At 42.1% G+C, this 124,199-nt stretch overlaps 4 protein-coding genes across 5 annotated transcripts in view; 1 reads left to right on the forward strand and 3 right to left on the reverse strand.

The window, feature by feature from the left end:
- The first annotated feature begins 2,361 nt into the window (after positions 1 to 2,361).
- On the forward strand, positions 2,362 to 9,833 carry LOC139673660 (cystatin-A-like). The gene is made up of 3 exons (XM_071559445.1): positions 2,362 to 2,529; positions 7,001 to 7,102; positions 9,623 to 9,833. Exons 1-3 carry the CDS (start codon positions 2,464 to 2,466, stop codon positions 9,749 to 9,751), a joined length of 297 nt encoding a protein of 98 aa, XP_071415546.1. The 5' UTR covers positions 2,362 to 2,463; the 3' UTR covers positions 9,752 to 9,833.
- A 210-nt stretch (positions 9,834 to 10,043) lies between these two features.
- LOC139673673 (cystatin-B-like) lies at positions 10,044 to 15,116 on the reverse strand. Its single transcript, XM_071559454.1, has 3 exons — positions 14,987 to 15,116; positions 11,239 to 11,340; positions 10,044 to 10,855 (listed from the first exon to the last, which is right to left on the reverse strand). The coding sequence occupies exons 1-3, from the start codon at positions 15,050 to 15,052 to the stop codon at positions 10,727 to 10,729; spliced, it is 297 nt and encodes a 98-aa protein (XP_071415555.1). The 5' UTR covers positions 15,053 to 15,116; the 3' UTR covers positions 10,044 to 10,726.
- Positions 15,117 to 17,255: 2,139 nt separating this feature from the next.
- Positions 17,256 to 92,789, reverse strand: CASR (calcium sensing receptor). Its single transcript, XM_071572054.1, has 7 exons — positions 92,591 to 92,789; positions 59,401 to 59,846; positions 50,834 to 51,140; positions 47,059 to 47,940; positions 26,684 to 26,914; positions 23,232 to 23,355; positions 17,256 to 20,404 (listed from the first exon to the last, which is right to left on the reverse strand). Exons 2-7 carry the CDS (start codon positions 59,583 to 59,585, stop codon positions 18,954 to 18,956), a joined length of 3,180 nt encoding a protein of 1,059 aa, XP_071428155.1. The 5' UTR covers positions 59,586 to 59,846; positions 92,591 to 92,789; the 3' UTR covers positions 17,256 to 18,953.
- A 25,254-nt stretch (positions 92,790 to 118,043) lies between these two features.
- Positions 118,044 to 124,199, reverse strand: part of CD86 (CD86 molecule) — a 15,640-nt gene continuing 9,484 nt past the window's right edge. For both annotated transcript variants that reach the window (XM_071559474.1, XM_071559465.1), the window contains exons 4-6: positions 122,561 to 122,872; positions 120,384 to 120,518; positions 118,044 to 119,580 (exon numbers count right to left, since the gene is read on the reverse strand). In XM_071559474.1, the coding sequence (XP_071415575.1) occupies positions 119,561 to 119,580; positions 120,384 to 120,518; positions 122,561 to 122,872 (467 nt within the window). In that variant the 3' untranslated portion in view covers positions 118,044 to 119,560. The remainder of the gene's footprint in view (positions 119,581 to 120,383; positions 120,519 to 122,560; positions 122,873 to 124,199) is intronic.

Here is a 124,199-nt window from a genome sequence, read left to right on the forward strand (position 1 = left end):
CAAAGCTGAGTAGAGAGGGGTGTAATTGACGGTTGCCTGGGATAAGGTTAATCCATTGCCACTGATCATCTCTGGTAACAGCTCTGTTAAATGTGAGCACTTCAAAGAGACTTCACAAAATATGTGTGCAGGATGAGTACTACATTCCAGTCTTGGAAATATGACTAGATTTTGGTACAGCCATTAGAACTGACATGGAAAGCAAACAGACTGATTTCCCTGTGCAAACTTCACCATCATCTTGCTGATCATTAGTATAGATTTTCCTTCCTTTCTGCAGAACTCTGTGCAATCTGGGAGAGAAAAAAAGAAATTCTTATGCTTTGAAGTAAAAAAACAGCTAGTCCAGAAATATGAAGTCCAATGAATGATTTCCACACAACATTAACATCATTAGTTTCACACCTAGCGTTTTCCTGAGATTACAAATTGTCACTCCTAGACTTTTTTGCCTGGTGTATTTTTTGCTAATTAGAATCAAGAGCTCTCCAGGGCTGTAGTGGTGTCCTGGGGATCTTACCATCTCTTCCCAAGAAGTTAGCAAGATCTGCATCCTGGTGAGTGGACAGGTTAATTAAATACTCTGTTTTAGCACTGGTGCTGTGTGGTTGTTGGACACGTCCTGTGATGTGTGGCCTCAGTAAGGTGAGCTGGCTCTTCCAGTTACTTATCTGTCCTGCTGTGTGGGTAAGAGGCATTGTAGCAACTGTGGTGGAATATGATCAGCATTGAATGAATCAGCAGGGTCTTGTGCCAAAGAAGAAGTTTGAGCTCATCAGCTTGAATTGTCATTAGTTCCACAAATGGGGTTGTGAGGAACTCCTTGTCTGGAGGGGTTGGTGAATTTTGCAGAAATACAGTTTTAGCAGCTGTTGTCCCTTTATTCCTGAGAACTGGGAGTATTTTACTCTTGTCTCAGAAAGATCTTGTCTCAGGACAACTGTTTCTCCTCAAATGCTTTTCCATCCACTCTTGCATTACTGCTCCTCAGGTTTGAGAAAGTTTGGAACTTTTTTATCAGTAACATGGTCTAACAGTGATCTATAAGCAGTTGGGTCCCTACAACCTGAGTTTCACTATCTCAGGGGCTTTTTATTAAGAATAGGTCTTGATGTCAGATGTGAAGTCCTTGTTTCCAGTCTGTTGCACCTCTAGCCATCTGTGAGGAGGACGGTCAGTAGCCTGGGTAGGACACTGATAAGTCTGTGCAACACAGACACCATTGCTGTGTCCATGTGAACACTCTTATTTTGAGCAAACTCCCTAGTACTGATTGCAGCAGAAATGCCATTGCCTGTGTGCAGCACATGGTCTCATTTCACCTACTCCCATGTACCTACCCCAAGAGACTGCCAATTGTCTGATCTATTGCTGCCTCTCTGGTCCAGGCTCTTGAGCAATACTCCTCATGTTTGCTGTAGAGAGGGATGGCAGGAATACTGAAGTGGAGTAATCTGTTCTGTGGTCTGGAAGTGTTAGTTCTCCCTTACCAGGTAGGGCTGTTACCAGCTGCTGCCCTTCCCTCAGTAGGGTTTGAGCTTTGTACATTCTGTATGGTCATGACTGTGACTGTGGCACATGTCTGTGTCTGTAACAGCAGAATGGATCCTTCTGACTGTATATTCTGCACGTTGCCTGTTTCAGCAGCATCCCTGGGCATTAGGACAGCAACTGTGTACACACTATACCTGTAGAGAGAGAAGCTGTACTTTTGACTTCCAGGAAATCAGCACTATGGTTTGAGTTGAAATATGAATGTTACTGTTATTACAATTGCCCGAGTGCAGCTCTGGGTGTGATGGGAAAGAAACAGAAATACCTTATTTGCAGTACGTCCCTGAATCTGGGATTTAATGTTTTTTACTTGTGGTGTTGGTGTTTACCTTGGCAGCTTTCTGGTCAGGCAGAGGGAAGTCAAGTCACTGAAGACACGATGCAATCTGCTCCTATTTCCCCACTTGGAAGGATATTGAGACAGTACAATTCCAAGTTGAATGGGACCTGCAGTAAGGAAACTACTGTATGCTTCCTTCAGATGTTGGGAAAGGTGTTGGGAAATACTGGGTGTGACTTTTTTCCATTTCCTAAGTGCACAGACCAGTCATCTGCACATGGGTGGAGAGGCAAGAGGTTTCAGTTGCAGGACAAACCAACTGCCTTTAAGATGTGGGTATCTGAAGGTTGATGTTTGCTTTTCTTATTGACAGGAAGATTATACACTCTTAAGATTCCTAAAGTGCTTTTTACATTTATTATTATCAGTGTATTACATTGTTCCCCCCCCCCCTTTTCCCATTTGTCTCCTTCACCAGTTCAGTAATGGTAGGCTCCATGTGTTGCAGGTCACATGATTCCATGACACATGTGTATGTATATGTATGAGATGCCTGGTGGTTCTGCTCAGACTGTGCTAGACTTCTCTCTTCAGAAACACCCTTCATTTCAGAGAAGGCACCTGCCACTATGATGCCTGGGGGCTTATCTGACACCAAAGCTGCTACTCCAGAAGTCCAGCATATGGTTAACCAGGTGAGTTGCACCCTGTCTTTACATGAAGTCTTTTGGGCAAATAGCTGAGTCCTGAAGGTTGTGTAGGGGCTGGCAGACGAGGTGATACTGAGCCAGAGTTTGTCAGCTTGTGCAGAAAGTGGGAATCCCCTTGATTATCAGTGTTTTCTCTGTATCTTCCGTGTCCATAGCGAGGCGTAGTACTGGCTACCTTCATGTTCCCGCTCACCCACCTCATCGTCTTCACCCTCAAGTCTCTGAAAGATGAGCTCTTCTCCCTTTGGCAACTGCATAAAGTGTAATTTAGGCCCTCCTTGGGGAAACAAAATAGGAAGTAGTGGGACTGAAAGATACTGCTGCACACTCCCTCTGCCTGGTGTGCAGGGCTCCCAGCTCCCTCCTTTGCTGTGTCACTGAGGACAGAGTTTGCATCAGCACCGTTCCATGACTCCTGTGATCTTGCTAGCTGAGACGAGGCAATGACCAAACCAGACTGATGTGAGCTGGACTGTGTATGTGGAGAGGCAGAACCTCCAGGAGAGATCTGTCAGAGCCCAGTGCTCTGACCGTGTTCTTTTAGGTAGTCCACAGGTGGGTGGGATAACGTTTAACATCCACTTTACTTATTTGAAGGTGTTTGATGTTACATGAGGCTTGTGATTTAGCAGAGAGATACAGATATTCTGGAAACTCAATACAGATCTAAGTTACTCTCAGTAAAATGTAGAGATTGCAATACTCAGTTCAGTGATGACACCACCAGTGTGGTGTCCGTTACTGGTCTGTATAATGTGCTCCCTATCATGACACTGGGAATCCTCAGTTGCCAAGAAGAGATCTATGGGTTGAAGACACTTCTAGCCAGCTGCTTTCTTCAAATTCTTGTGTTCCTTGTTTCTTTTTTATACTCTGTGTTGGGCAGAGCCACGTATTCTGTCCCCCCAGTGCTGGTTTGGCTAATTCAGAGGGGCATTCCCTTTCTTTTATTGAACTTGGGGAGTTACTCCACCAGAATGACCCCCTTGACTGGCAGAACTTTTTCTCTAAAATGCCCTGTGGTCTCCTTGGTGTTGAGATAAAGTCAGTTTATCTTGAAAAGCAGTGGTCAGTCACACCTTGAATTATTCATGGAGTTTTGTGGGCAGCACATCACCCTCCCCAGCTCCTCTGAGCCTTTTTCCACTTGGGGGCTTTATTGGTCAGACACAGCTGGGCTCACAGAGTCAGGCATATGTTGTGAAATGCCTCAAGGGCCTCCTTTGGAGCCAGTGCAGCATCCCACATACTGAGCTACGTTTTCAATGCTGGGCCGTGTCATTTATGGGTGATCAAAAGTATTGCAATGTGTATCAGAGGTGAAACCACAGCAGTTGGCTGTCAGTGAGTGAACAGGCACTTAAAAATGTGAATGCTGGTTTCAGGCTGTGCTAACGTTCACAAAGTACAGGGCAAATGTGGAATGTGAAATGGGGATGGTGCAGATTTTCTATTTGATTCCAGAAGAAGAATGATCTCAATTTTGGTGTTCTCCTCAGCTTCAGGAGAATGAAAACAGATTCTTCTTTGCTCTTCATTTTTTGCAAGGTGAAAATTTCTGCCTTGTGCTGAGAGCAGGAGAGAGAACTCTTTGTAGTCCCTCTTCATCACAGAGGCTTTGGTAGAGCTCTCTAAGGAAAATGGTCTTATGGAGACACACCTTATGTTGGGAATATCCTGCTATGATTCCAGTATTTGTCAACCTTCCATGATGAAATTCTGTGGGATTTTATGCTCTACCAAGTGGAGAAGCAGTTCTTTGGATGAAGTTGTGAAGATCACCTGTGGAGCTTGGGATGTCCAAGATCTGTCTGCTCATGGGATTACATAATTATTTACTTACACTCGTGCCTTGTCAGTAGTCATAATTAGTGATGCAGGAAATGTTATTTATTCAGTCTTCTTGTTTTACAGCTGTTGCCTAAAACTGAGGAATGTTTTAGGTATAGGGCATGTTAGATAAGAGCATAGGAATGTGGTATTTTTTCATCTTAAGGATTTAGGAGATGTTTACCTGCCTGATTTTACTGAAGGGTTGGTCTGTAAATAACAAATGGGAGGCATAGTGGCCAGAGGCTGGGAAAGAGAGCAGAACTTGAGAGAAGCACCTTTGTTTTGTTTTATTTTATTCTGAGAGAGGAATATAATGTATCAAAAGTTGCCACTTAGGAGAATTCTAGGAGCGCCCTGACCCAGCCAGCTCGAAGGGGATTGGGAATTAAGGTTTCTCTGGTTTGCTAAAGTCAGCAGCTCCTGAGTTGAAAGTACAGCTGTCAGTTCCTGGGACAGAAATCCTGTGGAAGCTGCTTGACAAAAGAGCAGAATAAGAGATTATGAGGAACCTGAATATGATGACAATTTCTGACACTTTACAAACTATCCGGATATTCCTTGGGTGCTTTTTGTGACCTGCCTGCTGGGAAGGAGTGTCTTGGGAGTGACAGCCAGCTGTAGGTGGATGTGCTGAGAATGCAAATTAATTCTGTGTGTTTCTGCAGAACAGGTGGGTGGTGAGAAGCACTGAATGCTGCTGGCCCCTCCCAGCTACTCTGCCCAAATTGTGCAGTGCATCAGGTCATTAGCATGGGTGTCATGTGCAGAGAGGCATCCTCCCTAGAAAAGATTGTTATGCTTGTGGAGTGGTGGTCAGAGGCTGTCTTTGGCATAGTGATCATGAAATTACAGAGTTTTTAGTTCTTGGAGTAGTAAGGAAGGGGGTCAGCAAAACTGTTGCCTTGGACTTCTGGAAGGCAGACTTTGGCCTGTTTGGGAGACTGGCTGAGAGAATTCCTTGGGTGCAGTCCTGAAGGGCAAAGCGGTCCAGGAAGGCTGGATATTCTTCAAGAAGGAAATCCTAAAGGTGCAGAAGCAGCATATGCCAAAATATGGGCTGTTGGGGAAGAAGACTGGACTGGCTAAATGGAGAGTGTTGGCTGGAACAAAGGGGAAAAAACAGAGTTTATGAACTTTGGAAAAAGGGACAGACAACTCAGGAGGACTACAAAGGTGTTGTGAGGTTGTGTAGGGAGAAAGCTGGAAAGGCAAAAGCCCAACTAAGCACTTAATCTGGCTGCAGCCATAAGAGATCACAAAGGATGTTTTTACAAATACATCAGCAACAAAAGGAGGAGTAAGGAGAATCTCCATAATTTGCTGGATGTGGGGAGAAACGTTGCCACAAAGGATGAAGAAAAGGCTGGGGTACTTACTGCCTTCTTTTCCTCAGTCATTAATAGTCAGACCAGTTGTTCTCAGGCTACCCAGCTCCCTGAGCTGAAGACAGAAGGAGCAGGATGAAGCTCCCCCAGTCTAGGAAGAAACAGTTACTGACCTACTTCTCCTCTTAAAGTCTATGTGTAAGTCTATGGGGCAGGATGGAATCCACAGGAGGATGCTGAAGAAGCTGGTGGAAGAGCTTGCCAAGCCACTCTCCATCATTTACCAGCAGTCTTGGCTCACTGGGGAGGTCCCAGACAACCAGAGGTTGGTCAGTGTGTCACCCATCCACAAGAAGGGCCAGAACGAGGATCCAGGAAGGAGGATCCGGGGAACTACAGGCCTTTCAGGCTGACCTTGGTACCAGGGTAGGTCAGGGAAGAACAGCTCATCCTGAGTGCCATCACACAGAATGTACTGGACAACCACGCCCAGCCAGCAAGGGTTTAGGAAAGGCAGGTAGTGCTTGACATACCTGATCTCCTTCTATGTCAGGTTGACCTGCCTAGTGGATGAGGGCAAGGCTGTGGATGTTGTCTGCCTGGAGTCTGACACCATTTGCTACAGCATTCTCCTGGAGAAGCTGGCAGCCCATGGCTTGGACAGCTTCCCTGTTCACTGGGTAAAAATCTTTCAGGATGGCTGGGCCCAGAGAGTGCAGGTGAATGGAGTTACATCCAGTTGGTGGGTGGTCACTAGTGGGGTTCCCCAAGACTCAGTTTTGGAGCCAGTCCTGTTTAATATATTGGTGATCTGGACAAGGGGATCGAGGGCACCCTCAGTCAGTTTGCAGACAACCCCAAGCTGGGTAGGAGTGTTCATCTGCTGGAGCTTAGGAAGGCTCTGTAGAGGGATCTGGACAATGCTGGGGCTAACTATGTGAGGTTTAACAAGGCCAAGTGCTGGGTCCTGCACTTGGATCACCACAACCCCATGCAGCACTACAGGCTATCTCCTTTGACACAGAATTAAAAGGACAGCAGGTAGCTGTTCCCCCTATACTGAGCAGGGGACAGTTCAGCTGGAGAGCTTTGGGTCAGGGAAAACTATACAAAGCCAAATTCTAAGAGGATTGTAAAGAATGATGGAGGCAATGCTAGAAAGGAGGGCTGGAGGTCTTCATGTAAATTGGTTTAGAGTAGGGGTTCTCAGTTTATTTCATTAGGGGTGAATGTGTGGAATATGGGAAAGAAAAGCTTAAATATGAACCTGTCAGTCATTTTCCCCTTTCTTTCTACAGGTGAAGCCACAATTTGAAAGCAGGGAAAACAGGAAGTGTCCCATGTTTACAGCCATAGTATATAAGACGCAAGTGGTTGCTGGGATAAACTACTTCATTAAGGTTTGTATATATGATAGGAGGGAGTGCTTTGCAATTAAACAATATAGGTGACTTGCAGGGTGGCTCAGAGCTAGAAAGAGAAGCAAATGTAGTAGAACAACATCTATGAGACAGTGATGTGAGTAACAGAGTTGAGGGCTATCTCCAGACGCTTATAGAAGAAGACATTTATAAAATTCCTCTCTGTGGAGGAATAGAAAGAGGAATGAAGAGGAATAGAAAAACCTTGAAAACATTGAAAAACCTTGAGTTTCTTCAGATGTGACTGGTGCGTTTCTTAGGATCATCCCACCCAGAGGCTTACCAACTGAAGGGATTTAAACAGGTTGTAACTCTGCTCTCCTGTTTCCCTTTAAAACAAAGTAGCTTTCTTATTGTGTCTGTGCCCTCCCAATGTGCAGTTGAAGTCAGTCTGAGGATCAGATGGAGAGTTAGAGTCCTTTTTGTAAAGCAGTGCAAGCACCTCGTGGCCTGCTGACTAGTTTTGCAAGCAAGCAGGTCCGTTGATGTTTTGGTTCTGCATGACATGCTGCAGAGGTACAGCCTGCCTGCTGGTTCTTTCTGTGTTTCCAACACCCCTCTCTGCTGTGGAGGAAGAAAAATGGGTAATGCTTAGTTTGAGCTTTCTGATGGCATCACTCAGTCTCTAGTAGAAACCCTTGCCCATGGCTGTGAGCTGGTGTTTCTGTGAAGTATGTATGTATGGCCAAACTTCGCTAACGAAGATTTTGGGAAGGGCTGTCCCCACGTGGGTGTGCCCTTCCAGCCTGCGCAGTGGATTTTTTAGGTGAGGCACAGCGTGTGCAGAACTGGCCCCACCATTTCAGTCCTGAGGTTCATCTGCCACAGCCGAGCGAGCTTGGACAGTGACACTGAAGTTTCCTCAGGACTAGAACCTACAGCACCCGGCATTTCCCAGGAGGTCTCCCATCCAAGTACTAATCCGGGGCTGACCCTGCTTAGCTTCTGAGATCTGACGGGATCGGATGTCAGGGAGGCATTTAACTGCCCTTCTGTGAAGTAGCACAAAAGAAATTGCTGGGTGTATTTTACAACTGAAGGCTGTCGAGCACTGCCAAGGGACAGGCTGGTCTTCTGGAGCAGAGCTGACATGGCATGGGACTGCTGTCTCTCAAACCCCACAGGTGTGGGGACATGTGCCTGATAGGACAAACTCCTCTGACAAGGGTCAGAATTGTTTCATGAAAGAAATTGCCAGGGAGTGTTAGGAGGAGCGTAACTCTGCACAGAGACATGATGAGCATTTGCTCCATGCTTCTCATATGTAGTTGATGGCAGGAAGGACAGACACTGCAAACCTTTTTCTTTCCCAGGTGCTTCCTTAAAATAACTCTGATCAGTTATTTGTTCTCTGTGGGCACCAGGGGACTGTACTGACAGAGTACCTCTTCTGTGGATAGTCAGAGTCTTACCTACATGAATGATGTTTATTCTTCTCTTGTGAGATGAGCTTTCACTTGGTGGACAAAGCACTGAGTAATTAAGAGTACATATTTACAAGTACAGCCAGAAGTCATGCCCAGTTGCATTTCTTCCCTTGGTGCCATCTCATTGCTGACCTAGGCAATGTAAAGTACTTGTCTGCTGTCCCTGCTAAGTCTCATGACCAAACTGCTCAGAAATGAAAATTGACATGTTATTGAACTTGGAAAAAATCCATTTGTAACACTGAAAACTGATGATTTCTCTCTTCTTTCCAATTTTACCTGTGATGGGTACAAGTTACTCATTTTAGCATTTACTGGAACAAGCTCCGTCAAAAGATAAATTCTTTTGTATTTCTGAATTTTCCACATCACTAATGTTACCAACAGACATGCAGCTGAGATGTATTCCAGACCAAGACAAACTGCCACATTGCAGCCACCAGAAGGCATGTAAAAACAGAGCCCAAGGCATTAACTTTCCATTGATACTATGTACCTCACAGAGGGAGAGTTTAGTGCCTGTTATGCTTGGCTCCCTATGACTGAAATGATACAGCTTCCTATCAAGTCTTTATATGAGGACTTTCTGGAGAGGAAGCTGAATTTATTTGAAGAAGTATTTATTTCTGGCATTCACACACACTCCCACAGGCACCAAAATGTGTCAGGTTGCCTGTTCAGGCACTGATGTGTTTGGAGTAATTCTGCAGACAAGGGCTCCTGGCTTTCAAGTTGTCAGTTTCTCTAGACCATGTGCTAGTTTCGGATAGATCTTTCTGTATCCTCTAGGTACAGAAACCTTTCTCCTAGTTGTGCCTTCTGATGCTCAAGCTGGCCTGCTCACTTTCCCTTCACATGAACCTGAAGGTTTTTTAATAGTTTTCTCCAGGTGATGACAGTTTCTGCATTGGATACTATCGAGACTTGGTTAACAGGTGTTAAAGTAAAAATGAAGATACATCTAAAATTAAGCTCCTAGCAAAGATATTCTTTCAAGAATATAAAGAGTATCCCTTTATTTGAACATGCTTTGAACCCATGCTCCTCACTTTCCAACTCTTTTGGTTTCCAGGTTGAAGTCTCCAAAACTGACTATGTCCACTTAAAGGTGTTTAAGAGTCTTCCTCATGAGAACCAAGATCTCAGCCTTGTCAGTTTTCAGACTGGCAAAACCAAAGATGATCCCCTGACCTATTTCTGAGAGATGATGAGTGGTGCCTCACTTCTGCAGGTCATGTGGCGGTTCTGCCTGTGACAGTAAATTAAAAAAGTTTTGAAAGCCATTGTCCTTATTTTTGTTTTGCTGCTGATACACCTGCAGAAGCCTTTCTTGTTATCTGTCTCTCACCAGATTAAAATAAAGTATTTCTAATTAACACATAGAATAAGCATAAGGTTACCTGGAATTATAGAAAACACAGAAAAAAATCTCAGAGCAGGATAGTAACTAATACTGAAAAGCAGTAAGAGAACACTGAAACACCAGTCAAATGTAAAAGTAAAAAGAAATATTTATTGTTATTAATGCAGAAATGCTTGTCCAGCATAAATTCCCTTCCAGGACTTTTCCATAGGACCGAGAACAAAAGCAAGCTGGTTTGGATTTTAAACTCACACACCCTCTACGGGGCATTCCTTGCTACTGCTGCAAGAGGATGAACATGATTACCAAGGGAATGTTTGTTTCAAAGTTCTGTAATCCTCTATCTCTTCCTTACAAAATTGTTTCAGCTCTCTTCAGGTATTGGCAAAGACCTGTCTCTCTTCAGGTCTTTGCCAATAAAATACATAGCACAGTTTAAATCTACACACGTATTCACAGTTGAAAAGCAGCACAGAAAAGATTGAGGCTTTCCTCTTGCTCCTTGCTACAAATACATGAGTGCTACTGTCACTCCCCTCCTCATTTCCAGACCAAGGAAGTCCACAAACAGGACTAAAGTCTAAATTAAGTCGCAACTAAAGTTGAGTTTGCATTAGTGCAGGTAATAGGAGAGCCATATGACTCTCAAATTCAGAGATTGCAAAGGAAGGGAATGGCATAAAAGAAACTGATTTTTTCCCGCCATTATGTTAAAAAAAGACACTTTTCCTTCGTTGGCACACTAATCAACACTTTGTAGCCTACAGAAAATGCACATAAGAAACCATTAGGAAAATGCACAAGATAAGCTTGCTAGAAGAAAGCCAGTTCATCGTGCTTTGTCTTGCTGCCCTGGTAGCTGTGGAGGCTCAGGGGCTTGCTCTCGTGGGGAAGGCTCTTGAACACCCGCAGGTGCATGAACTCATCGTTACCAACATGAACCTGCAACACACGAAACCCAGTTAGATCCATGGAGTGAGAGCAGCCTTCAGCAGGAGGGAGGTGCAGACTGGTGTGTTTTTGAGGAGGGAGAAGCAGATAGGCAGTAAAAAAACCCATCGCCTAAGAAGGTGTGATCTTGTTTTAAACCAGACTGGGAGCCATAACTGTGGAAATACCACCTAATATTCCCATGAAAATGACAATAAGAATATTTCTCTATTTAACACAGGCAGGGAGAGGGGCTGGGAGATGGACTTTTTTTAAATGCACAATTTTTTTTGTATTAAGGCCAAATCATAAGCATTCTGTAGTCAAGCAAAAAAAACCCCCACCATTACAAAGATTATACACACTAATTAAAAAAAAATCCCAGTGCCATCTACCTTGATGAAGTAGTTTGTTCCAGCAACCACCTGAGTTTTAAACTCCACTGCAGTGAAGACGTCAAAGGTTTTCCCTTCTTTTTCTTCTAGTTGAGATTTCACCTTAAGGAAACAATAAGTTATTTAAGACTGATAAAAGATTCAAGTATTCAGGACTTAAGACCACTGAATTCCCAAGAGCTCCTGCTTTTCCAAGTTATTAAAAGATCAAAATGCATCATGCTAATTTTGTGTTAGGGCAGGACCAGAAGTCTAGGGAGGTGGCAAAGCCACCACAGACTGACACCAAATCTGCACAACACTTACCTGATAGTTCTTCCAACATGTCTGCTGGAGTCTGTAGTTTCCAAATGTAAATCAGTGCTCAAGAAGTCAGAATAACTTGTCAAATACACTAGAGGGAGGCATGAATTCCTGTGAGTTGCAGCTCTTCTCTCCCACACTTGGCTGTCTAGAACCTCGTGGTTATATGGTAAATTCTTGGACAGGAAAACAGATCTCAGCCTTTGCTTACCAGGGCAAGAGTAGGAATTCCTTGCTGCAAGTTAGTTCCACCCAGGTCATACCTCCTGCACAGCCTCATTGTGCAGCCTTCCCCCCACCTCTAGTGCAACAGTACCAGCAGCAAGCAGATTTTTCAGCTACATCATGCACCTCTCCTTCTTCCTAAATTCAAGGGGAATAAATACATTTGCTTTCCTGCATGAATCCTCCCTGCTTCCTTGGAGAAAAACAAGTGCCAGCTTGTCACTGCTCTGGTACTCCAGGTGAAGTAGGAACAGAAAGAATTCCTCCAACATGGCATGTTCTCCCACCTCTCCAGCACCCAGAAGGCACAGAACCAGACAGGTGCCATTCCAGTGATCATCCTGGCCCTGGGAACTGTGAACATACTTTTCATCTTCTCTCAGAGGCCGTATCTCTGTGCTCCTTCCAGAATATGAACGCTACGTTAAAAGCAAGATAATGATGTCTGGACACTTTTGTCCTTGTTTTTTGCCATATGAAATTCAAAGCTGCATTCTAAGATGCCATGAGGGGCACAGCCCCAGAAAGCACCGTGATTCAGTCCTACCTCCTCCCCTTGCCCTGAGTCAGATGATGAAGCAAGTGTTTCAGTGTTCATCACCAGAGCTACTTTTAAAAATTTAAGCAGCAGGAGGAACATATGTAATCCCACTGACTCTATTCTGTCCTGTGCTCCTTTAAAAATCCTAGCCAATGTGCAAGGTTAGTTTCTGAGGTCTCCAAATTGTCCCATCTCAGCACATTTTGTACTTACACACTGGACTCCATGGCTGCAGACAGCTCAGAGTCACATGCAGCTGCCAGCTTGTCAGGGTGTTACAGTGGTAGTGACTCACCACAGCATGTGACAAATGAGCATCCTGATTCAGTATGGAGAGGGAGATCCCAGACAGAAATACTCTCCAAAAGACCTGGTATCAGCTCATCTTGACAGTTCATGTGATCTCAGACTGGATCCACCAGTTCTGGTGGACACAAGCCAGCACTGTGTCCTGGTGGTAAAAAAGGTAACAGAATACTGGGCTGCAGCAGCAGCCTAGCCAGAAGGGAGGCAAGTGGTCGTGGCCCTTTCCTTGGCACATTTTAGAGAACATTTGGAATACTGTGTCCAGTTTTCAGTCCCCAATACAAGAAAGATGTCAATAAACTGTAGCGAGCTCAGCCGAGGGCTGCCATGAGCATTCCATGAGCTCAGATGGCTGGAGCACTCATGCTGTGAGGAGAGGAAGAAAATGAGCTTGCTCAGCTCAGGGAAGTAAAGACTTTGAGGAACACTTTCCAGTATCTATAAGAAGCCAGGCTCTTTACTGAGGAGTGATGGCAGAAGAATGAGACAAAATGGTGATAAATTGAAACTGGAGGTTCAGACTGGATATAAGGAAAAACTTTTCCTCTGAGGACGCTCCTGCAGTACAGAAGATGTGACCAGAGAAGCTGAGGAGTTTTCATCCTTGGAGGTTTTCAAGACCTGACTGGATAAAGCCCTGAGCAGCCTGGGACTGCTCACCCTGTGCTCAGACAGGGGGTGCAGTCCCTTCCCACCCAAACAATCCATGACTCAGTCACAAGGCTGAAAATTATCAGGCCCTGAAGGCTGTTCACTGCTCTGCATGACCAGTTTGGTTACTCCCAGCACAGTCACTAAAAAGCAGATGGTACTAAACCACCCTGACGAACCTCTGCCACAGTTACCAATGAGAAGCCAAAGGCTGAATAGGCCTGGGTGGAAATCCTTGCTGTGGAGAGGCAGTTCCTATGGGACTCTGAAGCCAAACACTGCTGAAGGAAGCTGTCCTGTTCTGTGTCACACTCTACTTGCTCTGGGTGAGCAGCAATACTTGCCAGGGTCACAACACTGAGCAACATTTGGTCATCCCAAGGATTCTTATGAAACAGTGCACTGAAGGCAAGAACTGAAAAAGCAGGAATAGGAAATATTTTTATGGCAAGCAAACTGTCAGGTTTTAATAAGTCTCCACAATTACTTGACTTGAAGCAGAACAAAATGATTTATGAAGTCTACCTTGATTAAACAAAACTAATGCTTTCCCCACAGTCTGTACAGATGAGGATACCTTTCAGTTTTGGATCTTCCCACTTGTATTTCTTTAAATAATTTAAACTGGCAGTCAAAACAAGCTGGACAAATTCTGAAGTATTGATGTGATTTAAATGAAAATCCTAGATTTTTGGTTAATTCTGTCCACCTCTGAATCCAAGTGGGTTTTATTTTCACATTCTTTATTTTTGAATTACCTGACCACTGCAGTGTGCCACAGAACACTCAGTCAGGATTTCAAATCTAGTTGTAAGACCAAATACAATGTTAATTTTGTATTTGCATTAACTTTACCATGACATGTAGGCTTTTTCAGGTCAAAGCAGTAATTGTGACTCAGCAATTCTCAAAAATGTACTTATTACTGGAAACTCAGGGTGGTGCTTAGGAGATGCGCATCTCTCTCTCTCTCTCTTTTTAAAACAAAGAATCATTAGATTGTACAAACAGATGTTAATTTCAATGACTGCTGTGCCTTTGGGTGCTCTGTAAGTGTTTAGGAACTGTTGTAGCCTAGGCAACAAAACCAAAAAGCAGAAGAAACGTGAGTTTCCACTACAGCAACAGGACCATGAAAGAACTGAGTTGTACATTGGCATTTTTAAGCGTAAAAGCATTAACACACGAGCAATAAATGAAGTTACTGTAAATAGCAGAGTATCAGGATTTGGAGCTGGCAGCGACTGGAGCTGAATTCTGTGCTGGGGAATAGCAGAAGCAGCTCAGATTTCTGGTTTATTTCCCCTCCCCACCCCCAAAACCCAAACCCGAACCCCTCCCAAATCCCTCAAAACAAACAAACCCCTCTAAAACACCAAAACTCAAATACGTGCTCAAGGTTTGAACTTTTAAAGAGCCACCTGAGCGTACTCGAGCTCAAGACAAGGACTTCGGGCGCTGCTCCCGGGTGGTCCCAGCGCCGTTCCCGCACTCCGGGGCTGGACCGGGGCCATCCCCGCGCTGCCTCCGCTTCCTCCAGAGCCCACCGAGCCCCGCCAGGCCCGGGGGCTCCGGGAGCCGCTGACTGCTCCGTGCACTCCCAATTCCTTGCGCCTTTTACCCCGCGGGCCCCGGCCGTGCTCCCGCACTCAGGACTGGCCGAACTCACCCCCGGCCTCCCTGCCCGCAGGTCCCTCCCGGGGCTCGCCCCGGCGCCCTCACCTCCTGCACGATCTGCTGCGTCTCGTCGGTTGCGGGCCGGGTCGCCGAGGGGCCCCCGCACAACATGGTGGTGGCTCCGCTCCGGCTCTCCCGCTCCGCTCCTCCCGCGGGCGGGGCCGCGGCTGCGGCGGGGCGGGCCGGGGAGGCGCCGGGCGCGGGGCTTGAACCCGCGGCCCCGGGACTCGAACCCGCGGCAGGCTTAGCGCATCCCGGTAGGGCGGGGAATTGCCGCCCGCCAGCTCTTTACAGAGCAAAACAGCTAAAAGCAGCAATTGCAATAAAAGCTGCCGGCAGAATTTATTCTGCTCCCCTGGCAGAAGGGATGCAGCTTGTCCTCGGCCGGCGCGGCCCCTGTGACAGTGACAGTCATGGCGCGCGTCTTCCCTTTCCTGGGTGTCACCTTTTCCAGCAGCGGCGTGTTCTCTTTAGCCGCATGAAAAGTTCCATCTCCAGGACTCCCTCGCTCACCGTGTTCGTGGTTCCCTCTCCCAGGCGGCTTTGCCGTTCTTCAGCCCGCAAACTGAAGGCAGTGGTGAATTATCCAGCTCTAAGAAATCCCCTGGAAACACTTCAGGCTGAATGTTTAGATCTTTAGCTAAATTTCTCTACAATTTAAACATCCAGAGTCCTTGGAAAAACAACAACAAACACCTACCTTCCTCCTCCCGCTTTGCAGCATCCTGTGCTGAATTTGGTCAATATAACCTTAAATAATAGCAGCAGGTTTTAGAAACTGAATAGAGATCCTGGGCTGACATGGATGGAGGACATGGTGAGAAGCATGAATTAGAATGGGCAAGAAAGGTTTCTTTCCCCTGCTACCATCTCTAAATAAATACTCTGCTGGGGCTTTGGGCAGTTAGAGCTCTGCCAGGTTTGTGAGGACACTGGGGATGCAGGATTGGGCTCTTCACTGGGATGGTTCCCTGTCCATCTGCCAAGTTTCCTGATGGAAATTCCCCCACAAAGCTGATCCACTCTTGTTGCTTCACTAATAAATGGCTCAGGAAATGCCACACTGGTGCATGCTTTCCAGTGGGATTTTTGAGCCAGGGTAGGTTCTCGGGCTTGAGCTTTCAAGAGAAGGATGTTCCCCAGCTTGTGTGACAGGCTTTTGGACAGGTGCCTGACCAAAGCTCTTCTTCTCCTGGACTTGGCAGGATGAGAACATATTCCCTTCTCCATGCATGGGAAAAAGATTTGGTTGCAAATTGCCTTCCTGAAAGGGGTCCTTTTTTACTGGACTTCCCTTGTGCCCAGCATGTGCATCACTGCCATCAGCTGCAGCAGGGGCTCTCAGGCAGCATGTGAAGCTGGAGGCTTAGAGCTCCAGGTAGGAGTGCAGTGAGGGTGGATGGGGCTTTCTCTGAAAATACAGTGTGGTTGGTCAGTGCTAAAAAATTATGGCAGCTGTTGGAAACTCACTGTGTGCCAGGGTATAAATTCCTTTTAAATAAATGTAAAGAATGAAAAACACCCAAAGAATGAAAAGCACCCAAAGGTCAACATTATCTACTGTGTGTATAGCTAGTGAATAGTGCTCTCCAAATAAGACAGTCAATGGTGACTTTCTCATATTGTGATTGTTTGTGCAGAATTTGGTTTGTATCTTGCGCCATTTTCATTTCAATCATTAAGCTCTTATATGTTTCAATGCTATCAGCTTCACTTCAGGGGCTACTGTGCTGAGTTTGGCCCACTAGCACTAAAACTACCTTGCTACTAGAATTTTTGGAAGTGTGGGCCGCAATCAAAGTGCGTTTTTTTAGCCCTTTCTGCCATCTAGTGCCCATCCCTGATCATGCATTTAGGCTCAGTACACCATGGGTCTCAATATCTAAACTTAGAGGCCACAGCCTGGGAAAGAACCTGGGTTCAGAAGCAGCTCTCAGCTCTCACTCGGGGTCTAGGGATAGAATGTGATTTCCAAAATTTTGGCTCGAGGATTTGTATTTTCAAACTCACTGCCCCCTCGCCCCTCAATGGGCTGTGCCACAGTTTTAATCAAATATTTTAATTTGCAAGCCTTACAGTTAAAGTTGGATTGGTTCTTATGTGGTTTAATTAAAATTTGAGCCCACTCCAAGGAGGATGTAACAGATCAACAAAAGGGTTAAAATAACTTGTCTGAATAATGTGCCTCTTGGGGTTCTGGACTTGCACTTTGCTCCCCTAAGTCAAAACTCCTCTTCCTTGTCAACAACAAGTGGAGTTGGCAAAACAAAGTTTTTATACAGTAATGTCACCTGTAAGTTTTATTTGCCTGCCCTGGCAAAAGAACAACCAAGCAAAAACAGTAACAAGAGAATTGTGGTGGTTTCTCCAGTGCATTCACACACAGTCCTTTTGTCTCTGCTCACAGTGAGCTGCAGGCCCATCTACCTTTCCATGGTGGTCTAGACTACCTTCATGTTTGATGAGGAGGGGTACTGACATCTTCCTGACACATGCTTGTTCTTGCACGTGGAATATGGGAAAAGGGAAATAAATTCTGCAGTGTAACCCTAGACCCTCCTGCCAGGCTGTCCAGGGGTGCTTTTTCTCTCATCAGCATCCAACAAATCTCTCTTCTAATGATTCTCTGATTTCAGCATGGACCGAGAAGAACCTCAAATGCCTTGCAAATCCAGGAGCCTTTATGTTTGCTTTAGGAGGAGTGGGACAAGAGTAATGAAGTTCTGCTATGCTCTTTGCTGAAGTCCTTTCTGTTTTTCTCTAGGTACAGTCCACCCTTCTTGTGCTAGGTGCCCTCTCTTCAAGATGAGAAATAACCTAGTAAGTGGCCTATCAGAGCCAAAACATATCTGATTTATCCACTTCCTCTGTGTCTGTCCCAGAGCCCAGGCCTGTATGTTTTCCTCATCCAGTCGTCTACCAGCAAACACTTCAGATATTCACCTGCTGTGGCCATCATATCACCTCATCTGGGGGCTACTTCTCCATCCCTCACTCATCCATTTTTCCTTGTTTCATTTGCTCTGCATCAGGCCCTCCAGTACCGCCAGGACTAGCACGATGCTCTGTGTAGGTGTGAGGCAGATTAATATGGCAAAGCACAACACTGACTAAGGTGTGAAAGGGTTAGCCATGTATGCCACGTGGGATAGTACAGCAGCAACTCTTTGTTAAGCATACAACTACTAGCGACATAATCAATCATGGATACATCTCATTGTGCTCTCACAACGTTCTCCAGAGGGGGATTTACAAGCTGTTCTCCCCCTCCACCAAAGCAGGCAGGCTGGAGGTAAAGCTACCCCAGCTGGAGGAAACCAGTAGGAACCTAGTAGTTTGGTCTAGTGCAATGGAGTCTATGGAGAGTATTGTCCACTATTTCCTGTTGGGCAGAAAGGAGAGACTGGGACATTACTAAATATAAATAGCAGGGCGCTCTGTCACATTAAATACTTTACATGTTCACACCCTTGGCTGTACACAGCACGCAGGATGTTGGGGACTTTTTTATTTCCCCCCCAACTGTGCTTTTCTGAAGTGAAACCGTGTACCTTGCTTTTGTAGAGCTGAGAGTCCTGATGCACATGGTTACAGATCACATATACTGGATAAAGAGGGAATATTATACATAGTGGGAAAGAGGGATATTATACATAAGTGTAAAAGCAGGGTACAGTGGAATTGCCTAGTGCCTCCCATAGTCAGCTGAGTTGCAGTCTGGCAAGAAAAGCTTATGGAGACAAGGCAGCATGCAGATTTCTGCTTAAGCCCCACCAGAGGCGATCTTCCCTTCTGAGATGTCCTGGTTTCAATAAATCAAATGCAAATTCAGTCCAAGGCTCCCCAGAAACAGTCCTTCCTCTGGAGGCACATGTGTTACCCTTCAGGTGCTAACAGTAAGGTGTGGTGGGGCTGTGTCACAGGGGTGTGTCTGTGTTGTCTTTCCCATTCAGAAGCAAGAGGTGAGCAAGTTCCTCTTGGGGGCTGGTGTGCTTTTCACAATCTTCTTTCGTTAGGAATGTATCGTGTTCTCTGTGACAGAGCCTCCTCCAGTGCCTATAAAATTTCGTGAGTTAGCTGATGACAGGGAAGGCTCTGCCTCAGGGCTTGGGACCTCTTCTTTGTTGTCTTCTGCCACTGATTCCTGTGAGCTGGTCTCTGGGCTGGAAGCTGCCTGGAAGGTGGGCTCAACACTGAGGGGCTCGTTGATCTGCAGGGGAAGCAGGGCCCGGTGCCGCATCAGGCTGTCGTCGCTGTTCTGAGCCTCCAGTGAGTTCCTGCGCCTGGCATTCCTGTTGGCCATGGCATTCTTCTGCGGCTCCTCGAAGCTCAGCGACAGGGTGACTGTGCCACTCCCAAAGCTGACTTTTTGCTTGCACCCACGTTGCTGCTGGCGCTGCCGCTCTGCGGAGGCTGGTAGAGGAAAAGGATCCTCATGGTTGCTCTTGCTGCTGATGGAGGAGGAAGGGGTGGAGCCGGTGGAGCCCCCCAGGCTGTTGGAGCGCTTGCGGGACACGTTGCTCCGTCTCAGCGTGGCCCTGGCAGCCACTTTGAAAGCATGGGCAGCTGTGCTGCAGCGCACCTCCTCGATTGTGTTGCGGGAGGGCTTGAAGAGGATGATGTAGACTTTGTTGAAGAAGATGCAGGCCAGGAGCCCAAAGCTGGCAGCCAGTATCGCAATCACCTCCACAGCAGAGACGAACTTGCCGTACGTGCTGGCGTAAGCAGGGATGAAGGAAATCCATACGATGAAGAATATCAGCATGCTGAAGGTGATGAACTTGGCCTCGTTAAAATTCTCAGGCAGCTTTCGAGACTTGAAGGCAAAGAAGAAACAGATGGCTGCCAGTAGGCAGGTGTAGCCAATGAGGAAGCCAAGGGCCATCAGGGAGCCTTCATGGCAGGTGATGAAGATGATCTCATCCTCCAATTCATGGTTTCGGTAACTGGATGGTGGGGCTGTATAGAGCCAAATCACACAGATGACAATCTGCACAAATGTGCACAAGAAGACCAGGAGAAACTGGAGGTTGAGCCCCCACCACTTTCGGTGGAGGCTCGTGGGAATCTTTGCCTCAAAGACAAGCAGAACACGGTTGGTTTTTACCAGGATGCAGGAGATGCAGAGGACAAAGCTGATGCCAAAAGCTGGCTGTCGCAAACGGCAAGTCCAGTTCTGCGGCTCACCAATGAAGAAAAGTGAGCTGGAGAAGCAGCAGAGCAAAGAAAAGAGGAGGAGGTAGGACAGCTCCCGGTTTGTGGCCTTGACAATGGGTGTGTTGCGAAATTTGGTGAAGACTCCCAACACAAAAGAAGTCAGGAAAATTCCCAGCACAGCAAAGAGAGTCAGAGCAATCCCAAAGGGCTCGGTCCAGGCCAGAAACTCTATCTGCTTGGGGATGCAGGATGTGTGGTTCTCATTGGACCAGTAATCCTCAGGGCACTTGTCACAGGCACTGGCATCTGGAAAAGAAGTGAAAAGAAGAGGAAAGGTTTGTCAGAATTAGAGACTGAAATGTGGGGTTGATATATATGGCTATGCAGCTATGCACTAGCCTTCATCTTAATTACATAGGGTGTTCCACTCAGGTGTCTGCAGATCCCCAGAATCATATGTTGATGTTTCAGAGTGTTTTACACTGGAACAACTAACCTCACATGGACTATATAGCAAAACATAAAGCATGCTTAGTTCCAGCATAAAAAAAGTCCTACTCCTGCACTCATGTTTTGTAATCCATTTCTTGGCAAAACTTTGCAAACTTCAGCTAATGTCAGGTGTTACACAGGCTTTGTTTCTCCCTCTGCCTCATTCCTTCATTTTTATCATCTACTTCTGTCTGTCTTCCTACCTTTCACACTTTTCTCATCATTTGAACATCCTGCCTTTCTCTATTACAGAGAAAATTAAAAACGTGCCTGCCTCCTTAAATGCTTTGACAGCCTATTTCATATTCCATCGAGGCAAGTCTCAGTGTTTAAATTGCTCCCCCCTGAAGGCAGGCAATGCCCTTGATTCCCAGCACACTCTCAATTCATGTTGGAATATCAGGGGACGATGTGTCTTAAGGACATCACTCTCCCCACACCAAGAAAATGTCTCACTGATACTTGCAAAGGGAAAATTGGTCCTCTCTCCTTCCTCTGCATGAAAGCAGTTGTGCCTACTGAGATGGCATGGTTATGCCAGTGGATGACATAATCAAAAGGCAAGGCTGCTGCTTCTGCTCTTCTTCTTTGACCAAAATTCATCTTGCGCTCCAGCAGGGAGGGTCATCACTCCTTTGGTGGCAGTGGAAAGGGGTTGAGAGCAGACAGAGGGATGTCTTACCTTATCTCTGCCTTTGGGATCCCAGCACAATAGCAAGGGGCTGCAGTGAGTTCTGGGAATAAACATTCAGAAACTCCTTTAGCAGAAACCTCCCTCTGAGCTTTGCACCTGAGCAGACACAGACTGACCACAGCTTCCAGATTGAAGCTAATGAAAGTCAAGAATGCCCAGCTAATGAGGGCAGAAGTTTTCAAGCTCTCTTGTTCTTGAGGCATGGTTGGAGGGAGCATCCATGACCTGACATGATACTGCTTTCCTAAGAACAGTTTGCCTCACCTAAGCTGTTCATGTGAAAACCTGGCACTAGATGAAAAAGCTCAGTCAAAAAAAAAAAAAGCTCATCCTTGCATAATTTCATTTACATCCATTCAGCCAATAATTTCTACCTTTTTTGTGCCTTTTACCTGGAATCCTACTGCAAACTGCAGGAAGGCAGAGTGAAATTCACATAGGAGGAATTCAGCTGTCTCTGTCTTTGTAACAGGGGCAGCTATTCAGCAATGCATCCCAAAGATATGCTTTCACTGCTGTCTTGTGGTGGCTTAGAGACCATGCACTATTGAAGGAAGTAAACTAGATCTTCCCTCCTCCCCTAAGCCTGCTGATTCCTGCCCTCTCCTTTGCATTAGCTCTAGAGGGCATACAGCTTCTTGTTCTAGCTGGAAACAGCCTGTCAATAGTCTGTTTTCAGGAAGACCAGAGACCTGATCCAACTCACTGTGGTTGCAGGAATTACAGCAGTGCTCGCGGAAAAGGGGTGGGAGCAAACAGCTGAGAGAGGGCAGATTGCTTTTCCTCGTAGCATCACTGTCTCAGCTGGATGAGCCAGGTTGTAAAACTGCTCTCTATGCCTACAGAACTGGCAAACACAGGAAATAAAGACCATTACTGTCAGCTGAAATTGCAGCAGGAAACTATGGAGTCAGAAGGCTGTTGCCCTCTCAGCCCTGTAAATTTCACCAGAACTAGCTCCCAAAATCATGTGAAAAACACCAAAAGATCCCTATTACGCATGACCAAAATTGCTTCTATTTAATCTGAAAGTGCTGCTTCCAAGCATCCTGTAGTAGTATGTTTATGTTAAAAAATTGTCATTCCTGTCTGATAGGACACAAATTAGATTCAACAAACACTTGTTCAGTTTTGCAAGCAGTTTATTGTTCATCATGGGCAAGGTCTGTGGTGTTTTCTGTGACCAGCGCACTGGAGAGAGTGTGAGGAAATCCTGAGTGCTCTGCAATGTGGAGGGAACTTCTGTTCTGAAAAAAATTACTTGCCTTCATTACCCTGGGGATGCCCAATACTGAGGCATCACTAATGGTGTTCAATATTCAAAATTTTTTAACCATTTCTAAAACTGGGGTAACCCTTTTCCCTCCACTGCAGAACCTGATTGGCTTGATCTGAACTCCCATTGAAACCAACAAAAGAGATGTCCATGAGTGTGATCAACAGAAGATGTGGTTGGTGACTCCATAAAGGGAAATACTTCTCTGCTTGTGAAGTCAGGGATGGGAATGGATTTTATTTTTTTGTAAAGCATGAAATAAAACCTGGCAACATGAGGAAAAGATGGAGGCAGACAGATATATAGGATTAGGGTTGGCAATGTCTCCTTTCCTCCAAGTTTTTGGAAGAACAACAGCTACTGCTCCAGTGCAATAGAGTTTGCTTGTGGCTGCCTGAGAGGTTTCCTGTATTCAAGTTCTTCAAGTTCTCTGCCTTAATTTTCCTAAAGTAGAGCAGAAGGGACAAGCAGGCCTAGCAGAAGACAGCACCTGATGACCACAGGACTCAACAACTCCTTGTCAGAAGTTCCTCCAGACTTTCTGTGGAGCCTCCCAGCAAGGCAGCTGCCAGCTCAGCAGTGCAGGGAAGTGATTTGAGCACAACTGCAGGTGATGCCCAGAGGGCTCACACAGTCCTCTGCAACCCTCAAAGCAGCTCTGTGGGTATTACCTGTTTCATCACTGTACTCCCCATCCGGGCAGTCCACGCACTCGAAGCAGCAGGTGGGCTCTCCCTCAATAATGCCCTTCCTTGTGCCAGGCAGGCAGTCCCTGCTGCAGTTAGAGAAAGGCACCTGCAAGAAAAGAGCCCAAGCAGGGTTAATGGTGGCAGTGCCCCACAGGCAGCCTTTTTACATCAAAACCTTGGGCTTCCTCCAAGGGTGTTATTGCTTGATTGGTGTGCTGGATAGAGAGCCTCAAATGCTCACCTCTTCCCCCCACAGGACAGACACGTTTTGCACAATAGTCCTTCCCCAACCCACTGCAGTGGGACTTTTCTGAAATAACACATCAAAAGATGATAGGGAAGATGAACAGATCTTAGTAATCTCTACTGTGTTTTTGGCATTGCAAACTGCTATGAGACCATGACAGACATACCAGAAAACAGTCATTAGATGGTTAAAAGAAAAGACAATTGATCTCTACAGGCAGGAATTTGAGTCAACATTGGAGATGATGAACTCTGACTACTGATCCCCAATTCCATATATTGCATATTGTCTGCTAATAATTTATGGGAATTAAAACAGGGTTTTGACATCCCCTTCCTCCTGTTCTCCTGGAGACCCTCCCCAACCAGACACACAAAAAAGGGTAAATTAGCTAAACAAGAGGAGTTTTCATATGAAAGAGGAAAAAAGGCCCTGTTTTAAGAATTGATCATCTAAAGATGCAAATCAGAACCTATATGCAGATCCAAAGACTTCTGCTGCTGCAAATGATGAGCTGTGTCACCTGCTGGCTGTACATTTATGCTATATGTGAACCCTCCTGGGCATGGTTGTGTCCTGGCAGCAAATGGTTGCATGGGCACGCTCACTGCATGCCTAAAGTATACTGACACAAGGAGTTCAGGATAATAAGTGGAATTCTTGGCCTTTTTCTCACAGGAGCATGACCTAAGGTTGAGTTCACCTTTTCCCAACTGACACAGGACATGGCTTTCTCAGTTCAGGGGAGTTAAACCCACAATTTCCACTGCTAGCGAAGTACCATGATCCATTCATGCTTAAGGGCTGTTCTGTGTGGGAGCCTCCATTCGCCTTTTTGGAAGTTTGGTGCCAGTTTACCTGAGTGCTACCAACCTACTCATCTCCAGGAACTTCCTGTGTGGATGTGCTTAGCCAGTGAGTGCTGGGTATAGTTTGGAGATTTCTTGTGTGTAGGCACTGGCCTCAGCCACAGGGCAAGCAAGCACTCAGTAAAGGCAACTTCTGTGTGTGGGATGACCATTTTGTGGCTCAGGAATTCACCTGCAGCTGAGAGCAGTCAACTGTTGCCTATCACTGTGAAGTGTAGCTGCAGCAGTTTGGGAATGCTGTTTCTAAGCTGTTCATCAGGACTGCATCATTAATTGGACAGAGAAATCCAGGGAAAATCCCTGCAGCTCCCCATGTAAAGCACTCTGCTGTTAATTCCTATTGCTTATTAACACAGTGTACCTATTCCTTGGGACAGTATTTCAGCAGGCAGTGCATTTATCAAGAGGACTTCATCAGTCTAGACTGTCTGTCCCTAGACTGCCACTGGTGATTTTGAACAGGGATGAATCAAAGGCCTGACTGAAGTCACGCTCTGCTTCCCATTATCTACTAAGTTGATTGAGCTTCTGAGGAGGAAAATTAAATTGGTTTGGCATGATTTTATCTTGACAAATAAATGTTGGCTTGTTCTTATCAATTTATTATCCTCTAAGTGTTTATAAACTGTTTAATTTTTTTTATCAAGTCTTTTGGGTTACTGAAGCTCAGCTCAATTGTGTGTAATTCCCTTGGCTCTCCTATATATGCTTTAAAAACAGGTATTACGATTGCTCTCCTCGAATCCTTTGAAACATCACCCATCCTCCACATTTCTCAAAGATGAATTGCTAGCACTTTTGTGATTGCTTTGGCTGCATTCTTAAGTATTCTGCGGGGAATTTCATCAAGTTCTGCCAAAATGAATCTATCTTACCAACACTTTACCTCATTCTTTTGCAAGTCTGCCCAATGCTGAAGCTCCTGTGTTAAAATTAGCTACATTTAATCTTTTTTTTGAGGATGACAAGAGGCACAGAAGCTTCAGTAAGTGAAGCACTGGCTACTCTCTGAGCAGAGCCTTTAACCTGGAAGAAATTAAAACTCTATAAACTGCGAAAAGGCTGCAGCAAACAGAAATCACAAACCTCTCTGATTCACAAAACTTACCTGCCCTGGCATTACACTCAGCACCATCCTGTCACATTTTTAACAGTTTAGGACAGAGAATTAAGATAAATATTGTAGTCTTGGAGAAATTTAGACCAAGAGAATACAATTACTCAGTTTAAGTAAAAAGCAATACAATCTTAACTGTTGGAAAAAGTGTAAGGTGCATTTACAACCATCAGGAGGAGGGGTTAGAATATGAGGGCTTTTAACATTCCACTTATAGTTTGTGTTCAGAGACTCCATCTGGGCTTAGAAAAGCCTGATCTCAGTATTTCTGTGTAGTATGCTCTGCTCAACCCATGCCTCCTTCAGAGTGCTCTGGATTTGAGCCAGAAGTGGAGCTGGGGTACCGGGAGTAAAGGTGAGGCTTAACTGGTGGTGTAAGTGTATTAGGCAAGTGTAGCTAAAATGTAGAAGCATTTACCTGATCTGCCAGCCAGTATGAATCATCAACTGGAAGTGAATTGCCTTGTTCATTAATCGGGTGCTGATTTAACATACCTAAACATTGCAGCGGGGCCTGGCAGTGATGTTTCTGAGCTAATGCTCCGCTCCCTGTGTCCCTTCCCAGACTGTGAGCCTGCCCAGTATCCTCTCTAGGAGTCAGGGTCTCTGCCTAGGCTGGTATGGGCTGCAGCCAGCTGTGACAGCAGCTCACCTGGCTCTTGTCTGGAGATCTCTGCACCATGTTTCCATTGTGTGGGTAAGACATAGCCTGGCTGCTAATGATAATAATTATGCTGAAAAGATCTAACATATGCAAGAAAGTGGAGAAGGATTTAGGCCTGACTAAAGTCAATCACTGCATCTTGAGATACTGGGAGTGAAAGAGTTAGCTGTTTTCAGCAATGAAACTACTGAGCTCAGGAAAACTTGACTTAGTCAACAACCAGGCTTGGGTAATTAACTTCTGTTGAAACAGTGCTGCAAAATTCCACTCTATCTACTTGCGCCAGGAAAAAAGACATTATTTAAATCATTAATAACCAGGCTCAAAAAATATACAGGAGGGGAGGAACAGCTGCCCATTATTTCCAGAACTGTATTAGCAAGGATGTAAAAGACTATGGCAGAGACCATGTATACAATAAGGTGAACGGATCTTTTAATGAGACATGGAGCTATAACATAAGGAGTTTGCAGGGTTAATTCAAATTTTAGCTGGTGGAAATGTGGGAAACATTGCCAGGAGGATTTAAGCACTTACCTCCTTAGAGAATCCACCCCACAGGATCTTGTTTTCATTGATAAAGAGCCTCTCCCCTTTCTTGGCATAAACGTTATAGTGTCCAACCTCTTCAAAGACGACTGAGCCATCTTCTGGAGACAGATGCCAATTGATTATGGAGTAATTTCCTACCAGGTCCCCAAACTCATCAAAATCCACTTGCTCCCCCATGTTATTGGTGAAATTTAAGTGTCGCAGATGCTTGAGAACCTAGAGAAAAACAGACACTATGAATGTGAATGCCTGTGTGTTATAACCCTGCCACAGCACACACATCTGCTACGGGGACAGAGCTGGGAAGAATCATTTTACTACAGTGGTTAATCTCTTAAAAATCATTTCATCACAGCAGTAGGAGGCTTTCTTTCATAGACATCACAAGCAAAGAGCCTGTACAAACCTTGCAGACAACACAAGGTATCATGACCCTCACGGAGGTCATCAGCCCCTCTATAACACTTACTGATGCTACCCCAACATCTATTAGCATTCTTCTTCAGTCTTTTTGAGCCACCTCTGCAAACCCATTGTTTTTTGTGAGGGGGAAAGAAGTGGCAGCAGCCTCTGATGTGTTCCAGTCATCCATGCATCCCTGTCACCCTACTCTTGCCAACACTCTGCATAAATGCTCCCACTTGGCATCTCTTATCTTTGAATGATCAATCACTCAGAAACAGGAATGCCTTAAAAAAAAACTCAAACTTGACTTTTGATTGTAAAACCCCAAGCCAAATGCACTTCAGTAAAAAACCAACAAATCAAGCTCGTTCTCCACATGGCAGGCCTGGAGAATTCATACCACTTTTTTTTTTGCTCCTGTCTGGCGGTTGCACAGTTTCAAGTAATCAAATTCTGCCTGTCCCCAGGAGTACACACCTGTAATTTGCACCTCCTGCCTGAAACTGTCATATAGAATCACAGAATCATTAAGGTTGGAAAATACCATTAAGATCATCAAGCCCAACTGTTAACACGGCACTACTGTGTTCACCACTAAACCATATCCCCAAGTGCCTCATCCACACATTATTGGAATACTTCCAAGGATGGTGATTTCACCACTTCCCTGGGCACCTTATTCCAATGCCTGACCACCCTTTCAGTGAAGAAATGTTTCCTAATATTCAGTCTAAACCTCCCCTGGCACAGCTTGAGGCCATTTGCTTTCATCCTGTTACTTGGGAGAAAAGACCAACTCCTTCCTCACCACAACATCCTTTCATTCACTTGTAGAGAGTGATAAGGTCTCCCCTGTGCCTTCTCTTCTCCAGGCTAAATAACCCCAGCTCCCTCAGCTCTGCCTCATAAGACATGTGTTCCAGACTGTTCCCCAGCTCCACTGCCCTTCTCTGGACATGCTCCAGCACCTCAATGTCTTTTTTGTAGTGAGGGGTCCAAAAGTGAACACAGTACTTGAGGTGTGGCGTCATCAGTGCCAAGTACAGGAGGACAACCCCTGCCTTGGTTCTGCTGGCTACACTATTTCTGATACAGACCAGGATGCCATTGGCCTACTTGGCCACCCTGGCACACTGCTGGCTCATGTTCAGCACACTATCAACCAATATGCTGTGGACAAGAACAGTTAACCCCAGGGACAACTGCTGTTGCAAAATTCAGGACCTAGATAACCTGACAGGTATACCTAAGAAACTGCAGCATGAAAGAAAGCCTGTGCTAGCAATTGTGATACAATTCATCCACGTCATATTTTTCTTCAAAAGTTAGTTGCTGCTTTATGCATGTATCAGATTTCTCCCCATGCTCCCCCTCATTTTATGGAAGTTCTCAGTTTTTTTCTCTGTAGAGCTAATATATGGAAGGATGAGTTGACTCTGAGGGCACCTGGCTCTCAGCTGTTCCTAAACCATTGTGGTGCAGTTGTTGCTACAGTTCTACTGACTGTGACAACTTGTAAGCCCATTGCCCTCTCTCTCACCTGTGAGTGTCCAAACTTACAATCCTAGAAGGCAAAATGTAAGAAAAAACAAAATTAAATCAATTTGTCTGGGCATGCAGAGCCCTCTTCACCCCACAGATGGAGAACAGATAATACTGCTTTGATGAATCCTTTTCACCTGGAAACACAGGGACAGGGGAAGTGAATCATGTCATTAATTCCTGCCAGTTTCACGAAATTGCCTCATTTTTCTCTGTTTCCTCTTGGGATCCTCCTATCTGAAGCTAAAATCCCCAGAGCTACTCTCCTTTCATTGCCTATATCAATGCCAGCCTGAGAGAGTCTGGAAATACCATGGTAGTACTACACAGGATGAGGCTGGCAATACCTTTTCAGCTTGTGTGATGTTGATGAAAGGATATCAAAATATTGCCACAGTATTTATTCTTTGAATAATGGGTGAGTCAGCAAAGGCAGGATTTTTTTCTGTGTTTCTTATCCTCACTGGCCCTCCTCTGCAGACCAGCTCACCTATAAGGTGTGCAGATGGAAAGATCTCACTGAAGAAACCAGACCTTTCCCTTTGATGGACACAGCAAAAGAAGGTGCTCTGCACTGGCACCTTGCCATGGAGAGCCAGGTGCCTTCTGTGGGGAAGGAAACAGGAGACTGCTCCCCTGTCATTGCCCTCATTCTTGAGGGCTTCCCAGGAAGATGGTACTTGCCCAGCTCCATCAGGGAACAGTGACAACAGAGCAGAGGCAGCTCTGAGGTCAGAGTGGGTGACAGGGTCTGCAGACCCACAGTGCTGTCTTGCACTGCATCATCTTACTCTGGCCTCATCTGCACTGGGGCTGCAAGCTTGGATGTGGTATCACCTTGTCTGTCAGCACTGTAGGTGTCAAGCAGGGAAGCTGCATTCCTCTGCAGGCTCTGGCACCTTCCAGTGGGGTCATTACATTGAGCCAAGTGCCATGTTTCTCCTCACTCCAACTCAGTATTGCACTCTCACACAGAACTGTAGCACCCTGCTGAATGACACCAGGATATTCTGACTGGATATCACTGCTAGGTTGACTGCTACCTGTACAGACAGGAGGGATGTGCAGACCTTTCCCTTCTTTTGTTACAGTTGCTCCACACATGAGAAGCAAAAACCATACTGAAGATTGTTTAGTTCAAGTCCTGCCTCTCCTGGCCAGTGGCAGTGGCAGGAGGCTCACTGGTTTTAGAATCAGCAAGATGAATGGTGGAGAAGCTTCTGGATTCCCTGAATGCAATTTTTTGTTTGTTTAATTTCATAACATTCATCTCAATTAGTCTGTTCCTTTGTCTTACCTCATCAAGAAGTCATCAGGCTTCCTAGAAAGCAATACATAACCCTGGCTATTGGTGGGATTTTGTAGGATTAGTTTAGCGGGATGTTTCCCTTGGTCACCCACCCCCCCCCCACACACACCCACATCCACACCCATACCCACACCCTGAGGATTCAAGTTATAAACCATCTTCTGTATGACCTGATATGTCTATCTGACAGTTAACATTAATTTAAAAGCACTGATCTGCAATTAATGTTGTCTTTCCTCAGGCACAGTAAGTACAGTAGCTTCAGCTCTGCAGCTGTAGCTGGGGAGCAGGAGAACCCAGGAGTATCAGCTCACATAGGAAAGTCACATGTCCTGATTAAAATCCCAAATGCAGGGGCAACAGGAACAACAAAAATAACAAAGCCTGCAAATGCCAAAGTTTGTCTTCAAGTCTAAATTTCTGAAGGACAGCTTATGAAATGGTAACAGAACAACTACTACAACATGTTCCTGTGTCAGACTGTAAGAAAATGTCAGGATGATATCTGTATATTGCACAGATTTTGCTCTCTACAGCTGAGAATATTGTTTAAACATACAAGGAATACATAAATGCCAAACTTTGAAAGAGGAAGCTGTAGACTGTATAATTAAGCACTATTTTACAGTCACTAGCCAATCAAGATTTTGCAGTTAAAAATGTGTCACTGTGTTTTGTAACTAAAGATAGAAACATAAATAACCAGGACTCAATTCATAAAGACTTAAAAGTCCCTGCTTCAGCCAGGGCAGGTGCATGTGTCAGGGCTAAGTGTATCACATCCTGGAACCAAGTATGAAATAAGTGTTGACCTCCTGGCTTGGATATGCAGCTGGTGGAAGCCAGGGGGGAGTGCAGACTGCTGCCTCCAGATGTCTGTTTCTGTAATTTTTCATTCTTTTTTCCCCTCTGTCACAGGTTTCATGTTGAATTGCAATGCCTTTTAATTAAAACACCTATAATCTGAAAGAAGTTGCAAGCAGCTCTCTGGCTCACTTTCCCCTTATGCCTGGTTAGGACATTCCTAGCCTTGTTGCATCCCGTGCTTTATTCAGGCTACATATTCTGGGTCATGTAATTTCCACTCTTATAGGAGGATCATAAAACCATTAACATAAATACAGTTGTATTTGGTCAGGCTGGCAGCCCATCTCCCCAACACCTGTTTCTGAGTGTGGCCAACAGCAATGCCTACACATAAGCAGAAGAGGACCTGAGACTTTTCCTGAACACTGTCACACATTTTGTAGTTCAGTGACTTCCTTGCCAGAGGTCTTAGTACCTGATAACATTTGGGTGGATTTTTCTTCCATGGCGCTACACGTTTGTGTTCTGCATCTGTGCAAACTTTTCACATCCACAGCCTCCCACAGCAGGGAGATCTAAATTTTATGAGAAAAGCACCTCTTCACCCCTATTGGAACAAAGCAGCTACTAATCTCTTTTGATGACATTTATGCTTGTGTTGGCAAAGACAAAGAACAGTCAATTTGCTGGTCGTTTTTCCATACCTCTCACAATTCTACAAACATTTGTCAGATCTCCCTTCAGACACCTCTTTCTCAGGCTGATGAGCCCTATCTGACTTTGCCACATCTTGTAGACAAGCTGTTTTATTGACCTTTTCCTAAACTTTCCCAGTCTCTTTCATCAGTTTTGAGACTTGCACATGATATTGAAGTGAGATGCACCTAAGGGATAATGAAGTGATCCCAGGACACTCTGTTTGCCTCTCTGTCCCTTTTTCCAGTGTGACTATTCTAAACAGTGCACTTGCTTTTTTTGACTCCTATTCAGACAGACCTGAGAAGTCCACCCAAGGATCTCTTCAATTCATTTGTGATAAGTCAGATCTCACTGTTTGTTTTTATCCTCTGCTGACCATCTTTCAATGAACTGTTCATCCACGTAAGGGCTGAATTTGGTTACAGGCCATCAGAAGAAGCCTTTAAGAAGCCTGACCACACTCTATGAATCTAAGTTCCATTATCCCAATGCCTTCAAAGCATTTCAGGAGGTTTATGAGGCAGGACTTCTCTTTAAAAAAGTCATAGTGACTCCTCTTCAGTATATTCTATTTTTCCTTCCTGTTTTTTTATCACAATTTCTAATAATGGTCTCAATTAGGCTCTGCTAGTTCCTTGGATGTCCTCCAGAACCCATTTAGAAAATTGATGTCACATCTGTCAGCTTTATAGGCCTCAAGGCCTAAGACAGTTTCAAATGAGGGGTTGGACACTGCAGCCAGTTCTTCAGCTACTTCATCTGCAAGCTCTGGCAGAGCCCTTGAGTGAACATCACTCACTTGCCCAGAAGTATCAAGGTTCATTTTGCTCTTGTGTCCATAGTTTCTTCTACAGTCTCTTCAATCAGACAGATCCTCTACAGGTCCCCCATAAATAAATAAACCTTCTTAGGTTTGTCCATGAGCAGCACACTTGTCTTCTGTCATGGCCTTACCTTGTCATTTACAGTGATAATCTATGGCTCAACAGACAGTCCTACTGCTAAAGTGTTTAAAAAAGGATTTATGAGCTTTTCCCCATTTACAGCCTGTTGCTCTTCAATTTTATTTTTTATTTTTTGGCCTCTCTTATTTATTTTTACATTTAACCTGCCAGAGTTTACAAACCTTCAAATTTTACACTGGACTTTAACTCAGCTATTTGAAGGATGCTTTCTTGTTTTTAACAAACACTACCTAATACCTTTGTTTGGCCTTGCCAGCCAGCTTCCTTTCTTCACCTTTCCTCGATCTATGGTGGACACTTTGTGTCACTAGCATTAAGGCCAGTAGAAGGCAAAAACTCCCATTTAAATTCCGAAATCTGTCAAGCAGCAGCTAATTGTGCGTATGCATGCATGTCCAAAGCTGAACTTCTGTCCTCTGGAGCACAAGCCAGCTGCCAGCAGCATGGACTTGTGCATTTTGACAGCAGCTGAACTAAACAAAAGTGGCATGTCCTGAATCCTCCAGTAACAAGGCAGAAGACAGACACAGCAGTTAGGAGGCTGATGAAACCAAAGCTTAGGGGGTTCAGAGCTAGAAAGAAGAATGTGAAGATCATGTATGGTGAAGAAAACACTGGAAGTAGAAAAAGATCCTGGAGATGAAGGAGATGCGTGGAGACGAATGTCAGGGGATGCCCAGTGATCTTGGCCAAAAATGCACAAGAATGTAACTGAGAGGAGCTGCACAGCATGAACTGACAACTTTCACCCTGACAGACCTCCACCGTGTCCTTGCCAGGAAGGGAAGGTGAGAGCTAGTGATGTAATGCTCTGGGGAAAGCAAATGTGTGAGAGACCAAGGAGTTAAAAGTTCTATCTTTTTAATTCTTAAATAAATGCAAATAAACATCAGTATCCAGATCTGCTATGAGCTGTCATTTACTGTGTCTCAACTGTGACAGGTCCTTAACTAGTCTCAATATGCTGTCAAGGGTTTAATGTCTTTGGTTTCCTTCTGCGGTTTCATTCTGATTTGTTTCCTTACTAGGTGTCAAATGGTCTTACCAGGGATGGGATAAACAACTCCTCCTCCAACACACAGCTGCAAGGAATCCTGTCTTGAGAGTTAACATCTGTTTTCCCGCCCTGAATTTTAATTTCTCTCCACCTGGCTCTATCCAGACCTGTAAAATAGTTCTGGACTGATGGGTACCAAATGTTTTTCTCTTTGCTTTGGTAGACTGTCCATGCTGACAGCAGCTAACAATTCCACTTCAGGGCTCAATGTGAGGATGAAAAGCTGACAACTTTACTGAAGATGGCAGGTCCTCCCTTTTGTTTTGAATTGCTGAGGGCCCACTCTCCTCTCTTGTTTCAGATTCCTAATTAAGCACACGGAGGTGATGCTTAATAATGCTCTAATAGGCATAAGGACTCAGAGCCCAGCAATCGCATCAGCCCAGTGGTCATGACACTTTGTCTTTGCCAGTGGTCAAGTATTGTGAGGAAATATGCCCAGGGGAGTTCTGAAAGAGCCACTCGTAACATACTTTAAGAGAAGTGTTCCCTGAAGCATTAGTTTTTGGTTGTTTTTATTTTCTTCCTTTTACTTCCAAGTACTTACATGGAAATCTTCATGTACAGGCTAGCAAAACTCTAGTTTTTACTTTCTGTATCAAATTTGTAGTACCTGCTGCATTCTCTGCTTTGGAATATGTTGTTCTGCCTTGTAGGGCTAACTCAGGCTCTCCAAAGGTGGTGCTGTCAGGACAGCATTAACTAGTTCTGACACAGAGGACCTGAGTGGGCAGGAAGGTTGTTGGCCCTAGCCCTTGTGTCAGTAATACCTGTTTCCAGAAGCCTGAAGCTGCAGGAATTGCACCCTTCTGCCCAAAGTACTGTTCTTGCCAGCAGAAGCTGAACTTTCCTTCCCCTCTATAATCTCTATTCCTTCCCTGCTGCCCTTTGTACATCAGCAGGGACAACATGTAATGCTTGTGTTGTTTTTAAAATCAAGAAGCCAGGATATGCCAACACCATTAATCTCACCTTTATCCAAAGGCTGTTCAGAAGGTAATAGAGTTTTTCAGTGACTGAAGGATGTGATTCATTATCTCATATTACCTGTGAATCATAGAATATCCTGAGTTGGAAGGGACCCACAAGGATTACTGAAGCCCAACTCCTGGCCCTGCACAGAACCATCCCCAAGAATTACACCATTTGCCTGAGAGAGTTATCCAAACACTTCTTGAACTCTGTCAGGCTTGGTGCTGTTACCACTGCCCTGGGGAGCCTGTTCCAGTGCCCAACCACCCTCTGGGTAAAGAACCTTTTTTCTAATATCTAATTTAAACCTCCCCTGACACAGCTTCATGCCATTCCCTCAGGTCCTATCACTGGTCACCAGAGTCCACCTAAGTCACCTGGTTTCTATTTGTTTTCCGATCTGAAGAAGTGACTGTTTACCTCTATATGGGTAACTCAGGTGAAGAAGTTGAAAGGGACACAGGAACAGAGCTGTGATTTGCACTGTAAACACCCCACAAAAATTTTTGATGTCTTTCTATTACACACATCCAGCTTCATGCAGAAGGAGTGCCTGGTCTGTAGCTGGGATACTGAACGCTTTGTGCCAAAATAATGAAGACTAGTCAGGACCTACTGTGCAAGGTCTGGGCTGTGCTCTGGGATTGAAACTGTCAGGTTGGCACCAGTGCAGACGAACAAAGGGAGATAAACTCTGGAAGAAGGGCTGGAGTCAAGGAGTTGAAGAGAGAGAACACTGGTAGTCAGCCAGAGATGCACTGACAATACTGCAAAGGAAATCTGGGAAGATATGGGGGACATCCCAGCTCTGATGAAATGTTGTATCTGCCAGTGACTTGAAAAACAGGGTGAAAGCAAAAGTTCAGTTCAAGACTCAAAAATAGCTTACAAAGGCTGAGAATAATTTAAGAAAATTAGAACTTGTTATGCTTTGATAAGTACTGAATACTTCCTCATGAATATAGACAGGTCATTGGATAACACAATTGAAGGCTAAATGTGTATGACAAAACCAATGTGCCATATGTTAGAAGTAATTTAAGCTATTCATAATCTTTATTGAAGAAAATTAACTAACTGCTCAAGACAAAGACCTGTTCATTATTGTAGGCAGTTCAGAAAGAACACTGTGCATTGTGCAGCTGAAAGTGCAAACAAAATATTAGGACATGAAAGTAAGAAAGATAATGATAATAAATTAATAGTACAGTCTCCCCTGGAAAATGCAGCTAGTTTGAGTCACTTGACCAGAAAAGAAAAATAAAACTAAAGGAAGATTAGAGAGATCCAGAGGTGGTGATGATGGCTCTTTGACCATCATTTCTATTTCTGACTTCAAGAGAAATAAAAGTGTGCAATCGTTTAATTGTTTATGACACATTTAGTGATTTGTGGGAAAGAGGTGATATTCTCATAGAAGTAGAGACCTCTGCCTCTGCAAAGGCAACTGACTTTATTCAGATCTCCAAAGAAGTACAGGACATCAAGCTGACATGACAAATGTGCTGATTGTCATATTGTACCTGATAATTAGTTTGGTTCTGCTTCTGCCAAGGATATGAGATCCCTAAGCAGAGGAAAGCTGGATCTCCACCTTTTCCACTGGCCATTGCCCTCTCCTTGCAGAGAGACAACAATGGTGTTGATGTGTGGACCCATGCATACATTTTGTCCTTTCTTTGTGAGAAATGGAAACTTTCAGAAACTGGGAGAGGGAGGAACTCAGGTGGACTGTGTTGGAAGCACTTTACTTGCTCCTCAGAGGAGGGTGCCTGGTGCCTCCCTTGTCTCATGCTACACTGTGATTGGGAGACTGATGAAGCCTAGTTTCCTATGGCAAGGACCAACTTTACTGCTTGCAACTGGGATTAACTTGATGGGATAGCTTATGTGATCTTCTCGCCAGCAGACAAGGAATGCTGCTGTCCTGACTCAAAACTGATGCAACTTTGCTGTTTTCTTGACAGTGAAAGGTGACATAAGTAAATTAATAGCTGCTACAGCAGTAGAAGCAAGCAACTTAATGTCTAAGGCCAGCATTTCAAAATGGGACTTGATATAAGAAGGGACTAATTTGATTTAGGGTCAGATTTACTACAGTACTGTATTTACAAAGATGTCCAGAAAGAAATCAAAAGCACAAACTTAGTAGACTTTACAACAGCGGCTGCACAAGTCAGGTCTGTAGATGTCTCAATTCCATTACAAATCTGAGTCTAAAATACTTCTTAAAGACCTGCCTGATGAGTTACAGAGGTACCCAAAGGAATCAAGAAATGATCTTATATTTTGGCATTGCATGGCTGCTTTTCTGGACTGATTTAACCATCAATTAGGAGGTCAGAGGACACAGCAAGAATGGGACCAGGATATTTTGTTTCCTGAAGGTCCTCAACAAGTTATGTTTGCCCTGTGTACAGCTGCAGTTCCAAATGCAATTACCTATGGAACACAAGTCCTGAGCTTGTACTGCGTAATGCTAAGCCGACAGTGAACAGCACATCACTTATGTGTGCAATGATAAAGAATACTCATTTCACAAAGTGTGACTAAAGATTTACACAGGAAAACATTGTGTGAAATAGAGTCAAATGAAATTCAGTGCAAATATGTACTTCAAAGTCAAACTTTAAAATGTGACCTTCAAGTGACAGTTACATTTTTAATTATAATTCCTTTTTTAATGGGGAAAAGGGAAGACAAATAATTTTGAGTTTGTCAAAATGCTTGTTTGGACAGTGTTTTTTCAATTCACTGCAATTAGTGAGTCTGACTAACTCCAGGGAGAAGAGAGATGACAAAAGAGTATTTACCTCTAACATTTTTCTTTTTTCTGTTTTAAGATCCAGCTGTATGATGGCATCCCAATACATCTGTATAGCCCAAAGCATGATATTGTACTATTAGTTCCCTAGAGTCCAAAAGAATCCTTCCTACAAGCAACTTCAGGAGTTAAGGCTTCTGGAGTAGCCTTGGTCCCAGTTCACAGCAATCCCAAACAGACTGAATCTGATCTAGTAGCTTTCTTCTGGAGAGAAATGACTGGAGTGACAGCATCTTTTCCCTCCCTACAAATACTGCGAGCATTAGTGCAGTCCTAGAAATTGGTACAAAAATCATGGTAGCAAAATGAAAAATCATGTTTGTGGAAAAACCCTAGATGCAGGGTATAATGCTCTATAAAATCAATCAGGACTAGTCTCTGCCCCAGTGATGTACTACACTGATGACAGAAGTCTCTATATACAACAGACTGGAAAAAAATCCATGGAAAAGCCAGAGGAAAGCACTGACTGACTGTACTGTATGTATCATAAACCTATTATTAGTTCAGAATTTTGTTTGTGTTCATTAAAATAAAAGCTCATTAATTAAGGACTAATGATTCGTTACTGTCTTCATCATACAAATGAAGCTCCAACAGCAGTAGTTATTACGATGTGCTTTAAAAGCACTAATCCAACACAGACCATCCAGCCAAGGCTGTGAAAAACAAGTGTTATACTAACAGAAAGTACAACATAAAAGAACCTGTAGAACAAAGAAGAAAAAAATCACCAGGCAACATATTAAGAAGTTCCTCGAACATATTAAAATTGAAAGGTGTCAGCTATGCCAGATCCTCATGACACAAGGCTGTAAGAGACAGCTAAAGAGGATGGAAAGCTGAAGAGAGAGCTAAGGAGAAGCAGGAAAGATAAATTAATTACCCTTGCTATCAGAAAAAAACCCATGGACATTCTTATCCCAAGGGCACTTGTTCTGGAGCCATAATGTGACATTAACTGAGGTAGAAGGTCCTTAAAAAGTGATTAGAGAGCAGCCTGAGCAATTTAAATTGGATCTAAAAGGCTGACAGAACCAGACAGAGAGTTCGTCACAGCACTCCATAAGCAATAAAGAGAGCACTAATACAGCAGGTTTATGATATACATATAAAAATGCCACTGGCTTTGAAAGACAAAGTCAATATGCTATCTACTATTATTCAATACAGCAATTCCAGTCCACTTTTCTGCTACACATGCACATATAATGCACTCCCAACAGTGTGCCCCAAGTTCCCTTTCACAAAAGTTTGTGAAAGGCATGAATCACAGCCAACTCCTCTTACAGAGGCTTGGATTTCTGCTCTGGGCTCCAACAGCTGCCAAGCAAAGGCAGTACTGTGAAAGGCAGAGGGATGTCCTCTATTTCCAAAGGCTAGTTAGTCTGACATCAATCACAGGAAAAACAGTGGGAAAACAAGAGTTTAGGGTTGAGAATCAATTAAGACAAAACTATAGGACAGAAACATAATTGCTGCCAGCCAACAGGCTTTGAGGAATACAATCTTAACTCCAAGTTTGGCTGGCAAATAAACTCCTTCAAAGGTGAAATATCTGAGCTTTACATTTAATGTAAAGCATCTGTTCATGAATCAAGAATTGCCCAACAGATATGAACAGAGACAGGTCATTAGTTCATGGGGAATTCCTCCAGCCTCAGTAAACAGCCCACTGTTTCCCAATATGTTCATCAATACTCTGGCAGCAGATACAAAACACGGCTGGGAAAACGTGCAGAAAATTCATGGATGAAGGGAATGGTAAATAATATTCAAGACAAAGAATTTTCCCCAGACATCTTCAAACATCTGTGTTTAATACTCTGAAATTCCAACTTATGCATCAAGTCATAAGAAATTCAAGCCACAGGCACCGAAAGGGTACCACATGCTGCAGAGTATTACTGGAAACTTAATGTGACCTTTCCATTGCATGCTGTGGCAAGGAAAGTTTATGTACTTTGTGCTCCTACAAATGAAGAAGTAATAAGAGTATGCAAATGTGGGATTTTTTTCACTGTCTGGCTGTGCTAGTTTGTTGAAGGAATACTAAATATATGGCAAAAAGAAGGATGAGCAAATGGACAAGACTCAGAAATAAAGCAGAAAACATATTTTAGAACTAAAAGCCCACTCTGTTTAAATTATCAAAGTAAGAATGAGGAATAATTTGATCAATGTGCATAAATACTGTATGGAGAAAAATGATACATACTTCATCTGGGCTTATAAATCTAATGGAGCAAGGCCAAGTAAGGACCAATGAAACTAAAGGTCAGTTAAATCCCAAGTGGAAATCAGACATGATCTCTGACAAGAGATGTGACCTGCTGTGGATCATACTAATTAAAAAAAAGGTCTACAAGTCAGCATGTCTTTGAGGAAAATAAATCTTGCAAAACACAAGTTTGGCTGTTAAATACAGCCCTTCAAAAGTTAAATACTTAGGTTTTACATCCACCAATGTGAAGCATCCCTTAGCTGGATCAAAATTACTTACTTTCCTGAATGTGGCACAAACTTACATAGTTTATTATACAAAGGATTTTAAGCTGCATGATCATTTGGAAAGGGACATTTTTGGGTTTCTGTTAAGATTTTGTGAAAGGAGATGGTTTCTGGACAAAGACAATGGTACAGGTACAACGAGAGCTAATTTTCTGTATTGTTAGACAGTATTTTGTACTGTACTCTACATGCTGCTGTCTTTAAATGCAGCCACAACACAAAAAAAATATCACAGCCACTTAGTCTAGACTTAATGTCATAATTGCTTTGGTTTTCACTAGTAGCAAATATACTATGAAGTCCATTGGGTACAATGACCCAGGGTGCTGTGCACAAATGGTGGAGGATCTATTGGCAAAAGTCCTGATCGAGTAAATAATGCTTTAATACTCTTGGGATGTCATCATACTGCACAATAACTATTATGGTGAAGTACCTAACAGGGCTTTTTTAATTAAGTCTAAATTTAATAATACATAAAGACTTGTCCAATTTTTAAAGCTATGAATAATAGAGCCAAAGGTTACCCCCCAAGCTCAGTGTTTTCAAGTAGTGTAATTCATGTATATTGTCTTGTGTAATCAAAGTGTGATTGAAATGCCTTTTCTGGAAGGTGTTTAATGTTGCCTCTACCCAGCCGTGCAGAGAACAAAGCTATGTGTCCCCTTGCACCCATTTGCTGTTGCTCTCTTCTAACAGCCCTTTATGGATCAGCCTCTTCAAAGTCTGAAAGCTGCATCCTGCACAGAGCACTGCTGATATTGCTTTGAAGAGCTGTGCCTTTTTCTAAGCCAGGAGGAAGTCATAGCTTTGGACTGCAAATTCTATCCTATTTGCAACTATAGGATGAATTACTTCAATGCGTGGGTAAGCTGCCTCTCTTTGTCAGAACAAGAACAACTGACTCTGCACACTAGGTGTCATTTCCTTTAACAAAACCATGGTAATTCATGAAACCTGAGTTCAGTGGTTATTTATAATCTATACGCGAATTACTATCCATGAAAAAGAACAACAAAACAAAAAAGTCCCAAAGTTTCCTACAGTCACACTGAATTGACTGAACTCATGAAACTTGTTTTGGACATTCAGATTGGGCATCTGTTGCAAATGCAGTCAGAGGTCCCATCAGTGGTCAACTAACATCCCAGTAGATTCACTTTTACTGTGTTTGGGCACAAGTTCCACTTGGCTACTAGCTTAAATCTGGGGTGTTTTTTTCCATTTCCTTTATCATTATAAGTCTTGGACAACAAACAAATCTCAAGTTAAGACTTTGATTTCTAAAATCCTTCATGTAATTCCTCCATGTAAGTCCTTTCTGAGCACAGCATTGCTTCTAGTCCAGTAGAAAGATCACTCTTAAAATTCTGCAAGTCAAAGGGATCACCATAAAATGTAGTTTGTTCTCCTTCCTTCAAACTTCACCCACTGTATGGAGTAACACCAGCCCTACACAGTGCATGAAAGTTCACTTTGGAGATAAAACTCTGTGACTGGTTAGTAAAACAACTGTGAAGATGGCTGGCTACCCAGAAAGAAAAGAAATAATAAACTATGCTATGGTTATCATGCCTTTGAAGTTAGGTTCAACCCTACCTCAGAATAAATGGAAATCAGCCAAGTCAGAGAAAGGGTTATAAAATGGAACTGATTTTTTATAATCTGGTTTGTTTCCTTATCTCACTTTATAAGTGTTTTTAGGAAGCTCTCAAAGTGCTCTTTGTCACCAGCTCCATTTGTGAGTAGCATCAGGAAAGGTCAGTCCTAGAAGAAACCTTACATCCTTACAGAGACATGCTGTGTATTTGTGAAAGATACTGGTGTCTGATATCTTGATAATTCAAGTGATAATTACTATCTGAAGTCACTACAGATAGACATCTTGTGGAGTCCTCCCTTAAATCCCATGTCCACTATAGGCTGGAAAATTGATTTATCTTCCCCAAGTGACAAAGGTACTTCATGAAAGAGCTTCATAAATACAAGAAAACAATGCTCTTCAAATACACTTTTGTTGCAATGCAGCATATAAATGACTGTATAAGAACAACTTCTATGAAAAATTCAACATTTTGAATATGGGCGGGAATACTGTGGGTTTTGTCAGCAGGTGTGTGCTACCGCAATTCAAAAAATATAAGCCATTCTTTACCAAGTAATTAACCAGAACTCCTTTCTTCACAACCGAGAGGCTGTGCTGAAGGCAGTTCATTTACCCTTCTTCTGGCAACCTTGTCAGTGAGAGGATTTCACAGCACATTTTCTACTGGTGACATTCTGACTTACCCCCTTTAGTAAGGTCCAGTTGAGTCTTTCTCCTTTTAGTTGCAGAGGCATCTAAATAATACCCCATTTATTGTCTGCTTAGTTGAAGATCTCACAAATTATGTTCTCTGCTGATGGCAAGCTGTTATCTCCGAACTGATGAATAAGCAATCATCTGTTATTGCCCTTGTGGGGAAATAGCTGTGTTTACTCTATTGACCCACATGTTTCTGTGTGTGGCTCAAGTTGTCTGCCTCTCAGCTTGGTATCCTGCAACAGAGGCACACTGCTTGCTTTCTCTTCATAACAAATACGTCTCCAGTGCATTTGTAATGAAGACTAGGTGAAGCTTTGCAGTTGCCTGATATTCAGTAGCTTCCTCTGTCTTCCTTGCAATTCTTCCCAAATGGCTAATTTTCACACCAGCCACACTCAATAGCTGTTCTGATCTTGTTTAATTCTATATACTGCAAAGCAGCTGCTTTTGAATTGTTCAGACAGACCTCTATAGTTTAACAGACACAAAATTTTATTAGATAAGCCATTAGGCTCAAAGGTCTGGGGAGACAAATGTCATCTAAGGCATCATTTACCTCTTTAAAGCCTTGCAGAATCAATTTCCAGCCAGGGAGACGTACCTAAATGTAAAGCTAGACAGGCACCAATCCATTTTTACCTCTTCATAATGCCTATCACCAGCATTGAAGAAGGAACTGTTGGCTTGGAGGTGCACAGGTGTAATAAAGGTGTTGCTAGGTGAAGCCAATTCATATTTGGTTTTGTTTTGTGGAACAGCATATGGCAGCTTTTCACTAAGTCTGAGGTCAGTCAGATTTCTAGGCACAGAATAATTTACAGGAGCACACCTTTAACCTGCAAATTATCAGCACAACACATTTTTCAGCCAGTGCAGTATGCTTTGCCTTGGTGCATAGAAGGGCTCTCATTTTTCACTCATGCCAAAGTTCACAGTCTACAATAACCACAACCTGCAAATTGCCTACGAGTCAACCCAAGAATGCACTGCTCCATGACTCTGTGCCTGTGCACCTTAGCCTTCTCAAGTCCCTGGGAGCCTTTCTTCCCCATTTAGCTGCAATGCTTTTACTGCAAGACAGAAAGAGAGGCCCATCAGCTGCTTCTTGGCAATCATCAAGAATCCAACTCAATGAGCAGCAACTGAGTGAACCATGTCTGAAGAAAAGACAGGTCTTTCCTCTTCTCACACAGAAATACTATAAAGTAGTAGATATTTGCTTTGTGGACAGATTAGGATCCCCTCCTAGTCTTCTCCCTATTTTTTTCAGGACCACACAGTGTTTGAGGTGAGACAGAGACACAGACAGGCTTCTGTAAATGCTCAGAGGGGAAGTGAAAAAAGAACACATAGACTGTTAGAAGTGACCATGGAAACAGCCACATGGGCAGAGATCAAGAAAATGAAGGAACTTCAGGGACTTAGGAAATCTTATCAGGGAATATATTAAGACAAAAGGACTTCAAAAAGCAGATTGTTTGAGCTGTTATAGAGAAACAAGCCAAAGATGCAGGGAATTTTGACAAAGAGGCAGAATTGATACAGCAGTTCAAAGACCATGTCCTACCTCTTACCATATCTTCCCACAGCTATTCCATAGCTTATGGGAGAGGCCGTGTTTGGGGGAGGTAAGTCCACAAACCACAGAAACACAGAATTAGCTCAACACAATACAGTCTCCTAAAAAGTCACTACTCATCAGCAGAAGAGAATGGGCAGCCAGAGGTATTGGAGATCTTTCAGAGGATTCTTTTGTGCTATTTGCAGTCATACACTTTAATTTGTAGCACTTTTGGTAAAATTTTGCCTTGTCCAAAAGTGACAGAATTTAGACATTTTGTTCTGGATTGCCACACACTTTTTTTTTTTACCTGAACAAAACACTGCAAAAAGAAGTAATTGACCTGATCTTGTTCAATATTGCACAGGACACAACAATGGCACATGCAGAGAATACAATCTGCTCTTTGAGGGCATCTTGCAAAGGTGTGTGCTTGGATTATTTTCTGCCCAGCAGGGTAGATTCCTAAAACAAGAGAGCTCAGATTGCTCAGAGTAAGGGCAGTACAGACATCCTATTAAAGTGCCAGCTTTTCCATTTTCAGATAAAGGTCTCTGAAACCCCTGAGTAGCTCTGCACATGAAGTAAGTGGCACAGCTTCTTCCAGACATAGCCTGGAAGCTGTCCTGCCTGCTCATCATCTCAGTCTGTGCCTGCCTCTCTGCACATGCTGGGGACACCTGAGAGCTTGGGCTGGCCAGTCCCACTCCAGTGGGATGCCCACAGCCAGCTCAGAGGTACTGGGAAAACAAAAGGAAGCAAGATTGGGTTTATAGACAGGGTTTGTCACAGATCACTGATTCAGACAAAGAAAGTTACCAAGCAGCCTCTTACACAAGTAGCTACAAATAAGTAGAGACCAAAATTGGTAGTATTTAATATTTCAGATCAGGAGGCACAGGAAAATCCTGTGCTCTCCGTGCTGAAACATACTTAGAGCCTTCTTGAACTGTAGATGGTAAATTCTGAAAAGGAGAACAGAACTGCACTCAATTTAACCAACTCACAGTAATTCTGTGCTAGGTTTCCTGCTATCCAGTTCAAATGAACTGATCACTGATGCAAAAATGCTGGTTTTATATACAGACCTACACAAGCACGCTCTACATATTATATGGAACACATCCTTCAAAAGGTTTGTATTATAAGTACATAAAATAAGTAATTAGCAGATAACAGTAAAAACTCATGTGTTAATAGATTAATGTCATTGAAATGCAACAAAATTAAATGGTACACAATTAAATTGCAGAATGCATCATTTATCCTCCCCAGTCACTGACCCTCCTGGCAAGGGCTGCTCTGGACAGGAGCTCAGGCTAATGGAGCCAAGAAGTTCACCAGGTTCACCTTATCTGTGCCACACAGCATCTGGCCAGTAATTGCAGGCACACAACAGCTGCTGTCTCCAGTCACGGGTGTGGAGCCTTCCTACACTGTCCTTGCTCTCTCAGGTCTCTTTCCATCAAGAAAAGCTTGACCTGAGTGTGAGAAAGGGTGTAGGTGGTTAACATGACAGAAGTACCTCTGCAAATGAGATTGACTTTACTAGAAAGATTTTCTTCTGCCTAGTTGTCAGAGAACATCTCTCTGGAGGATGCACGTTTGTGTGGTGAACTCATTAACCTCAGGGCTGAGGAAAGCTTCCTGAGGGTAATGAGCCACAATGCCTGGTATGAAGTAGGTGTGCACACAGATTTGGCATTTACCTGCTATTCAAGTGTTTGATTTTGAAATGAAGTGAAAAAACACAAAAATATCAAATATGCTTGACAGCAAACACCATTTAATGGTAGCGATTTGAAGTATAGCCTGTTGCTTTGCAGCACTCCCTGCCCAGTTGTGTTATTCCCCACACACTGTTTGATGCCAGTTCCCTCCTTTTAGGCAGGCATATATACCGAAAAGTCTGTATCAACAGGATGCTTTACATTTTGGTGCATATATCCTTCAGCACCAGACAGGCAGCACAGAAATGGGACGTCATTCTTCCCAATTCTGGAATCTTCAACAAACACATGATTTTATTTAGCAACAGCATGATTATTTTGCTTTACTTTCCAAGCTGCCAAGGTATAAAGGAATGAATAAAACATACATTTATTCTGGATCATTTTTACTGACACTGTGAAAGCTAGAATTGTGACTTGCCCACTTCTGACAGTATTTTCCTGAAAAGTAGAATAGTTTTGGAAGACAGACACCTCAGAGAGAGCCAGCAATCACAGGATTCCTCTAAAAACCACTGTCAAACCCTGCACTCATCAACTCAGAGTAAAGTGGTTTTGGTAAACCTGATCAGGTACCTAGAGCAACACAAGTTTCCCATAAATGCCAAGACAAAGCCTTTTACTTTGAACTGACTGATGTTTTTGAGTTGAGTGAGATGAGACAGGAACAAATTGCAGTTCCCACATGTGAATGCTGACACAACATTTGCAGTTTGTGGCAAGGAGAGCCTTTGTTTTGCTTAGACTATCCCAAAGAGAGGAAATGACCCATGCAAATGGAGGTATGATCCTCCTTTTATTCACCTGTGTTGTTCTGATTTCAGGCACGTTTTTTGTGATGACCAGAGACAGGACAAAGAGAAATTATATATATTTGTCATATCATCATTTGATAGCCCATGTTAATTGTGTTCTTTAAGAAGGCAGTAGATATTAAAACCACATACTGAATACCACACTGGATAACATGAGCAAACATATGGTAAGGTATAGAGTATTCATAAAGGATCAGAAGACAAAATGCCAGAATGCCATCCATGTGCCACAGGGCAGAATGCATTGAATGAATAGTAAATGGGACTAAATCATTAGTATAATTTTATCAGTTCACAAATATCACTACCAAATCAAAGGAGCTATCTATTTTCTGCCCAATAACCACACACTATTTTCCTTCGTTACTCAACCTGCTTTAGTTTGTTTCTATATAAGCTTAAAACTGTGGGGAAAAAATACAGCCTGTATGGAAAATTGCTGTGGGATTGCAAAAGATGTAAAGCTTGCCAAAGAAAATGAACTCTAAAAACTGTTTTCCTTGTTTATGTGCTCCCTCTAGGCCCTCTTGTTTATGTAAGGGTCAATATATGATCAAGTTACATTGCGTCAGCCAGGCTGTGGTAATTGTCTGTGTGTGCACTTTTGGCCCGCAGTGATTCCAAGGAAACTTTACTTGCTATAAGCTTCTTTCACTGCAGGCAAACCTAACACAACTTACCTTACATTTCCTGTGGGGTGGGAGCATGCACCTACTCACACACAGCAATACACTACAACCCAGGAGCCTTAAGCTGTGTCTGAGACCCAGGATCATGAAAGGCACCCTAAATGGCATCTGGGACAGCTCGTCTTTTTTCTGCAGGTAGATTGCACAGGCACACAAATGAAGGACTTACCTGCCATGCCTCAACCTTCTTAATGTCCGCACAGGACCCATTAGTGAAGAGCCCTTTCCCAGGGGTACAGGTATATATATCCTGCAAGGCATGGGCAATAGAATAGACTGCCAAATACACATTATAGGATATCCGCAAGTGTGTGTAGTCCATGTATGGTGTCTCCACACTAGTGATGTTCTCCTCCCCTGTGCACGGAGGTCGGAAGGCAGACGTTCCATTTCCAGCTCCCTGCCCCTCTTCATGGCCCTTATGGAAGGAAGCTGAAGCTGGAGAATTTTTGGACCCATCAGGGAGGTAGCAGTTAAATGTCTCCTCCCAAAATTCCTTAGCAAAGCCGTTGTTGGTGGATTTCTTGGGATGCACCTTCTGCAGGAACTCACGAAAGCCTGGGATCTGTCCTGCCTTCAGTGCAAACCCGATGGTGCTGCCAATGACACGGAAGAACTCCGGCATGGCTATTAGGGAAGAGCTGGCCCACGCCTCGCTCGCCAGCCAGATCTTGCCAGTGATGTTTCGCCTGACAATCTCTTTGATGAGAGGCTCCAGGTCTGGGCCACTGGAGAAAACAACAATCACCCTTGCTGTGGAGTTCTGGATGACTTCTACTACCTGCTGGATCTCCTCTTCATCTGAGTACTGGGAGATGAGCTCACTAAAATCAATGCAGATATCTCTCTCCTCTGCCTCTTCACGGAACTTTTCAATCCCTGGCCGGCCATAGTCATCATCAGCTGCAATTGTCCCCACCCAATTCCAGCGAAAGTACTCGATGATATCTGCCATCGCTGTGGCCTGATGCTCATCATTGGGGATTGTGCGGAGGAAGGACTTGAACTGGTTCTTGTTGCTCAGGAGGCGACTGGATGAGGCATAGCTGACCTGTGAGAGCACAGCAGACAAACAAAACACACAATAAAGTGAAGTGCCTAGAAATAAATTGTCTACATTTACCTAAAGTCACTGCCAACCTGTTTAACCTTGGGTGGGGCAAAGAGAGAGCTGAGCACCTCACTGCAGCCACATATTCTTAGCCTGTGATTGCACGTGGTCCACCCTGAGTGTTTGTATGTTCTTGTAGCTGTGCCTGTCTTACAGAGGCACACATACAGGAGCAGCTGCTTGCACCTGAGAGTCTGGAGCAAGTTTGTATCCACCTGCAAAGTCAAGGATTGGAGGGAGAGAGAAACTGACACTGGCTCAGAAGAATGGCAGAAGTGAAGAGGCGAACTACAGGTGGCCTACCTTGCTGCACTTCTTGCCAAATCCAGAAATAAAAAGAAAGTATCTTTTAGATAAATGAGAGCAATGCACATAATTAAGACAAACTGCAGACTTTCTCTTCTTGAACCAGAAATGAGACAACAGGATGGTATTGTCATCCTGAATGTACTGTGTGTCTCTCCTTGGCTCTGATATTCATCCCCACCCTTAAACAGGCTCCATCAGGTACCACATGCATTTTATATACAATCCCTGCCAGGTGATGTAAGAAAAATGCAATGCATGTCACTTCCCTTGATCCTACACAGTGTTGTGGCAATGCTAGTTTAGAATTATTTCCTGATTGCTGGCCAGACTCAGCAAAGAAGCCAGTAGGCATTCCGTGCTTTATAAGCCACCATGTTTTATGGTTAAAATTGGATTTTATTTCCTTTCCTAAAGCTATCAAGAACTATTCTATTTTCCTAATCAGAACAAGTGCCATATGCTCTTAAGGTACAATTTGATTTTTCTACAAGTAGGAAAAAATCCACAAACCCCAGATAATTATAGTTTAAAGATCTGGAAAACTTCTGAAACTCACTTATCTTTGCATTTTGAGATTAGTATCTGAATTCTTTAGGACAGACTCTCATTTGAAAAAGTCTTCTATAAACAGTTCATTTTGTACAAAGTGGTAATTTACAGAAAATCTTATCTCCTCCTTCACCTTTGGTATTTAATGCTTCTCCAAGAAGAAAGAAAAGTAGGTCTCCTAGTATGGTTTCAAGGGCCACAAGAGCAAATCCTTTCACAGAGCTCAGCTCTGCTCTGGACAGGCTCTTTCCCAGTGCTGCTCTCATGTCCCACAAGCTATTGCCAGGAGGTACATGCAAGGTATCCCAATCCCTTATGTGCTGCAAGAGTACCCTGAGGTGAGATACTGAGAAACAACAGAAGTCATAACATTTTCAGTGTCTATGTCAACAGAATGAGTAATGAATCTTACATTAACTGTAAAATACATCTCCAAGTTGTACTGAAATGCAGGGCCTAATAAACATGGATTTGCTAATGGCCTTGCTCTAAATGGCTGTGATCATTCTGCCCACCAATCTGCAGTTTAAAAGCCTAAGCCTACTTTCAGTTGTCTATCTTAACCACCTGGCTGAGATTTTGTTCCATCACTGAACCTTCTGACATCTATCCACTTCTGCAGCCTCTGGCTAAGGCTGCTGCGTCATAGCACAAATGCCATTCCCTGTTCAAAGCGAAAGTCTGAGAATTGCAAACATCTCTCATGTTCAGTCAAACCCACCAAATTGTCTTGGCTGCCCTTGTTCACCTGGTAATGTGATGTGTAAATAAACAATATCCCTTAGAATGCCATAGCATGGTGTTTATTACGTGCCAACTTCAATGCTACTCTGGGCAATACCTACACAGCACATACTGGTCTCGGCTTAAACCAATCCTGCTCTACTCAGAGACCAAATGCTCAGTTTTTCAGACTTCTGCAAGGGAGTCAGACTGGTAAAATTAAATAGACAAGATATATTACTGAGTACCAGGCAATCAAGAATCTTTCCTTCTTCATTTGTGGTGGAGATGCAAATTGGAGCCCTGGCTGAAGTAAAGATGTATCTCTCAGGATAGACTGAGAGTGCATTGTCACGCAATATTGTTATAATGACTCTTGTGAGCTCTGGCACCAGTATTCATTTAAGAATAGGAATTAGAAATGTTAGGTTATTCAAGGCAACACAAAAATGGTTAAGGTGAAGTACTTTTTCCAAAGTTGTCTTCAGTGTAGAAATCTAAAATCAAGAGCAACAATATTAGGCCATAATATACCGGCCTTGTACTTTGCTTAAGATCTTGGCAGAGCAACAAGCTTGTTAAACAAAAGGATGGGAACATGGATGCTGCCACTGGCCCCAGTAGAGTCAGAATGCAGCTAGAAAGATGCTGCTGGCACAAATATATCTCCACTGCACACCTCAAGACAAGGGGGTTCACAAACCCTGTTTTGGAGGCCCTAGGGCAAAAGAAAGGCAGGTCAGCTCAGCATAAACCTCCACAGCACCTTATCAGCACAAGCAACAACTTTACAGGTCACCTACTTGAATGATCAGAGATGCTGAGAGACCTAAAGAGTAGTTGGCAATGACTGAGTTTTGCCTTAAGTGGGCTCTGTGGGAGCTGGACATGACTAGAGTCACCATTGTGAAGTAACAACACAACTTCTCTGTCAGGGCTGGCAAGTGTCAATGACTGACCTAAACACCCTATATTCATAAACTAAGCCACTCTAGAGGACCCTAGTCCTCCTAGACTAAGTTGCTATTGGCCAAATTATTGGCTGCTCAGTAACCTTTGTGTTTGGGGACTGCAAATTGCTAGCAAGACATATTTGTAACATTAAGACATGCCCCTCACCCCCCTATTTTGTATTGTTTCTCTGTTTGAGTTTCCATTGGAAATGACAAAGATTAAACAATCCCTGTTTAATCTCTGCAGAGTGGAGAAGCAGACCACTTGTGTAACCCAAATAAGCGAGGTGGAAGCATACCTGAGGTATGTAAAAGAGTCCCAGCAGATTGGCCACAGCAGTAGAGATGCCAGAGCCGGTTGCCCCCACGACTGCAATGGTGGAAGGGATATGTTCTGAGCAGTTGCAGAATTCATCCAGGTTCAAGGAGTCTATCTTGTTCTGGGCCACAAAACTCAGTGTGGCCTCCAGGGCTTTAGAGACTGTGTTACAAGTGTCAAATATCCTGTATCCCAAGGTCATGTTGGGAAGGAGAGTGGGGCTACTGTTTATTTCTTCTATGGCAAAGATCATAGCCTGGAGCCAGCGGAAGCCTCGAAAATTATACCTGGGGGAGAAAAAATAAAAATAAAATAGAGTGAGAAGGAGGGAAACAGCAGAGAGGAGTCTAGGACTGAGGCAGAGTGAAAAATTACAGGTAGAGAAGGCAAAAGCAACTTACACTATTTTTTGTATCCTACTGAATCTGAAAAGTTCCTTTTGTCTTCAGTGGTTACAAAAGAGGCAGACTTATGCTATGAGGTTTAGTTCTAGTTTACCATTTTTCATTTTGGGAGTTCACTTCAGATGTGGTGAGGATGAGATGGATGAACTTTTCTAAGTCCCCTAAAATCTGGGAAAGTCTAGAGTATTGACTCTGGCCTCTCCTTTCTGCTCAGGACCCTAAACCTGGATGCCTGAGCAAGTGCTCTGACACAAAGCAACACGTACAAGTTTTCCTTCTGGCTCCTCTGACATGTTTCTGAATGCAGATGGCAGTGTCTGCTAAGCCTGTGCGGAGTGCAATGCTGCCAGGGACTTGGGCTCAAGGATACTCTCTCTGTCAGTTCCTCATGGCTTTAGGCAGGCAGAGCAGGCTGAGCCACAGCTCTGGCATCCTGCTGGATGCACAGGTGCCTGGGAGCTCTGCTCAGGGAAACGTGGCCTCACATCACACACTTCACTTTGTGAAGAGAGCACAGTCAGCCTGTTTATATCAGAGAACAGAGATATGCTGTGTCAATCCTAGTATAAATTACTAGCTTGTTAATTAGATAATTCAGTGCCCTCATTGAAGGAGTAACTTTTCTCATTATTATGGTACTCCCATATATTTGCTTTAGACATGAACCCAGAAGATGCCCTCAGAGCTGGTATGTGAAATTGAAACTGTTTTTTGAATCGTCCTCTCTTCTCTAAAATGGAGAAGCAGAGTTTTCTATCTTGTACTTGTACATGGAGCTAACTCAGAGGAAGGAATTGGTGCAAATGTGCTGCAGGACCCAGCAGCCCTCATTTAGGGCATTGAATGGGCTGGCAGTGAAAGAAACTGATGTGGAACAACTGCTTATCCAAAAAAAGAAACTTCTTTTTGGAAAGCAGCAGGAAGAAAGTATCATTGATACATGTTAGTCTCAAATTCTACTGTGTTTTCTCCAGTATAGTTGTGTACCTGTGAGGCTGCTGTGTTTTAAGGTAATTCAGCTGGAATGACAGAATCTTTCGTGGACTGAAACCTGCCCTTCCTTGGAATGCACTATGGGTCAGGATAGCAGTTAGTTTGCAGTTTTGTGTTGAGTTGCAGCTTAAAACAGGAAAATGTCAACGCTGTTATCCTGGAGATGCGATTGCAAAAGAGACAAGCCCCACAACTGAAAAAGAATGGGGAAATAGCCTGCCCAAGAACAGATTCTATATGAAGGAGTAAATTTTAGATTTCACGTAAGTTCCACTTTGAAATGCTTTGAGAATTGTTTCCATTACCAACGTGGATATTTCCAAAGATAAGCTTCATGAAATCAAAAACTATCAATGTCTGAGATGTATGACCTGAACATTTTTAATTACTGGATTAAATTAATTGCTTTCAAAATTGATGTTAGCTATGGCTGACTTTTTTCAAAGCTGAATGAACAAAGCCATATTACTTCCATTCCAGGAGTTTTATCTGAGTCTTCTGGGATCAGAATTTCTAAAGATATCACAGCTAAGGTTAAGTCTTAAAAACTTCATTTCATCAACTTGACTTCGCCTGCTCCAGATATCTTTCGACAACTTCCAAATAAGGTTCAGCTCTGAGGTTATACCTCGAAGACCACACAGTATAGTTTCAGTACAGAACTCTTAGGTCAAAAAGTTTCAGGTCCATAAAAATGCTTAGTTATAACTTATGACCAAAGGGACAACTAGCTTTATTAACATTACTCTCTAGAAACACAGGAGTGTGGGTAACTGTTAGAAGTAATTTGGTCACTTAGAATATTTTCCTTTAGCTCCACACCATTAAGAAGCAAGATGCAATGAGAGAACTCTGAAATAAAAGGGCAAGTCCCAGAGTGATCAAGTCAGTGTGTGTTGTGTAGGGAAAGACGTGTTGGGCACAACTCGTTGTCTCACATGGTCAGTAATGCACACCGGGATAAATGGAAGCAAGGAGGGGGTTTGTGACACTTCTTTTTAAAAAGTTACATATGTTTATAGATATTTTTAATTAAAATATGAGTAGGATTTGAAGCAAGGAGCCATATTCAGGAATCTCATCTAAAAGAGAAAAATCTGAATATATTTGCTATATTTAAAGGGAAAACTGCTCAGAAGCTGGGAAATTCAAAGGTACCTACTGTGAACAGCTTCACATATTTGAGTATATGTAAAAGTAAATTTAAGCCTGCTTACATTAAATTATAAAGGTAGAGTATGACACAAAGTTATTTTGCCTGCTTGAAAGGAATTTGGCTTTACTTTTTTGAAAAATGCTACAAGGTAGTATCTTCAGGTGATATCTTCAGAAGCAGTGAAGTGAACTGGCCTGTCTTACCCTTGACTTCAAAAAAAAATCTGGCATTTAATTCAGTAAATGCAGACTAAGGCCCATGAGACACAGTTGCTTTTATTTCCTTCATGGCATATGCTCCTGATTAGTGTATATTTACATCATAAGGCCTCTACTTCAGGCACTTGTGTTTGGATTGATTTCATTTTGGAGGAGAAAGGAGAGTAGGGGCAGTTTTCTGGGAGCTAGACTCCAACATATCTTTGAGATGCTTTCAGTGATTTATCTCAAACTAACGTTCACACAGGAAACCTGCAATTCTCTTCAGTTGCACCTTTGCTGATAGCAGCATCAGCAGATCAGGAGAAAAGGATCAGATGGGATGGAGACAGCACACCTCACTCTGTCCTCAAACACCTTACAGATCTTCAGGCAAGCTCTCATGTTGTTAACAGTGTTGTACCAGTACTGTAATACAGATATGGTCAGGTGAAAGTAGCACTGCCAAACTGATCTAAATGATGCACGATTCTTTCAATCTCTATGAATTTTGTGGGTATATTCTTTCCTATTGTACTGTAAGATCCCAGAAAGGGGCTGCAGATAGGATCCTCTTGGCTTGGTGTGCACATGAGTGATTGGTATGAGCAGCCTTTGAACGTGGCAGTAGGTCACACAGATGTAGCTGACCTCCCGTGCTATGCTGCTGCTGTGATTAAAATGACTAGTCACTGGAATGCTTTGTCAACCATGCAGACATTTGACTGGTAATTCCCATAAAGAAACTGCACAGAGTTACTAACAGAAGCAAACTTTCGTTAGATTTCTAGAACATTGAAATAGCCAGTGGTATTTTCCTGATGGAAAACAAGCAGCCTTCAAAACTCATTTTCTGCCATATTACTTTACAGACATGTTCACATGGTCTTGTATTTTAAGCCTTCTGAGATGTGGTGTTATGAAACGTGGCCATTGAGCTCTAAATGAGAGTTTAATGTAAATAATTCAGAGCCCACAGGTGTAAATAGGAATTTTTATTTACACTAATTCCTTAAAGGTTTCCCTTCTGATGCCTATTCTCCCATCTGTCACCGTACTCAACCCACTGACCTTTCTATTCCCAGAGAGGAGCACAACAGAGAAATCAGAACCAACAAGTCCACAAATCCTCACTGTAATTGTCACATCTGCAGAGGACAGATGTGCAGCAGATGAGTTTTCTAGATACTAAATGTGTCTGTCAAATGGTGCTCAGGATGGAATAAACGTCTCAGTGTTTCAAAGCAAAGGTATGTAAATTAAGGGACACAAGCTCACTGCATGGTTTAAGCTCCCCATAGCTCCATCCCCTATTTGTTTGTTTGGTTTGGTTTTAGCAGCTCTTACTGTCTGGACCCAGCAGGGAAATTGGTTGTGATCTTTGTTGGTCTCCATAAAAAAATAATTTATAACCTCACGTGTATTCATGACCTTCATTTATCACATTTGCAAGGCACTAAACAATAAACTAAACAAAAAGAAGGAGAAAGTAATGTGAAAGCTCTGAACGCAGCTTTCACTTACCCCCCATATCTGACAGGTATTTACATTTAAAAATGGTGGCAAAGCCTGCATATGCCTTTTGTCTCACACCAGCACCTCTCTTTCTTTAATAGTTGCATGCACATACTAATTTCTCTGTCCTCTCTAGGTTTCCAGTACATTAATTACATGTTATTGCTGCTACTACCACTGTTATTTCTAAGCTATGCAAAGGGGAGACCTTCATTCATGTGTTGGATTCCTGCAGTCAGCAGGTATAATGAGTTGCTTACCACTCTTACAGTCTAGGACTACAGGTAAGTGGAATTGTGCAGACAAAAAAAATTAAAAATTAAAAAATTACAATTCAAAAGGTGAGTGGGAGAGAAAGAGGAAAAGGATACAATTTTGTCTTAGGGCAGAAATCCTAAATAATTTGTTATGCATTCAGGTGGGATTAGAAAATACACCTGCAAGGGCTAGAATTAAAACTGTTCTTTTAGATGGATACACAGACTCAGTGGGCTAAAGAGTCCTGGAGCCATGCTCTGTGAAGTCCTGCACTATGACACAGGGAGAATTTCTCACCACAGTTTCACAGCCGAAAAACTGTGACACAGTGTGGGACCTTGGCTAGACTGCTGATCCGAATACAGGAAATATCATTAAAAATTATGACCTAAGAACACCATAATGACAATACTGTATCTGAGCTCAGTAAAAATATACCCTTACTGCAAGCAGTAAGGGTAGGAAGAGGAATACATGGGTATGGCCCATCTGTGCAATAATGCTATGAATGACTAATGATGCTGCCACAATCACTACTGCTAAGCTACCTGAAATCAAGAAAGGGCAGAGAAATCTGCTTATGAATAGGCCTCTGTGGGTGCTGACAGGGAATGGAATGGGGGTCAGGGCTTGCTTGTGCTGTGCTCAGCCTCTGCCTCCACTGCACACATCAGATATGCATCAGCAAATGCTACAAGGAAAGTTGCTGCAACAGCACCTGAGGCACACAAGGACAGAAGGTGTATTTATATCAAATGCGGGATCCTTGATTGCTGAAACAATAAACGGGAAGCAAAATTGCTCTTGCTTTGTGTACTCCTATCTGATATTTAGTGTGGTAAAATCACAAGTGTGTTTTCACTTTGGACTCTACAACTCAGTGCCTGAAGCACAAAGATCCCTTTTCAGTAGCAACACTACAAAAGGCAGATTGTTACTGTTTCCTTTTCCTTTCACTGCTGAGTTACAGTCTTCCAAATAATCATGTGCAAGGTATGCACAGGATGTTCAGGCCAGTATGTATGCTAAGCTGGAGAGAAAGGTGCTGCGTCACAAGAGCATGAAGAACGTGAAAACTGAAAATATGGAGAGAAAACTATCCAATCCATTTTGAGAAGCCTTGTTTGGGAGCATAGGCATGGCACTGAACACAGCTAAGTGTGTGGGAACATGTGCAAACTGATCAGGTTAAACAGTTCTCGAAAGAAAGGAAAGGAAAAGGAAAAGAAAGGAAAACCATATTATCTTAAGTTGTTTGATACTGAACTCTAAAATAGACCACCCACAGGGTTTCAGTGGGACCCTTTGGTCTTGTCTTGGTTTCAAAGCAAGGAGCTTCTTGTATGGTCTGATGACTTGTTGCTGCTGCAGCCCAGTTTGGGAGAGTATGAGGAGAGAGGATCCTCATACCCCCAGGGTGACCTGGGTCTAATTTTCTTATGTGATATGAGACACTTTTACCTGTGTAGTAAACAGTGTAAATCCTCTACACAGCCATCTGAACAGGGGTCAGGTATAAAACCGATTAGCCTCAGCTTTGAAAACATACAGCTGTGCTGGAGAAGGCTCAGAGAAGAGTGACAAGGGCAGTTAAAGGCATAGGATAGATTTAGCACCTTTGGTTTGACCAGTCACATTTATGGTCTTCTGGTAGATTTCCCACTCTACAGATGTTTTTGAAACTACAAGACTAGGCAGATTTACTTTGTGAAGAAACTAGAACATACACTTTTTTTTCTCCCCACAGCAATAGGAGTTTGATAATTCCAGACTAGTCAATTGGCCAGAACTGAGGAAACTCACATATGATGTGTAAGACTCGAGATAAAGTCTTGAAGAATGTATTGGACTCTCAGAGTCAGCATGTGGAACCCTGCCACAGCCTAACACCTGATCACAGAGTCCAAACCTAAAAGGAACCACCAGAGATCTGGTGTTGAGAGATCTCTGTACAACTCCAGCAAGAGGAATTTTCTGACTTCAGTACCGCTTAAAACAGAAAATCCTTTCAGGAAAAATATCTGCTCTCAATTTGACATGTACCAATAACAAAGAATACACATAAATGTTCCTATGTATTAATTATCTCCATAATTAAAATTTGATGATCAGTCTTAAAAATTCTTCTCAGTCCAACCTCTTTTGAATTAAACAGTTCCTGCAAATGGGTGTTTTCTTGTAAAGACATATGCAACGAGGAACTTTCAGTCATCTCTGGTCCAATTATCCCTTTGTTCCTTTAGTAGTTTCTACTACCCTGCAGCTAGATTTCTGTCCTTCATTCTTTCTCCATTTGCACTATGCTGTCAGCTCACAATTTGTCCAGTTCCTTGAAGGACAGCAGCAAATGCCACCAATGCCTGTCTCTGCAGTCACCTTTTTGTCTTTTGCACCTGCAGCTTCTTGGTGCAGGGGTAAGAGGAACGCAGAGTGTATCCAGGCAGATTTCAGCTGGAGGATGCCTTTTAGCAGATCAAATGCCACGCAGAAAATCTCCCATTGTGTCCTTAAAGCAGCTAGTCTGGCTTTTCAGGGTTTGTCTGTTTTTGGCAGTGATACCTCATTAACATGCCTTTTGGCAACCACACACTTGTAGTACTTGTGGTGGAACATTTTCCAGTGATCCCTTCCAATAATGTGACTGTGTCAAGACAGTCACTGAGGCTGACAAAGCGTTGAAAGAATTGAAAGCTACATTCAGTTTGCAAATATCTGCATTGTCCTGCCTGCCACCTCAGTAGGTGAAAAAGACAACAGAGCTGAAAACATCCACTGCTTTCCAGCATTCCACTTTTAAAATGCTGCATTTGTGAGAGAAAAAACCTGCTGAAATACTGGCAGAATTTCTTGCTCCATGAAGTAGAAATTCCACATACATTTAGTTCATGACTTTCCTGTGCACGCACAGAAGAAGCCAAAATAATCTCTGCTTAATTACACTTCTATGTGTTCCCTGTGAGAGCATTTGGGGATGATCTCATAACCTAGATGGACTTATCTTGCTCAGTGCCTCAGTGGGAAACCACATCTGAAACCTGTAAGCATAGCAGGAGTGCTGTCAGCCATTCTTCATTCCACCTGCAGCAAAACTGTACTAGATCTCCCAGTGTTGGATGAGAGGTCCAAATAATTCCAGATACACAAATTTTCACATATTATTACAGAAGAAGCCCCATAAAACTGAAGTGTTTTCCTGTGCATGGTCATGAGGGAATTCCACATTAATTTCTTGTATTTTGTTTAAATGAATTCCAGTTTCTGTCACACTTTCCACTTGTTCTTTGTATTATATGCAGGGTTGTAAGGCTAAAATTTCCTCATGTTTCATCATAAAAATGGCTACATTTCAATAATGACAGAAACTTTTCATGTGCATTTCTTCCTCCAGGATTAACTTCCAAACACTTGAAACAAAACCTGTATGTGCTGTTTACACCAAAGAAAAGGACTCTGGGTGAGGAGAGCCTGAGTTCAAGTTTAGAACTTTGTAAAGGTTCTAAAGAGATATTTATGTGTTCAGTAGAATTTTTCAAAAGCAGTGATCTACCTCACTTTCACTTACTTGCTTGTTTAGGCAACTGAACAGCTTGTGAAGTCTTAGAAGATGACAGGCAGAACTGGAAAAAAAATCCCAGCCAAATTTGATTTCTAAGCTATTTTGTGATGCATTACTTTAATCAAATGAACTAAGTGGCACCATGGGTTATTTTCTGTCCTTCTGGTAGGAAAGCTAATTTTCAGATACTATTCAAATGTCCACTGGGAATGGCCAGATAGATCAGTATACTCATGTTTTGGCAGTTTCAAGTAATGCAATGACAGCCCTCTTTTACTCCCAAAATAATAACATAATTATGTTACTGTATAATATACACACTTTTTTTTTCCCTATTATTTACATCAGTTGTCTCTAAAAGCATCAGATTACAGATCATATTTACACAATGTATAGAGCGTCACTTCAAGTCAAGAAAGGTGAAGATTTCCCCAACAAAACTTTTTATTTTCCTTTTTACTAGCTTACCTTATACACTCCACTGATTCTGGTCTTGATTTTAGATCCTGGTCTTTAGCAGCCACTCCAAAATGAATGGGGAACAATCCTCCAAGAATAATGTCTCCCTTCTTCTGTGCCCGTTGGTTTGGCCCATAGGCAGCAGTGTTCCAGGTAAATAGCAAAAGAATCAAGCAACAGCTATATAAAGTCATTGTTCCTCTTTTCACCAGGGAGTTATAAGATGCAAAATTGGGAAAGATGATGTAAGAAAGCAGATGTCGTAATGTCTAAGCTTTTTCTTTCCTTAACACAGCACAGAGGGGATTTGGCGTCCATGTTTGCAGGGAGTTAAGCAACAAGGTGGGAGCCTCAGAGCTGGTGTTTCTTCCTCTGTTTTCTCCATTGCCAAACAACTATCCAGCAGTCCTTCTTTCTTCATAACCAAAGCATTATGGAGAGCCCATCTCTGAGAACTGCAAAAGAAAGACTTGAAAAGTGATTCCAGCTACACAGCAGGGCTCCACATTGCCATAATGGTTCTGCTTTGTCAAAGCAACCCTTCAGTGTGTTCCCGAAGCTGCCCCCACTCAACAATCCACATAAAGTGGGACACTCTACAATTTTGACCAAGTAAGTCACGCACCCTGGTGACACCAGCCACACCCCCTCAAACAATGTCAGCTTCCTGACTTTCTGTCATGTATGTAACGTGGGCTAAATCTTCCTATAGTTCTGTGTGACTGGTCACAGGAGATGCTGTAACACCTGTGATGAGGCATCCATGAACAGAACACACTGTGAGACCTGGATGGGCAAGTGGAGAATAAGGAAGCAGCAAATCCAGTAAGAATCAAACCTTTCTCTGAAATAAACAACTATGATAATCTCTGGGTGTTGGTCCATCCCCTCCTTTCCACTGATGGTTCTTAACTCACTAATTGGAACTTACCCTTGCTAAAAATGCAACAAGGTCACAAGAAAGAGTTCTTTCACATTGAAAGGGAGAATGACTTCCAGGGAAGTAATTGAAACCAAGATATTTCTCCATAATGAATCATGAAGGCTTGAAAAGTTGGGTAATCATGTCACTGAAAACTTAGCAATAGAAACCCTTGCTTGCTGGGGATGAGAAATACTGCAGCTTCTCTGTGCTCAAGCACATCTGTAGGCCTTCCAAACAAAGAACTAACTTAATTATGGCATATGAAAATGGCTATGGGGGAGGAGATAGGACAAAAATTTATGAACAGCCCTTCAGCCTATTTGGAATAAGTCTAAAAGCCAATAGTAAAAGTCTCAAGTTAGTCAAATTCAATGTAGAAGCTAGACATACATTGTTAATCCTGAGGAGAGTTAATTGCTGATGGAAATCATCAAGCACTTCTCAAGTGCTGAGAATACTTTTATGAGAATGAGTTACTATGCACTAAATTGCACCTAGACAGATTTGATCTTCACCTAGGTCAAAAAAAGTGCTACTGCAGGGAAAAACTGTGATCATGGGGCTTCCTCCAGAAGCCAGTCTTAATGATCATGCATGCTGTATGACCACCAAGCCCTTGGAACTATTTAATACATTTTTGTTACAATGAAGGTCCGGATGCAGAAGTCAATGAGAGAAGAGAGAGAAAGCTCATGTTGTTCTCAAGCCTCTGTGGTCAACACACTTAGACAGCTGGGCAGACACTGCAATTCTCAGTGATGGGTCCACTCTAAACTATTCTTTGGCCCTGGCCTGAACAAGTGCATTTTTATTGGCAAGGGATATCAAACCTTGGATAGATATCAAAACATGTGTAGGTACTGGTATGTGGCTCTTTGATATCTGGATGACAGAACTTTAATCAGAATCAGGATTAGTAGGCGACAGAGCAGTGCAACCAGAGAGTGTACCCAAACATTTGGGTTCTCATTTTTCCTGGCAGATGGATGGTGGTTTTGGCTTCTTCAATGCCCAGTAAAATAAAGAACAAAACGCTTTTCCATGTTTCAGCTAGGGAAAAGTCATCTCCTTCCCATCACTTATGTTTTCAGCAAAGATATTAACAGCAGTAAAGAACTGATAGAGTGTACTGCAATGAGGACCTGCACAGGCAGGGTCAGCACTTCAGAGGTGAGATGTTTGAAATAGGGAGAATAATTTTGAAGAGACACTGCAAAGAGATGGGATGTTCTGACTAATGCTATTTAGCTTGGCTCATCCCCTCCCCTGACTCCCTTCCAGATGGCAGAAAGACCTCTGGGACTGCACGCTCCTTCAGGAGCAGAGATGGAGACAGCCAGCCATGGGGGTCTCCTGAGCAAGGAACTGCGTGTAGGACTTAACTAAGGTGGGATGGGGTCAGTGACTTTCCCATCTGCTGTGGGAAGACAGTAAGCCCAAGAACACAGCCTGCTGATTTACTACTCAATTTTCTGCTTTTCTTCTACCTTCAGGGCTATGTGCTTCTGGAAAAGGAAAATGTTTTCATCATGAGTAGATAGACAATCTAATTTAGTTTGCTGAGATGCTATGGGGGGGTTTGGGCTGATGCTACTGAATCTTTAGGAACCACTCTTCCCCACCTGAAAGTACACAGCTGAAATATTAAATGTAGGAAAAATAAATTCACATTCTTATTTCTCTTTTCTCGCAGTTCACAAAGTCAAAATATCTAAACTGGTAAAATACAGTTAATTTTAAAGCATTTAGTAGTCCAAGATGTCATTCAAGAACATGACAATGGAATACATAATGAAAACAAAGCTATTCATTCATGGTATAGGGTGCTTCGTATAGGTATAGGATACTTGGTATTCCCCTGAATAATTTGGAACTAATTGTTCTCAGGGACAGGACACAGAACTGAAATAACATCACAGAGGTGCTGTCTAAGAACAAGACAGGCTGTGTACATATAAAGCACATCCCTGAGGCAGCAAACTGAGGGACAAATATCCAAAGATGCCCTGGCACACAATGATATCTAGAAAAAGCAAAACTAATATTCTCACCTCCTTATAAACATCAGTGTCAAAATTTATAACTCTCCTTACCTAAATACCAGCTATAGCTGGAAAACTAAACACATTTAATTGGGAGACACAGATCTCCCAGCTGCTTTCAGGTGCTTTCCATGACTGAAGATGAATATATTTGAAGGTACTGATTATAGTACCATATGAATAGTTGCAGCTTGCTACCAGTACCTCAGATAATATCCTCTAGTGTCAACTTTTGTTGGGGCGAATGTTCCTCCAGTTCTCTCTCCCCTAACTAGATTAAGATTATGAGCCTCTTCCTTATTAAAGGAAAGCATTATACAACCAATGATTGAATTACTTGCTAATGCATGCCTCCAGACATAAAACTTAGCAAACTATAGGTGGAAATCATACTACTAATAGAACAAATTACTGTGGTGCTGCAGTTGTCAGCTAATAAATTAAAAAAAGATTAAATTAACAAACTACAGAATTAAGATAGAAGCTTAGAATCCATTGCTATTTTTATCCTTTGCAGATGTTTTTAGACGTAAAACATTATTTAGTGTTAGCATGTAAATTCTCTGACTATAGGCTCTTCAATGTACAACACCTTTTCCCTACATATATTCAGCAAATGCAATTCCGTAAGATTACTTATGCAAGAAAATTATAGAAAATAAGTAGTCATTTTTCTATTTCTTGACACAGCCCTCTTTTTACCCCTCCCCCTTCCCTTTTAAAAATAATCTTCAATATTTTTTTCACTGTGTTTTGTTAACTATAAGAGATTCTGATTCTGAACTCTCTTGGAAGTGGAGGTAGCACCTATCTCACCTAAACTTCACTGGAGGAACTTAAAGTGGTTCCAGGAACAGGGTGAGACATCAGATGACTTATTGTCATGGCAGACACAGCTGAGGTGGGGAGAGATGGTACCCAGGGTTCAGTTGTGGGTATTTGAAAGGGTTACAGCAATTGGTACCTTTTTGCTGGTTGAATGAATGTTTTAATTGTCAGACTAAATCATGAAGAAAAGCCAAAAATGTTCAATAAATCTTTTTTCTTTGGGTGAAAAGAAGCTGACTGGCACACTTGTGTCATATATTGCTTATGAAGTACTTATTAATGAAACAGGAACTAACCACAAACTCCCAAGAGCAGCCGCTCAAGTACATATAGTAGCTGAGTTGGAAAGGATCTCAAGGGATCACACAGCTGCCCCTAAGCCCAAGAAGGGCTTAGCAAGAGTAGTGCAGTTCCTGGCATATTTTCTCTAAAACCTTTAGAGGAAGAAGACCTTCCAGACACACCAGTAGGGCAGCCTACTCCAATGCTTCCCTGCTCGTACCAAAGCAAATGTTTTCTCATGTCTAATTTGAATGTTTTTTTGTTGTAGCTTAAGCCAGTCTTCTTCTCCCATCTATCACGTGCAGGTTAGTGTCTCCTTGCTCAAAATCACCTTATTTGGGATTTGAATTCATCTCCCCTTTCCTTCTCTTTTCTTTTTGGATCAAGCAAATGAAATTAATCTTTTATTTTCTTCTTTTTCTTTTCATAAAAATGCTTTCCTGAGCTCAGATTATTCTTGTTTCATTCCTCTGGCCTCTCTTCAGCATGTCTCCACATTTACTGCAGATCAGTGCCCAGAAATGGTGTCCTTGTTTGGCCCTTACAAGCGCTGAGCAAAGTAGTAGAATTACTTTGTGTGTCTTGCAGGCTACGGCCCTGTTTATACATCTCAGCATGGCACTTGTCTTTTTTGGAACAGCATGATATTGTTAACTTATGGCAGATCATCAGCTGAACACAAAGTTCAGCATGTTTGTATCTGCAAGGCCATGAAACTTCATAAGAAATTCTCGTTTTCCAAAAGCTTCTCCCTCACATTCAGATCAAAGGTAGAATCTGCTAAACTTCACGTGATCATCCTGGATACCAACAAGGACCTGGAGTGCACAAGCTCTGCTGAGTCTCCTGGGCTTTCAGGACATTTTTACAGCAGAAAGCTGGGGAAGATTTGTGATCATGCCCATGGCAAAAGGGCTGTCCCAGACCCAAAAGGAGGAGGTTTGTTCTGCCTCTGGGAGGCCTGGATGTCCCATGGCCAGCACAGACTGAAGGTGAGGTTGCACCTGGCGCTGGGTGTTTTGGAGGACCCAAGCTGCTCACCCTCCCCTTGGGGCCTGCTGGGCACAAACAAAAGCTTGTGAGAACTCCAGCTGCATGTCCACAAAGCACTGCTTCTCCAGGAGACTTGCACAGAGCTTCCTTGCCCTGACAAACCACTGTTTTCTGATGAAATGCTGCTTTGTCAGAACACACTTGAGCACTCTCTCTTCAGCTTTTGCTTGTTGAAGTTTCAGTTTCTATACCTTTCCTTCCAGCAAAGCTCAGTCAGGAGCTGTGGAATCTGACAAAATAATGTCTGGCTGGAGAGTTATACCTTGTGTAATGCAGGTGCCAGAGCAATTCATTAGCTTTTTTCGTGGCTTTTAAATCTGGGAATCATTAAGCCTCACTTTAATGAAGAGTTTTAATTTGCTGCAGTGACAAACTCTTTAGCAGATATCCTGCTATATCTTGAAATTCTCTCATTAATGCAAGGCCTATAGTTCAGTCATGGTAAGGCTGGAACCATGAGCAACACACCTGTCCTCAACAGACAAGGAAGAGGTTCAAGTAGAACAGAAAACAGAGAGGATTTATGCGGTTAACTTTGGCTCCAATCTCATTGCTCAAGATGGTTAAAGAAGGGCATTTCTGAGAAGTGAGCAATGGACACAGTATACAAGCTTTCATAGTTCTACAAGCAGACCAGACTTCTAGTGCTGGGGTACCATGACAATAAGAGAAAACAAATTGTTCACAGTTGTCACCAGAGCAGGCATAGTTCAAAATCAATTTGGTCAAAATAAGGGACAAGTGCATCAAAGATGCAATCAAAACTGGACTGCTAGTGTGCTCAGGTGGAGGAGCTGTGCTTGAACTTTGTGGAAATAAGTGGCACGATCTTTAAAAAAGTCATGTGTTAACTGAAAATTTACTATGAAGAACTTATTGCCAATGCAGAAAAACACAATTTTTACACAACACACTGCCCAGAAGGAGATTTTTATCTGGACAAATAACATGACGGGGAAATGGAATATCAGCCTTGGAGAAGTTCGGAAAGTTCAGATGAGTGTAGAGCAAAATTCAGATCTAGAATAGAGACTCTGTGCTAAAAACATTGCCCATACACTGGGTTTTGAACAAATAAAGAATGTGACTGCTAGAGCTTTTACTGAGAATAAGATTTTACAATACCATCATGACCACAAGACCAGCAGGATCACCAGGACAGTATTGCCATGCCCTGCTATCAGCTCAATGGCGTGTTATCTGTTAGGAATGGATTTTTTCTGGCAGGAATCAAGATGCCAATATGCTATTACACTACAGAAAACATATGTTAAAAAGTGATAACATTACAGTCACAGTTGGCATTGCAAAAGCTAAGAGGAAGCCAGAACCACAGCATAAAATCAGCCATAGTGCTAAAGAAGCTGTGGAGGCTCATCAATAACCAGACCTGGCCAGTCCAAATGAAGAAAGCCACATACTTTGCACTGGGAGCAATAACCTGCAGAAGAAAAGTGAGGCCTAAGAACATGTTTAGTTTGGTTGTGAAAAACCTGAACACTTGCCCTAGAGGAACATTCTCAGTTCTCCAAGATAAACTAATTTTTAAAAACAATATAGTAACCCAGGCAATTGTAACATTAAATTCTGCTACACCAGATATGCCCAGCATTGTTAAGTTTATCCATAAGCTACCATTTCAGTTTCCAGAATTTTCATATATTTAACATCATTTTTATGTAGCAGCCACATCTTTAGCTTTTCTTTACTCCTAAGATCGCATAGTGGTGTCCAAGTAATACAGAACCTACTATGGAAGAGAGTGGAGTCACACCCTGATCTGTGTTGAGCACTACAAAATACCACAGAGACAGAAATATGCCGATGATATCACTGCTGATAGTCTGTTCAACACAGAAATGTGAGAACAAGGAAGCCTAAACTGTTACAGGCTGGTGACTGAGGCTCTGTGGAACTGTCAATATGGAAAATGGAACTGGAAGTAAAAAAAAGAACACCTCGTTTCAAGGAATTTCAAACAAATCTGGCTGTGGCAACAGCAGTCAAAAGAGCATCCACTCCTAACTCTTGCACAACCAGGTAAAAATCCAAACCTGCCCACAGGCAGCATTTACCATGCATGGATTTAACGTAGGATGTCCCTTCCACTTTAGTCCTGGCTCATAAAGTGCACACAATCACATGCCAAACAATGTAGCTGCAATTATATGGCTTAGTAGCAACCACCTTTCCATCAGACTTTGGGATTCACACAATGCTTCTCAAGTAACTTACACTAGTATCATGTTCACCATCCCTGATCTGTGTAATTTGGGTCCTGGGATGTGACATCCCTTTGTGGAAATAATTCTGTCTGCTGATTGTGGGAAGCGAAAAACCAGATGGGGTAATAGAAAATACCTTAGAGACTCATTGAATGCACTCAGCAAACACCATCAGCAAACACAGAGCTGTAAGTGGTTTTTTAGTGATGAGTGCTTAGTGGAAATCTATGTGGAGGGTGACCTATGTCTTTGGAGTAATTCTACTCTGGTGTGGCTGTAAGATGGCCTGAGAAGCAGCTCCAGGGACCTTATAGGCATAACTGGTTTTGCTCCTAAAAGGGTGTTTTCTACAGTAAGAGTTAAGGCTCATTTCTACAAGACATACCACAAAACTCTGAAACAAATGCTGTAAGGGAATAAGACAATTCTGCAACTTGTGGTCTTTCCAATCCTGTGCCTTCCTCTGTACAAGTGCAGCAAAAGTGCATCTATGTACACACAAAAGGGAGCAGGGACTTTGCTTGCCCTACCAAGCAAAGGATTCTGCTTCATCCCCACAAGGAAATGACTAGAAAAGGAACAACACATCACAAATTCATTACTGTGCTTAATCAACTGCTAAGAAATTCTGAGGATTATTCCAGCACTAAACAGGAGCCACGCAGAACAGCACAGCTTGGAGGGATTCCCAAGTCCTAGGGAGATCCAGAGCCACAGCAGCCCATCTGCAGCCTTTTGGGAAGCTGCCATAAACTCACAGTTACTGACTGTGCTAATTTATGCCAGGAGCTGCATCAGACCCCTGAGCAATCTCAGATTTAGACACTATAGGTACCAGGGAATCCATCTTGTCTATGTCTTAGATGCCTGTCTGCATTCCAGATTCTGACCTTTTCTTGTGCCATGGTTTACCAACTTGGTTGTTTCCTATCCCTCCTGTGTTAAAAGCCTAACATCAATTGTTAAAGTGGATGAAAAGATGCCTTGGATATAATACCAGTTGAAGGCTTCTTGGTAGTTTCAATCATTTTTGTCTTCATGCACTGGGGAGATTAAGGGAGACCCTTAAGATTTGCAATAAAATATGAGGTGAAACACTTTTGTAAGGAAACGTTTTTTATTAAATTGGTTTCTCTAACTTTCCTGGTTTCTAAAGAAAGTCTTACCCACCATATTAATGAGTATACATTCCAGTGACAGCTTTTACCCCACCCCATGTTTCTGGGACATGGCTAGACCTTCCTGGACAGATGAAGAAAGAAAGACTGGGGTATGCTCTGATGCTCTGCAGAAGGAAGACACTTTACATCCTTGTGGTATGGTGCATATGGCACTGGGATGTGGTTTGCAAAATTTGAGTTGTTCAGACTTTTGCCTGCAGGTGGAACAGCCATGCATTCAACCTGTGTGCCTTTCAGGGTATCTTACATTCCTGCATACTATATATACATTCTTGCACCTCAAGCAAGCCTTTCCTCTACATCCAACGCAGAAGATTTGCCAGCAAGTGTCACTCAATTAAGAATTACCCTTAACTCCTAATTTGCAGGATTAACATCTTTTCTGGGTCTGGCCTTAGGAGGAATAGAAGCATTAATGGTTGCTGTATTCACAGCCCACAGAGGTGAAGTCCAGCACTGCTCTACAGATAACTGGTAACTGGGAAGTTTCTTCATCCTTCCCAGCTCCTAATCTGCTTTCTTCCTCTCTTACAAGAAACATCTCTGGGGATGACAAGAGGACTCAATCCCCCTAGCAAAGTCCTTCTGCCTTGCTCAGCATGCCCATAAAGCAATATGATTGTGTTATGCTCTTTCTACGAGGCCACTTTTTTTAAAGATGTGCTTTTCTAAAAGCAAAGGAAAAGAAACTTTAGCTCAACTCTATAATCAATAAGTGCCAATCAAAGAACACAATTTATGAAATTGTGTTTCTCTGGTCAGTCTTGGAAAGAATAATGAGGTACTATCCTTGTTATCAACTCCTGGATGCTTTACACCATAAACTTCCCTTCCATTTTTGTCTCTTATTCTTCTGTTTAGAAAATATTAGGTTAGGACTGGTCACTGGGATAGGCCATTTTGAGCTGGATTTTTTTTTTCTGTCCTACATAATGAGGCAGAAAAGAATAGAGGAGTGGGGTGGGGAAACGCCAAAGCAGTCAGTTATTTGTAAGGAGTTAAAATTATACAATTTAGTGCATTGGTATTCAAGAGATGTCACACTTTTTGACCGGTTAGCATCAGATCTGCTGGTTAGTAAGCTGAAAGGTCAGGGGACATGAAATAACAGAATAAGAACACTAGAATAAGGGAAAACAGAATTATCTTTCTGTATTTCTCTGAATTAATCAACTAGTTTTTATCATTCCTTTATAAAATAGCACAGGCAAGTAATATCAGATCATGTAAATAAACATGAGAAGAATCTGGTTTGTATCAGTAAAATTCTTCTTTCTAAAACATTCTGTAATGCATCAATATTAGGTGCAAGCCACTAAATCTGTCTGTTAAGTGCAGCTTTTAAATAAACTAGGATAATATACTTCTGATTACAACTTGGTATGGTTTTGTTGAAAAAGTGATGTTCTCCCACAGATGGTGTGGGGAAGGACCCTTGACATGACACCTACTTCTTTTTCCTTCCTGGCAGGGCAACCTTATGCCAGTTACTTTCTTTGTTTGAGACTTTGCTTCCCAACTTGTAATAGTGTCCAGAAATAACTTTTAGAAATGTATCGCAACTATACTTCATCCATGTCAACAGATGTCAAACTCAGTATTAGTTGAATCAGGGCTGATTCAGATTTTTCTCCAGGAAAAAAATAAAATACAGATATGAGAGCTGTACACTCTTTACAAGAGAAAAAAACCATACTTTGCTTAGTAATTTCTTCTGGGTTTGGGGTTTTTTTTTGTTTTGTTTTGTTTTTTTTCTAAAAACTCCCTGTGTCTGAAGCAAAATGCTTTATTTGGTCCCCTTTTTCCCTGCAGAATCCTCAGGGAACCAAACAATAACTGTCATTCTAAGTCAGTTTCAACATAAATCCAATTCAGAAAAAAAACTTAAGTATGTGCTCAACTTTAATGAGACTGGACTTTAATGACATTTAGTAGATTCTAAAAGCTTCCCCATGTACTTTAGTGGTTTGCTGAATCAGAGACTGAAGTAGCCTCTGGCTGGCTCCTCCACTCTCATTTATACTATTATTAAAAACAAATAAACACTGTCTTTGTGTTGGATGGTTTCTTTTCACATTGAATCCAGCAGGATTTATTAGTAAATTCTTATGGATATTTGGTCATCTTTTTCCTATCTTTTCTCCTACATTTCCAGTTCTCTGCTGTCCCAGGATGTTGTTCTTCTTTTTGTTCCCTTTTCCCCATTGTTTATTTTCTCTTCTGTATAGTTATCTGAACAGAATAATTATTGTTCCTTCTCCAGTTTTCTTATCTCTCTTCCTTTTATTCTAATACCAAACCACTCTTTTCTATTTTTGTATTTCTTTTGCCTGTATACTATGTGTAAACTTTTCCTGTTAAAGAAGGCAGGAGTGAAGAGGGAAGGGAAAACCAGACTCAATGTAAATAGAGTCTCAGAAAGCTCATGGTAAATGCTGAACTCTAGTAAGGATAGAAGTTCTGCTGAACACATAAAATCATTAAACATAAATCAGTGGAAGCAGAGAAGAAATTCAAGAGTAGAACTGCAGGAACAAGGGGAGGTGAGTTACTGACACAGCCAGGCACATGTCCCACTCTAGTCCTACAGTGAGAGAAGGCAGGTTTTGCTGACTTTTCCTTGCAGAGCTGGCTTGTGCTAGCATGTCCCATGGGGGCTGGGGCACAGGGAGGAATACAACACTGTATGCTATACACTGACCCCTGAATAGGAACAGTGACCCTTATGTGCCTATGCAATGGGCTGGAAGATCAATGTGATACGAAAGGACATGTTTATTCACTATGATTATTTATATTATTCACCTAAGAAATGCTGGTTGGGCCTGTGGAGCTGCCCTTTCCTGCTGAAGATGTCAGTAAGATACCACAGACCTATGACATACAGCCAGTACTGGCAAGCAGCAGCATTCAGGCAGCCAGTGTCCCTCTCCGCCATTCCTCCACCTGCCCTCCTCAGGGATCTATCATACCATTTACAAGTTTGTAAGAAGCAAAATTTCCATTTGTAAAAGATGGAGGTAACAAGCACAAATAGTTTTTTTTCAATAATTAAACTTCAATTCTTTACAGAATTCATCCTGAACCTGACATGCATGTTTTCTGCCCAGTAATGTAGGGGGAGGATGGAAATCACCATCCAGTTTCAAATCAGCAGCCCCTTTGATATAAGAGCCTGCCTCTAGCAGTAGACAATGATATCTGCTTAAAAAATGTTGTGCTAGACAATTACAGGGCTAATGCCTTACAAGACACTAGCTAGCACTTGTTTAAAGTCCTAAGGAAAAACTTTTGTGAAAAACAATCTTAATTTTATAAAAGCCAGCCCTAGAATAACATAATTAATCTCAACTTCTTTCAAATTCATTTCTCTTCACAACTGAGACTCCAGCATTCCCCTGAGCAAAATATATAAAGCCCTGAGTGACATTCCTCTATTGAAAATTCCCCGTCACTCTCCTTAGCTGATACAATCACCTAAGATACCACAATCTCACCTGGGATTTTTTACTGCATCACCATTGGAGCTCATCAGGAGCTCTGAAGCATCATCAAAATAGAGCTCAAACCCTCACCTTAGCTTTTTTCCTGCAAACTCTGGCAGTTTAGCTTGAACTGCTGCGACAATGCAGTTAACTAAGTCAGGTACATTTGGCACTGAAGAAGACCAGGAACATGGCTCTTGATGGGGAGACTCCCCAGGTGAAGTGTGCTGTTTTAAGAGTAACACCTCAAACCGCTACAACCAGATCCAGAGGAAGATGTCTATTAATTCCTGAGCGTGGGCTTCTTTGGAATACATTTATCTCAATAGATCTATTATCATGCTTTTAAACCACAAAAAGACTAGGAATTGTATCTTTCTCACTTCTAGATTCATTTAGCTGGTGAATTCAGTATTGCAGCTGATTCTACCAACATATTCTTCAAGAAGTTTCATATGATTTATCTGGTAATTAAGGTACTGTTCAGTGAGAGTAAAGACAGCAAAAATGATGCTTCTAAAATAATCTGTATTCAGAGCAAAGAACTTCATTCATCCTTTTCATGGTACAAAAATAAAATTCATAAAAATGCATGCATTAATTTTCTTTCAGTATACAACATCTTATGCTCTTAAAGCAGCAAAGGATGGAAAATTATCATCTTTTCTGGCAAAGCTCCTCTCTGAAATAAAGCAGGAGGTCCCCAGGCTTGTCTTTGAGGAATCTAATTGCTAAGCTTTGAGTTCTCTGCCTTTGTAAATAGAGCCTTTTCCTTTTGTGTTAGACATTACAACATAATTTTTCCCAGTTTATAACTTAAAAATGATTGGTGAGGGATACCAGACCTCTAGGGCAGGACAGATGACAGACATCCTCCTCTGCATCATTCCTATATCCAGCACAGAGTTCCCAGCAGCTTGGGAGCAGAAGCAAATACAGGGTTTGTGTCATGGAAAGAGCTGAAGAGCATCCCGCATTATTGCACAAATTGGCATGATATGAATGACATGAAGACCCTTAGCTGAAAAGAGAGCTTGGTACTGGAGGACCAGTTGTCCACCAGGAGAGCAGGAGTGCCCACTGCAGACATAGGGGCAGAGAGTGAACTCTTGACCAGCGAGGAAAAACTAGTATCAGAACCACAGGAAGATATGTGAGAGTTTTCATGGTCTTCACAGTCCTTTTTGCCACATTGAAATCAGAAGACTCTGTGTCCACCCACTTCTTCCATGCAACCCTAAGAAACACAGCCAAGTTAACTGGCCACAATGTGGCAACCTCTTGTTAATACAGCGCTTTTTCAAATAATATTTTTTAATTGATTTCCCCCTCACTTCTTTTTGAAGGTGATCTTTCTGGAGGAGAAAAACAGCCAGGGTCACACTCCAGTGAGCCCCAGCCACCTCACCTGCCTGCCAGCTCTACACGCTTCATCTCCGGGACGACGGTGTGACTTTTGGAGGCTCTATGCCTCATTTAGCCCTGGTAATGGCCTAATTGGGTTGGAAAAATGCAGGAACAGGAGTGTGATAAAGAAACGGCTCTGCTGTGCTTATTTAAGTGAGTGGAAAAAAGGGAAGACAGAAAGAGAAAAGAGGGGAGGGGAGGGGAGAGGGGGAGGGGAGGGGAGGGGAGGGGAGGGGAGGGGAGGGGAGGGGAGGGGAGGGAAGGGAAGGGAAGGGAAGGGAAGGGAAGGGAAGGGAAGGGAAGGGAAGGGAAGGGAAGGGAAGGGAAGGGAAGGGAAGGGAAGGGAAGGGAAGGGAAGGGAAGGGAAGGGAAGGGAAGGGAAGGGAAGGGAAGGGAAGGGAAGGGAAGGGAAGGGAAGGGAAGGGAAGGGAAGGGAAGGGAAGGGAAGGGAAGGGAAGGGAAGGGAAGGGAAGGGAAGGGAAGGGAAGAGAAGAGAAGAGAAGAGAAGAGAAGAGAAGAGAAGAGAAGAGAAGAGAAGAGAAGAGAAGAGAAGAGAAGAGAGAAGAGAAGAGAAGAGAAGAGAAGAGAAGAGAAGAGAAGAGAAGAGAAGAGAAGAGAAGAGAAGAGAAGAGAAGAGAAGAGAGAGAGAAGAGAAGAGAAGAGAAGAGAAGAGAAGAGGGAAAGAGAAGGAAAGAAAAGAGAAGAGAAGAAAAAAGAGAAGAAACCACGAAACCCACATTTGCTACCTTGACTAGATATTTATGTGTGTAGCTTTGTTTGTCCTGGGGCATTATGCTGCCTGGTTGTGCTGCTGTCCAGATTAATATGTCAAATGAAGGAGTACCAGGAGAGGGCCAGAGCTAGATAAGCCTGTCCAATTCCAGTAATGTTTTCCACAGGAGATAGCCCCCCACCTGCAGGACTTCACTCCATCCCAGAGAGATTTTTAGTAAGGGCTGAGATAATTGGTGCTTTTATCAGTGTGGGAGGAGAAAGTGGGAAAAGGTAAGAGAATAGTCAGGTGACAAGAGTGACTCTTTCAGGAAGAATGGAAGAAGCTCATGTCATTAACCAAATGTTCATTCACAATTTCTCAGCCATATTTTCCCCTCTCCTGGGAGGAATCTTGCTACCTACCAAAAGAAAACCATTCTGTCCTCTCCTGAGCTACCCCAATAATTTTTCCTGGCACCCGATAAACTGCCCAGAGAATGAAATGCTACCCTTGCCCTTGGGAAATCAGAGGAAATGAACTGGAGAGAGGAAATACAAACCATTTTTAAGCTTCAAATGGTGAGGAACCTCTTGATTTAAGGATCTGTTCCCCAGCAACAACAAGAGTGCGGTACCAGGGGATGAACCAAACTCCCCTTTACACCTAAAGTGACAAAGATAAACCAAAAATGTACTTCATAGTGGAAGAGACAGCCTTCCCTTCTGATGGTCCTTTTTAAATGTGCTTTCACCATGCTCAGTAAGATCCCAGCCATTTAACTGTTTTTCCTCTCTTTTCTCTCTGAAGGTGCATCCTATGTTACCTCAGAGTAGAGAACCCTTAAGCTGGAGTCAAAACTGCTCATAAAGCATTGAAGTTACAGAAGTACTCTATATTTGCTGCTGTGTGAAAGACAACCTATATCCATTTTAGCTCTCCACCTGTACAAAATATCCTGTGCTTTGTTCACTTTAGTATTAAAACTTGCAAGGATGGATATTTGGCTGATGAAATTTCCAGGGGACTCTGCTGTAAATCAGAACACATCCTCACTGGTGACATTTTAAAAATCTGATTGGGTTTTGGTGCCCTTATTTACAGCCCAGCCCTATAAACATTCACACAAGCACAACAGCAGGGGCATCAAACAGCATGGAGCAAACATGAGCAGCCAGTGTGAGGGGGAAAAACATCAGGGATTTTCAGGCAACCCCTCATGCTTCCTTTGCAAAACACACTGGAATTGTTCCTAATAACTTTTTACTCACATTTTCTGCCTGCTTCTTATTACAATTCCCTTGCTAACTTGAAATAAACTGTTGTGGGGGATTTGATATAACTGTTAGGCAGCCAGTAAGAAAATGATGGTTAAGTTTCCCAGTGCTCTAATGGTAACTTAAAAATTTCCTGGTGGAAGCTCGAACAACTCAGCCACAGAATTGTTCCTGATGGACTAGAAGTTCTAAGTGCTTGCCTTGATCTGGCAATTGCCTGGGTACCAGTACTGGTGATGTGGTTACAATTAGGATGTGCAAGCAGAATGTGGCATCAACCAGTAAGAGCGGGCTGGTTCCACAGTTTAGGTTTGGAGCTTTAAACAGGACAAACTTTGAAAGTATACAACAATCATTGTTCCCACTGACTGGTAGTGTAAAATGAAATGGGAAATGTAAATTAAAGTGTTAAGCCTATCCAATTATGGACCAAAAATGCACTTCCAAGCACAAAAATTTTTCTACTAAGCCAGAAACTATCTGGAATAAAATGTGGAAATAAAAATACTAAAATTCAGTTGTTTGTATCAAGGAAGAAAGGGGAAAATAAAAGTTAATAACAAATTCCAAGATAAAATGTGCAGGGAACTTATGAGGGAAATTCATAAAATGAAGGAAATGCTAAATAGTTAACAGAGGTAAAGAGGCAAAAAAGATGCTTTTATAAATATAAAATGTGCTTGAGACTGGCCATGAGCCCATTGCTAGATGCAGGTGATAAAGCTGCAAATGACAATCCAAAAAAGGCGGAAATATCCAATAAACATTTTGTCCTTCGCACATTGTTTTGTCCTTGGAATGAAGCTGTAGAATGTATCATCCCAAATTACGTCAGCCCAACAAAATTCACTGTAGGTAATAAAAGGAGATGTGAGACGAGATCTGCTAAAATTAAATGTTTTCAAATCAACAGGCCTGGAGTCTTATATAAACTAAATGAGGAGTTCTCTGAATCACTAGTGTTGATACTGAACAACTCATGGAAAAATGGGAAAATGAAGGGTCAGAGAATTTCAAGTGTATCTAGTTATTAAATAACTACTAAGGAAGGAAGGCCCAGGAAATTATAGGCACCAATATAATATATATATTATTACAAATATATATTATAAATATGTACCCCAATAGCAATCTGGATACAACAATGAAATTATTTAAGTCAGTATTCTATCTAAAACTCAATGAGAAATAAATATGATTAATCTGAACCATAGTTTTCTTAAAAAAACACACTGTTCTGTTTATGAGGTAATGAATAAATAAAGGCAACTATATACAGTACAACACAGACATGTCCAAGGTGTATTACTGATCAGTTTAAAAATTGCAATTAATAGATTAAAAACTAGTTTATGGATAGATCTCAAAGGTTTTGTTAAAGGGATGTTATCCATGAGAAGAGGAATTTCTGAAGACATCACTCAGAGATCAATCTCATTCTGAACCTATTCCATATGTTCTAATCAGTCCCCTAGATTGTAAAATGAAACCTTGTTTGTTAAAAGCTAAGACAAACACAAAAGCTGAAGAAGACAGTTTTAATGTATGAATGATCACTAATGTCAGAATATACAGAACTACAACTCTGCTCTGGGCACCAGTGGTTTTCTGTGCTGTGCTCAACATACTCATCTTTCTGGTGGCTCTGCATTGAAATGAACTCTGTAACTAAATCTCATGTTTCAAGGCTTCTGTGGACAGCCTCCAGGAGGGAGAGGACAGTATTTTTTTCTGATGCCCAATTTACCCACACACTCTAGGATGCTTGAAGGAAGACAAAGCTTCACTGATTGGCAGCAGCTAAAGTGGGACCCTGAAAAAGTTGCACCAGTGTCCTGCTAGGACACATAGGATCTATTTTTTCTTAAGTGCGTATGTTGGTCTATCTTGCTCACACGCTGAGGGTCAAATTTAAAGTCAGATATGGAATTAGGAAGGAATTTTCCATCCCACAAAGACTGGCGAGAATCCCAAGTGCAGCTAACTTGCTGTTTTCTCTTCTTATCTCCCTAGACTTGAACAGGGGGATGCAAATAACAAACTTAAACCCAGAGATTTAATAGATTTACAAGATCTTAAAGCAAAAGACAGAACATATTTCTCTCCAGAGGATGTCATCACTGCATGACTCCAAGAGGCTTGCTTCTCCTGAGTCAGTGTGGGGCAAAGACATGGACAGCATTTTGGTAAAGGAAGGGTATATGTGATGTTGCATGTCTCATAACAGTTTTACTAAAAGCTCCAAGGGGCATGATTGAAGCCTCAGGACATAACAAAAGCCAATGTGTGTAGAGGGTGCTATAGATGTGTCATTGTCATAAAATGAGAACAATGTGATGCTGAATTCTGCTGTAGATCATCTAAACTTTGGTTGTTGAGGAGTTAATTCACTCAGCAGAGCTGTGATGTTTCAGCTGTTTAGGCAGTCCTCTTAGAGTCGATCTAAAAAAAAATGCCCAGAAAACCAACTAAAAACTGGCCACTAGTTATAACTGCTAAAACTACTTTTGGTGTTGACATATCAACTTACTGACAAGGAAAGTGTTTCCTATAGTGTCAGCACAGTAAAAGTTGAAGTCTCGGTCACATGTATACTTGTCTCAAACATAAACAAAAAACCCTGATAAGTTCCAGATCCAGAGCCCTTATCCTGTGGGTGCTACTGCAGTGAAGCAGAACCAGCCTTACTTGATGTTCAGATAGCAGGATAAACCTGCAGTGTTAGCAATGGTGTGATGTTTTGTTTTGACTTATGCACTGAACAGAGCAAAGACAAAGCCACAAGAGCAGAATAAATATAGATGAGCAAGAGGTTATTGCATTAATAGCTCACTTTCATGAAAGCTGCCCACACTTAGAAGGGGAAGTGCAAACACTGAACCTGGAACTCTCTTGAGGCTTCTGACTAAATGATGTCAGACTTTTCCTCTTTTTGATGGTACACCCTTGCTAAGTCCAAATGTACCAGATCTGTAGCCATTTAAAAGAGCAAATATGATACAAAGTGAAAGGGAATACTCTTAACATTAATCTATCAATAGATCTCCCTTCCCACTATTGAAAAGACAGACCAAAGGTGTACCACAGAAATGCACTTGAGCAAAGCTGGATTTCTGTAAACTAGAAAACTCTATTTAAAGGTAGCAGACTGGCATTATAAAAGTACCACCACAACAGTCAAGGCAACAAACATTTACAGAAAAGACTGGGAGCTGCAAATTTTAGTCAAATCACTCAATGCTTTTGTTGTTGATCTTGATTATGAGATTATGATTGTTAAAGAACTTTGCTAAAGACTCAGCAAAATCACCTTTCCAAATTATAAAATGTCAAGGCAGACTGCTCCTAAATATTCGGAAGACAGTATAATCACTTCTTTTGTTATTTGCAAACTTGAAGGAAACAATTTCAAACAAAACAAAGCACTCTATTAGCTCTTCTTCAAGGAATCAAGGGGAACACAAAACCAACATTAGCATTTGTAACCACTTTCTGAACTCAACCCATCAGCGACAGAAATATCACTAAGAAAACAGGAGTTTGAGGCATTTCAGTAAACAACCACAGCACTGAGATTTCGAGTGCTCACTGCATATGCCTAATTTCTTGCCAGCTTCATTTCTTGCTCTGTCATTTACTTGTGCAATGTTGAATGCAGCAAAAGGAATCCCTGCTTCCCTAGCCTGTAAATAGGTAATAATTAGCTTTGACCTCTTCTGTGGAGGATGGAGGACGTTGAGGCTGAATAATTGTTCCTCAGCAAAAGAACAGAATATTATTATATATAAAATTATGACAATGATACTGTGTACTCCTTGTGTAGCTTCTCTCCAAGGATCTAAGACTTCCTAACAAACATTAAATTAATCCTTGCTACCACACTCTTGCAAGACAAATGATTCTTTACTACAATTTATTTGCAAGCGGGAGAACATAATGAGCAGCTAATTTCTATGCACCTGATTTTAAAAAATGCTTTCATGATTTTATTTGTAAATGTTTATTTAATTTCCCAAAAGTTAAACTACGGAAAGTATACTATTTCATGCAAGTCTCTCTCCTCTCCTTCAGCTCCTTGAAGCCTTAGGACATCAAGCCTGTAAATTCAATTTCTGTGTCTGGAGGCTCAGCACTAATAGCTCTGTCTGGAACATCAGTATCAAGGGACCATGTCTTCAGAGTTTAGAGGAAGCCAGCAAAGAGCTTTCTGGAGAGATAGGGAAAATTTCTATTATTTATTTTAGAGAGAGATTATTAAGATGTGATGATTATAGGAGTGTATTATTTTTGTTATCAGCATCCCAGTATTACAGCATACACCAAAATTTACGTACAGATACAGAAAAAAAAATGCATTCACATCTCTATATAACTTGCCCAAATACTCTCTCCAGAAAAAATCCTGACTGCTCATTTCAGAATGAGCTGGTAATTAACCTCCCACCTCAGGTCCCATCATCATCTCCAACAGTTGTAAGTTGTTTAATCCCTGAGGCAAAAGGACTTCATATTTCTAATAGTAAGTCTCATCATTAGCAATGAATATTCTTACGGCTATGACTATGCATCATTAGTTTTCAAAAAACCATTTTTTGCAAGCCTGCTATATTCTTGGGCCAATACATTTTCACTGGGGTTTAAATTTTCCACTGAATGACACATATATCCAGAGTGTTTTTAAAAACACACACTGATTTCTTCTCTATCCTGACTGTAGGATTCAGTTGGGTAAGTTCCCCAAACATATCATTGTGCATACATTAAGACCAGCAGAAAGAGTCAATACTCAAACTATACTTAGGAGACAAAAACTGAGGATTGTCTTGCTGAAATCCAGAAATTCAAGTGCAATTGTTCCTTTTTCTTTTTCAAAGGTGAGTCACTTTTCACTCAACTGTTCTTACTGTGTGTGTTTGTCATCATATCTTCTATTGAGAACTATGAATCAGACACTACCATTGTTCAGATTTTTTGTATTTAGGTGATTAACATTTCTGGATTTATAAATATATGTTTATAGTTTGGTATTTAGTGTATTCATGTATTTAAAAACACATAAACCATCAGTGTGTCTGCCAGCCTGCTGTTCCTGGCTTCAGCCTTTCTAGTAAAACTATCAGCTTTGCTGCATCTTCTGGGATCTGGCCATGCTGAATAAATTTTGCATCATGTCAGCCCAGTGAAAATAAGCAGAAATAGTCTTTACTTGCAGCTTTAAAACAACACAGTTTCCAGGGAAAAAAACCCTGATGTCTCATTTTCAAGGACACAGATTTCAAGCCAGTGTGGTTACACAGGTCCATCACCTTAAGAAGTTCAGGCCTTGAGACAAGTTTACTGTTAATGCATTTGACACATTGCAATGGATCAACTACTGTAGTTAGATCAGCTCTCCCTAAGCCAGAGTATCTTATTTAGACCTGTAAAAATGTAGACCTATATAGACCTGTTTCTGATACAACTCTAGCAAAACAAATGGCTGAATAAAGACAGCTAGTAGGGAATGAAGAAATTAGGTGAAAGGAAGAACTGTTCTGGTACAACTTCTATATGCTTCCACAATTTGTCAAATCCTACCCTCATTTTTCCTTCAGAGCCATATAATCCAACATATTCTCAGTCCCCCTCTTCCCTATTCACACAGAACCATAAGAATTTGATGGTTTGTTTGTGAACACACTGACAGTCTGCTGAAATGCCCAGCTCAGGTCTGAAAGCTGGGCTTTTAACTTAAGGTGAAGAACACATCTCTCACCTGCGAAGCATGAACCTCCAAACACGCTTTCCAGACCACACAGCAAGAGGATTGAATCAAACTTACTAGTGTGGGAAAGGTGTGACAACAGGAAATGTAGGGGCACCGTGAGAAAAATGCACCAGAAACCAGGAGGCAGACAGAAAGAAGGGATAGCTTTGAACAAAGGTTCAAACTCTGTTCTAATTTATGAGTGCAGAAGAGTTGTTCAGACAAACAACACTTGTCAAACTTTCTTTCTCTTGATACTATGTGATCATAAAAGGATCCAATAGTTGTGGACATGCTTACTAATTTCTAAACTAATAATAATTTAAGACTATGGAATAGCAAACATTAAATGAAGAACTATGAAGGAAATTCATTCCTGGCATAAATTTCTAAACAAATATTAAAATCTGTGTAAAGGTAATTAAAATTTCAGGACCTGCTTTAAACATTACCTATGTTCAGTTTGTAATTATCTGATTGCTTATGCATGATTAAATCACCCTGTAGCTAGAGCAGGAGCTTTACCTCAAATCACAGCTGGACCTGAACAATTATTTTGCTATTTTGTTGAAATGAGCTAAAATAACTTCAGTCACAGCAGCACATGAACTAGGACTGAGCTGAAGAAATAACTGACTGAGCTCCACAACATGAGCTCAAATCTGTGCTGCTCTATTCATCCATTTTTTAATTTTTCATCTCAGTATAGAATGAATGAGAATGACCTTTTGATTTTTCAACTTGCTAAGATTCACTTTATCACGCAATCTGTATTTACACAGTCAGAGAGTATTCCCAGAATAATATCATGTCAGGCTCCTGTTATTGTAGTTTTATATGTATCTGTGTAGTCTTGGAACATGGAGAATGCTTCTGAAGAAATGGTCCCAGCAGACAGAGTGAGAAGGACAGGTCAGTTAGCAACATGCAGAGGAACCACAAGATCCTTTCTGCTTCTTCAGGCACTTAAGAAAAACAGAGGCATAGTGAGTAAGAGCTGAGATAAGGTTTGCAATTTTATGTAGTTATGAATTTTGTTCAGACTGAGGACATCTGCATATTTTTATATATAATTATTACTCTTAACCATTTAAGTTGCACTGTAACCATGCACCATGTTAAACAGATGTCAGGACTGCAGTGAGCTTTACAAACTAAATAAACTGTGGAAGAGAGGTTTATTTTTTGCCTCTCTAAGATTTACATAATCTATGCAGATAAGGATTTTATTGCTCTATTAATAAGAATTATAAGTAACAGAAAGCAATGAATCTAAGCATCTGTTACCACCCATAGATTAAACAGTTGACTGAGAAGAGACTATGTGCTGCAACAAATAATTACATGCAAGTAAATGTTGATGTACAAGTCATGCCCAGGTTCTCCAAGCTGTTCTTGGCATAAGACCAGAAGAGGTGAAACAAAAATAGTTTCATGTCATCTTTGGAGTTGCCCAAATCCAGTAACAAACAGAGGCCAGCCCCAGCCCTGCATGCCCCAGTGTAGCTACAGGACTGTTCTGTGTATCACCCACTTGCCTGTTGTTTCAACAGTGTATTTGATAGCTGAGGACCCTTGGGAGAATGTGAACTTTTAATTCTCAAAGGTATTTTCCTCAGGTATAGGAAACATTAAGGGAGCTGGCTGGTACAAAAAGAACCAGGTCCCTGGAATTTAGAAACATCTCAACTTAAAAATTGTCCTCCATGAACTTTTTGGATGAAACAATGCTGCAACATTAACTTAGAGCACCTACAATTAAACTGGCAAAAAAAGTATACAGGCAAAGCAGAGAGGCTATACAGGAAAGACAGGCAGAGTGTACAGGCAAGGCTACTGAGCGCAGCTCAAGGAGGACTTGGGGGTTTTGTGGATGAGAAGGCTGACATGACCCAGCAATGTGCACTTCCAGCCTGGAAAACCAACCATATCCTGGTTGGCCAGCAGGTCAAGGGAGGCAATTCTCCCCCTCTATTCCACTTCCATGAGACCCTACCTGGAGTACCACATTCACCAACATAAGAAATCTGGAGAAGATAAGTCTGAGGGGAGACCATATAGCAGCCTTCCAGTGCAAAAAGGGCTACAAGAAAGCTGCAGAGGGACATTTTACAAGGGGATATAGTGACAGGACAAGAGGAAATGGCCTTAAACTGAAAGAGCTTTAGAATAAATATTAGGAAGATATTCTTTACAGTGAGGGTGGTGAGACCCTGGAACAGGCTGCTCAAAGAAGTTGTGGATGTCCCACTCTTGAAAGTTTTCAAGATCAGGATGAATGGGGCTTTGAGCAACCTGATCTAGTGGAAGGCGTCCCTGTCCACAGCAGGGAGGTTGGAACTAGATGATCTTCAAGGTCCCTTCCACTCTAAACCATTCTATGATCCCAATGTGTTCAATTTTTACCAACCCACAGCACTGGAATGGAAAGATGAGAGACATAAGTTATCTAACACCACTGTCAGCTGTTGTAGTGAAACCATGTTCTCTTACTTAAGAGGTATAGGTCTCATCATCCTTTTCACCCACAGGATGTGAACTCTTGCTCACCTAAAATACTTCATTTAGGAGGAAATGTGCATTGTTAGGTATACACCAGCACTGCTGTGTTACATGCTTAACTAAGAATTATGAATTCTCTTTCCTTCCTAGTTATAAGGTTATTATATACCTGAATAATTTTTATGTTGCTTTGCTCCTGAAGAAGCCGGTCTAATGTTAGTGTAAATCATCATAGAGGTATGTTAGCTGGCAATTATGGCTAAAGCCAGAGAGAAATTACCAAAAGAAAAAAAAAACTTAAAAGCACAAATCCCAAAGAGAAACAAAATATTTAGGCTTTTACATGTTTCATATGCTCATCAAAAATTCCTCCTTTTTATCTTCGGGCCTGGAAATCAGATCATTTTTCAAACTTGAACGCAAGTTGCCATCTAAACCTGTATTTAGATTAATGACATGAATATGAATGTAAGTACCTAACAATAGAAATCTGAACCTGAAAATTATAGTTGTGTATGTTTTCTACTTGATAATCCTTGATACAAAATGGGAACATGTTATGCTATAATTAGACATTTTTAAAAGCTCTTTCAGATCTCTGGATGAAAGACAGTATCTGGATGCCAAGCTGTTGTCAACCTTTTTTACTGTCTGGAATTGTGTGTTCAAATCCTGGCTCTGTCAACCCCACCCTTCTTATTTCTGAGACAGCTATTTCAATGTGTTCTGATTTACTACAAGCAGAGCTTTCAAATAAGGCCATATAATGTAGGGCTGTTTCAAATACTGCCTATAAAAACAAAATCTTAATACTCCACATGCGTTGCACACAAGTATATTCTTTATAATTTACAAGATCTTACTGTTTTTAATGGACATCCCTCCAAACTTACCTGCCAGTTTGCAAACTGCTAACAGCAAGAGCAGATTGTCAGAACAAACTGCACCCTCAGTGTCACCTACACTATTCTGTGTTCCCCAGGTTGTTGGTACAGCTGTCAACAATTTTCAGTTACATGTCACTAGTTCTTTGGGCAAGGCACATGAAGAGAGAGGATACAAATTGTTGTGTCAGCTCTGCTGTTTTTGCAATGTTAACAGAAACTACAGCACCAAGATTTCCTTTAGTGTTTAGTAACTGCACCGATCACCTTGGTGAGCATCGCAACAGACATATTGATTAAGAAACTGAGATTACTACAAATCCCTTCTCAGATTAACATTTCTCTTAAAAAATTCTGACCACTAACTATCATGGCATTGCTTTTAGGAAAGATATTTTGGCCAAACTATAAAACTTTGGGAAAAATAAGTAATTTCAGAGTAAGTAATTTACATTATTTCCATATAGTGGCATTAAAATAATCTATTCCTCAGTAATAATCTTTGTGAATAGTATTTTCTTGCAGGATGTCATTGGGATCCTTAGAGTCATTTGCCAGGCACTGTCACCAACCTAAAGGTTCCTAAAAATGTCACCACATGCAGATATAACTAGCAATAGTCCCTACCTGAAACCAGTGCTATTCTGACATGTCATTAACAGAGATTAAGTCTATTTCTACAAAATAACATTTTGATGTACAGTGCAAAGAATAAGTTATTAGGGGAGAAAGAAGGAAGACATTATATAGGAAAAGTGTCTCATCCTCACACAAACAACAAACGGAGCACTCAGCCTCATGGGCTTCTCTTGTTTCACCTCATTGACCCCATTCACTCCAACAGCCATGCAAGGGACAATGTTCTTCCCACATTTCCTTTAGGTCTGAGAGAGCAGGCAGCACCAGCTCTATGCCTCTGTCAACTCCCACTCCACCACTGCTTCTTGTCAGGTCTCCACATCTGCTCCCAGCCCTCTCACTACTGCTGGTTTCAATGCTAACAACTGCAGCATCTCTCATTGCACTGTGCTGCCAGCTACGGTGCTGACGATAAAACATCAGATACGTCCTACTTAGCTAGAGGAATTCCAGTTTGACAAAGGGTGGAAAATGCCTAGATCAGGCCCCTACCTGAATAGTTTCAGCTCTATCACTGCACACAAAGTCCAGCAACATGGAGAACCACTGCACTTCTCTCCATATTGTTGTTCACCAATGACAATGATCAGAATATATGGATATTACTAGTTACACTGAGCTTCTTCCCATTAAGAGTGCCTTGTGTTCAGTTTTTGCTGACCTTCACAAAATACTTCAGTGCCCCAACTGGAAACTGAAATAGACTCTATGAAAGTGAAACTAACTACAGCAAAACAACTACCAAAAACTTAATGTGCTTTGTTCTGGCTACTTGCAATATATGGTGACAGATCCTGCCTGTGTCAGATTCCAGTGACAGTTACTGATGCATCCATGGTCAGAGCTCAAAGTCAGCAAGAATCTACCTATGACTTTGGTGATTTCATACCATGTGGTTTCATTTGAACCTTAGTTTTCAATTTAAACTAAACACTTTGCCTTTCATGGCTGTGAACCAAAAGACTTCAGTACTTAAGTATAGTAAAACAAATACAGCAAATGTTGCACAAGTTCCAGAAGAGGAATGGATTGCAGTTACTAACACTGAGGAACTAAAGCTCAGGTCCTTGAAAGTTCTTGAGATACTCATCATCCTCTTTAGACACAGAGATTTTTCCACCCCTACAAGTGTCATCCAGCTGCTACTTAAGCCTGGAGGGTTGAGATCTCATCTCTGCAAGTCAGCAGACTGACACTGTGCTTCCTGCACCACTTGATAGAGATACACTGCTCAAACCTCTCCATTGGAAGCTCCCAGGCAGAGTATTCAAAGAATGTGGTCTGATCTGATTGTGGAAGAGGGAGGCTAAAGGCCTCTTTTTAAGATTAAGCAGAGCTTTCTGACTGACCAATGCTTTCAAAGGCTTAGGTATGAAAATGTCCATGAAAATGGATATGACACTCCAGAGACCATTAACTATGCAAATGCTGCTTCCTGAGAAATGGAAGCAGTAGTAATTGTACTCTAGCTAGCTGCTGAAATTACTCAACCCAAGACTATCTCAGGAAGCAAAAAACACTTAATATGTTACCAATATATTTGTTAGAGACAGAAATCTAAATCATATGAAGAATTCATGCTTATGCATTCACACACCACTGATAATGTTTGTAACCTCATTACAGTGCTTTATGGAAAATGTACTTAAAAGACATTATGGCACAACAAGTGGAACCTATTTCTGTTATTTAGAAAGCTGATTTTCATACTCGGTTTGCCATTCACTAACTGGATCCATCCCCTTCGATCTCTAATACTTAGAATAGGAGAATTACAGTTGCCTCCCAAAGGTAAGGTAAGGACTGTGGGCAGGTTCCCTGAAATAATAAACACAGGCAGCAGAAGATTTAGTATTACAGCTTGGTTTATAAATCTGTGCATTTTCCCTAGACTGAAGGCCACTGAATGGAGGAAATTCATCAGCAGGGTATGACATTTTGTAATTTGTGCAAGAATTTGACAGTCTTGCAAAATATATGGCTATGCAGAAGGTGTAAAATATCAGTGGGACTTATATGTGGCATAGATTAATTGTCTTTGAGCAGATTGTTGTCTTTCCAGCACAAAGTTCCTGTAAAGAACAACTTCCACAATTCAAAACACTTACAAAACACTCGTGTAGAAAGAATGGCATCTGAACAGCTGCAACACTGCATTGTGTAGAGGTTACTGCTTGGTGTATAGTTAGTACAGCTTAGTTAAATCTCTCCTCAAAGGCTAGATGTAAAACATGTTCTAAAATGTAAACAAAGAGAGAGATCTGAAAACTGTATTGCTGTTGCCAGGCTTGGACTGCTTGGCTTGCTTAGGGTTAGTCACAAGGCACTAAGGAGTACCAATAAGGATATGTTCAAAGCATTAAGAAACACATGCAGCTAAATTGGTCACCTTGAAAGCAGCAACCATAGCAGCCTGAGTGTGGTACCTGTGGACCCATTCACTCCTGGCTTCCCACAACAGGGTTTCAAGCAGTGCCAAAGAACTGAGCAGAAATGTGTTTGTGTGTGGCAAAGACAGCAATGAGGTGAAAGGTGGAAGAAGATGGGAACAAGGCGGCAATCCCTGACACAAGAACCAACTACTGAGGCATTAGTCTAGACATTTAAACCTGCCTACACAGTGCCTCACTAGAATATCAGAGGTATTGGGTCTGACAGATGTGCCACAGGAAATGCAAAAGATTCTTCTTCTTCTGGGGTGCAGCAGCTGCAGTTTAGTTGTTGTACTTTGTCTACCTGAAATGGTATTCACTGAGGTACCTGAATCCTTCTGGGAAGATGCAAGGGTGTGTGATACCTCAGGCCCTAATGTGTAAATTCACTGATGAATCCCATCACCACCAGGCCTCAACTTCCTTTTTTCCTTGCCTCTGTGGAGTTTTGTGCAATGGACCATGTGAACACAGCCATGGATGGATGCTTCTCTGGAGGTCCTGAGTCTGGTGAACACTTTGACACTAACAGCCAGTATGAGATACAGATCTGTTGCACATTCACTGAAACAGTTAGTCTGCTCCCACCCCTGATTGTTCCAGTTGGTACTAGAGCCAGGAGCAATGGGGCTAGAGGAAATAATGGGGCTAGAGGAAATACTCCCATAGTATTACATTCATCCATTCATTACATTGTCTTCAGGGATGTTGCTTTACACAGGCAGTTCTCAAACAAACAAACTTCACAAACAAATGCTTAATTAATGGTGCCAGACCACGGGTGAGCCAGAGGGTAGGAAAAGAGGAAAGGGATATTAATGTCCCCATTTTCAGGAAGACTACGGTTACAAGGTAAAAAGGAAAGCATAGAGGACAGAAAGCAGAAAATACACGTTAGATAGTACTTCTTGGAGGAAAGGACTACATCTGTTAAGCTCTGCCTTGAGATGATGACATGAAATTGAAAAATTAAAAGTCTTTCATCTTCTTAACCTAATCTGCCTGAGACAACTTCAGCACCCTATGACAGGGACCAGCTCTCTTTTGTGTTTGCAGAGCATACTGTAGACCACTATACTGGTTTATGACATGTCCTAAGTGCAGACAAGAAACAGGTCAGAAGCCCCACTACTTGCCAAACCCAGCAGACTGCTCTGGGCAGCGTTGTGGTGCTAGAAGGACTTGCTGACAGAAGGCAGAAATCCAGCATCACTGCTTACAGCAGGAATGACACTTCAATATTAGATTTTACTTTGGGTTGCTTCTAAATGTTCTGCTTCTCATAAGATGTATGTAAAGAAATCCCAAACCCCAATGTTTTACTTCAAGATACCAACTGTCCAAGTACAGCAGCAGCACAATAGGCAAAAAGACATCAAGTGTCAAAGTCTTTCAAATAAAAGTGCGCTTTCTGGAGATTAATAGACCTATATGTTGATTATTCATGTTAAACATCTGGAAAAAAAATCTGACATCAACTGTCTTAAATTTAGTGAATTCTTGTGAATCTGTTATCTATCCTTCAAAGATCCCATATTGTTATTTTCAAGTAGTAAATTTAACTAGGAAAATTTACTAAACTGATCCCATAATTTAAGTTGTAGAGAATTAATTTTTATTCATGAGAGGTCACTTGATGTGCTCCTAACTTATTAAGATGAAATAACTCTTTTTAGATGCTGAATACTGTTAGAAGTCTCAAAAATAGTGTACTTGTGCAAACTATTACAGAAAATAATAAAGTCCATCAATGAATTCCTGTAGATGGTATCACAGTCACTGAGTTAATTTTTTTAAAAATAGAAGCCAATAAACAGTTTAGCTGCAATGAACAGAGTATTCAGGTAACTTACCTACTGTTTTGTTTGCGAGATGTCTTTGTATTGACTGACTTTTACCATTTATTTGAGGACTCTCAGAGTACCTTCTGCTTGACGCATAGCTAATCATTTTTGAGAGGACTGAATTCCATTTCATGACTGTCTACATGCTGCATCATAAATTCAAGACTACACACTCCCTTCTCTCCACTGATCTCCCACAGATGCCAAAAGGAAGCTTGTACAGAGATCAAAGGAAGAATTTGGGCTCTGTGTAGTAAAATAAAACTTTCAGTTGTTATTTTTTACATCACATTCAGAACTGCTCACTGGAAAATGTTCTCTTTGCTAGCATTATTGCCACCCTTGCTTCCTCTCTCTTTTTGTGTTCCCCATCCATCTTTCTTTCCTCTGTCTTCTTTTTCTTCTCTGTATGTGTCATGACAGATTCCTGCTCCCTGTGTATTGTGTTGCAATGCTCACTGTTAGCATGCAGAGTGTCACCATTAACCACCAGTACCTGCACTCTGACATTAACCACCAGTACCTGCACTCTGACAAGTCCTAAGGAGCACAGGTCTATCTCCAAACTAAGGACCCAGCACAATCACCCTCACTTTGTGCTAAAGAGAATATTGTGTATCTATATGTGCAATGTCACACCTCTGTTTAGCAGTACTGGACCCCCTGCTCTGTTTTTCAAGAAGCAAAAATGAGAACCCAGGCACTTACTAACTGCCTGACCCCTATCAAACACTCACATGGGTGTTCAGTGTCTTGTCCATCAAAGTATCCAGCACCAAGTAGTCTCTGTCCCCAGAGACAGGTTAATATGTCAGACTCAAGTGCCCCAAAGTAACCATTAATAAATAAAAATTACCAAGTTCAGTAGCATAAAGTTTTCCCTCCAATTCCCAAATGGATTTAGATCAGTTGAGCTGGTTTCAGACACAGGGGATCCAGCTATAAGGACCAACTGAAAGTTGAAGAACAGACAAGTGGCTAACTGACCCTTTGCATCACAACAGTCCATTGAACAATACTGAAAGTGGTGGGAAAAAGGATCAGAAACTTTTAAACCCATGTTTTGCCTGTTCCCATATGGCAACCATACCGTGAAACAATACAAAGCTTTTTGCATGGAAATCCCAGTGTGTTTTAGAAGCTCCTATTTCCAACCAAGATATTTGTAACAAGTCTGTGTGAGGTATGGTTCTTATCCTCACTTTTGAAACTGGAAAACTGAAAGAAAATTGTTTGCTTGATGTCAGTGTCCAAGCCTGGAACAGGTTCTGAAATTGTCTTTACAATTGAGTCATGTTGTCTTCACTATCATTTAATTTACATATTAAGAGATTACAATCTCATATTTTGTGAGCCGAGCAGTTTATCTATCTTAACTTTCTCAGCTGAGCAAAAAAACCTGTTTATAAGGAATTAGCCTTGAAACATCAGCAGAGACAATTTTGGTACTAAAGCTGCCACCTCTCTGACAATGCCCTCCCTCAGTCAATAATCGCTGAAAAATGTTCTCAAAAACGTCGGCACAAATTACTGCAGGTAAGGCATTCTGCACTCTTGCAGTTAATAAGTGACTGAGAAAGCCTATCAACTTATGCAGAAGAGGTTGTTTGCAACCAACAATAGATGCAACAGTTCTCAATCAACATGTAGATGGAATGAGAGTGAACTGAAAAGGTCCCTCTGTCTCACTTGACATTTTTCCTCATATTTCAGAAGATAATTCTAACAAGATTATCAAATATCAAGAAAATAGTGAGGTTTGAGAATGGCAGAAATGCTGTTAGACTGACAAACCTGGGATCTGAATTCTTTCATTGAGCCATTAAATTTAGCACAAGAATAACTGCACAACTGTCAATATTGCTTTATTGCTGCTTTGAGAATTATGTCAGAATTTTGCCTGCATGCAACCCACTCCATCACTACCCTTTTTGAGAGGTTACAGGTAGGACAGTGTGGTGCCAAATACTGTGATAAGATTTGACACACACCTGGGTACAGAGCCAGGATCATCCTGTTAATTTTACAGTTGACTCCAAACATCATCCTTATCCTGCCCTAGAATGAAAGAAATTGCTTTGGGATGCTCTCTATGCTTGCTTGTCAAACTGCCATAATCAATCTGCTTTAAAACTGACTACTCTTCAACAACTTCAATTACATCAATTAAATCTAAACTAGATTTTAAAACAATGTTTCATCTGAACAGCCATCAGATCCCTTCACCACTGCTCAGTAACCATATTCTAATAATAATCCTACTAATTTTTCCACTCTCACAACTAGAAGAGATGTATGGATCTGGACTTCACATCACAGGGATCAATGGCCAGACTCTACTGAATGCACAGGGAACAGAAATGGTTATATTCCTGAGGCTGGAACTTGCATTTGTCATTGAAAAGAGAGCTTAATCCTGCAGCATGGTGAGACGAGAAGCACAGGACAGTAAGTGAAAAGAGTCCACAGTTGCCCAGCCTCAGACTAAATCAAGATCAGGAGTTAAGGGCTCTAATTTCCACAATTAGCATAAATACTTTCAGAGGCGCTACATTGCCTGGGAAATAGGCTAAGCAACGCCTCACTAACACTCCCTTGACCTTGCCCCTCCCAGTACATCCTCTGAATTTACACCAGGTGGTGAAACTCGAGCAGAAGGCAAAAAAGTCCCGACAGTGACAGAGACGCTTCTCAAAAGGGGGAATCAGGAGAAGCTTTCAAAGACCCCCACGACACATGACCAAACAGTACACTGTTCATGGCTAGGAGATGTAGGGCTACTAGCCCTACTAGCTTCCCCTCCTGCTCCTCTGAATCCAGCCCGGGGCGTCCAGCAATATCAATTCTAGTTTGCACCAGAGCTGCAGAGAAACGCACATAGAGATGGGTTTGGGACAGAGCCGGACAGGAAGGAGGATGGCTGTGCAAAATTTACCACCCGTTTCAAGCGGGGAAAAAACACCAGCAAAAAGGGAAACACTTCAAACAAATATATGAAAATAATTCTAAGTATCATATCCTGCATCCACATAAGTAAAAATGAAGATATTAAGGACAGATTCATTAGGTTTTAGAAACTCTTTTCAGACATATGTTGAAATTTTTTTGAGTAGTGCTAGGACCTTCCAAAACTCCTAATTGTGTTATAAATTGGTTTGCAAGATGGTGCTACTACCCGCTTTCTATCAGGATCACTGAGGTGATTTTTTTTTCCCCAGCGCGTGCGATTTCAGTAAAGCAACCTGTTGCTCTTTAAAGTTTTGTTATGAATTACTGTTCTTACCCTTAATATTATTTCTTGATAACTTCAGCCAGAGAAAACACCTCGGACCTCTACGGAAATTTCTCCTTTTGCCTGATCCTATGTGTATGAGAAACCACCCTGCCCAAGATTTGGGGAGGGGAGACGGAGGGGTCCCTCCGTGGAATTACGTCTGCATCTGGCGCGGCCGGACGCGCTCAGCCTGAAATGCCCCCGGTTCCCCGTCGCCCTCGGCTCTCTCCCCACGCCGCCTCGCCGGGGTTCTGCTGCCGCAGGTGTCAGCACCCCCAAAGCCAGACCCTGGAGCATCCCTTCCCGCCTCGCCCCCCGTCCAGACCCCGCAGGCTGCGCCCCGTCCCTTCCCCGAGCGCCCCCAGCCCCCAGCGCGGGCGGGCTGGCCCCTGCGGCAGCGCTGCCCGCCCCGGCCCCGCTTCCCCTCCCGGGTGCGACCCACCTGCCCGCGCCCCGCTCACCTCCTGCCGCCGCCGGGGCCGCTCCTGCCGCCACCAGCTGCTGCCCTAACTCCGGCGCTGGGCAGGGCGGCGGCAGCAGCATCCCCTGCCGGCCCCCCAGCTGCCGCGGCGGCACTTGCAGCCTCACGGGAACCGGCGGCGAGGGGAGGAGGGGGTTGGGGGAGAGAGAAACCCCTGGCCAGGGCCCCGTCCCAGCCCTCCCCGCCGCCTCCGGCACCGGGTCTGCTCCCACGAGCCACGCAATGCGGGGCGGGCGGCGGCGGCGACCGCGGCGACCCTGCCGGGCGCTCCTCGCTCCGCTCCGCGCCGCCCCGCGCCCGCAGGTGGCGGCTGCCCCGGGCAGGGCATCGCGCGTACCGCCCAGGAGGCGCGGGGAGGTGGGATATCTCTCCATGAACCTTCCCGTGGCCGCGCTTCGGACGCTGACCCGCGGGAGAGTTCCCTACGCGGCGACGGCGCTGCTGCCTGGTCCTGTTGGTGCCCGTGTACCCCGGGCACATACCCCTGCAGCAGGAAGCTACTGGGGGTAAAACAAAAGAAAACAAAAAAAAGCATCGATCTCTCAGCTTTCTTTTCAAGACTGGAGTCTTCTTCCAGGTCATAGCGAAAAAGTCTGGCCACCTGTTGAATGCTATTCCCTTGTACCTGAGGTCCGTGCAGTGAAGACACCAGACACCTGTATCTCTTGAAGATGAAAATCCTCATCTTACTCTGCACAGTTAAAATGTTGTGTGTTTGTGTGGGTATGAACAGCTCCAAATCTGCTGTACCTACCAGTTTATTTGGGTCTTAAGAATTGAAATGCAGAGAATGAAATGTTTTCATTATTATTTGCTAGCACTTACTTCACTGCTTTCTGAGTCCAAAGATCTGCCAACACTGTTTGAGAGCAACACTGTCTTTTGAGAGCAACACTGTCATTATACCATTTATATCTGAAAACCTTTAATCTCATAAAATGCCTTTTTAAGGAAGAGAGGCACATAACCCTGTACACAGACTCTTGTGCCATTCTACAGCCCAATCAAAGAGATCTGGATCTGTCCTGAGCATACAGTTTTCATTTGCCAAATAATAACAACAAAAATGTTCTTAGAGTTGTGCTGTATTGGTTAGAATGACATTCAGAATATATTAAAAGTGTACTGTATTTCATCTTGAAGAGGTGACAGAGACCTTTGCTTCTGAAGGAGATCCATGAGACTTAACTTTAGTGAATGTCTAGTCCATACATTACTGCAGAATTACCCACAGACTTGAAGTCACCTATGTCCTCAAATAGCATTTCATGTATTAGGGTGCAGCTAATTTTGGTAAATAATTGTTTTTTACTTTCCTGCTTCCACTGCAGTCCAGTAACTTTTTAAGAAATTGATCATCATCCTTATGATAGTTCATACAGTATAATTGCACAATCATCATGAAATGACTGCAATTACTTCTCAGATTAAAAAAAAATTACTGATTGCAAAGGTGAAGGAATAGCTTCCTTAATTCTCAATCATGCTTAACTGAAGATACTTCCAAATACAAGGTCTACAAATTCAGAAAATTCCCTACTAAGGTTAAATTAAAGTTTGATTTATAGACCCAAGAAAACCTAACACTTCCCTGCAGAAGACAAAAGTGTTAAGGTTTCAAATCCCAAATCAAAATAAAATTCTGTTTGAAGAAACAGTAGAGATTTCTTTGTGCACCAAGTATTTAGAGTCAGGTTCTTCAGGACCATGCTGTAGCATGGCAATGAGACTAAGGTGTGTTGTTTTTTTTAAGGCTGTTCTCTGGTTATGCAGAAACTTGAGGAGAACAGGAAGTTGGTTATTTTAAGTAATTTTATAGCTATAGGACAGAGACAGAAGAGATGAAATGAAACAAAACCTTTTAAATGGCAAATGATCCAGGACAGATACCATGTTGTGGTACCATCCAAAACTTCCACAAAATCTTTAAGTCAGATACTGCTGTATTCATTGCTGCACTACCCCCACATAGACAAGCATGCAATTTTTGCCATAGGGGTTTGTGGCCCAGTACTTGAGGCACGGTTGTATTAAATAAGAAACAATGTAACAGATTTTTTAAAAAATTATCTCAATATTAATTGTATCTCCCCATTATCTGTGATGTCATCACAGTGTGATGGCTTCTTCAACCATGATAGTAGCAACAGAGCAAAAACTGTTTCCACCAATAAAAACAGGACAATGGAGAGGCAGTAGGACAACCCATAGAGACAGTCCGTGATCTGGCTGGACAACTCTTTGCTTTCTAAACCTTAGTGACACAAGCCAAGGTAATAAAATCACATCCATTCAGGGCCCTTCTATTTAAGCCTGAGCAATGTGACAGGCATTCTTCCTCTTTCTCACCTACAGAGTTCAAGCAGACCACACCAGAATGCACTTTGTCAGTAACCCCTGAGGTCCCAGTGTTCTGGGGAGCCCAGCCAGGATGCAGAAGGCTCAGTTCCTCTTGTGTCTAAACAGATTTTAACCCTTATCTCTCACTTAGCAAGGAAATAGCCTAGACAGCTGGCCACAGAGCATTTCAGAGGAAGAATTACCTATGCTGTCCTTTTGAAACCCACATTATCCTTCATTTTCTTTCAAATGACCTCATTTTATTTTGAATTAGGTGGGAAGAAAGAGTAAGCTACTGACTCCAAGGAAATACTGACAGTCTGAGTCCTGTGCTAATGACTGCTGATTGCAGTTGTGTAGTCACTCCTTGCAGAAGAATCTGACAGTTTTAGTAGAGACTCTGGATCCGAGCCAGTTTCAGTAGTGACTTGGGAGAGATTTGGAAGCTAGGTCTTATATCCCAGCTTCTCTCTGCCTTTGCCATCTACAACAAAGACTTAAAACACAGCATAAAAATACAAAGTAACATCCAAATATCTTATTTTTATTATTTAATTCCCTCTTTATTGCAATACTAAACAGCATTAGTAGCTCAGTGATACAATGCCTGAGAACGAAGGAAAACAACTAATACTGAGGATCACTTCTTCAAAGGCATTTAAGAAAGCAAAAAGAAAATTAATACACAGAATGACAGAGAACAAACAACCCTTAGTTTCTTTCAAACTACAAGTCAAAACCACAGTCTGGACCCATAAGGCCTAAACCAGCTCTCAAGTCCAACAGTTAAACAAGGAGAAGCTGGGAAGGGCTGAGATGGAATTCCAGACCTAAGGATAAAGGAGAGAAAAGCTGTTGTGGCAAGAGACTTCTCTGGTTTCTGTGATAGTGTGGTCACCTCAACTGCACTGTGGCCTTCAGGGTTTGATCTCAAAGGATCAAAGGCTGTATTGTCAAGCCAGTCTGCTAAGTTGCAGCAGGTCCTTTATGATGGAAAGGCATCTGTGGCATCAGTGGGGAGACTCTTCAGGGAGAGTCTCAGGGAATCTCACAGAACAAGAAGAGAGTTCAGAGAGACAGAAGGGTGCTCAGAAACAGCTACTTTCCTTTTGCAAGAGTTTTGTTTGATTGCAGGGCTCATATGGTTTTCAACTGTGTATCATCAGATGCTCAGGCATGTTTAGCAACTCAGTCAAAAGCAGGTTGGGAGACAGGTGGGCAACTGCTGGGAAGGACTCCTGGAGAAGACCATTGATTGGAGTGGCATCTGTAATCAGTTGGACTTACTGAGGATTTATGTGTGTAGCACAACTTACTGTGCAAAATCAAGGCAAACAGGGTCTCATGGGCTGTATTTTGGGGCACACTGGGGCAAGTTATGTTGGCTGATGATTGTTTTGATGATGTCTCTGATGATTCCTGATCAGGAATAATGGCTCTGTTGGATGACATTATACATACATCTTACACCATCTCTGTGTATGACTTTTTCTATCCCAAATATCCTAGTGAATAGCAAGGGCAGGGAATGTGCAGGTGCCATGAAGTGACAGTCTCACAAAGGTATGGTGAGGTCATTTGTTGATGTGAGCAAAGCTTGTAAGACAGAGTATTGAAGGCTGTTCATTTCATACAGACATTTTGTTCACTGACTGTGGTTCCCTCTATGTGTGAAGGACAAATTAATGCCACAGAGGCATTTTTCTGCAGAAACTCTGTAGAGAGGAGCAACTCTTCCCATTATCTGGACAAAGACTTAGGTCACCTCCCAAACAGCACTTTTGCAGCTCTCAAGTCAAGTCTCTCAAGCCAGGCAGCTCTGCAGAAGGGCTTGGAAAGCTGCTTGAGTCATCTGGTCCTGTTCTGGAGGGTGGACTAGTGCTAGGACATGCTTGATGTTCTTGTAAATTAGCTTCTTCCATTTTGTGTGTGTCCCTTATTCAGTGTGTGCATGTGTTTGGAGAAGAAAGGGTCAGGAAGAATCTATGAAGGTTAGTTGTCAAGGTGCAAAGTCAGATAGAATAACTGGAAAGTCTTAGGTTCATTCTGACAAAGCTTTCTGAGGATGCAGGTAGTGTTTGCCAGAGGTAGGCTTAATACAATGAGTGTAGATGTAAGTGCCTTGAGCCAGTTGCCTGGGAAGCTGAAGCCCTAATTTGAGCCAGGTTACTAATGACTGAATCTTTTTCCCAAGGCCTGGCATGCTGAAGAGAATTATAGCAATAAGGTCTGAACCAGGTTCTCCATTATTTTGTTCTGGTACATAAGTTCAGAAATGTATGTTGCAGGAAGAATGACTATGTCTGCCTCAACTTCTTAAACTCCTTTTATTGCTAACAAAAGAAGCTAGACTGATAGTTTGAAGACTGACAAGGTCTTCTTCCATTGTACAAACTGAGCATATCCCTGGATCCCTCTATCCTAAAAAGTTCCTCATCTTCAGCTTGTACTGGAGAAAAGGCTTCCTCTCTGCTGAGGCTGAATGATGAGCACTTGGAAGGAATGTATGCAAGCTGAGGTTGACTGTTAGGCTAAGGGACTGGGTCTATCAGAGGGGTGTGAAGCTGATGTACTTTTGCTGTGTAGATGTGGCTATATCACTGTCTAGTGGCTGTCCCATGGAACACAGGTCCCCTTGCTGCAACTAGACTTTATGGATACACCACGTGCTCAAATAATGAGTTCTCTATTTATTGAGCCAAAAATTCTTCTCCTCCTGCTGAGGACCATGAAGTTTGTGTATCTGCAACACATGGCTCCCTTACAGAGGAACAGATTTGCTCTTGGAGGGCAGGTCTTGTTGTTTTGCTCAGTGCAGGAATGGAATCAGTTTTTGGTTACTAAATGCATAAGGATTAGACTGGTATTACACTACCCAAAATGAAATCTACTAGTCCAGCTAGGAGTGAAACATAAACAAGGCAAAATCTGAATTAAAAGCTTCTAGAGAGAGACAGCACCCAGTGTGCATTGGATAAAACCAGCAGCCCTGTGGACTGAGGGCAATCCAACAACAACTCCAGCCCAGCTCCACAAATGTTATTGAACAAGTCTCATGAAGGTGTGTCCTATGTGAATTAGCCTTAAACAAAGAGGACTAAAAATCTCAAGCCTGTTCCTTCTTCCTCCCTGCTGTCTTGGTTTAAAAAGTTGAAAAGTCATGATTAAATTGGCTGAACTTGTTATTTAATATGTTTTATTTAGTTTGTAACTATGATTTTTTTAAATATTTATCATATTGCTAAAGAATGGTGACTGTTTTTATAGAAACTGGAGATGGAAGAGACCCAATAAGTTCACATTTAGTCCATCCCCCCTGCTGCCATTGCAGAATTGTTCTGCATGTACATTTTCCAGGACCACCTCCAAACTCATTTTGAAATGTTCTACTTTCTTGGCGAGGGTCTGGTCTCCTCGTGTATGGATCTGGAAGTAGCTGGTGATGTCCATTCTCACATTTCCTTTACTGTTTTCCCTCTTGATCTTCTTTATCCTCACATTTTCCTTATTACTTTCCCTCTACATTGTCTTTATTTGCGTATTCCTTTTTCAGGCACAGGCATTTCTTATTTTGTTATCCTTAAATGTTTCTTCTCCCTCCTTAGATTTTTAAAAGGATCTGTGCAGTTGGGCAGCATTAATCTAACAGATACAAGCAGCCTAAGCAATATCACTTGAGCAATTATTTGTTGAGCAACCCTGAAATATCCTGTCCTGGGGAGCATGAAAAACCAAAACAAAATCTCCAAGGTATTTGCTGAATATCAAAGCAGAAGCACACAGAGAACTTTGTCCCTCTATTAAACACAGCCAAGCACACTCTCCTTAAAATCCTACTCTGCTATAATTTTTCAGCAAGGAATTTTCTGTTAAAGATTTATTTATAACTATCGTAGTTCCTTTGTTTATTATTCGGCCCCTGCATTGGTTTGATCTATAGGTCACATTGGGCCTACTTATGGGCAGCTCAGTGAACTGGCTGTTTGCCTCCATGGCAGTCATCTTGTGCTTCAGGAGGTAGCCATGGATAAAATAACACTTTCACGTCCACATTTAATGATTGCAAAGAAAACTTGCCAGATGTAAGCCAGTCAAAATGGATGTTGTGGTATCTGAACCAGAAAGCTACCAGCTTCAAAAAGTAATCTAAGAGGTAGGACTTGCTTTCCTCATTATTTCAGCTCCTGAGTCTGTTAACAACTATTTAAAAATGAGGGTGGTGAACATTATCTCTGTTGGCTCTGAAATGAAAAGCAACAACTAGTGTGAAATAACAGGCCACTAAGGATGAAGCTTTCCAGCCTTAGCACAATAACTGAACTGAAGGTAAAATTTACTAGTGTCTGGCTCTGCTTTTTTTCAGTCAGACTCCTCCTGTATTCTCTGATCTTTCCTTAGTCAGTTTTGTTTTGGTTGTGCTGGGCTTTTTTCCTTCTGGTATTAGTTCTTTCACTGTCCTCCCTTATTTTCACATCTGTATGTCTTCTCTGTATTTCCAAAGTTTGGTTCTGGTGAGCTACAGAAAAAGCTTGCACAAATTGGTCTGTCTGTTTTTTTTCAGGCTGAAGCACAAAAGCAGTTACAACTGTCTGAGGCAATAGTGATTGTTAAGTCTGAAGGTCTGTGAATGTTATTCCCTTTGTGTTAGTCTGCAGTTAGTGCAAGTGAAGTGTTGGGATGGAAAACCATCAAATCTGACCTCAGAGGAGGCTTCCAAACATCCCTTCAGCACAGACAACCCACGAAAAAGTTATGCCATAGGATTAAAAACAAACACAGAAATCAGAAATATGTTGAAATTAGAAAACTGAAGTTACAGGAATTATTCCCCTCCTATACTTAGAAGTGCTTTTGGTGTGCCCATATGTCAGTATTAAAAAGTTTCAAGCTGGAAACTGAACTGTAAGTTTAGTCCTGAGAAGCCTCTTGATTTTCTCTCATGTTTCCTACAGCTCTTTAGCTGCCATCCTTCCTGATCTGCTGCACTTCTATTGAGAGCATGTCACAGAAGTGCTGCCTTTAAACCAGATTTCTAGCCATGTGTACATAAGCTTGCTTTTCTGGGTTCTTCTCCCAGCTCCTTTCTCTTGTAATTTCTATTCCACTATCAAGTTGCACATATGGTCTGTCCCAAAATTATGGTATTCTTGGAGAATTTACACTTTGAATAATAAACAGGCTTCTAAGAACAGAAAAATCTTAATTAGCTGACACACCATGTATAATTTTAAAATGTGATTTATTTAAAGAGTCAATTCTGTTTCATGCTGTTTCAGGTGTGAGCAGATTTTGACAGGTTGACTGGGAGTGGGGTCTGTGTTTGTTTTTGGTCAGTTCAGGTATTATCTGCCTCTACAAACATTAACTGAGATGAATCTTAAGTTCAGCTGCTGTCGTGGTTAATTATTCATAATGATGAAAGTCAAAAGCTGTTTTTCCCTACAATCTTTGTAAGTGAAAGTTTTTCCTCTAGTACAGACTGAATGCTAATGCACTGCTCCATATAAATCACAGGGATCTGCCTTCCTACAATTTAGTTGCTGTATCCTGTTGTTATCGAACATCAGTAGACAAATGAAGAACTGGTGTGGTGAGCACTGATGTAAGGCAGATCCTTTAGGCTACTGTATAACACATAACAGAAGGTGACTGAAAGTATAAGGCCCCACCAAAACATCAGAACAGCCCCTGAAGGTGCCTGTCTCTATGCAGTAAAGAGTCAGCATGCAGTCATTTTTGCTCCTAAACAAGATACTTCAGTCAGGACCTTAAAATCCGGATGAAAAAAGTCTTAAACCCAGGATGAATGTAGTTTTCCATATACTTTTAGATTCACACAAAATGCCATCAGTCTTTCCTCTGCACTTCTACTCATTCACAACAATCTAATCACTTCAGATGACGTTGAGTGAGAACTGAAATAATGAGAAATTCACACACATTGATATTTGTGTGTGTGTTCACTATGGCTGAGGCCTCAACTGCTATGGAAGCAGCTGGACATCTCAGTGGACATGTAGATGAACATCAGGTCCACCCAAACAATGCTGCACAGAAAAGTGATAATTTTTAAACTGAGGACCTTCTGTCTCTGATTTGCACTGCTGTGCCAACAGATGGAATGTTGTACCAAGTGCAAGTGTTCTCGCTTTAAGACAGATGGCCTTAAAACTGGAGATGAGCAAGAAAAAGGACATAAGAATGACTAAAGATTTGGAAAAAAAAGCCTCAGTGAAAATTTGAGACAGATTTATTTAGTTTATGAAAAGGAAGATGAAGGTGTGAGTTTTTCACAGCCATTCAGTACCAACACCGTAGTGGGGGAAGTGATAAGAGAGTTCAGTTTCAAAGCCAAGAACAGTTTTCTGGGAGTAAAAGGAACACCTGTTTGGTGTTCTCAGCTAGGCAGAAAGAGATGTGTTAGCTCTCAACTCTTCAAATATGGAGAGACACCCATTTGCCTGCATTTGCACCCAGACACCTAGCCTGACAAGAAACACTTATGGAAATCTGAATTTAAGCAAATTCAGAGTTGAAATCAAGTGAATTTGGTAATGTTGCTGACAAATAGGTGTCAGAAAAATTACCAACAATTACTCATGCAAAATATTTTCAATTTAAAACTGGGGTTTTTTAATAGTGAGGGCATTAATACCAAATTCAACAGTCTCTGTTACAGAACTACATGTTCACAACGCTTTCCCGTCTTTATAACATCCCAGCCTCTGAATTTACACCTTCATTATGGTATTGTTTGATCATCAGTCTTAATGAAGGTCTCATTAACCACCTCTGGTTTCCTGTGAAATGGTCACATGTACTGTTCAGCCAGTACTGAATAAATCTAGTCATTAAAGAAAGGAAATAATTAATCTCCTCTTGTCTTGTGTGTCATTGCTGCTAATGGGACGATATGATATCTAAAATGTAGATCAGAAAGTACATTTTGTTTCCTTTTAAAAGCATAAAAAAGTAATTTTAAATGTTGCTATTGTATTGCATCTACATTTTGTCATGCACTTTTCCACCCTTATGAGGCCTTAGAATATGCTTCTTGGGTAGAGTAGTCTTCAGGCTTTTATTCCCATTGAGAATTTTCCGTGTGGCTTTTAAATACTCACTTATTGGTCAACATTGACATCATGTTTGAAGAGCAAGGGAAGAAGATGTTTAGCTCTATGTCCTACTACATTCTTTTTCTACAACAGTCTTAATAGTTTTCACAACAAAATGTCTCAATTAAGGAAGTATTTTGCTTCTTGGAAAGCTCTTTGCTCCAAAGACACACTTGGTTAAGTGTGGTCTCTCCTTCACATAAGGAATCAACTCACTTGAATTAACATCCACATTCAGTACTGCAGAGATAAGTTTCAGATAGTTGCAAGAATGAGTGACTCTGCAAACAAACAGTCTCTCTGTCCCGCTGGGCATTGATTTATGCCATAGGCTTTTAGTGCTGGGTATTTGTAAACCTTCCCACCCTACGAGCTGTGACCTGGTATAATTGTAACAAATCTTCATACAGTCTTGCTTATCTCATTATCTATCAGTGACTGGCCAGTTTAACTGACTGATTCCACAGCCAAAGCCACTCCTTTGCCTGGTGGCTGACTCAATAACTAAGTCACTACTGAAATAAAACAAAAAGACTTGACACTGATAATTCTGGATTTTTATCAGAAATAAAGCCTAACAAGATACTTAGATGAATATAATTTATCACCTGACTGGATCTGAAGCTATGGCTCCAAGAAAATCCTCCAAGTAGAGCCACAAAGTTAGGAGATTCCTCTTTGCTTCCCTCAGCCCCAAACACTCATTTTCCTCTCTTTGTTGTGTTTGGTTGACTGTGGAGGTGGGCAGGAAATCGGAGAATCAATTTGATTAAAGAAACAAAATTAAAAATACATTTGTGTTTAAACTGATCCTAACGCCTGTACAGACCCCCAAACATTGGTATCATCACAACTAAGAAGCCTAGATGGGAACAGAAAGGAGACTTGCCTGAATCAGGAGAAATAGCTACAAAAAGCGGCCTGAAAGAATGCCTCTATTTCTTGAAGATTCCTGCAACCATTCTGAGAAATAACAAAGGAAACATTAGTCAGTCCAAGGAAGATTCTTCCAAATGGCTAACCCTTGCTTAGCAGTTCTTAAAATGTTTTTGTGAGCCAAAGGCACTCCTCAGGTTGAAAGGCCCATACCCTTAGTATAATCAAGTTTCAATGAGACATTAATTCAAGTTCCTTTCTTCTTAATGCTCACCTCAGATTTCTAGGAATTTGGGTAAAGATTGCTATAAATACAATCTAATTAGTCAATTCATTATGCATTTTCAACTCTAAAACTACAGGAAGCCCTTTAAACATAACTTACTTTTTATAACAAAACTTCAGCAGTCAGTATAATATTTATGCTTCCCAGAATAAATATCTTCACAGTTTTCCAATCTGGCACAACTGAATGATAGAACTCAGAGATTATATCTCACAGAGTATTCCAGAGTCTTAACACTAATATTCACCTTTTTCTTTATGTTGATTATTGCATACTCCATCATCAGTAGTTGTCACACTTCTTTCTTTCACGATTTTCCTTCTCTTTTAGTCTTTACATTTGCTTTGAATTGTTTGCTTTTCTAGCAGCACTTTCCACACCCAGAAATATTGCAGTTTTTAATTTTTTAACTTTCTCAGAATCCAATTTATTTTGCTTGGAGTTTGAAATAAAGTCATCATCCATCATCTTGTAAGACAGAAGGCAATATTTGGCATTGTAGCTTGATGTTTTTCAGACTTATTTTTCTGCTGCTAGTTTGTTTTGGGTGATAGCAAAAATCTTGTAATTTGCACTTGGTTTTTTGTTCTTTTTATTTTCATGGTTGCTGATTTTAGTTTTTTTATTCTTCGTTTTTAGAAGCACAAAAGGATTTCCACTGTTTACAACTGCTGGCAGCTCAGCTACCAGTTCTTTACCTTTCAGCTTCTTGTTGAATACAGTAGACTAGGAGAAACCATATGAAGATTAAAAGCCTGACATGCCCACATCTTGAATGCTATCCTCAGCTCTGATCTTTCCCACTGAAAACAGGATATACTGGACCTAAGGAGGCACAAAAGAGGAAGGATAATCAGTGAACTGGAATAGCTTATGTACAGGCAGAAACTAAATACGCTGTTCAGCTTGGAAATGAGGCAGTTGGGGTATGTTATGGTAGAGGTCTGAAAAATCAAGAATGATTTGGAAAAAGAAAAAAAAAGTTTGTCATTTCAGTGCCTCACCCAGGACTGTTTTGTCTTTCAGGGAGGACTTGAACTGGTGGATTTCTAGAACCACATTTGGATTGTTGGTTTACTCCTTCCCTCAGCGTTTGCTGCTGGTCTATAGGGGCAGGGTCTGCCCCGGTTAGTACCGGGGGCTGTGACAGTTCCGAGGACTTCCCTGTCACTGTCCAAGCTCGCTCGGCCGTGGCAGATGAACCTCAGGACTGAAACGGTGGGGCCAGTTCTGCGCAGGCTGTGCCTCACCTAAAAATCCCCTGTGCAGGCGGGAAGGGCACGCGGGGAGAGCCCTGCCCAAATCTGTGTTCACCAAGTCTGGCCATACATACATAGGGGTAGAATACTGCCTTCTTAAGGAGACCTTTAGTACAGCTGAGGATCGCAGCTCTTACCTGCTTCAGCAGAGAGGAAAAGTTGGAGAAGAGACTTGAATTAGGCTACAAGATCATGTCATGAGTGAGACAGTGCTGAGTGATGTGACTGCTCGTTGACTGCTTGATGGAAAAGGCAGATATGAGGAGAGCAGGGAAAGAAGAAACCTTTTCCTCTCCTAGTCCTGTAATTTTAAGTGGCTTAGTTCACAATCTTCAGTGTGAGGCTGCTGTCTTGTCTCCTATCTTTCTCATATTTACATTCTATTTGTGACCCTTTGGCTTGGGCAAATGGTGTCTTTTTTTAAAAAAAAATCAACAATGTCACCATATAGGTAAGGTGTTTGTGGCCTCATCTATTTCTATTCCTACCCCTTTCACAGACCCACAACACTCCCTAAATCAAATATTAGAGGCAACACCTGGCCTGAAATAAACCTTACACATTCCATACCATTTCCTTTGTCACCAGAAGCCCTATCAAAATTGAATTTCTCTGCAGGCTGCTGTTGCCCTCTTCTAGCCATCACATTGCTTATTCCAGGCCAGCTACTTCAATGTTGCTAATGGTTTCCCCTTGTTGTGCACCAAATGTATAAACAAAGGTCTTTTTGCACTAAACAAAGTCGACTTATCATCTTCGATCAGATTGTTTGGATCAGGTTCAGCTGACAGCTACAGAGTTGTTTTTCCACCCCTATACATTTTCAACATGCTGCAAATCCCTTATGCTTGTGGGATTTCAGTTTGTTTGCTTGGGTTTCTTCAGAGGTTAACTTCTCCAAAGAGCAGTGTGGAAAAGAGAGGAATGCAGCGAATTTCCCAGATCCTGAGGAGCAAAGAATGTGTGTTGCTGGCAGAATATGACTGCTAAGAAACATCTTGGATGCCATCAAGCTAAAAGCATAAGGGCTGTGGAGTCAAAGAGTGCATGCACAAAAAAAAAGGTGAAACAAAGCTGTCAGGCCTTTGAGCATATGGTGCACACACGAAATAGGTCTTCAAGATCAAAGGTTAAAAGTTATTTTTTAACTCATGTAAACAGTTCTTTGTGCTCACAGTGCCTTTCCCTTTGTCTAGGGATGCTAAAGCGTTTGTGTGACTCTGGGGACCATTACCTTATCTAACAATCAGAGACACTACTAATGTGCAGAGCTGAGGTGCAAAGTCAAGTCAGGCAACCAGAAAAGTAAGGGCTGGCAAAAGCAGACACTGTGCCTTTCTCTGTGGACCTTGTTTTTATAACACCAAGAATTTAAATTTTAAAAGGGCCAAATAATTTTTAGCAATGTGGTCATGAACAGGTTAATCCTTCCTATAGCCAAAGACTAGCAAAAGGTGTACTGTGATTTACCAAAGGGGAGACTGATGCCTACCCAGGCAAGGAAATATTATGCCTATTTTAAAGATCAGATACTCAACCCTCAGCCCTGTGTTCTAATGAATGAACAGTGTTTGCAAAACTTTTTATGTGTGTCTACCTCTACTCTGCCCACCTTTGTAAGAGTGCAGGTACTGAACACACACAGTTAGACAAAGCAGCAGCACTGCTGGTGAAGTCTCAGCCTTACTGCAGGCTCTGCAGGCCCTGAGTGCCAAGTCTCCACCTGGGACACTGCCCACTGTGGTACTGGTGCTGTCAGTATCAAAGAAGTTATTTCCTGGATACAGAGCTTGACAACAGCAATGCTAGGCATGTTTTGTTTGTTTTTCTCCATGTTTGTACGAAACATTAGTGCTCCAAGTTTAAATTCGATTTATGCTTTTAAGTGCTTACATATCTCTTCACTTACCCTCATCAACCAGGAATGAAACTAGAAATAGCCCAGTACTGAACAGATAGATCAGATTGTTCTTGCACTATTTCAGACCCTGGAATTGAAATATGAAGTCTTTAATTCTTTGATCTAGAGAGTCTGAACAACACCTAGAGTACCGAAGTGATCTACAGGAAAGAGCATGATGGAATGTAATCATGTTGCCAAATGTCTGTGATTTTAGATGAACCACGTTGAACACAAGCAGATGTTCAGAAAACAGACAAAGTTATTGGCAAAGTCCCTAGAAGGAACCACTTTAGAAGAGTGCCTGATTTGCAGTATCTGGATAGGCAACAATGGTGAGAAAAATATAGAGAAAGTTTGCAGAGAAGTTTGAAGCAGTTTTTGATTCTGTGAATGTCTGATTTAGAAGTATCTCTTCTTCCTGAAGTGTCACAAAGAACCTAAAACTGTGAATGGAAGTTCACAGTGGGAAACAATGTGTGGGAAAAGAAAATAGGGGAGATTTGAAATATTATTAAACTAATTTTGAAAATCACTTTTTCCATTTGATCTTCTGAAAATTTTAAACCTTTTAAAACATCATTGTTTTAAACTGGAAGATATTCCACTGGAAAAAGAAGATTTAATTTGAAAGCATTGAATTCAGATATCATGGCCGTATAATTTTTTCCTCCAAACTATTACTGAGTCTGTTGATGAGAAGCTACACTTTCTCACTAGCAGGGCTGGTTTCAAAGAATTATCTTTTCCTAATTAACAATGGTATTTCATACAATCCATAACCAGTTTAAAGAAGCACAGTGTTTGAAAGCTGTGTAAAACTCCTCACATGGGGGCCTGGGAGCACATGCTGCTTGTCAGTATCAAATGCATTATCACCTGGTGGTAACTACCTTTTTAACAACAGCTGTGAAAAGACACAGGTCAGCAAGACCAGCACAGAAAAAAAAGGTGCTGATGCAAGTAGCTAGGGTTGGAGGCCTGACCATGTAAGATAAGGAGATGATAACATGAAGGCTTTTTTATTTTATTTTTTTTAGAGGGGCTGAAATTACTGGAGGCATCAATTATTCACATGGATATGCACACAAGAAAGTGTGTTCTCTATGGCTGCAAACAAAACAGGAAATTACTTCAAGGCACTGTGTCTGTTACTATATTATCCCCAACATGGTGAAGCTCAAAAATTCCTAATCAGGTTGGGAAGCTGATCCCTACTGACAGCTTCCTGGCATGTCCTCCTAGCTACATCTGCACTGTACTGCTGATGAGATGCATTCCCTTAGGTATCTGGAAAGTGAGCAACTACAAAAAGATTACTACGGAAAATCTATTACCACTGCTGTGTACTGAGTGCATATGTACAATAGTTTAGGATCCAGAGCCATGGAAATGCCAATGACTGGTTTAAGAAATGCTGTTATTAATATAAGATTAAGTGTATTCCCTTGGATGAGTGACAATTGGGGATATTTGCTCTAGATAGTGCAAAAGCATATTCTGCCAAGAATATAGGGCAATTAAACCAATAAACCAATACTTCCTCTAGTCCACATTTGTCAAATGGCTACCTTCAAGCCTCTGACTTGACTTGTTTCCTCCACTGTGCTCTTTTTCCCTTGAAGATCAGGCTGCTCAGATTCTAAACATATTTGTTATGCAATTGCCATTCAGAAACATCTACATCTTTTTTTAACCTGGTTCAAGCAAAGCCCAGAATGTGGATTTTCTGCTGGAAAAGTGGTCTGCAGTGACTGAGATCAGTTGTCAAGCAGTTGGCTCATCAAGGAAGAGTGGCCTAGCAGATCAGATCATGGAGTGACTTTCAGGAGATCACATTCCACACCTTGCTCTTTCAAAGCCTTACTGTACGATGACTTCAGCCAAATTGCTTAATTTTGTGCTTTAGTTCTCCTGTGGCTGTTGCAGTGTGACAGAACTTGCCCCTTGGGAATTATAGTGATGCTGACAAATAAATCACCTAAATATCTAGATAACTCCAATGCCAGTTTCTGTATCTGCCCTGACATAAACGCCAGTGCTACAAAGATACCAGGACCTTCACAGATGCCTTCTCTCAAAGTTGTTTTTTCTCAGTTTCAAAGATACTGTTTTCTCAGCTCTCCTTTGGAACCATTTAGATCCATTGTTTCAATTCGAGGCTTTCCCTATTGCTGAAATGTTTCATTTATGCAAGATTAGAAATCATGTTCTACCTAATGGAAACAGTCATTTTATTTTTTCCTATCTACTTTCAAATGCAGGAAATAAGATGCTTGGAATTTTCAACTAGTCAGATGTCCTTCTAATTTCATGTGAACCATTTCTCCATAGGCAATGTTAAACAATTGCTGTGGCCCACAGATATTTTAATAGTGAGCTGGTCCTACACAGTATGAATGCAACACATGGAGAATTAGGGAGGCCTTCACATGGCTCCCTCACTGAGGGTAACAATCTCTCAGGTGCTTTTCCTTATGTCTGAGACTCTATTGCAGCTCATTTTTTGGATGTGTTACTGTAGCAAAGGTCCACAACACCGATTTGGTTTTTACTCTCATCAGGGACATTGTAGAGGATCCTGTAATTCATTTTTCTCTGGCTTAAAGATGGCAGATTCCTCCTTTAGTAACAGGCAGTTTGTTAATCACTGGGAGAAGACCACTGGGCAAATATGTCAAAACAATCTGCTTTCTCTACTATGTGTAAAATCTAGCTCACTTCTTCCCAAAACTGCATGTCTGCCAGCTGTGTTGGACCACTTGCGTAATATAAAAGCAGTGCATCTTCCCACTGAATGCTGAGTAGTGGTGCTGCCATAATACACTAAAGACCGTTTGTCTGGGTTTTTTTCTGGTTTTCTCTCACGAAGTTACTGTGAAGGTCCTAATGCAGCAAGATCTAGTTTTACCTAACTAGTGCTGAGAAGCCTGAGGTGATCTGCTGTCTTCTTCCTCTTTTCACATGTACAGCATTTTGGTTATACTTACATCACCTGGAAGAGCTAGGAAGACCCATTGCAGTTGCCTGCCATCCATCATACTGTATTTGCTAACATACTTATTAGAAGTTATTTAAGGAGTGCACTTGAATCAGGAAATATACTCTCCATGCTTTTCCTGCATGTATTTCTGAAGCTTCTCGTACCATTTGGCTTTCAGGTATGTTTTAGGTAAGTCTGTGGAGAGTCCAATGACTTTTGTTTCTGAGGCAAAGATGCCTGAGAGCTGGCAACATCAGCACAGAGATTGTAATTTTACTTCAAATTACTCAGACATTTAGAGTGCAAGGTTGGAAAAAAGATGCTTCTACTACAATCGAGGTATCATCTCCAGCGACTGAAGTGATAACGATGGCTTTCTTCCAGAATATTTTGGGAACATGCAGAGCTGCTGCCATGACTAGAAGGGTGGGACATTCCATTTTTATTTTTTTCTTTTTTTCCCTTTCCTGCATGTGTGAGAAGGAGAAAGAGATGAAAAGGGAGTGGGGTTTTAAAGTACTTTTCAAATCTTGTCAAGGCAAGAACTTTGATTAATATTGTTTGTATAGCCATAGTAGGAATGTACACAAAGTATCTCAGAGAAAATCAGCAATAGATTAATAGCATTTTTATATAAAGCTAATAAATACTTATGGTCAGGTGTCCAAGACTTCAAGTCCCACATGCTATTCACTTTACTTCCTAAAATGCCCAGGGAAAGCAAAAACTGGCTGCTAAAGATCCACACTTAGAGGACTTCTTCCTTCATCTCATTTCCTTTTGCACTCCAACATTGTGTTACCATGTAAGGACATGATAACACCATCTTTCCTTAAGATGTTGAGCTCAGCAGGGAATGTGGCAAAAGAGTGTCACTGTGACACCCCTACCCAGCTTAATACTTTTGTCAGTACCACTCCACCTTGCACAGGGAGAGTTATTATGGCTGTGTAATAATAGCGATGCTGGTGCTTTTCTCTACAGGTGCCTATTCAACTTACTTAAATGCTTGGAAATTGTTAGAAACACATAGAAGGATGGATTTTCATGTTTCAGAAGTATGCAGTGCCAGTGTAAACTGAAAGGATTAATACTACACTAAGTCGTTGCGGGGTGGGCAAATAATTAAAAGTGAAAAAGGATTATTTTAGTATTTTGTGTGTTCTTATTCTGATCCTATTTTTGTTTGGATTGTATAATACTGACACACTGACTAGATTTTTCCCAGCTTTTACAAATCCTTTTTTCATCATTTCTCTTTTAAGAGTAAGAGTATACTTTAAATTCTTAACCATTTCTCTGAGAGGAAAACTGCTTTCTATCAACTGTAATTTTCACCTGCATAGTTTGTAAAATAGGAACTTCTTCCCTTAAAAACTCTCTGTCCCTGTCTCTGATGTGTTATCATCCATATTCTCAATTTTCTGGATGAATTCAATTCTCCCTGTTGCGTTCAGTTGTCTGAATAGCTTTACATTTTCAAGTATACCTTACAATCCATTTCCCCTCTTTTCTAAACCTGTCTTGTCCTATGTCTTCTTTTTCACCCCAACTGCCTCAGAGTTCTGTTCATGTGAATAATTCTCCTTTCCTCTGTGTTTTTTGAATACCTTCTTGTTTTACAATAAAAGTTCCCACATTGTGAGAGAATTGAAAAGAATTTGTTGAGAGTGAGCTAGACTTGTGGGACTGATCATGAGCCAGGCTTGAAAAGAGGGGAAGAAATGACAAGAAAACTACAATATGACACTAAACACCAGCAGAGTGAATGCATAGATTCCCAAAACCTCATGTCCAAAAGTGCTAGCTGCTGCTTGGGGAAAGGTATAAAGAGGGAGATGCTGGTGAGATGACTTCTGTCCATGTAGCTCATGACAGAAGCACGCCCTGGCAGCAAACAGGGCTGGTGGCATCCAGGGCTGTATTGACAGCAGCACTGCCAGCAGATCAGCTGAGGGGTATGGCACTATGGCTTTCTACTCAGCACTTCTTAGATCACCTCTAGAATACCTCTAGTCTTGGGTTCCCCAACATGAGGAAGACATAAATAAATTAGAGCAAGTTTGGTGGGAGACCATCCAGGTGTGATGGGACTGGAGCACTTGTACTGAGAGGGGAGGCTGAGGGACCTCCCTTTGGCCCAGAGATGAGTTACCAAATTGCATCTTTTCAACATCCACCAGGAGGTTATTAAGATGATAGAGCCAGACTGTCTGTGTTTGTGCACGATGGGAGGATAGGAGATGGCAGCCAGAGACTGAAAGAAGAGCAGCTCAGGTTGGGATTAAGGTACAACTTTTTCTCTAGGACAGTCAAGCTGGAGAGGAACCAAGCAACCCCTGGAAAGCCGTGCAGTTTCCATCCTTGAGTCCAGAGAAGGGTAATGAAGCTGTGGAAGGATCAGGACAATAATTCCCGTGAGGACTGGATGAGACAGTTGGGATTGTTTAGACTGGAGAAGAGGCTCTGGGGGAATGTCATCACTCTACAACACCCTGAAAGGAGGTTGTAGCTGGGTGGGTGTTGGTCTCTTCTTCCAGGCAGCGAGTGACAGGATGAGAGGAAATGATCTTAAACTGTTCCAGGAGAGGTTTAGGTGGGACATTAGGTGGGAAGAATTTCCTCACAAGAAAGGATGATTACATATTGGTATTGGCTGCCCAGGGAGATCCTGGAGTCACCATCTCTGGATGTGTTTAATCAAGGACTGGATGTGGCACTCAGTGCCGTGGTTTGGTTGTGATAAGGTGGTGCTTGGTTGGATTTGATCTCAGAGGTCTTTTGCAATCTAGTTGGTCTTGTGATCATGTTCATGGGACCTGGCAGGACAAAGCCCTGAGCAGCTCCATCCAGCCTCAGTGCTGATCCCATTTGGAGCCAGAGGGGGGACCTGAGCCCTCCTGAGCCGTTTCCAGCCCTTGGTGCTGTGACCCCACTCCTCTCCGGGCACCCCCCGACAACAGCTCCTGCACAGCATCCCCTGCACCCCATCCCCTGCACTGCATCCCCTACAACCCATCCCCTGCACTGCATCCCCTGCACAGTATCCCCTGCACAGTATCCACTGCACAGCACCCCGTGCACAGCATCCCGTGCACTGCATCCCCTGCACTGCATCCCCTGCACTCCATCCCCTGCACAGTACCCCCTGCACAGTATCCCCTGCACTGCATCCCTGCACATCATTCCCTGCACAGCGTCCCCTGCACTGCATCCCTGCACATCATTCCCTGCACAGCGTCCCCTGCACTGCATCCCTGCACGGCCCTGTGCCGGCACAGCGGCGCCGAGGGAGCGGCGGCCGGAGCCGCCAGGGGGACCCCGCGCCTCAGCCGGCCGGGCCGCCACCGCCTCCGCTTTTAAGGGATAAAATTGGTGTGGAATTCAAATAAAAATGACGCGGAATCCAAAGAATGCAGAGGTGTCCATGCAAACGGTGCGCACCGGCCACGCGGAGGTGCTCCCCTGCCTCAGGCACTCTGCGGACGCGGGGGGAGAGCGCCAGGGATGCTCGGGGTCTGTGGGTGCTGCTGGTCAAGCCTTACAAGAGGGCAAAGGAGGAGAAAGAGGGAATAAAGAGCCAAGCGCCGTGGTCTGACTGAGGACCGTCAGTATTACACATAACTACATTTTCTTTCAGTGGCCACTGCAAGTGTTTGTGTTGGGGTTTAGGATGGCCAGCTAGAGTCAACACCCCAAAAATCCCCCGCGGATGAGTGTCTGGGACGTGATGCCCTTGAATACAGACTTCCACTCACTTTTTGCCCATGAGAGAAAGCTTAGGAGCAGTAAAACTGATAAGAGAACTGTGTGCTTTCGTTCCTAACTCTGTGCTGTGGCATCAAACAGCTGCTTTGCATTACTTTAGGAGGAGCTGGGGTTTGATGTTTCAGTGTGTTATGCTGATCAAGCATTTTGGTATTTTGCTTCATAAAACCTACTTTGCTCCTGTACCAAGTTGTTCTACATTTGCTGCTCTGAGTGCATACATAATCTTGAAGGACTTAACCACTGACCTAATTAAGAAAAAACACCTTCCTATTAGTCTAACTAAATTTCTCTAAACGCTTAGGTCTGCAAAGTATCTTTCAGTCCTGAGCACTTCTAGCCTGCTTCCCCATGATTTTAAAGATGGTAAGCAATAGCTTTGACTTTTAAGTGTATGCTCTAACTGTAGTTAAACTAAAGTTAAAGAAGAAATTAGTTGTTATTGAGGGGTTCTTCAAATTATCTTTTCTAATACAGCTGGACAAAGATGACTGGCCATAACATCTGCTTGTGTCCATCAGCACAATTCTGCCAGTTTCAGCCCATCCAATCGATCCAACCTCAGCTAAGACACCCTCTGAACAGTGGTTGGACAGTGGATCTTGCACAGTATTCCAGGCATAGAAAGAAAAATCTCTGAAGAAAGACAATCTCAGAGTCTTAAAGTCCTCTGCTTCTGGGTGTCTGATCTGTTAGGAAAATCTTGATTTTTACCTCATTCACAATATGCTCTGTTGCCATTGGCAACTTGAGTAATAGACGCTGTGGCCACTGATAACTCTTTTAAGAAGCTATCTAGACATAAAGGAATATGATAACCAAGCATCTTCTTTTCTATCCTTGGGTTTGCTTGGCTTTTCTTTCAACACAGTCTCTTTCTAGGTGTCATGCTTTGTTTCTCCTCTAACATTTTGTTAAATCAGTCTCTTTCTATTCCACTGTACAAACATGTATTGTATGCTGGATCTTTCATACACGTTCAAGAAACCCGATTACTCTGACTCTTTTAACTCAACTTCTCTGTCTCCTTTCCATGCAGCAGCACATTCTAGCAGCTGACAAGCTAGAAAGCAGCTTTGCAGAAGTAGATCTGGGGGTCCTGGTGGACAGCAAGCTGACCATAAGTGACAAAGAATGCTAATGGTATCCTGGACTTCATTAGGAGGAGTGCTGCCATCAGGTCAGGGGATGTGATTCTTCTCCTCTGCTCAGCACTGATGAGGCCACACCCCTCACACTACGTCCAATTCTGTGCTCCCCCAGTACGAGCCACTCTGCAGAAAGGATCTTCTTTATTTAACCAATCATTTCAGGTTTTGGAGTATTAGACACATTCATCAGGTCCTTTCTCCATTTTCTTCATCGTGTGCATAGGTTGAACTGAATAAACTTCATGTTGTAAACATGCTTTCTAGAGCCTTAGTAATTTTTATCACTTTTCTCTTAATTCTAATATTTTAACATCTTTTTGAGATACAACTTATGATTCTGGATACAGTGGTGCATTTAACAGTGCGAGGTAAAGAAGTAAGATCTCTCATTTGGTTCTGTATCATAGTCCCCATTTTCACACCTGTACAAGTTAAATCAAAAGCATGTTTCAGAAGAGGATAGGCAATATACACAGCACATCAGCTGTGCATGTAGGTATGTAACTGCTGTCTGAGCTATTCTCATCTTTCTACTTTTTCCAGGGTCTATATCCTTCTGAAATAATAAGCATTGCTTATTAGAAATGGGTGACTAGGCATAATTTTTAAGATTTTCATTAGTTTTTTGATTTAGAGTTGTATTAAGAAAAGCAATGGACAAAAGACATGCAGGTCTCGGTATCAACAACACACTAAGTGCAGGAAAATTTGATCTTGCATATCTGCCATAAATTTCACAAGTGTGTGAGGAGTTAACATCTGTAGGAATATCCTGTGTTTCTGGACTTCTGCACAGAATCTCTCCTTGCTTGTGGCATGTCTGCTGTCTGGAAAGCAGCCTTCTCCAGCTTTCCTGGAATCTGTGAAGCAGCTCTGCATTTGATGCATGTGCACTTCCTGTTGCAAGCCAGCCCAGTGTATCACTCTTCTCCTTAGACTTTCTCAGCCCTTAACAATTTCCATGTCTTTCTCAGCTTTCACCTACTTTCTTGTTTAGTTGCAGTTTTTATCTTGAAAACCTTCTGGTAGTCAATCCTGAGATCAGAAAATATGTCTTGCTTGAATCCCTCCCTGTATCAGTGTTATGGCTCTCCAAATGCAGGAGATGGAATACCAAAGAGAGATCAGTTATGAATTATGACTACACAGCATTCCAGCGTAGAGAAATATTTCACACTTTTTTTTCTTGTCTTCTGAATTTGGAAAGGAGGAAGAAAAAGAATTTGAAACCAAAACACAGACATAATACACACAGAACCGGATTTCTTTGGTAGAATAACCATGTTTCTGTGGATAAATGTAACATCCAGTAGCAAATAATTCACCTGAAAGGGTAAAAAGTCCACTAAGGGACATTTGCCATGAAGTGCTGTGTTAATGACAATCCCCTCAGAATTGACTGTGAAATATTCTGGAAATGCAACACTCCACTGTTGTCACCTGTTAAGCATCGGGAATACTGCTTGTTGCAGTAGCAGTGGTGACATTAAAGAATTTTCTTTAAAACGAATTGATTTTCCTCTTCGCTAATGACCTGGATGTGGGGAGCAAGTGTACATGCAGCAAGTTTGAAGAGGATAAAAACTTGGAGGAGGAGCACACTAGACAATTATGCAGCATTGGAAAGAAGGGCGAGGCCTCTGCCTTCCCCTTGTCTGAGGGGGTGCAGAGAAGGGAGACAAAGACCATTCCAGGAGTCCAGGCAAAGAGAGTGTTTACTGGGACAATGCCAGAGGTTTTTATAAACTCTCTGGGGGAAGGTGCCAGATCTGGGACTGGATTGGGTGAAAACTTAGGAAGAGGAAGGGTCTTAGATACCCAGGCTAGCCAATAGGAGAAAAAAGGGGGTAGCAACCAATAGAAAACCAGGGATTGGAGATAGACAGGGGCAGTGACCAATGGAACTGGGGCAGGGGCAGGGCTGGCTGCAGCCCTGGCCCTGCGCCCCCCAGCCACGAAGTGTAGGGGTCTCAAACGTGGGGCTTCCCACCTTGGAATAGCAGGACAGAGAAGGGAGGGGGCCTGGGGGCTCCCCGAGTTGGGGGGCGGCACCGCCTGGCCCAGGAGGAGACAAACCAGCTTAATGGGTGACTCATGCAGAGAACAAAGAAAGCTCGAGGGATACAATGGACAGGGTGCGGTGACTGTAACAGCACAGCAGAGACGAGGTAACCAAACCAGGCAGGTGATTGCATTTAAAAAAACTTATAACCAGTAAGGATATAATTTTAAAACTTCAGCAACAAGTCTCTTACTATGCATCTTCTTGGGTCCAAGGTGCTTCTCTAGCGCAGCTCTCCTTGGGATTAATTTCAGCCTTTTCCTACAGGCAATCTTGTGGCCATCCAGGGGAACTCAAGAGGCTGGAGAAATGGGCAGAGAGGAACCTCAAAAAAAGGATATTTAAAGTCCTGCACCTCGGGAGTAATAACACCATGCATGGGTATGGGCTGGGGCAAACCCTCTGGAAAGCAGCTCTGCAGAAAAGGACAGAAATGGCCTAGTGGACAAGTTGAAGATGAGGCAGCAGTGCGCCCTCGTGGCAAAGGCAGCCAACAGTGTCTGGGCTGCATCAGGGAGAGCATCACCAGGAGGCTGAGGGAGGGGGATCCTGCCCCTCTATTCAGCACTGGTGAAGCACCAGCTAGAGTCCTGTGCCTAGTTCTGGGCTTCCCAGTACGTGAGAGACATGGACATACTGGAGAGACTCCAGTGAAGGACCACAAAGATGGTTAAAGGACTGGAGCATCTCTCACCTGAGCAAAGGCTGAGTACACTGGGACTTTTCAGCCTGGAGAAAAGAAGCCTTGGAGAGATCTTGTCAGCGTGTGTAAGTGCCTGAAGGGAGGGTGAGAAATGAGACTGGATGTGGCATTTAGTGCCATGATCTAGTAATCACAGTGGTGTTGGACCAAAGGGTTGAACTTTATGATCTCAGAGGTCACTTCCAACCTGGTTGATTCTATGATTCTGTGAAAGAGACCGAGCTAGGTTCTTTTCAGTGGTGCTCAGTAACAGACCCAAAGGCAATAAATACAAAATGAAACCCAGGAGTTTCTCTCTGAACACCAGAACCCCCTTTTTTAGTGTGAAGGGTGATTGAGCTCTGCACCAATTAGGAACAATTTAAGGATGGAAGGGAGTTATTAAAGGGTAAACCTAACTCACCATGTCACTTTTTTCATTAATTACAGCTATGGATAGTGTTAACAAATACTGTATCAGGGTGAAAAGCTCCTCAGAGATACTAAGACATGTTGGAAAACTTGAATTTACAAGTCCTCAGAATTATTTTTTTCTTCTAAGTGAATGTGCTATAGAAGGACTCTTGAGTCCTAACATGGAATTCCAGATACATTATGTGGAGGAACTGGTTATTGTCCTTCTCCTGTAGTAAAACATGAAAGGTTGGTGATGGTTTTTTCCCTCAATGCATAAAGCTAACCAGATAAGCAGCATATATATTTGACAATCTGCAGCATGGAATCAAAAAAGGGAAATCTTCTGACTGGAATTTTTAATCTAGTCTTTGGGGTGTATAGGTCAATAAATCAAGGAGGTATGTATACACAGAGTTGTGCACATGTAGTCAGCTGCATGGATAAACATATGAAACCTCCAGGTGTGCCATTCTTGGCCATTGCAGGAATATCTATTTTATTCATTTGCTTCTAAGAATGTTCCTCCCTGAGAACATCAAATGCCAGTATTCCCCAATATACTGCTTTAATGGCATGAGAATAAAAACAGCAACACAGAAAAAGACATATGCTTTAATAAATCATTAAATAAGTTTGCTAACAAGTATAAACTTTTACATAAAAATAAAACATTTAACGTCTAATAACATTTGAATGATATTAACCTGAATGAAAATATTTGGATTGTTAGTGTAATAGCTTAATAAACTGACTCCCAAATAGTTCAACTAACTCAAAAGAACACACATTTCTCTCACACACTTGAAAAAGGAGTAAAAATTGGGGTGGAATCTAGCAATTCACAATATCATTTAACAGAATATTTGCACACAGCAGAAACTGCAGAGAATTTATGTCCCCAAACTGCAACTCTGAACTGAAATTTGTCTTGAGAATATGATGCTAATGTCCCTGATCTTTCTGAAAATTCCAGACCTACAAACACAATCAAGACCTCAGAAGAATTTTGTCTCAGTTCTGCTGCACTCTTACTCCTGAAAGATGCCAATGCTGTTGAAAAATATAAAGTGCAGAGGTCACTGGAGAGATGGCACATTTTGAGCGAAAAAGAACCTTTTCTGAAAGGTAAAATTACCTCCTATGGCTGAACATGCCATAGTGTATGAATTGCTCTATCTTCAGGATTTGAAGCAAAATTAAGAAAGGGAAGACCTGGTCAACCAAACTGGAACATGACCTGCTCATGTAATATTTTTTCCATTATCTGCTCAGCTTCATTTTGTATGTTTAGATACACACATGTATAAATGATACCTCATGCTTTCATTTTCTATCCCTGCATCATCCTGAACAACTGCTACAGCATTTGGTCAGAATACAAAGTGTGGAGGTACTAATTGTCTGGATATATTAAGATCGGACAATATTACAAAAACTAAGATAATCAGAAATTATGTTTAAAGCAGGCATTTCCTTCAGATTGTTGCTAGTTTCAAATGCCTGATAGGAATTGCGCTATTTTCTCAGAAGGTGGGGAAGTGCCTCAAAGTTCCTCTCTCTGGTGTGAAGCTTTACAAAAAAGTTACTGGTGCAAAGCCACACTGGCTCTGCCAAAAGCATTTGTGCCTCGTGAATAGGCAGGGGGGGTGGAACTAGATGATCTTTAAGGTCCCTTTCAACCAAAGGCATTTGATGAATCTATGACTAATAACCTGCCCGTTCGCAGCAAAGGTTATGATTCACAGATTGTGGCCTAACTCTTTGTGTTTCTGAGACAGTCCATAACCCACACAGCTCTGCTTTCTTCAGTGACTCTCAGGATTTTACATTGTCACAGTGAACAATAAAAGATACAGCAAAATAGTAATCATGCAGAGAGGTAGAGTGTCATTTTTACCACCATTCTGGAGCAAAAGTAAAAACAGAGAACATTGGGCAGTAGGTTTCAGCCATCAGACAAAAGTGTTGCATGTTCTTCTGTAGGTCATCTGCAGAGGATCCTTGTTCTGGCAGAGCCTCTGAAAACATAAGACCCCAGGCCTTGCTATGTGTAGATGTGGTTCTCTGTCAGCAGTCTGGCTGATGGTCTCAGTTTCAAGCTGGGTAGCTTCTTAGACTGCTAGGCTGACACCTAAAACAGATGAATATGGGATCTACAGAAATGTGATAAATAGAAGCTGAAAAAGAGTTGATAGTAAATGTCCAGTTATCTTAGAATTTGGAAAAGGAATGAGGTGGTGCTCAGGGCCTTTGGCAGTATAGGGAAACATGACAAACGGAGGAATGCATTTCCCGCTTGCTACAAGGAAGACTAGACTCTGATGTCAGCATTACAATCCTTTCAGTGCGGAATAAACCCTGAACTGCTGAGAACTAGACTTGGAACAAAAGAGAAATACAAGCAAGTCAGATTTTGATCCTAGTACAAGATGATTCTTCCAGTCCACTATGTGGGCAGCTTGTGATTGTTCAGCTCTGTGATGAAGGAGATCCTTGCGCTTCATGGAAGTTCACCTTGTCCCTTCTCAAGCTCCATCTTTCTATTAAGTAGTGATGGACAAGAAAGGCTTATAGAGTTCAATGATTTTAGAAGCCAAATCTACCCCAAACCAAGTGAAAAAAGGATGAAACTACAGGACAAGGTGATAAGCTGGTGCCATGGCAGTCTCACAGAGCAAGAAGAAGAGGGAGAAATAGATCCCAGGACAAGACGGGAGAAATAGATCCCAGGACAAGACAGGAGAAAGATGTTTTGACTTGTTGCAGGGTGGACTAAATTGTTGCAGGAATTAAGTTGTCCTAGGAAGCTTAGCTTTTGTCCAACATGAAACATAACTTTGTCCCAGCAGCTGGAAGGTAGGTAAACGGATGATTACAAAGGATAAAGCCTATGACCTGAGGGATGGTAGAGCAGAATGACAGGTAATAACTTACTCTGGTTGGTAGACAAGATATTTCTGTTCTTCTTCACTATCACAAAACCCAGAAGAAGTGTGACCAGTACAGCCACGGCTATAAGCGGAACAAAGAAATTTGTCTTTACTTCTTCCATTTCTTTCTCCTGTATCTCTGAACAAGAAAACAGAGAAGATACACATAACAAAGATTTAATTTGGTGGCAGTTACCTTAAACACTCTATCCCGAAGTTACATGAATTAGAAATTTAGGTAAAGGCTTTCAGCATCCTTTGCTTTTACAGTGCTTTAATAGTGTCAATAAATCACTATCCACATTGTTTTATTTCAATTTCCAAACCCTAGAGAAACTACCAGGTCTTAATGATCACTTCAACAACTTCAGCTGTTTCTGAGGTTTGCATAATATGTGAGAGATCAGCCACTTAATTAATACAAGAGCCTATGAGGCTGCTACTGTGCTAATGCTGCTGTGTCCTACTGTGCAAGTTCAAAGAATATGTTGCTATTTGGTATCTGTTGCAAATGATGGTCAAAGCCTAATGAAATGCTGGAAGGGATGTGAAAGTAGCAGGGAATGCAAAGGACTTTCCCTCTATTTCTGGTTTCTGTGTTTCTGAGATTTTGTTTGGTAGGGTTAGCAGCTCATAGAGGTTCAGTTATTGCCAAAAACCCCCTTATGTGGAGTTTATGGTTTCTTACCTACCATCACTGCTTATCAGGTGACTACTTCCATAAAGCTAGGGAGAAAAACTGAATAGGGAAGGGGAGGATACAGCATTATAGGTAATATAGCAAATATAGCTAATATAGCCATGTCTACCCTGACGAGCAACTTGTAGAACTGAGCAGACCTTAGGAGACATCTGGATTGTATTTGAATATTATTTAGAAGTCCCAGTATTTAAAGATGTTAGAGGCAGTGTGCCATATCTGGCATTGATAACTTAGCTCGTTAGCTAAATTTATATTAAGAAAACGGCATTGTGGAACTTTTTCAGAAAAAGTGGCAAGCTTCTTTTGCACTGCAGTAGTAAGGTACATGTCTGTACTAGTCTGGTAGGCTTTCCTGCAATGCTACCATTCCCTCTTGGCTCCCCATTCCTGTCAGTTGAAGCACAGCTCTGCATCTTCAGCACTGTGTAAAAGAGACATGTGCAAGCCAAACAAACTTACATCCAAAGTGGGAATTGTCTTTATTTTGATGTGCTTGTTCCATAGCTTACAAACAAAAACATGTCAGAAGATGCTTTCCTGTTCCAGAAAATAAATAAAATACTGCTTTAGTTAAAGAAAGGATCAGTCATGTGGAACCCTGAGATAATCCAACAATAAAGTCATATTGAAACTCAGGTCCCCTGCTTCCTCTTGCAAGAGATGTCTGAAAAAAGACAATCTCAGAGAAGAAAAATCCCCAAATAGTCATTTTGGAATGTGCACTTCATTCTGCCAAATGTTATGAAAACTATCAGGAATGCTTCTAATACTAGTCCAAGTTTCATGGCCCTTACACTTAAACTCAGTGCAGTATATTTGGCAGCTTGTGAACCAAATATGGTCCAAGGGACTCTTTTGTTTTGCCTCCTGCCTTTCTCTGAGAAATGATTAAGAATAGCAGCTCAAGCACTTTAAACCAGACAAAAACCCCCACTCTTTTACTTTCAGGGTAGTCAAAATTTAGAACAGTTGCTGAGAGAGGTTGTGGAGTCTTTATCCTTGGAGGTATTTAGAATTCCACTGGATAAGACCCTGTGCTAACTATTGACCCTACTGTGAGCAGAGTTGTTGAACTAGATAATTTCCAAATGCCTCTTTCAACCTCAACAGTTCTCTGAGTCTGTGAAGCAGCAACCTCTCTCAAGAGCTATCAGCTCTGGAGATTGGTTTCTGCCTAATCCAGACATCCAGATTGCTTTGTTGCTGCTGCAGCATCTTCCAGGGAAAGGATGAGTAGGGCTGTGTTCTGGATTGTGTAGCAGTGGTCTTCATTCTCTATGCCCTTTCCTTGCTGTAATAAGATTTCCCGTGTGGAAAAGAGAGGATGCCCAGTGGCAAACAGATGGAGAACATACATCTGCTGCTGCTGCTTAGGGTTTACTCCCTGCCTTGGCTATGCTGCTATCTGTGATCAGCTCTACTGCAATAAGCCCAGCTCATACCCATGCAAAAATTGGAATGGGCAAATGGAGACTCACCTATGACTAGTGTCGCTGAGACAAGGCTTCCCAGCTGCTCTCTGAGGCGAAGTAAGCAGCTAATATTAGTGAGACTGTTCGTAGGAACTGGGATATTCAGCTTGCTTGTAATGTTGTACAGCTTTGTTACAGCATCCTGTGAGACATCCATGTGAGGCGTACGCCTGTGTGTTGTGTTTTCACGTGATATTAGCCATGTCATCTCCTGGGGCTCTGGATAACCTCCAGTGGAAGAACAGGAAAGATTCAAGTATCCATTGGGCTTTAGTTCCTCGGTGTGCAGCTGTTCTATCTCAGGTTGGCTGTAGTTGGCTGAAACAAACCAAACAGAAAGCATCATGAGCCAGACTTACCACATTTGTGACAGTTCCTGTCAATTTTTAAAGATTTTTCAGGCAGAAACAAATCTAAACAGTTTTCTTTGGGAAGACAATGGGTATTCCAGGAAGGGGGAGGTTATGCTTGGGTTTTGTGTTTTGTTTTGTTTTGTTTTGTTGTGTTTTGTTTTGTTTTGTTTTTTTGTTTTGGTTTTTTTTTAGGTTTTTTTTAGGTATATGTATTTCAAGGATGTAAGTCTGATCAGCCAGAAAATAGACCTCTGCCTCCCAGCTCCTTTAGACCCATTGACACCTCAGATTAATCAAACCTGGCCTGTTTACAGGTAAGGGTTTAAGCAAAAAATGGGAGGGGGACACAATGCTGCCTGCTTTTGACCTTCTGAATGGGTAAAGGGAAAGCCACAAACTTGTAACTGAAATGCAGAGAAAGAGATCATGTGAGAGAATTCAGCTGCAGTAAGTTGGAGGTGCAGGGCTGTCCTGAGCAGAAATATCCTTGGTGTCTGTCAGTATTGTGAGTAAACATTTTGCAGCATATAAAGTAATTCACTCATCATAGCTATGTATTAAGCTTCCCTTAGCTTAGCTTTTAGGTGGAAATTACTATAGCATAAGGTTTTTGTACTTTGTGTCACTGAGCACTCATCGCAGCCAGAACACACCTATTGCTTTAAAAAGTCAAGTTTTCCAGGCAAGAAATAGTGAAACAGGATTGGGAAGAATTATTTAAACATAAAATATGAATGATAAATGGAGGGATTTAACCAATACTGTCTCTTAAATAATCTACTATGTATTCTCAACAAGAATCTGTTTGATTAAAAGGTTTTAGTAAAAACAGTAGACTCTGATAGAAAAGGAGAGAATGTAGCCATAATATTGACTCCATGTTGGCATGCAGTAAGTTAAAAAAGAAAACCATGCCCCTCCCAAAAAATCAGCAAAATCTCCAAGAAGTGGACTCAAGACTTCATTGAAAATGCTTCATTATTTTGGTGCAAATAGAACTAAAGACAATATGGAGAAATAATTGGAGAAGGGGAAAAGGATTGTGCCTAAGAGAGCCTCAGTCTTCTAAACACATACTCAGAGTGTTGGATCCAAGATGTAATCCTTGCTCTATTGAATTCTTAATGTGGATGAATGAAGAAGCATGATGTTGCTTTTATTTGCTCTATCCTAGCACACAGGGAATAGGATTTAGCTTAATCTCTTAAATCCCCTCAAGAGAATCCATGGATATGAAAGCAAAATTGAAAAAGCCCCCCCTTTTTTGTCCCTCAAAATTTAGTTAAGTTGTC

Source organism: Pithys albifrons, chromosome 1 (assembly GCF_047495875.1).
Source record: "Pithys albifrons albifrons isolate INPA30051 chromosome 1, PitAlb_v1, whole genome shotgun sequence".
Lineage (NCBI taxonomy): Eukaryota > Metazoa > Chordata > Aves > Passeriformes > Thamnophilidae > Pithys > Pithys albifrons.

Coding starts and splice junctions, on each gene's coding strand:
- LOC139673660 (XM_071559445.1), top strand. CDS start 2,464: ATGATGCCTGGGGGCTTATCTGACACCAAAGCTGCTACTCCAGAAGTC. Junction 2,530..7,000: donor TCCAGCATATGGTTAACCAG/GTGAGTTGCACC, acceptor TTCTTTCTACAG/GTGAAGCCACAATTTGAAAG. Junction 7,103..9,622: donor GGATAAACTACTTCATTAAG/GTTTGTATATAT, acceptor TTTGGTTTCCAG/GTTGAAGTCTCCAAAACTGA.
- LOC139673673 (XM_071559454.1), bottom strand. CDS start 15,052: ATGTTGTGCGGGGGCCCCTCGGCGACCCGGCCCGCAACCGACGAGACG. Junction 11,341..14,986: donor CGCAGCAGATCGTGCAGGAG/GTGAGGGCGCCG, acceptor TGTTTCCTTAAG/GTGAAATCTCAACTAGAAGA. Junction 10,856..11,238: donor GAACAAACTACTTCATCAAG/GTAGATGGCACT, acceptor CGTGTGTTGCAG/GTTCATGTTGGTAACGATGA.
- CASR (XM_071572054.1), bottom strand. CDS start 59,585: ATGACTTTATATAGCTGTTGCTTGATTCTTTTGCTATTTACCTGGAAC. Junction 51,141..59,400: donor GAATCAGTGGAGTGTATAAG/GTAAGCTAGTAA, acceptor TTTCTCCCCCAG/GTATAATTTTCGAGGCTTCC. Junction 23,356..26,683: donor GGGGTGGATTCTCTAAGGAG/GTAAGTGCTTAA, acceptor CTTTTCTTGCAG/GTGCCTTTCTCTAACTGCAG.